General features: G+C 40.5%; 2 protein-coding genes across 6 annotated transcripts; one reads left to right on the top strand and one right to left on the bottom strand.

Moving 5' to 3' along the window:
* Positions 1 to 25,360: 25,360 nt before the first annotated feature.
* On the top strand, positions 25,361 to 34,845 carry rflna (refilin A). Its single transcript, XM_086174277.1, has 4 exons — positions 25,361 to 25,569; positions 25,655 to 26,031; positions 31,101 to 31,210; positions 31,692 to 34,845. The coding sequence occupies exons 2-4, from the start codon at positions 25,813 to 25,815 to the stop codon at positions 32,023 to 32,025; spliced, it is 663 nt and encodes a 220-aa protein (XP_086030403.1). The 5' UTR covers positions 25,361 to 25,569; positions 25,655 to 25,812; the 3' UTR covers positions 32,026 to 34,845.
* A 2,687-nt stretch (positions 34,846 to 37,532) lies between these two features.
* ncor2 (nuclear receptor corepressor 2) lies at positions 37,533 to 143,355 on the bottom strand. Of its 5 annotated transcripts, XM_086174404.1 has the most exons (47): positions 143,144 to 143,355; positions 118,990 to 119,075; positions 114,698 to 114,893; positions 113,834 to 113,949; positions 105,597 to 105,774; positions 99,957 to 100,139; positions 92,446 to 92,559; positions 86,186 to 86,242; positions 85,113 to 85,165; positions 79,450 to 79,516; positions 77,045 to 77,217; positions 76,762 to 76,855; positions 74,378 to 74,556; positions 73,640 to 73,694; positions 73,431 to 73,529; positions 71,452 to 71,579; positions 70,059 to 70,219; positions 68,587 to 68,649; positions 63,805 to 63,947; positions 63,193 to 63,331; positions 61,613 to 62,036; positions 60,874 to 60,994; positions 60,195 to 60,459; positions 58,094 to 58,258; positions 57,810 to 57,946; positions 57,549 to 57,648; positions 57,289 to 57,399; positions 56,744 to 56,832; positions 54,880 to 55,030; positions 54,536 to 54,685; positions 54,316 to 54,408; positions 53,786 to 54,003; positions 53,342 to 53,687; positions 52,855 to 53,091; positions 52,394 to 52,642; positions 48,077 to 48,229; positions 47,766 to 47,996; positions 47,501 to 47,681; positions 47,015 to 47,400; positions 44,779 to 44,909; positions 44,345 to 44,520; positions 43,980 to 44,114; positions 42,935 to 43,077; positions 42,764 to 42,817; positions 41,471 to 41,677; positions 40,895 to 41,074; positions 37,533 to 40,264 (listed from the first exon to the last, which is right to left on the bottom strand). In XM_086174404.1, the coding sequence occupies exons 3-47, from the start codon at positions 114,800 to 114,802 to the stop codon at positions 40,068 to 40,070; spliced, it is 7,137 nt and encodes a 2,378-aa protein (XP_086030530.1). In that variant the 5' UTR covers positions 114,803 to 114,893; positions 118,990 to 119,075; positions 143,144 to 143,355; the 3' UTR covers positions 37,533 to 40,067. The 5 variants fall into 5 exon arrangements, with proteins under 5 accessions (XP_086030530.1, XP_086030529.1, XP_086030532.1 ...); XM_086174403.1 differs by lacking the exon at positions 118,990 to 119,075 and having other exon boundaries at positions 143,144 to 143,277; XM_086174406.1 differs by lacking the exon at positions 118,990 to 119,075 and having other exon boundaries at positions 48,077 to 48,172; positions 143,144 to 143,277.
* Between the last annotated feature and the right edge of the window lie 824 nt (positions 143,356 to 144,179).

Raw genomic sequence — 144,179 nt, 5'->3', positions numbered from 1 at the left:
CGGATGATAATGGATACGGAGGCTTTAGATAACAGACATTTTTGTTACTCATGCTATTTGTGTCTCGTTGCTTTTCAAAAAAGCAAACACACTTTTAGAAAAAGAAACACACAATTTGGAGCAGTTAAAGACAGATGAGAGAGAGAGAGAGAGAGAGAGAGAGAGAGAGAGAGAGAGAGAGAGAGAGAGAGAGAGAGAGAGAGAGAGAGAGAGAGAGAGAGAGAGAGAGAGAGAGAGTCCCTTGTGTACTGAGTGTTGAGGTGTTGAAACAATCCAGTGAGTCACAATGTCAGTCCGTCCTTCCACCTCCCTAACGGCGGAAACCTCCTGCTCACACAATACTTCTAAACACTTCTGGGGGGAAGGAGGCAGCTGAATACATACAGTACAGTCTATTGTAAACATTATCGGTATAAAAGTATATTTTAATAATTTTGCTTTCTCACAACATGAAGTCAAGTGCACCGTTCAATAATTTGACACAGAGTATCATCTGTCACTGTTATGCACTGGAAGAAATTTGTTTCTGTTAAATGCCACATTCTTAACTGAAAACGAATGGAGAGCTTTCACAAGGCCAACTTTGTTCTCTAAGACTTAAAAGTCCAAGACCCACTGGACAACAGAGGGTCTGGGGGTATACTGCCGGAAAATACCATGTTTCCAAAATCCAAATCCATGCATAGTTATCAAGAGGGATGATAGTAAAGTGAAATATATACAATTTGGCTTCCCTTTTCAACAAGTGAAGAGTTATTGTAGGAAATCAATTAAATATTGAGGTTTTGTTAAGTTCCCGAGTAAATTCTTGAAACAGAACAAACCTCAAGCATGAAGAGGAAATTCAGAAGTTTATCTCAATCCAAGCAGCCTGATTTTATGTTCCCGCATTCATCTGCGAATCGAGGGTTTAAGTAGCACATTTCTAGCCAAGTGAACAATAAAGAGCTCATATAAGGTGCATGCGTTGACTGTCTCAGTCTGCTGTACGGAAAGATGCACTTGCAAGCCTAATGAATGGAGAAACAGAGCTGAGTTTGCCACTGTCTGTTGATGATGGCACTTCCATAAACCCAACTAATTAAAAGCCACCACTGTGTTGCAGCGGGGGGCCAAAAGAATCTCCTGCTGAAATTGCTTGACTGAGGCAAACATGGCTTCCTTTTTCAGCTCTCAGTGAAGTAGGAGATGCTGCATGGTAAATGTGTTAAGTAGTCCCACCAAAAAGAGACATATACGGTTTGGTGTTCTGGCTATTATTTTCACTGTTGTTGTTTTCATCTGTTGCTGTGAGTCTAACATGCACAGGGTATGCATGGAGCAGCTTATGTGGGTGAGTCGCTGAAGTGTGCCTTGAGAGTTAGGAGATGTTTGTATGTGTTGGTGTTGGTTATAGTCACAACAGTAGTTATATATCAGCCTGTTATTGTTTGTCATGAAAAAAGCTGCCCTGTTCATACACCAATATTAAGACACATTGTTCAAAAATGTTTGACTTTGTCCTACATCGCTGATCCTTGCTTACTTACTTCTAAAATGTATGTATTGATTTCCATTGTAGGGCTAAAAGGATCTTTGCATGTAAACTTTACTTGCGGTAAGTTATACATGCACAGTTCAGTTCACGTTCCTCATTACAGGAGCTAAGCAATTCAAGCTGACTGGAACCTTGCAGCTTTGTGCTGGAGTATAGAAAGACAAAACAGTCAGAGATCAAGCAGTCAATCAATCAATCAATCAATCAATCAATCAATCAATCAATCAACTTTATTTGTGAAGTGCTTGCTTTAAAAAGCAACAGGTGGGACAAAGGACTCTACACCAGGGCTGGTAAAAACAGAGGGCATTAGACGAAGAACAACTAAATAAAAACAAGAACTCTAAAATATGACTGAACATGCAGGAAGGCATAAAGAGCAGCAAAAATCTGCAAAAAAAGTTAAAGTTAGTCTCATTCATTGAAATCAATATATCACACTAGGCTTAGGCCAGAGAGTAAAGGTATGTTTCTAGGCAGGTCTTCCAATTTCCACATTGATCTGGGTACCTTAAAGAGCAACTGGTCAGCTGACCTGAGGGACCTAGCAGGAATATGGGGGAGGGACAGCACATCAAGGTAAGGCAAGACCATTTCAACATTTAAGAACAAAAAATAAATTTTAATGTTTAATGTTCATGTATTTGGCAACGAGTAGGAGTACAAAACGCTGTTACAAATTACATGGAAAAGAACCACACATTTTACACACTGGCCTCATTAACTATTTATTGTTGACAATACTACAACCAATTACCATATGTCATTCTAATTGTCCCAAATAACAGTTTTTTTTAATCTATTTGTTTACCAATTGAATAACACATGTACCGTACCAGGAGATCTCTACCAATTTTCATCACTGTTCCATGATTTGTATGTTGCACTAAAGTATATCTGCATTTATTAATAGCAGGTATCATAGCAGGTTTGAGAGAATAGTGAAAACATTCATTCAAGATCTAGTGTCTATCTTTGATTTAATTATTTTATTAATCTAATTACCTCATCTTTGTACTACCTCACATTTAATCGCCTTGTTCCCGAGACAGACATTGTACTCTGCACTTTGTCATTTGTATTACTTATAATGTTCTTGTCCTGTCATTGTTTACCTCCACATCAGTATAATCGGAGCCAAATTCCTTGTATGTGTGAACAAACTTTGTCAATAAACCTGATTCTGATTGTGATCTATACCGTTTATCCTGCAGTCATGGTCATGGTGGGGATCAGACCTATCCCCGCCATCACTGAGTGAGTAGCTGGTTTCACCCTGGACCGTTTACCAGTCAATCACAGGGCCACATACAGAGACATATAACCAACTCTCTCGTTGACACATTGGGGCAATTTTTCCCATTTTTCTCCTATTAACCCCCTGCATGTTTTTTGACTGAGGGCGGAAGCCTAAGACTGCAGAGGGAAATGAGAACGTACAAACTCTACACAGAAAGGTCACCTGTCGGAATCAAAACAAGCACCCCCTTGCTGTGTGACAGATGCACTAACCACTGCCTTATTGTCACCCAATAGTTGACACCTATTTTTTTGTCAAAAACAAATGCTGGCACGATGTTCAGCATGAGGAATATCAATACAAACAGAATGTAATCGCAAGTGCTACGTCTGAATTTATTTTCATCTTAGAAAACATGAGAAAACATTTTTGATCTCCTAACACTTTGTTTCTGTTTCTGTGTCTTTGCACAGTTGGACAGGAACCTTTCATGTCTTCAATACCTGGCTTTTATTTAACCAGGATTTTTTTTTAAGAGAAATGCTTGAGCAACCAGAAATAAGTCCACAGTTAATACAAGAAAAGCTAATCAAAAACATTGCTGTTTCTCCTTTGGCTTGCGTTTTACACGTTGTAACTTCACTGAGTTGGTTCAGCATCATATACAGGTGAACAAACAGCTTTCATTCAACTTGATAATTCAACCACTATCTTTCCAGCACCAAACTGCATACAGAGAGAATTCAGGGTCACCAAAAGTATTTATCTGATTAAGGAGCCAATTTTTTTTGGCTAAGGCCACAGACAGCAGGTTATCTTAAAGAGAATAGCAACTTGTTGCAGACTTTTAGCAGGTCCATAAGTCATACTGCAGACCAGCCATAACATCAATAGAACTCTTATGTTCACTGGCAACATAGAGAATCAGGGTCTGATATGTGCTCTGAAAGTCATGGCTGATGGCCAGGCTCCTGTCTGTTACTAAATGAAGTGATTCAGAACAGCGATTAACAGTTCTCTCTGTGGCGATGGTTCTGCAGATAGACACATACCCCTGGGGTGTGACGTACCCCTTGGCAGTCATGGACATGTCAGCAGAGTTCACCTCCCATCCAGTTCGTGGCAGAGCAAACACAGGGACCACATGAAAGCTGCTGTGCCGGGCTGCAGTGCCCCATGTACTGGTTTGTTAGTCTCCTCCAAAGGTTAATTACAGTGGGACTTCAAAGGGCTGGCTGGCCATCTGCAAGGAATTTAGAAGTAGAGTCGAAAATCCCTGTCAGGCCTTGGGGAAAAAATAAACCTACCAATTGATGAGTACACTGCTCATTTACACACTTGCAGGTTTGTTAGTGGCAAGTTAATGTCTCGCTCAAAAAATCATCTCTGACCAAGAAGCAGAGCCCTGACACCTTGATAATTCAATCTGCAGCATGGGTCCTGTGACGATTACTGTATTACGACAGGCCCAATTACGAACGAAAATATTTTCTATGGCCAGAGTCTATTGAATGGTTTGCTCAAGGAAGATCCAAAGAGGTGATGAAGGAGTTAATACAAGGAAACAGGAAGTTATATCAAAGTACAATCACACTGGGAGCCCTCTGGCCAAGTGTGATTTCCACTCCTACCTGTGCCATAACTGTGAGTGGCGACAGAGCATTTCAAGCCTGCTGGTGTCCCTGGCAGCTCTTGTTAGTGCTATGAATAGTCGGCTATTTATGTCTGTGCAACTGACTCCTGTGCTTTTTATGACTGTTTACCATGGAGGGAGTAATGTTAAAGCCCCCCTCTGCTATTAAGTGTCACAAATAAAGAATATCCACAGCTAGAGGTGGGTCAAACAGGGGTTTTGTACAGTACATACCACTACTCTTCTCTGAGCACAAGAACATTAGATACAGCATCTGGTTGATCATAGCTAACTACAATTTGCAATTCCTTTAGCATATGTTTATGTCTTTTTCACACTTTCACACACATCTTGCTCACCATGGTGAACCCGCCTAAACTGACACAGTGGTAATCTTAAATAACTCAACCTCATAGGTTCTGTTTGCCACTTGTCAACTTTCCCAAACCTGCAAACCACCTCCATTTATTCTAACAAAGCACAGAGGGCTGAAAGAGAAGCATTAAATGGGTGCAGTCCCACAGTACCCCTCATTCTGTATTTATTATTCCAGTGCGAAGAATGTGTGTGTGTGTGTGTGTGTGTGTGTGTGTGTGTGTGTGTGTGTGTGTGTGTGTGTGTGTGTGTGTGTGTGTGTGTGTGTGTCTGTCTGTGTGTGTGTGTGTGTGTGTGTGTGTGTGTGTGTGTCCTGTTTCCTTGGGTCTTGAGTACACAGGCTGAATTCAGAGCCTGGTCCCTTGCAGAGCAGCAAAGGCAGTCTCACATGGTTTAATACTTCCTGCTGTTTCCTGTTGTTTTATGCGTCGACATTAAATGGAGTCATATGCTATCAATAGACTTCTACAGATGGAGGGAATACTTGGGCTTGTGCCTTTTCGGTTTTGCACACGGTTGAAGAAATCGATAAATTAATCAATGGAAATGTAGACATCACTGCTGCAGCCATGTAATTCCTTTAAAAAATACATCAGTCTTAATGCTGTCTCTGTGCCCCCATTCATTTGGTGTGTTTACATCAGAAGAAAGGTCTTCTGCGCATGCTGGGTGTGCCTTGGTGGCAAGTGACGGCTTGGACGTCGCAGGTGTCACGTTTGCTGAATGAGTCACAGTCTGAGTCCACCCAGTTCTCTAAACCCGGCAACTCAGAGGTGTGTGTGTGTGCCAAGTCTCCACCCCAAACGCACCAAAAACTATTAGGTTTGCTGACATACACCTTTTCATGCCTGTTCAAACATGTTTGTGCTGAGAAGATAGTAAGAAAGTAATTACTTAAGATATGATACAAAACTGTAGCTGTAGTAAGTTGCCACAGACTGGTAAGTTCCCCTTTCCAAAGGAAAATTGCTATGTTTTATACAGCAATTGGACAAAATGCTCAGATGCTTTTGATTATGTGAAATCTGAAATCCTGGACCATGAAGATAGACCCCTGGCATTTGGAATAAATGTGCAATCAATCAACCCTAATACCACAAACATTCCTGTAGGTATAAAACAAAAATTGAAACAGGGAAAGAACTGATCCAGATCTGAAAACATTCAACCAGAGTGATAACCAGACCGCTTCTTTGTGTTGCATAAAAATCTGCAGAGCTGACAGCTGATGGGTAACACAGTTCTAATTTTTGTGAAGACGGCTCAAATCTATAAGACTAAACTGAGTCACATCATCTCAGCACACTGCTTTTGAGTGAAGGGTTTTTACTAATGCTTTCAGTAGTCTACGATTTCGACAAGAAAACACTGTTTATATACATATGACCAGTGTTTCCTTGTCAAAATCTTGGCAACAGGACTTGAATTTCTTCACTTGAAGACGTTTCACCCCTCATCTGAGAGGCTTCTTCAGTTCTAATGACCAATGGGGAGTTTCCGAACATAACTGCCAGGGTTTTGGGCGGGTCTATGTTATGGTGGCTTGTCGTGTAAATGGAAGAGTTGATCATCAGAAACTAGGTCTAAGGGGGTTGTTATGCCAATGGGTTTGTTGTTTGTTGGAACAAAAGAGCAACTTAATGGGATTACCTTGATTGGAATGTGAAAAGATAAAGCGAAACAAAGGAATTAAACCTTTTGGACTACATGACCTCATGTGGAAGTTACCAGTGGCTGGTTCTGGTGCTGAATCTTTCCTGGTTGTTGGGAGCGTGCAGATGGGACTGGTCTGTTCGTGCAATCTGTCTTGGTATTGATTCCAGAACGGCGTTATACGTTTGTGACAGGCTGTGTCTGAGGCCCCCTCCTCTGTTCAGAGAAGTTTTTTCTGTTTTGACATAGATGGCTTCTTTGACATCTCTCTCTGACCATCTTTCTTCTCTGTACAGACATTGCTGTCTTCAAAAGAATGGCTCTTGTCCTTCAGGTGAACATGGATCGGGAGTCCTGTCTTGAAGTGTTGTCTCCCCTGTGTTGGGCCATCCGTTTGTGCAGAGGTAGTTTGGTCTCTCCAATGTAGACGTCATCACAATCAGCAAGTGACAGCACACACCACTTTCTCTATCTTATGCCTGGGTGTTTTGTCCTTGGGGTGCATCAGTTTTTGTCTCAGGGTGTTGTGGGGTTTGAAATGTATCGGTATATGGTGGTTGTTCAACACACTTCAGAGTTTCTCCAAAGCACCAGCAAACTACAATAGAACGATGTTCTTTCATTTGTTGTTGTCTTCCTCCTGTTCTACGTTCCTGTATTTGGTGGTTTCTGATTTGACAAAGGCTCAATTATTATAGCCACAGAACCTCAAGGCTTTCCAATGTGTTGTGCTGTACCTTGGTCTTGCTTCCTTCGGCAGTCGATGGGATGTTCTTATCCCCTGTTTGTGCTCAAGGGGATGGTGTGAGGCGAAAAGTAAATATGAGATGAGTTGAGAACAACTTTATTTATCCCGAAGGAATTGTTGTGCCAGAGTTTCAAGCAAAAACATAACAATAATAGATAATGGTAGGAAGGAGGGAGAATAAGGAATACAATAAAATACAAATTGTCAAGGTTAAGGCTATCAAGTGTTTTAAGGTCTTAAGTACAAAGATTTGAAGATTCCCTGCGGCTGAGGGAAGAGGAATTAAAAAGTCTGATAGCCTCAGGTAGGAAAGACCTTCTGTGGCGTTCAGTGGCGCTCCTTGGTGGTATCAGTCTACGACTGCAATACTTCATGCTGGTTTCTTGTAATATGATGTGATATCCAGGCCATGCCCTGATGGATGTGAACGCAACAGTCTATGAAGTGGAGTTGGTCAGCAGTGACGTCCTCCCTTGTGAATCTGATGTGGGCGTCGATTGTGTTGAGCTGAGTAGTCCAAAACTTGGATGACTGAGAACTTCCAAAGACATTCACAGTGCTTATGTAACAGGATCAAACCAAATGTTAAGGGTTGTGCCTTTAGACAATTTGCATCCTGGGTTTTAGTTTTGCAAAAATCAGTCCACAACTTTTCACATATTTTCTTTAGTAAAAAAATGAAAAGTGAAGTCTGAATATATAATATAATATAATATAATATAATATAATATAATATATCCTCTATCGCAACAGCACTTGTTTTTTTTCTATATTATATTTTCCACAACACGCGCATCTAATATCTTACTTCTTCTCTTTTCAGCTTTTCCAAAAGAGGGTTCAGGGGTTGCCACAGTGAATCAACTTTCTCAATCTAACCCTATTCTCTGTATCCTTTTCTCTCACTCCAACAACCTTCATATTCTCTCTCACTACATCCATAAATCTTCTCTTTGGTCTTCCTCTAGACCTCCTGTCTGGTAGCTCCAATTCCAGTATACATCTACCAATATATTCACTATTCCTCCTCTGTACATGACCGAACCATCTAAGTCTGGCTTCTCTGACCTTCTCTACAAAACATCTAACATGTGCTGTTCCTCTGATGGACTCATTCATGATCCCATCCATCCTGGTCACTCCCAAAGAGAACCTTGGCATCTTCATCTCTGCAACCTCGAGCTCTGCCTTTTCCTGTATTTTCCTCATTGTAACTGTTTCTAAGCCATACAGCATCGCTGGTCTCACCACTGTCTTGTTCACCTTTCCTGTCATTCTGACTGATAGTCCTCTATCATATAGTACCACTGACACTTTTCTCCACCCATTCCAACCTGCTTGAACCTGTCTCTTCACCTCTTTTGCACATTCTCTGTTGCTCTGGACTGTTGACCCCAAGTACCTGAAATCTTCCAACTTCTTGATCTCCACTCGCTATAACCTCACCATTCCACCCAGGATCTTCTCATTCACACACATATACTCTGTCTTGCTGCGACTAACCTTCATTCCTCTCCTTTCAAGTGCATACCTCCACCTCTCTAGATTTTCTTCAACCTCTTACCTGCTCTCACTACAGATCACAATATTATCATGGATCATGGAGATTCCTGTCTAACCGCATTGGTCAGCCTGTCCATCGCCACTGCTAACAAGAATGGGCTCACAGCTGATCCCTGATGGGGTACCACCCACCTCCACCTTGAACTTCCCTGTTACCCCTACAGCACACCACACTACTGTCTCACAGCTGGCATACATGTCCTGCACCAGTCTAACATACTTCTCTGCCACTCCGGACTTCCTCATACAATACCAAAGATCCATCCTTGGCACCCTGTCATATGCTTTTTCTAGGTCTACAAAATTACAATGCTGCTTCCTCTGGCCTTCTCTGTACTTCTCTATTAGCATTCTCAAAGCAAATACTGCATCTGTTGCACTCTTTCTCGGTATGAGGCCATACTGCTGTTCACAAATGCTGACTTCTGCTCTCAGTCTGGTTTCCATCACTCTTTCCAATAACTTCATTGTATGGCTCATCAAATTTATCCCTCTATAGTTGCTGCAATTCTGCACTTCCCCCTTATTCTTAAAAATGGACACCATCACACTTCGTCTCCATTCTTCAGCTATCTTCTGACTCTAAGATCTGTTAAATAATCTAGACAGAAATTCCACCGCTGCCTCTCCTAGACATTTCTACGCCTCCACAGGTATATCATCAGGACCCACTGCCTTTCCACTCTTCATCCTCTTCAGTGCCTTACTTACTTCACTTTCACTAATCTCTGCTACTTTGTGGTCTAAAATGATCATCTCTTCTACTCTTGCCTCTCTTTCATTTTCCACATTCATCAGCTCTTCAAAGTACTGTTTCCATCTTCCCATTACTCTTCTAGCATATGTCAATACATTTCTCTCTCTATCCCTAAACACCTGCTGTACATCCTCTCCATCGTTATTTCTTTCTCTCCCACCTCACTGTCCAACCGAGCATACAGTTCATCGCACACCCTTTGTTTTGCCTTGACGACCTCTATCTTTACCTTACGTTGTATCTCCCTGTACTCCTGTCTGTTCTCTTCAGTCCTCTCAGTGTCCCACTTCTTCTTTGCTAAACGCTTTCTTTGTATATACCCCTGCACTTCCTCCTTCCACCACCAAGTACCCTTATCTACTTTCCCTCCAGGTGACACACCAAGTACTCTTCTACTTGTCTCCCTGATAACACTAGCTGTAGTTGTCCAATCACCTGGAAGCTCTTCCTGACCACCCAGAGCCTTTCTCAACTCCTCCCTGAAAACTCCCTGAAAACACCCCTCCCTTTTCAAGGGAGTGTCTATACAAGATGTAGTTTACCTGGTTGCTCCTACCTAGGCGCTCCTAAGTTACCCTATGTTCCTGTCTTTCCTGGAAAAAACTGTTCACTATAGCCATTTCCATCCTTTTTTCAAAATCTACCACCATCTGTCCTGCTGCGTTCCTAACCTGTATAGAAAAAATCTGCCCATCACTTCTTCATCCCCTCGATTCCCTTCACCAACATGTCCATTGAACTCTGCAACAATTACTACTCTCTCATCTCTGGGGTTATTCTGCATCACCTCATCTAACTTATTCGAGAACATCTCTCTCTATTCAAACTCACATTCAACCTGCAGGGCAAAGCCAATTACAACATAGAGCATCACACTTTTAATTTCCAGTTTCAGACTCATTAGTCCATTTGACATTCTTTTCACCTCCGGAACATTCCTAACAAACTCCTTTTTCAAGATAACTCCTACTCAATTTCTCTTCCTGTCAGTACAACTTATAGCCTGCTCCCAAGCTTCTAGCCTTACTACCTTTCCACCTGGTGTCCTGGACACACAGTATATTACTTTCCTTCTCTGCATCATGTTGAACAACTCTCAACCTTTTCCTGTCATAGTCCCAATATCCAAAGTCCCTACACGCTGTCCCAGGCTATTGCCTTTCCTCTTTTCTCTTTCCTTCCAAACGCGCCTTCCTCCTCTCCTTCTTTGACCTGCAGTAGCCCAGTTTCCATTGGTTCCCTGTAGGTCATCTGTACCAATGGCGGTCGTTATTAACCCGGGCCTCGAGCGATCTGGTTTGATCCGGATATTATGACTTCTTCATGTGTTTGGTTTTGGCAAAAGTTTTACGCTGGATGCCCCTCCTGACGCAACCCTCTGCATTTATCTGGGCTTGGGACCGCGCCTGTGCCCCTGCCGAGCCTGGCTCGGGGAGACACCGGCCAGGGCTGCCCTGAGGCTGCAATAACACGCACAGATAATATGTTGCACAGTATTTTCTCTCCATATGAACTAACTACCGATAATATGTTGTATGGAACACACCTACGGCCCCCTAAAAATACAATTAACATAAGTTTTGAATAATTCTGCAAAAATCTTGATCAAGCACAATAATGCAGAGCTTTGTGCATCGATGCCAATTTGCCAATTTGACAGAGGGAGACTCTTTCTCGTCTTTGTTCTGTAGTTAATTAGTTTTCCTGGACTTTAACATGAAGAGAAAGAAAGAGGGGAGAGTAAATGCAGAATTATGCTGAAAAGCAGCTGGAGTCATTTTAGCCACTGCTGGGTAGAGACCCCGTGTGACCCTGGCCTTCTACTGATTTTCATCTCTTTCAGAAAGAGACGTGCAAGAACCCGGCATATGGTACATATTCTGCTTCCCATCAAATGATAATTACAGTTGTACATTTGGCTTTAATAAATACATCATCTCTTTTATTTAGTCTCCATGGATGATTTATGATTTGATGTGTAAATGTGAAGAAGATTGATTCACTATCTGTACAAAACAAATAATAAACATACAAGAATGATTTGAACAAAATAAGACAATAAAGATGATAAAACAAAATACAGCAGGGAGTTAAAACAAGGATCTGTGCATGTGCCACGCAAATCTTTCTTCAAGCTCATTTTCAATAGTCACCCTGTCAACTCTGTTTGAATATATCATAACAAAATACTCCCATCACTACATTCAAATCAAGGTAACCTATATCATTCTTTTCAGGAGGGGAGTGATGGCTTTTACAGTATATGGCGTTCCCATTAGCTACACCAATAGAAAACACTCATCATGTTTATGATTATCTTTTATGGTTTGAGCAACCTGAACATCTCTCACCGAACAGATTATTCTATGATATATGTTGATCCATACTGTGAAGAAATTTTATTTTCAAGTTAACTTTGTGTCAGTAGTGTGCTCAAACATTCCAGTGTGGGGTCAGAGCTTGTTATTGGTCTATTATTGTTATATTCATTATTAGAGCAATTTTAAAGGCTATAAAATTGAACAGTACAAAAAAAAACAATTCACCAAAGTTATTTAACAGTTTCCAAAAAAAAAGCCTAACAAAGCTACAGGAACCACTTTACTGTTTGTTTGTGAACAAGCCAAACAAGCCCTCCTCCCTCACAATTAGGCACAATACCATTTCAATAGAGAAGTAATCAGTATTTTTAGGATAGTGGTGTATACTTTAAAATAGAAGCAGTTTGCAGTATTTAGTTTTCTTCTTTCTGCTTTAAAGAACAAGTGCTGATTCATGACAATAAAACACTTCAGTACATTCCAAAAATATTCTATCCAATACTTTATTTTTCTGCTGTTTGTAAAAACTTTGCGAGGCAAGAAGTTTTTGGAGTCTAGGCAGGACCACCATTGGAGATAAGTGCCGCCACTTCCCTTACTGCTCTCCATAAAAATGTTCTGAAGGACTTCAAATTACAAAGAGGGTGCAAATGAAGTGCTTGAAAACTTCAGTGTACAAACACATGATAGTCCCGAGCTTGTAGTACTAACCCCAATGTAGGTGTTACGGAAAATGGCAGTGTTTTCTTTGTTTGGCTGCAGTAGGACGGCCAAGAACTGAAATTCTATAAAGTGTAAAATGTCCCTGTTTTATGTTACTCCCCAGTCAGCGAGATCTAGATTTGAAATAAAAGATAAATAAGTTAGGTAATGATTCTAAAAAGCAAATCTGCTGAGTTGCCGCAACATAAGCTGCCGACAGCATAAACCTCTCACCTCGAGCTTCAAGAGATAATTCTGTCACTGAGCCGCCTGCAGTGGGAGAGGTCTGACAACTTCAAGTTACAACCAAAGTGTAATATTTTACCAGCAAACGAATATAGTTTGATACAATGATGAAGCAGATGAGACACCCACATGACAAAACAACCCAAACTCCCACAACAGCCATTAATCTCGAACTTCTCAATGAGTCAAAAAAGAAAAATGAACCTCCCATGTCACAAACCGCAAATTAAATACATGAGCTCCTGGAGATGGGCATCACATAGACCATGGCATTTATAGTCATTTTTAATTCCATTGAACATAAAACTTGAGTTGTCGTTGACGTTGACCACATCTGTTCCATTTTCACTGCAGTGGGATAAATGTGGCCAGTGAAAATGAATCAGGGGAAATGGACCGACTGGCTCACAGCAGCACAGCGAATAGAAACACATTATTCCAAATCCCTCCTCTCCAAATTAAACAGAGGCCCTGGCTTAACAGCGGAGTTGCACTTGCCACAACATTCGAGACTCTTTATAGTTTGCATGGACCCAGATACGGCTTTTCTCTTTAAGATGCTCAGGGGCTGACGGACAGTGTTCGTATGGAAATATTATTGTGGTGGGAAATTACCTGTGAAGCAGCAAGGAGCAAAAAGCTTTCAAACTGAGCTCCAGTGCTTGCCTGCTGCTCTCACTAACTCTGGACAGCTGTGTGTCCTGCTGCCGGCTGCCTGTTCCAGCCACCCACGGGTCAGGCTGGGTCAGCGTGGACCGGTGGCACAGCGGTTTAGACATGACTTCAGTCCAGCACCACACAGCTGAGGAGAATTGCTGCCAAAACCAGAGTCAAACTCAAGTTTGTACTATCCTGTTTAAAAATGGGCCACAAAACGCATCTTCCTTAATCACAGGAGGACAAATTCTAGGAAACCAAATTACAGTGGTTTGTCTAGACAGGGGGATCATGTTGCAACCTTATTATTTTCAGAATATGCTGGTACCAGATGGTTTGCTGCTGTGCGTATACTGCGCTAAAATCCAGAAAGGAGAGCCAGTCACATGAAAAGATTTTGCATATCAATTAATTTAGCATATTTTTCTTTTTTCTATACGTAGAGCTGCATGATATAACTCCAATCAACAAATAAATAGCAAAACTCACAAATGTAGTTTTACTTTGAGTCGGACCGGCAGCACAGGCTGACCACCATTGAGTAAATCCTCTCTCGTAAGTCTACAACCAAAGCTTTGGTAGATAATTTTTTCTTGCTATTTAATTTTATGTACTTAATTCATGCTGATGGCCAAAATTTTCACTTTCGCAGTAATTCCTTTGCCAGAAATACTAAAAATTTTCAGCGTTGATTAAGAGGTCAAGGTTTTCAGAGGGGAACTTTTAAGGATCCATTTTTAAAATTCTATTTGTTGGGAGGCGACTAAGTCAGTAGAAACTAAGCAGTGTGAATCACCGTGGCAACCTACAACAGCAGCTGAGCCGCGCTGCTGGTTTTGATCGGGCGATTTGATGCACCTTGTGAACTTTATATCGAGCGATGAGTTTACTCTCATGTTAATATCAATGATGGGAGTTTCTTTGATGTTTGAAGACATCATTGTGAGTCATTCATAATATAACCCACCAAAACATAAATGGGATGGTTGAGTCTTGTCTTTAGACAAATTTCTTCAAAAACTGTACATGGCAGAGATGTTTCATTTCTATTTTAAATTTTAACTCGTGTGTGTGTTTACATGTACACACTAAGTGTTACATTAGTTCATTCGTCATCTGGAGAAAGAATGTAGCTGTTTCTTATATATTTGAAAGCATTTCTGTTCTGTTTCAAACTTGCCTCAGCAATTCTACTGGGGCCAAACAGTCACCACCACAATGTGTTGTTGAGATTTAAGAGGTGTGTCAACATAAGCTATAAAACCCCTCTCTGCTCTGTGTACAACTGCAGTGATGTTATTCCAGCCCAAGCCTGAATTTGCATTTCCAGTATTTTATTACTGAAGATTTTTTCAGTAGAGTCAACTTGACACCAAAATATAAATAATGAGAGTTTACGTTCATTTTTTAAAACACGTGCAGTACTCAAACTGAAGAAGCTGCAAATATTCCCAGAACAGCAGCCCAAAGTTAAATGCTCTCTTTCTTTACCTTCCATGGTTACAAAACACTTTATAACTCTGAGCTCCTTGCTGAAGAAGGGCATGTGTTGATACTTTTTAAATGTCAGTGAGTGCAAATTTATTCAGTCTAACAAGTTGTGGCAGGCTTTTTTGGTGTGGTGCTTGAGACGCAACCACTCCGTGTGTCTTGGTTTGTTGTCTTTCCATGTACATGTTTATGTGTGTGTACGGGTTGAGACACGGGCATCTAAACCAAGTGTGTTTACCCACAGCTGTGTTGAGCAACTATGTGTGTGCATGAATGAGTCTGTGGGGGTGAATATCCTGGGGCCAGACAGCGGATGCGGGAAAAAATGAGCCCCTGTCAGCATGTGTCACTGCAGATGAGCCAGATTCATCAAGTCATCAACATTTAAATACCTACAGCTTCCATAAACAATGAAGAGTTTTACACAACTTCACTTTGCCAAAGCTTTCAAAAAATCTGTTTCATACAATAAATAATTCTTGTTGCAAATGCCATTGGGCTTGCATGCAAGTTGGAGTTGAGCCCATTTGGGAACCTGAAAATATAATCTCGGGAATTTCTTTCTATTCAAGTTGTCACATTTTCTTCAAAATTTGACATGCAATTTTGAAGCGGCACTCAAAACTGTCAGTCAAAAAACAACAGATTGCAAACAAGAGGTACCAAGTAGGATGTGTGGTGGAAACAGCGGGCGGCCATACTGAGGTCAACTGACGACCCTAATAAGGTTTCCCACTTGACTTGACAGAGCCAGAAAGGAGAAAAGCGGAAAGGAAATGTCAGTCCATCGAAGAGAGGTCGGAGGTCAACATTCAGCTGAAGAGCTGGGGTCAGGCTGAAGATGGAAAATAAAGATATGTAAGTCTAGAGAGAAACTGTGATGAACAGGGGAGCCACTCAGGGACCCGGAGAAAGAAGGGGGTAATAACAAAAGCATGGGAGACACTACCAAAACATGACCTAGAATTTTTCTGCTCGTGTATGAAAATACATAACTCATATTTTGAATCATTCATCAGAAGAGATCGTTTATTCCCCAAACACATCGAACAGGAAAAAAATAAAATCAACACTCACTGACCATCAGAGGGTATATTGTCTCTCATCACACATTGCTTCTGACTGAAAAAAATGGAAAGTATGTAAAAGCTGCTGTGTGTCGGGATGAGGTTTCATCCCGGATCAAGAGCCAAGAACTTGTGTTTTCCAACTTGCCTGGCCAAAAATCCAAGTATTTACTGAGAGAAAAGTGGCACTGAGTGCGAAAACTGAGGGGGTTGCTCAAATAAAGAATTTGCATTAAGTGCAAAATTTTGTCACTAATAATACAAGTAACGTTGCCCAATATTTCAGTTTTAATTGACAATGTTTTAGATTTTGCCCACAAAATATATAGTTGTAAACTCGTCTGTCATGAAATGCCATTGGATATTTATGCACCGCCTGCAATTTACTGTTTACCCTTTCTAATTGGATACTGTCTATTCGCACTATTAATAAGCACATGTTTAATTTTTGCACAGCAATTACTAACCTTTACCACTGTAGTCAGGAAAATGGTCCTATCTACATTTTTTAATTCCTGCAGTGCTTATATTTCTACTGCATCTTACCCTGGCTGAATGAAATTGCTGCAGTTGCTCCATTTATCATCAACATCCACCTGAGTGAAGGTGACAAAAAAAACAATATGAACCAATGTCCTTCATTAAAAACTGGAGTAAAGTTACTGTTTACTGGGAGTAAATATTGGTGAGCTAAAAACCTGTTAATTTGTTGACCCTGCAGAAAGAATCACTTTAGTCCCACAAAGAGACTGCAGCCGAGCAGACAGGAAGTGGTATGTCGCCAGGGTGCGGCAAACTATCCCCAACAGCAAATCCCTTGACCTCTGAGGAAAAAAAACAGACCGTCTTCTGAAACATTTATCAAAAGCTTCCATACCCACAGCCTTCAGTGTCAACCTGTTTTTAATAAGAGAAATAAGGCGACTAGTGGCGACACTTGATCTAAGTTTATCAAATCAAAAGTTAGACATTGATTCTTTGTTAATAAAATTTACTAAATAAGTGGCCATAATTGAACCTGACTATCGCACTGTGTGGTTGAGGATCTTATACTTGATCGAACTCTGTAAATTGTAATTGTTTGTACTGGTTAATGACTAATCATCTAGTTTCTAACAGGTGGTTGGTCTAAGTATTTTTGTCAACTTTTTGAAGTTAGGACTCATCAACATTGCTTCAGCACCAAAAGCAAACATAAACTTGAGCTTATGGTTTTACAGACACACACACACACACACACACACACACACACACACACACACACACACAAACACACTCGCACTCAAGCAGGGGGAATTCCTTCAACAATATGGAGACCACAGCAGACATGGGTGGTCCGCACTTACACTTACATCCCTGCAGGCAAGAAGGCAAACACAATGTACCATTGGAAACACCTCTTTTCCCAATGGCAGAGCAACAGAGGCACTGTCAATCTGGCACGAGACAAGTCATGAACTCTCAGTGACTTGGAGATGAAGGTTTTGATGTATCCTGAGATGAAATTCCTCTCTGGGGAGAATCAACTCTCCGAAAAGAGGAAACAGAGTATAAATCCCTCTGTCGCTATGAAGGATATCACGACTTGCTTGTTTTTCCTGTATGGTGGACTGAATCTTTTTGGTTTGATCCCACATTGATAAATATAAAGTTTATTGGGTTTACTGCCATAAAACTGACAATTCCAAATTGTTGCTGTTAATTTCATGCTCCCCATCAACACTCATCCTAACCACAGGCCTGAGCAAACACCCTGAGCACACAAGCAGAGGTGTTGTCATGCCCCAAGATTGGGGCTCGTTTAAAAAGCCTTGAGAAAGGGTAGAGGGGGTCAAAGGGCAGAGGGTTGTGTCAAGATGAATGTCCAAATGGAGATGAATGGCATAAAAAAACATAAGCACCTTTCCCTCAGCAGCGACCTGTTCTACTCGTCACCCTCCTTCAGGCAATCGCAATGCCCGAGTGCTCCCACGCCAGCTCTCCCTTGGACAACCGCACACCTATCCAGTCATTTAACAACACAATGACAAAGCACAGATAGTATCTGTCCACAGGGTGGACAGTCCCGGTAGCTGTCTGACAGATATGACTCATACACAGCAATGTACTGTTGACCAGCCACACTGGAACTCATTCAGTATTTACAGTTTTGGCAACCTGTACTTGCGCTGCCTCGGTGTTTCTGCCTGCCATAAAAGCAACATTTATAGATCAAGCAAAAACATTATCCTGATTATCCTGTGTTTGCACAAAACACAGGAAGTGCAGGTGAATCACTGGTTACAGTTGAGAGTGGACAAGCTGCTAACATGCGAGACCCCAGCTGTGGGGCCCCAGAGGTGGGGGATGGTGGGCTCTCCGGGAAGGAGGTCACAGAGTGTGCAGACATAGGGTAGGAGGAAAGTTTGGGGGTTAAGAAATGTCAAGTTTAAATTCTTTCAAGTTTTTTGTTTTTTTTTGGGGGGGGGGGTTCATTTAATTTTTACAAGTCAATGGAATTTCACAGCCAATGTTTACATTAATTGATCCAATCACATTTTAGTTGTATTCTAACACATTTCTAAATTGCCATATGTGTTAATTTTTTGCTGTTGTTTCTTTTAAGACAGCGTACCTGAGGAAAATGTCAGGTATTTTAAAAGAAAAAAACTTTTCTTTTTCATACTACACAAAACCAGTGTACAACACACTTCATTTCACTTCTGGCTTGAAATCTTTGCTGCATTTTTTCCTCTCCTTCTTTTCCGTCTGTCTGTCTATCCGTCTGAGTCTGCTGTCCGGTAAAGGCAGAATGCAAAGTATTGTTCCAATCTCTGAAGGCAGCAAACTGATGTCACGATAAACAAGAAATGTCAGATTTGTCTTGACCATACCATTCTTTCCATGATTCACATCGACTTCAACAGAAACACAAACAACTGTATCAGCATGATATTTTGAAACGAGTTAATTCACCAGATTTATACACAAATGTTGCAAGTTGGAAAACTTTCAGATGTCAATCTGGCCCTAAGTTAGGACGGAGAGTATTTTTAGCCCCTGGGTGTGCTACCACGTTGCAGGGAGTTGCATGGTGAGAACTGTCTTCCACTCATTAAAACCAGATGCAGTCTGGCTCCAGAGAAGTGAGGTGCATTATGGATGGATTGAAGTCTGAGGTTTGGTTGGCATATTTAGAAGCTGCTGCGCTCATCCATCAAGTTCTGTTCATCACTCCTTCTCAGAACACAGCAGAGCAGTGTGTGTGTGTGTCCGTGTGTATATATGTGTTTGTGTGTGTCAATGAAAAGAATGCCCAGTGTTTCTGTGTAAATTGTGTGAAAAGTAAAGTGGAGAATGGTCACCTATCTGTGAGATGGAGAAAATTCACGGCTGCGAGTCTGAAGAAGAGCGTTGTGTGTCGAAGCCACAGTGACGTACCCGCCAGCTCAAAACAACCTCCCTGCCAGGGCCAGCCTCTCTGTGGTTTGTTTACATTGAGAGCTATTCCAGACAGCACATGCACACCCTCTCATGCACGGCACAACTCAAACACTCTATACCCCCTCTCCCCGAAAAAATAAATAAATACATAAATAAATTAAAAATCAGTCACGTAGGGGTGAAATGACTGTACCTCTCCATTTGTCTGTTTTGCATGCCAACAAACACACACCTGTATCACAGGCTTGCTTTTCCAGACCTGCTGAACACAGCTGGCTTGGCAGTGTCATGTGAATACTGTGTAACAAGCCAGAGACATTTGCACGTCAGGAATGTGTGTGTATCTGCCCATCCCCTGTCTGTGTCTACGCAGGGTTACCTTGCTTTCTATATCCTGTGTGTGAGTGAGATTTTACTTGTGGACAACTTGTTTTTCTCAGAAGGTATGTTTGTGTATGTGTGTGTGTGTGTGTGTGTGTGTACATGCATGTATGTGTGTACATGCATGTATGTGTGTACATGCATGTATGTGTGTCAGGATGTGAGTGATTGGGCTACGAAGGGGAAGGATGATGGAGCACAAAAAAATGAATCATCTGCAGACAGTTTGGCCATTCCCCCCTCCATGTCTGTCTCAAAGTCTCCTGGGATCTCCGAGCGCTCAGCAACTGAATCCTGATTGCAGAAGTCTTCAATCACACATAACGCAGCGGCTGCTTGTCCAAATAGCAAAGGTGTCTGTTCTATGATGTCTTGCATCTACTTTCATTCATGAGAAAGGTTAAAGGTCTGAAATGCATTGTCAGAATAAGATAAAGCAGGTATACTATGTAGCCAAAATAATTTTTCAAAGGACTAATATTTCTCTTCTGATGAGGAATGAAAAGGCATGGGAAAAACACTGAGTAGAAAAGAAAGTTCCCTCTGTGTTGTGAAACGCTGGGACCAGCTTAGTGTTAAATGACTCAACTCAGATTAAGAAACTGGCATTTCTCACTGAGCAAAACCCCAGGGAATGTATGCAGACTCACATTTTGTAAAAGCAAAAATGCATATAGTTATAATTTCCTGCAATTAAATTTGAAGAGCTATGTCCCTGCATGTCAATAAACTTGTCATATGTTGGCATAATAATGGTAAAAAAACGCAGCAGCGGATATGTGAACATGGAAAGAAAAAGAAAATCCAACATGGATTCAACTTGTAATTGAGGTAAATATGGAAATGATATTGTACTTTGTGATAAAAGGTTTTCCATTTGCCTCAATTAAGAAATGATGATAGCGCTGCTATATTTGCAAGAAACAGGCAGTCTATACCAGACATAGTTTATAAAAAAAAGCTCAGTTAAAGGGTCCATTCAAGCAAATAACACTGTCTGTGAGACTGTTTGCTTTAGAAAAATATATCACAAATGTAAAACAAAAATATAATCATATAAAAACTATTCCCTGAACCTGTTAGTTTGGAAAGTTTATAGAAAATCTATTTGTTTCAATTTCTGTGAAAAGCATTTGGAAATCAATTAAGAAGAAACCTCCAACCAGACACTAAGAAATATTGACTCACTATCAACATGGAGGATCCATATGCAGCACTAACAATAAGCATATGACAATTCATGACTGAGTACATTCATAACAAAAAACAAATCTAAAAAATAAAAGGAAAAATGGTAGACAGATTCAAAGAAATGCAGAAAAACCAAATGAAAAAAGAAGCATGCTCGAAATGAATAGATACACATTGGATTAAGGGTTTGACAAAGACTCATGGCAAAGATGAAGACAATCCCAAACAAGATGAAGGATTTTAGCACATTTATTACATGGGAGTGCCAGGCATGTGGTCCACTCAGCAGCCCCCAGTCTGATGTTTATAACAACTGAAGATGTAAAAAGAAATGATACAACTCTAGTGTTAACATATACATTTGTCTTCTATTGTCCTTATATAACATGTTACTTTTGCATTTTTCTCTGAAGAGCTTCAGATGCTTCAATAGGTACTTCGAAATGTCTTGCATGAATGTATAGCATATGTAATCCATGTCAGTAGAGAGGACTATTCTTGCCTTTCCTTTAAAGCTGTTGTGCATACAAGGCTTCACATGTTGCTGCTGGCAAGTTAATATCTGACGTCAAAATAAACACTTGAAAATAACTGCATTGCTTGCATATGTTTACGTTCAAGCAAAAGGCAGAACGTCTCCAATACGAAAGTGCAAGGCGCGGGTCTGGAGTGTATTAAAGTCTGTCTGAATATCATCTTACATTGTCTTCTGTTACATGTCCTGTCCTTTCAGAGGTTTGCAAGACTTTAAGATTAATGTGATACATTAACAGACTTAGCATTGCAATCACATCACAACAATCTTCCTACTATTCATGCAATTTGATCTGAAGCCACATTTGAGTCTTTTGCTATTGTTACCCTTACTGACTTTTACTGTCCTCTAAATATCTAATGTTGAAGATCCCAATATTAAGTATCACACACCTCTTCACAATACTAAAACAATTCATTCTTATAACACTATATAACACTATCTTATAACACTATTTTATGTAAGGTTTTTATTTTCTCTTAATCAATTGTTTGCCTTATCATAATGAAACATAGCACAGATGCTGGATCACTAGAATTAATAACCACACTTTCCTTTTTTCCAGTCTAGTTGGTTATCTGCTGCTCAGGATGAGAAGAGAACTGGCAGCAGCATCAAATGCAAGTCGTAGGATTAGTCACGCCACATGATCGGACTCCAATTATTTAACATAAACATCCTAGAAACAAACCTTCCCATACAACGGCTGCAGAAAACAACAGGGTGTTGAGCGTACTTTAGTTTTGCTTGCCTGCTATCAGCTGTCTTCTCCCAGCCCAGGATCTACTCATCCATCGCCACCACTAGTTCTCGACTCCAGAGGGGGATTTGAACACAAATTGTTGGCGTTCAATCCAGAAAGACTTTCATCCCATACCTGAATAAATAAATATTCCAAAGTCAACTGGGCCTGTACCTAGTTTTTATCTTTATTCTGCGAAACCCGATCTGGTATTTACAGTCACAATTAAAAGTTCTGCAGCTGTCAATCAAATCATTTTCAGATGTCTCTGGATTCTGCAACTCAGCCACCCAGACACGCCTCCACCCACAAACATGCTCATCATCAGTGTCCTACAACTAATCTGTACCAGATCTTCACACTAATTTCTCAAATGCCTGAGGATCAGCATGATGGGCTCTTTAGAATGGGCACGATGACACAAAAACACACCTGACGTGGGGAAGACCATTAAAACTCCCAGTGCGGCTCCAGCACCTCTGGACGTGGCCTCCAAACAATAACACAGAGGAGGGGAAACACATCTCTGCAAACAAGATTACAGCTGCACATGCTTAACGGGGCCTGCCATTAAGTTTATCTCCAAAACAACAAAGGCTGAAACCGAGTCATTTAAGCTCTTGTGAGACTTGCAAACCAAAAACATCACATGTGATTTCCTGGCAATCTGTGCTAATCACCACAGAGAGCTGGTGGACCATCAAAGATATAATCAAACTCTGAAGACACACAGACGACTGAAACTGGCTCTTATTTATGCTGTGATTTTCCTTCTGGCCGACCTGCTGTCTGAAAGAGCACGTTTATAAGAGCGGATCGACGGTGTGATGGGAGGGAGCCATCAACAAGCACCACATTCTTTCTGCTCTCCTCGATCATGACCGTCTGCCGGTTCACGCTCCACTTTGTCTGCTCTATGTGTGTGTGTGTGTGTGTGTGTGTGTGTGTGTGTGACCATCCTGACTGGTCTATTTCAGGGTTGGGTGGAGGTGGGTGGGAACAATCTACATCCACCATTTACCAAAAGAGTAAATATTGTGAGCTGACACTCTGACACACACAAGCTTGGGAAGTGATTCCCTTGCGTTGACTCCACTCATTATGGACAAACTAACACTAACCAACCAACTCATGGTTAATCCACACCCTTAACTGGAAACTCAGGAACCACTTTTTGCCACAGAAAAAAAATCTTGATGGTGACTCAAAAATGGGCACTAAGAGGTAGCAGAAACCCCCCGACATCCCACAAACACACACAATACTTTGAGACAGAACTGTAGTAATCCTCTAATAATCCTTTCTAAACCAAAACAAACTGCTCAACAAAGGCAGCTGTTTCATTATTTCTCCCACAAGTGAAACAAAGTAGGGGTTTAAATCCAGGGTGTTTTCTCTCATAGAGCAGGATTACACAACGTTAGCTTTTTGAGTTCATTTCTACAGATCCATTTTTGTGTTACAATATTTATACTATCCAAGTTATTACCCTTAAGAAATCTTTGTTAAGAATTTGTTGTTGTATGAATTTCAATATGAATATTATATGTAATTGGATTCTCTCAGAGGTGTATAAACACAACCAGTAGTATCATAGTATTCTCTCCTGATGAAAGAAGAAAAAAACATTATGCAAGTGTTTGCATCTTTGGGGGGGAATAATGTTTTTATTTGATGACAAACTCTCTTAAGCTTTGTAGTGCATCGTTCACAAACTTAAGCTGCTGAGCAACTTATTCTGTGCAAGTTCCGACAAGACTGCTTCCTGTCAACTTTGTTGGTTTGTGATTACAGGGATTTGTTAAACATGAATGCATTATCACAGTGTGGGAACAACTCTCATGATCATTGCGGTCCTTTTCTGTAACCTTAAGGCTGAGGCCGCCAGTAAAAGGACTTTAAAGTGATTAAAATTATACTTTCAAGGGAACTTAATGACAAATTTGTTATTGTTATTTGTAATGAAGCCTTTATGCTTCAAATCCATTTTAATGCATCTGCGTGTGCCTTCATGTCTGTCAGAGATGCAACAGTTCAGGAATTTTAAGTTGAAATTGCATTAAAAACCTTTTGGAATCTGCAACATCTGAGTATTGATGTTCAGTTCCTGAAAATGAAAATGATTGATTTTTGCCAGAGAGCATAAAAAGTCAACAAATGTAACATAAATGGTGCTGTTAGTTATTCTACTGGTGCAACTGTGGCTCCTTGATGGTCTGGTTAGCGCCTTATATGGCAGCTCTGCTCTTAAGAACGTTTGTCTTGGGTATGCTGTCGTAAATGTGATCAGTTTAAATTGCTATAAAGCCCTATAGAAGTCGAGAGATAGACTATAAATTCTGCAATGTTCTTACATAAAAGATATAATTTTTAAGGTTAACACTTTAAAACATTTTATCTTATTTATGTCTAAAAAAATAAAATACATTTCTGACTAATTATAAATGCATTGTTAAGATTTAAGGCTACTTCTTGCTGTTTCCTGAAAACTATCTTAATGATTTTCGGTAGGCTCTACTTTGTTGCAATTTCAAGCTAGACTCCTTTTATTTTGGAGAAATTTTTGATTCTTTAAAGTTCGTTTTTGACAAATTCCAACAGCTCGGGTTGATTGGACACATTTATTTTCGGATACAGTTATTTCCAGATATTTTAGAGAAAAAAAAGTTTTGCTATACTCCACTATAATCCAAAAGTCAGGTGATTTCCCCAAGTAATGGGATTTTTTGGTGGTGGACGGCAGCCTACTGCTCATGGTTCATCCATGATGGCTTCATTGCAGAGAACTATTATTATTATTATTATTATTACTACTACTACTACTACTACTACTACTACTACTAATAATAATAATAATAATAATAATAATAATGTTATTATTATTAGTAGTAGTAGTATTATCATTATTATTGTTATCATTATTATTATTATTATTATTATTATTATTATTATTATTATTATGGGCACGTCGGCTGGAGGACATGCGCGCCCCCTGTGGTTCAACAGGAGAGTGCTGGTGAGAGCTGGCCAACGTCCGGGAGGAACACACACACACACACACACACACACACATACACACGCATTCAGTGTGAGGCGGAGTGGCGGAGAGGAGCGCTCATCCAGCTCTGCGCCAGACCCACGTCGAAGTTTGTTTGTTGTTGTTTTTTTTCTCTCTGCGCTTTTGTGGTTTTATTTAGTTCTCCGTCCGTGATTCGACTTCGGTTTTTAGAAAGTTTTGATTTTTCATCTTTTAATCGTGTTTTCACGCCAGCGCGAATGATCTTCTGCGGACCGAGGGTGGATACAGGTAAAGAGTAAACTTTTGGTGTCATCAGTATTATTTCCCGTGGGAACCGACTGGCTCACACGTTTTGCTCCGATCTGTTTTCCAGGATCATCTTTGCCCAAACAAATAAATCCATCATAAATTAAAGAAAGGTCCGGATCGCTTGTCCTCCTCGCCGGGGCGCAGCGGCTGCGGAGCGCAAACCAAACGGTTTGACATCGCCGGCGGTGTTTTTTTTTCCTCCTTACCACAGCCGTCCCAGAAATGGTGGGGCATTTACATCTACAGGCGATGGATGAAAGTCTAAAAGGCAAGAACCGGGAGGGGCTGCTCGACAGTCCGGATTCGGGGTTGCCCCCCAGCCCCAGTCCGCCCTTCTGCTCGCTCTCGCCGGGTCTGATCGAGCCGCGGGCGGGAAGCTGCACGACGCCCGTCGAAAGCCATCAGGGCTTTTACAGAAAGGAAAGCAGGGAAGGGAAACTGGTAAGACTGCTTTTCTTAACCTTCTGATGTGAAACAACTATATCATCCGCTGAGTCTGTTTAACGTCCCGCTCACTGAGAAACGGCACAAATAACGATGAAGCTGCGAAAGAAAGTGACTGGCGGTGTTTTATTGTTTGGCCAGAGAGAAAGATAGCCCCTCTCTCTCTCTCTCTCCCTCTGTGTGTGTGCGTGTGTGTGTGTGTGTGCGTGCTGAAGATGCCGCAGGCGCCCAACAATCCAGAGAGAGAAGTCAAACGCCCTATTTTTTTTCTTTTTGTTCTTGGGTGCATCATTTGGACTTAAATGCCATCAACAGTGCCAGTGGGTTGATTGAAACCAACAGTCTCAAATATTCGGATCCGTTGACCCCCAGGGGTCCTCACCAGAGTCCCGGGGGTCCCAACAAGACTTGCAGCTCAAATGTTCGATCTCAGTCAAAGTGTGGACTCCCGAGGACGGGTTATCGAATCCACCAACTGGAATGTTATTAAAAGTGTAACAACAGCTTGTTAGGGAGAGTATTTACGTTGGGTTCTTCTTCCACGTTTGGTTTCACGTCTGGCCTGTGCAATAAAAGGCTGGAAAGCAAAGTTGGAGTAAGAATTAGGACACATCATATGCAGGATGTTTATTTTGATACAGTTTGTTGATTCGCTTATCAGTGCATTGAGGTCAATCCTAAACAAGATGAACTTATTTATTGAAGTATAAATTCTGTTTGCGTTGAAGTTAAAGAAGGAAACACAATCTCTTGTTTTGGCCATTGAGTCTGAAGAAAAAGAAAAAGCACTACTGGCTCTGAGAAGCTCTGAGAAAATTATGAGAAGAAATTGCTTGTTAGACCATGAATGAGCATTTTAAAATCCAAACTAATCTCGAAAAGTTATGGCTAAAAATGTTTTGGAAGCAGAATTAAAACAGATCCTGATGAGACCACTTTAAATGGGTCAAAAGAGAGTTTGGTCCACATCTTTCTTGCAGAGATGACACTGTCAGGATCTGCATGTCATGTGACTTTGCGTGGTTAACCTCCAGCGTCCTGCTCAGGCTGTGAACTTCAACCAATTTAGATATTTGTTGCGAGAACATAAGTAAACATAGTAGAGGTGGTTAATCTCATTGTCTCATTGAAATTGTCATTGCCTACTGCTCATGGTTCATCCATGGTGGGTTCATTGCAGAGGATGAAATTTGCCCACAGGGATTAATAAATGATAATTATAATTACTTCCTCAAATTGTTTTGGGTTTATTTCATGAAAATATTGGCTAAAATGTGTATAATTGTTATAAGCAAGACTCTTCTTCCCGTCATATTTCAATCTGTGACAGTTAACATGAAGTGAACTCCAATTATGAACAGACCCTGAGGCGGTGTTGCCCCTCACCGAGCAGAGGACAGCCCTGCAGAGTTGGCATCATTTGCGACGAGAGGGACATTTGTCAAAAAGCCATCTCGCCGCCACTCTCAAAATCTCATTGACGACAACAACTCGTTTTCATTTTATGTGTCGCGGTTGATTTGATAGCAAATAATTTCCAGGTCACTCCCAGAACAAGAAGTCTTGAGAACATGCCCATGCAGGTGGAGGTGGCTTTTAAAGTGGCTGATTGAGGCCTCAGAAATGCAGCGCTGCAACTTGGGAGCTGCGTGACATCGGTTTACCGAAGCCTGCAACAGAAACAGAGGGATCCTCTAATCTCTCAGCGGCTCAGATTAGTAGGACTCCTTTGCTTTGTGGTTTCCCTTTTTTAAGATCGTTCCTGATAGGGGCTGCTCCTGCTTTTCTTTCTAATCCCCCTCACGGGCTCATGTGCATGGAAAGAATCAGACCTTTTCCATCACAGCCTTTCAAGTGAAACGTCTGCCTGCGCCATCCAGTAGCGGGGATTTGTCCTCGTGTTTTTTTTTTTCCGAATCTAATTCCGTGTTGTTTTTATATGGCACCCAAGAACAATCCTGACTCTATTTCGAGGCGCAGGGGCTTGTTAGAGTGGCTGCAGGGGGTTGCATAAGTGTTTGATGACCCCCCCCCCCACGCTTCTGAATTAAACGCACTCTGACTGCTGGTCTATTTTCAAACTGGATTTATGAGGATGCAAGATGTGTTAATCTTATAGCTGCACCTCCCAACACATGAACAGCTCTTACAAGAGATGCACAAATATCAGACTAGAAATTTGGGGTCCGACTTCAATGTCGGATGCCGATGTTCGCAATAATGTCCGACAAGTCAAAGGCTTCAGCGAAGCGAAGCGGCAATTGGATTTGTTTGCTGTATTTGAGTTGGCGTTTGTCTCAGCGGCTCTGCATTGTGCTTTGTACATTGTGTGGGTTTCTCAGCTGCAGACTATTTTTCCTGGGCAGAAATCCGCTTCCAAGGGGGTTTATTCTTTGTGTACTTACTGGGTGATCGACTGCCTGGACGTGACCTCCTTCCCTATTCATATGTGTTTGCTTTGCTGAAGTTGCCAGAGCACACCACAGAGAAATACTTTGGATGCTCGCTGTGTCAGAGCTGCGGAGAAAAGACAGTCACTTACCGGCACAGTGAAAATCGCAACAACAGAGACGGCCTGCAGACAAGCTGCCTTTTAGTCCCGCATGGCAAATCTAACAGGTGTAAAAGTAACGCAGATTTCAATAGTATTGCTGTGATGGTAGACCGGCGGTAAGATGAGCTTCACACAGTGCTGTGCCCTTGGCCTGTTCTTGCCCATTCCCTGTGATGGCATGTTCGCTTAGCTCCGTCCAAACCACAGCATGTGACAGCCTCCCTGTGTAATGTGAGAGGGTCCAGCGCTGGAGTCGGGGTGCCATTTGAGTCAGATTGGTCAACGTAGCTCACATGCAAAGACAACCATCAATCACAGTCTGACTTGTCAGTGTCAAAGCAGCTTTCCTTGTCCCCTTATGGCTCCAGATAGCATCTAGGAGAGGGGAAGGGTCAGCTTTCAGGGCTGATTTCATACGTTGTCTCATCAGCAGCCCGACTCAAGCCCTAGTTAAACTTCACTTCTATGGAAAGTGTGTCAGTCCTTCATTGGACACTTTTCCGATGAGGATCTTTGAAAGCTTGATTAACCTCAGCCGGGGCTCATTCATTCTTCTTTCAGGAAATATGAGCCAACTTAGTCACAACTGAAATCACATATCAGCTTGTTTCTGTTCCAAATAAGGCAGGTTTTATGCATGAAATACTTTATGAAGGTAGTTGGTGTGAGAGAGGAAGATACAGAGAATAGGGTTAGATGGAGAAAGATGACTCGCTGTGGCGAGTTTCCCCTGACGGGAAAAGCCGAAAACGATTAAGAAGAAGAAGAAGATATGCATGAAATACTTAAATTACACTTTCGCTAAGAATACGGAAAATTGTAAACGGTGTCTGTTTCAAGACCTGGTTGTGGTTTTGACAAAACAAATTTAAAGTTGCTTTTTTTAACATTTATTTTGATAACCTTTTTTCATTGAGTAAATGCACTCCATCATCTCTTTTGAAAAATTGAATCAATTCCAGCAGTAAATTCAATTATTAATTGATTTCCACTAAATATAACAGCCAACCTTTACCAAAAAATGAAAAATGATATATACATAAATTGAGGAAAATTCAGAAAAGATATTGCGATATATATGTGGCTTTATAAAAACAATTTTGAGTGAGTTTTGTTGTGATGTCAATAATTATAATTGTCTTTAGTTGTAAAGCACTTTAAAAAGCAAGAGCTTGACCAAAGTGCGGTACACCTGAGCAAGAGCGAATAACGGACAATAAACAAGCAACAATACAAAAAAACAAGAAAATGAAAGTGCAGGAAGACATAACAGTACAATTAAAATAAGAAATCGAAAATATCCGTAAAAGTGGAGGAGGGCAACGACAACAACAACATGTATCAGTAAAATAAGAAGGTGTAAAACAGATTTATTCAGTTAAATCACGCTGGGTCAAAGGCCAAGGAATAAAATAACATTTTAAGACTGGTTTTAAAAGTGGACAGACAAGAAGTGAGGTTTTTCAATACGATTTCGATATTATTTCGATAAGCCACCCACATTTGATGCAATATTCAATGTAGGTGTATCAGACATACATTCTGACATCCATTTTCTTCAAGATGAAACCCTCACAACTTCCCATTTAAATATGTATCATGATCTGTCATGGTTATTTTGATTGAAACAATACCAAATAGAGATGTAAAATTAGCATCATAAAATGCTTAATTTTTGGCCATAGATCTTCTTCATGAAGTCGTTTTAGGGATCTGAACAAACGAAAAGATTGATCCAAAAATATATATTTCATAGTACTCGGATTTAGATTAGCAGTTAAAAAAAACTTGTGTTAAATAGATATAATATGGACTGATTTTGTTTTGTATGATTGCATGTGATATTCAAATACTTTGTCTCTACCTTTGGTGTCAGTTATTAACAACATCATGGGAGTATCAGATATAAGAACGATGATACGCGTTTTTGTGTATGTGTGTTCATTTGCGTGTGTCTTTGTTATTTGAAATTATCATTCAGAAGTCAAATAAAAATCTATACAGGAGCTACTGACCATGTGACCAATTTCCCTCCTTTGGTTTCAACTCCTGATGAGCAGCTGCTTTGAATGTTTCATTAACTTCTGTAAGGCCCGACATCTGTAAGCCTCCAACCACACTTTCACACTCAGGCTGCGTCTGCGTCACAGGTCTCCCCAGCGAGAAAGACACAACATTGCATTTGGCTGGACTTCCTGAGCGTAAATATCTGAATTCAAATAAAAGTACTGCCCTGTTTTTCATCCAGTTGTTGTTTCAGTAAGAGCTGAACCATCAACATCCAAAGCCTCACGAGGGAGGATCAGAAAATACGTTTTCCTTGAGAATGTGAAAGCAGTGTTTTTAATTTGGGTTTCAGGCTTTGCTGAAACCCCCAGCTGTGCAGAGATTTTTTTTTTTTTTTTTACTATTGCTCTTTGGATGGACATGTTGGCAGATGCATATAAACAGTTGAGCAATTCGTGGATGTTTTTGGAGCCTGTTGGTGATTCTTAGTATTTCCACTCTGCAGCTGCCCTACCTGCTGCTGAATGCCACGGGATCAGACCCCAGGACCCGCATGTACCCAGTGTTTTTTGGAGAGAGCATCGAAGTCAAGCCCAAACCAGAGCAAGACATAAAGTGAGTGGCACTCATTGTTCTCTTTTTAATAGAAGTCTTTAACCGTTATCAGCCAGAATGTTGACTGATCTTGATGCTTTGGAGGTCAATGACACAATGTCAGTGTCAGGAAGTCAATGCCAATTAGCTGATTTTTAGAAATGGTTGTAGCCATAATCTATAATGGAGTTTTTTGCCCATATTACTTACTAAGCTTCTTCTTTTTCCCTCCATAGTTCCAAATGTTAGTGTTAAACGTCCCAACACTTTAACGTTGATGATATGTTGTCTCTAGGACCAAAGTCTCGTGATTTTCATCCCTTAGTGTGACAGCGGAGTCTTCCTGATGTCTCTGTTCAGCAGTATTGTGTGATTAAGCTGTGTTTTATTGGCCTCAGAGCCTCTCATTTCAGACTTTTTTTGTGTCAATTCCGAAAAACTGAAAGTCAGACTCGTGATCTCGTGCTCAGCGTATCTCTAAATCCATCATCTCTCCGAACAGGTGCAACTCTGCCATCAAATATGACTCCGACAAGCATTACCAGGACCGGGTGTACTGCGCCTCCATTCCCACGGCCACCTCCTACAGCGAGACGGTGGTGGCGGTGCGGGACTGCACTTGGAAAAGCTTCAAATCCCAGGTGTACCTGGAGCCAAGACAGAGACCCATCAGATACCAGAGCACCACCATCATCTACCCGAAACACGCGAAGAACACATACCGCACCACACTCAACTACAACCCCGCCGGATCCCGTCGCTGGTTCGTCTCCACGGTCCAGCTCGAGTCGAGTGAGGATACCAGTCCCTGTATTATCTACACGGAGGACCTGTAAGACTCAGGATCGAAGCGGTCTGTTTTTTTCGTTTTTTTTCTTTTCTGGAGAAAGACCCAAAGAAAGGGAAATACTTGGAGTGATAACTAAAGTCCCCACCCGATGTGTTCCTCCCTACTTGCCACAGAGGAAACTGGGAAGCTCGCAGGCATTTTGACGTTCTACAGCTGCAGTCTTTATTAGGAGAATCGCTCCCGTTGCAGTCAAAAGCTGCACTTCAGTCAATGTCTTACTTAAAACAAGAGCTGACAAATTGGTGGCTTTTCCTTACGTTTGGACAAAGTGAAGGTAATAATCAGGTTTTCTGTTGGGCCTTTGTGAAATCCCCTTCCACCCACCAATGCAAAGCTTTCTAGTACAGCTTTATTGCACTTGTTGCCCAGAAATCCCAGGCCTCACAGCAGGGTGGGGGGTGGGGGTCTCCGAACTGCATATGAAAAATTGGACCAAAGATAGTTTGAGCAAGGCTGGGTATGTGGGGGATTTGTTTTTCTTGAACACATGCACACATTGAGGCAGAGAAATTTTCATCACACTGACTTTTAGGGCTGGGCAAAAAATATAAAGAGATATATTGAATATGGTGTAATACCCAAATAGCCTTTTTTAGTATCAGAAATTGTGAAACACTGAGTTTTTTTCCATATATTGTTAATAAGAAGGTGGATTCTTTATATGTGACTTTTTTCCCACACAGTCCAGCCCTGTGATATAATGAGTAGGTCATCTTTTCTCATTTCATGACAGAACCCATGTGGAATTGAAGTTTAATCAAAAACAGCATCATAACATCATTTTATATGTATGTACATTGCTTTGAAGGAAAAATTTGAATCTCTTGCGCAAAAGTATTGCAGTATGTCGTATATTGCTTTAGTTCTGTAAGATTTCAGCCTCTTTTTTTATCAATTTAAATACTCATGCGTTTTGAGGGGTCAAGGTGAAAGTGAACGTTAGCAGTAGTGTTAGAAAGCAGCGTCAATAAAAATGTTCAGTTTTGAAAGTTTCTAATCAAGATCTGCACACAACAGTATAGATATTTTACTGACCGTGTTTTTAGTGAAGAGCACATAAAACCAAGTCGCAATCTTTCAAAAGAACTTGTTTGAAATTCCCAAATATATCAATATGGAAGTATTTTTTTGTTTGACTGGCAGAACTTTCAGTAAAGATAATCTTAGTAATAATGACATGGCAACTTGAGTAAACAACCAACCGCGCATTATTATAGTTCTAATCTCAAATTGTGATATTTTTAGTATTACCACACCCTGATTGGTGCAAGGACAAATGAGAGCCTGCCTTTTTGCGTCAGAATACTGCCCACATTTAAATCATGAAATGAGGTCTGAGAGAGAAAGAGACAGAGAGTATCACATGAAATATTGATTGAGACTTTTGATTTCATTTTTGAAGTTATGACTCATAGAAACTGAAAAAGGTTTTCTGTGCCTTTATGAAAATATAACTTTGTTTATTAGTTTTACCTTTTGCCAATAGACACCAAAGTGTCTCAAGACAGTTTTTCAATAATCAATAGAACTTCCATTTTGAGTAGGGCTGGACAATACAGTATATATTGAATAGCATCTATGAAACTATATCATTAATTTAAAAAAAAAAAAAATCTTCATTGTAGTCTCTACAGAAAAATCACATTCTCAAATGAAATATTGGTTTTGTCATTGATTGTTCATTACTAAATGACTAATTTTTGTTGTATTTTCATGGAAAAAACATTGTTGGTCCGAATCCTTTGGAATCTTAAAATGAATCAGTGAGACGATCCCCGCAAAAGCTGTAAAAATCACCGCAGAGAATTAGACATAAAAGTCATTGCGTATTTTTTTTTCTGTTGAATTATATAATTGAGATTTCTCATATTTAAATGCAAAAATGATTCTAGGAACAGTGTTCTATTTATTTTTGCTATCAATGTGATTTTTTTCCTTCAAAGTCAGCCTTAATCTTGTAATTATAACGTTATATGACTTCTAAATATCTGGATGTTCGTTTTTACATCCACAAGCCCTGGTCACGTGCCTTTGTGCTGCACAGTCTGCAACGGTGCAGTGTTACGAGTCACAAAAGACGTTTAATTGATATTTGACTCGTTGGTTTGCCTCCTGAGTGCCATTAACATTAACCCTTCCTACTGCCTCTCAAATACAGAGTTCACATTCTTTCGTTCTGTGCTCTTACAGCCAACAAAAAAATAGTTGGCAGTACTACATTGACACGGCAGAGTAATTTTACATCTTACATTTGATGTAAAAGTGTGTTATTGAAGCGTAGCCTTATTCTTCTTTAAAGGATGCTTTTATTTCATTACACGTGTATTTTCCTAATGAGTTCTTGATTTTGTGATTACATTTTTCAAAGACCCTTCCATGATAATGTAGATAGAGAGGAGGTCTATTGAGGACACCAAGCTGAATGGATGAGTTTCATTGAGGGAACAGTAAGTTTGATTTAAAAAAGAAGATAGGAGGGGAAAAGTGTTGGGCAGGTGAAATGTCTCTGGAGAGGATTTGAAGTTTTTAGCAGGCTGGTGAAAATACTAGTTACAAGCTGATGGTCTGTGAAATGAAAAAGAAAATTGTCAGACAATATGTTGATGGGTTCAAGTGAGAAATGGTTCAGTTTTCTTCCCACTTGATTTTGTTACTGTAAAAATTTCCTGTTGTATATGTGGCATTGAGGCTCTTCTCTTTATATTTTTGTACATCAATCATTGTTCCTGTTCCGATTGCAGAAAATAAATTAAAAAGATGTCTATAATACTAATTGAATAAAAAAGGTCTTTCCCAAACAAAAAAATATCTGCTGATGTGAATCTTCTGTGAAGGCTTGGAAGGCAACAGAGATAATTTTTTTTTCCTTGATTTGTTCACTTTTCAAGATTTGTTGTTGTCATAGTAATACTTATTTCGGCCACAGCATGGCAGTTTGGGAGGTGTACCTATGCATGACTTCAGGTATCCTGGATTTGATTCTGTTTATATGAAAAAATGAAGGACCATGAAGGACAGCAGACTCACGAGGGACAATAGCAGGATGGTTTGATGGAGTATGGAGAAGTTTTAACTTATGGGCAAGAACGAATGCTTTCAAACATGAGCAGTTAATGCCCTCTTGTGGCTGAGACAAGTCTTTCAACAGCAAAGGGACTTACTTGTCAGACATTTTCTACAGATGGGCAAAATGATATACTTCAGTTGTTTAGATATTTTCCCAGATAAGATATTTTTTTCCCAATAAATTGTCCAACAGGTGGCACAGTTGGGCAGCTGTTTTAGATTCTGGGGCCTTTCTGTGTCGACTTTGCATTTCCCCCGTTCCCCCAGGTTATCCGGTTTTCTCCCATGGCCATAAATCATGCAATAGGTCAGTTGAAGAAAATTGCCCCCAGTGTGAATGAGCGTGTGAATGTATGTATTTCTGTCTATGTGGCCCTGTGATTAACAGGCGACCGGTCTACGGTGAATCCTATCACCAAATGACAGCTGGGAAAGGCTCCAGCCCTTCTGCTACCCTGAGTGCAAGATAAGCGGTATAGATAATGAATTTGTCTGATAAAAAAACCTTTCCCATTACGAAAAGAACTTCTGCGCTTGAAATCAATATTCAAAAACAGCAAACAAACACACCCCAGCGTTTTCACTTGAGGTCTCTCTCCTAAGATTTCGACAGAACTGCCTGTAACTCATTTAATGTATACATTTTAGAGGCAGTAACAGGTCACTTTATGAATAGGGAGTAAGGAAAGTCTTCACATCTAAATTCCCTACATTCAGCTGTCCTTACATTTGGGGTTGGTGAAACTTTGAAATCCTGAACAAAGCTGAAATAAGCAACTGGTGTCACAATGAGGAAAACCCCAGGGAGTTCAGTATAGAATTTAGTCAGTAATATTTCAGGGAAAAAAAGGAGCTTTTTGCTCAGCTGAAATCCAGAGCTAGGAGGAAACTGTGATATTTAAGCCATAGCTGTGTAGCTTCTGGTGTGTCATGTTCAGGTCGGAGTACCAAGCAGGCCTTCCTGGTCAGTAAGATTCTGTACTTTGAATTCAATACATTAAGTAGCGCCCTCTTCTATGTTAAGGCATACAGGCTTTAAATATTAGTTAAAATAAGAGCTCCCTTTGTGGGCTGAGGTTTTGTTGCGCTTTCCCTCTCAGCAATGGGAGGCTCCCAGCATCAGCAAACAGGCTTGACTGCAGGTCTACAACACCTCATTTGTCAGAGCTAGTTTGATTCATGCAAGAAATCCAAGCAGTTTAAAAATGACAAAACAGCATGCATAGGGAATCTAGAAGCATTGAATAACTTTTGGACTGTATTATATTTTAAATTTCCAGGTGAGAATTTTTTTTTAAACTGCTAAGTACACAGAGAATGAGGTGAAGATTAAATAAAGAGAAGTATTTGGTTTAAATACTTAAACATGAGAAATATGGATGATGACAAACACTCATTTACAAGTTTGCCATTAAGAAAATCAAAAATAGATATATATAATTCTCAATCTGGAAGAGAATTTAAGAGCTCAAAAATTAAAATGCAAGATTTGTTGTTAATTAGGGACTTGTAGACCATAGTATAAAACTTCAGTTGTTCTCTTCGAAACTATCAGAATGAACAAGATAATCAATATCAAATCAGCTTGATATAATCAATATCAAATCAACAAGATAATCAATATAAAATCAGCTTGAGGTGAAATGGACAGATTTGATGGTGATCATTCTTTTCTGAAGCATGAAACTGTATAATATGACACATTTCCATAGTGACAATTACACTTAATTTCGAAACCAATTAAAAACAATCATTAAAAAGAACTGATCAGCAAGTTTTACTTTCATGAACATCAGAGAGCCAGTCCTCATTAGGAGTTACTGCTCCACCAGTATTTACGGTAACCCTTATAGACCCACAGCAGGAAATACCAATCTCATGAGACTGAACCAGTCTAAATGAGAATTACAAAGGTCTTGTGGCTTTGTGACAAGAAGGACTGATGACAGAGGAGCCCATACTGAGGGATACACTGCAACTCGTAAGTCACGATTGATGTGCAATGTGACCTTCACTATAGCGCAGCAAATCATGACCTACTCAAGAGACAGCTGAGGACGTTTGTCTTCATCCAGGGAATTACGTACCTGCAGAAAATTGTTTGGAGACCCTGCCTCAATCCCATTCGTTGGCACACACCTGTCAGACACTGGATCGATAGAGGCTTTCCTATTTGTAATACTTCTTTTTATATTTTCGCAGTACATATTTAATTTTTTTATATTAAAATTTTCAGTTATTTTCACACAGTCCATTTGGACAGTTGGTTGTATGTTGACTTACTTTGTGTTCAGGGGAGAAGGGAAGCTAAGTTGCTGCCCAGATGTGGGCAGCATCATACAACACTGAGGTAGATGGAGCTTCATTCAACAACAAGCGCCAATGGTCTACAACACACCTTACATACATAACAGCTGACTCAGATCATGAATGGCAATAAGCTTTTTATTTAAACATTAAGGCAGTGTTTTATTTGTTTTCATTTTTACACTGCTATCCACAAAGCTTGCTGGTGGGCATGTAGAATTTAATCGTGTGAATATCTTTTTGTAATACCAACCTTTAAGCAAGCCACATAAATATTTACATCTATTCAGTTTTATATACAATCCTTGCTATTATACAGTGGGTTATAATAAAAAAAAGAAAACAGAAAACAAAAAATATTATGAACAATGTACTGTTTGTCAATCCCCCATCCCCACCCAGCCCACTTTCCAGGGAACACATCGGCAATCGACCGCGAATAGTTTGCAATGAAATGTTTGCGGATTGAACATATACAAACTGCAAAAACAAAAACACCATGAATGTTAAAACTTTCTGTAAATCTTTAAAAACAATGTATTAGTCCATCATCTGTTTTAGGGTACAGCAAGATATGGCTTTGTCTGTCACATTCTTCAAATTCATTAGAGGAAAAATGAGTGGAGGGACTGTTGTGATTTTGTTTTTGTTTGTTTTTTTTTTGCTCTCACACTCCACCAGTCTTCTCTTTGATAGAAAAATCAGACCTAAAACATGGCAGAGCATTCTGAGCAGGTGTGGCATGACAGTTCAACGTCAACAGGTAAGGTGAAGGCGGGAGAGGAGGTAGTCCTATAACAGTCATGTGTTAAGTCTCCACTGTGACAGTGTCAGACTGAACTGGATCAATCTCCAATAATTAGTTAACGGACTGAATCACCACAACATCATTACAGAGAGGGGTTTAAATACTGCAAAAAAAAATGTTTACTGACATTTCATTAAATAACCAGAGTGCTTATGAATGCCTTCCCCTCAAACTCTTCCAAACATCTAAAGTTTGTCCTGTGATGGAGCTGTCCTGCATTGCAGCACTGGATCATTGCAGAGTTATGTCTAATAAGTGAACAAGTTAAAAACTAAGGCTGTGGAGGACCTGGAAAGAAAAAAATGCACACAAAAAAGTAAAAAAGATGTTTCAGTTGCTTTGTTTTCAGACTTCCCGGTGGACATGATTAACCCTGGCATGGTGGGGGGGTCAAAAAAAAAAATTGTGCGTCACTTGGTAACTTCAGTACTGTGTGTGTAAAATAAATGGCACTTAACACTAAGGTTATAACTGTACAAAAACTGCATAGAGGAGGAGCTGACACGCTCCTAATCTAAGCAGTTAAAGATCAAAGGTCAGACTGTCACAACAGCTCGCAGACAGGATTCTGGCAGGTCAGCTGAGGCCACTTCTGCCGTGGACTGAATGTCAGGTGTTTAATGCGGGCAACTCCTATGTGTTGGCGTGGAGTTTGCTATTAAGCAGCTTTAGAGCTAGTCGGTACCTGCTCAAAGCGATACAGTCGCCATTCACAAAGATCTGATTGTGGCTTTGAGTGTGGGAGCTTTTAAAATATCAGTGCCGAGACCAAACAACTATTAAAGGATTCCACCTCAGTAGGACGTCTATGCTGTTGAGTCCATTTCTCACCTGCTCAAGGAAACACAGATTCTTAAAATGCCATTGTGAACAGACAAGACAACTAAGTGCTTAATATCCAAAACTGTTTTAGCAAACACAGACATGGTTAATATAAAAACAGTGAGAAAGTGTCACTTGTCTCAGTGCCATCATTTGGCAAAGCATCTCTCCCCACATGGGCAACCTGATGTCAATAGGCCTTCGCTATTTCTCAGGATCTTCCCTATTATAAGATGACATCAGCAATGAACAACATGTTTACCCTGTAAACCAATGATATGACCCTCCTGCATAACAATCTCTTGTCCCACCCCACACCCAAAGATACATCATTGCAGATTAGAGACGACGAATATAACTATCAAATGTTCATCATGAAAATGTACTAAAGGTCTCAGCTCACTTTCCAAACACCAGACTGGACTGACTGAATTTAAAGGAGAAAAAGAACCAAAACAACGGAAAAGAAAATGTTGATTCTCCTTCCATCCCTCGTACATACTCTTGTAGTGGCAGAAGTGCAGAGGCCCACTGCAATCTGGAGGCTACAGCAAAAACGTAGGAGGGTCCTTGCTGTGTGCTGGTGCTCTCAGCAGATTGGCAGTCAAAATCTGTAACTGAAGCAGTTGCCATCAGACTCCGAAGTGGACTTGACAACACAACTGCAAGAACTCCGTTCACACAAGTGTGAGCACATTAGAGCAGTGCAACCAGAAGGTGCAGATCAATGTGCCTTCATCGATAAGGCTAGTGAGGAAAGGTTTAAAAAAGTGATTTGTCCTGTAGAGCTGTTCAGGAGTGAATGTAATTATATGAGAGCACAAACACACATGCTCGCTCAGAGCAGGGGTGTTCCAGCTTGCCCATGCTGTATGCAGGAAGGGATATGATCCTAATTTGATGACTGACCAGGATATGCAGATATGGAATGGTGCAGGCAGGGTTGCAGATGTTTCAGCCTGTGTATCTGCATATGGCTGCTGCGGCACAGAGAGGGCTGACCGCTGTATAAAAGCATCAGAGGATCACTCGCAGTCAGACAGCGTCTCATACTGAGACATGAGCAGGGGCTTGGGCTCCTCTTCCCAGCTGCGACCCTGTCCAGGTCCTGAACCTGGGCCCTGGCCTACTGGCTGGCCGGTTGAGGAGGGGGGTGCAGAGCCTGTCCCGCCAGGGAAGCGCATCATAAGCGGGTTACATGGGAAGGGAGTCGGAGTTGAACCTGCAAGCAAAGAAAACCATTATATCATGACCATGAGCTGCATCCTGTGGAAAAGTTACAGACCCAATGCCCGATAGAAAAAAACTCCAGCTAAAAATGTATACGTTAATTCACCCTTGGCAAATCAAGTGAGACTTGAGCTTTTTGATTAGCAAACAAACAAACTTCACTCTAGGTTCTAACCAAAAGGACGCATATTACTCACTTGTTTAACCAACATCTGTATTCGATGATTAGATGGGAGGGTTCTGCACCCCTTTCCCTATCTCATTATGTCCAGTGTCTCAGGATAGAAATGTGATCTTAAAGGATATGTTGATAGAGTTGTAGGGTGCTTGAGCGCAAATCTCTCAACACCTTTTGCGGCGGTAAGAGTTACAAATGACATTACAGTCATGGTGACAAACAGTGACAAACTGTTGGGTCACATTACCGTTACATCGAGGATAAATGCAAATATTTAAATGGTCCATGTGTACTGAATTAGTTTGCACCTGATCTTATGGAGAGTGGTGAAGTCACACTCTGTGTTAACATGGACAAAGTTTTTTTTTTTTTTTTTTAAAGGGGAAAAAAATAAATAAATAAATAAAACAACCAAACAAACAAAAAAAAAAAAAGGCTTTATACCCGTAGATGATGGACGGTCCTCCCAGACCCGATTGGTGAGAGGGGTTCTTCTGTTGCAGTCTCCCTCCGAGTGGACTGAAGACACAGAGGAAGGCCTCTCCCCCCCTGAAAGGCCAGGTCCAGGAGACTTAGCTTTGCGACCATTGGAGCGCCCGCTGCCCTTTGAGGACTTACCTCCACCTTAAAAGAGAGTAAGGAATGAGTTTAAATGTATGGCGCATAATGTTTCCAGCTATCTAATACTCTCCAAATTGAACCAAGTGTATAGAATATGTTTTTGGACTAGTGAAAGGATCATGCTATTTGTTTGCGAAAAGCTACCAAATTTGTACTTTTCCATTTTTGTCACTGTAGGATGAAAGCTGAGGACTTAACTGTAACTGTATACCATTCATGCAAGCACTGATTTTAGATTTCTAGGTTTAAAAAAATCTGATGGCATTTTATGTAAGATGGAAGCCTTCAAGTCCTACAAATGATTTGATCTTCAAACCGCATTTCAAAGATCCTTTGAGTAATTTCTAATTTCAAAAGCTGAAGTAGAAGACATTTGATTTACTGATAAGGATATTGTACCTTGCAAGAAACAGTCCTCAGCACGTCCATCAGCTACAGCCATAGCAGCAGGCACACTGGTACCGATTGGGTTAGCAGCATTGGCTGGGGAACGTTCCTCTGACTGATCATCGTATTTTCCCATTAAGGCTTTTCTTATAATGGCCTCCAGACCTATCGAATTACTTGGTGCCTCTGGAGGTGGGTGGGTACGAACACTCACTGGCCCTATGAGGGGAAGAGAGGCATTTAGTAAATTAGAGGTAAAGAAACATGAGGTAGAAGAAAAAGATATAGTAGAATGAGAAATAGAGGATAGTGACTTTTTAAGAGCATAAAAACACACAAGCTACAACAGTAAAAAAGGTGATATGTTTTGATGGAAAAAAAAACAACACATGATTCATATGTGTTACGAGACAAATGCAAAATCCCAGACTGACATGGAGACCTTGGCGATGTAAGCTGAGAGATCAGAGTAAAAACACCTTCAGTAAGGGAGCTTCTGAAGATCTGCATTTAAAATTTAGTGAATCGGGCCATGGCATGTGTCCTATAGGGATTAAATCTTTTTCTCTTCAGGTGTCAGTCAAAGACCTGCATGCAACCGAGTCATTTTTTTTAGACAGTCATAATGTGGAAACTGACACCATTTATTTCCTATCAAGAGCACCTGCCATGCCTTTTTAGGACCTTGCAGCGCCAGGGTACACATAAAGCAAAAGGGTTACAATGTGTGCCATGGTGGCTAATGTGTAATCCATTTATCTAGAACTAAACACCAGGAAGAGGTAGCTTTGCTGAAACAAAAGTCTATCTGCTTGTTCCCTCCCCTGACAGATACATACTCTAATCAGGTACCAAAGTCTGCTTAGCAATGTCTTTGAATATGAACCAAATTTCAGTCTTGGTTTAAGGTTATGCTGGCCACTATAACCTAACAGATTATTTTGTTATTTCTTTGTCCTGAGTTGATTTTTGGCTTGCAGGTAATGACCATTAAATTGATGCAATGTGACATACCAGATCTATTTTCAATTTTTTTGAATTTCCAAATAAGTGTGCGAAGTCCCTTCTACTTTCATAAATGGAGCAATAAAAGAAATTCTAAAATGAAAATTTTGTTTCTAGCATTACAAATTCAGAAAAAATTGTCAGGAAGCAGGCAGAGTCCTTTTCATAAAAAATGTGATGAGTCTAAAACATTCTTCTATCACAGTCATGTACAAAAGCGGAGATATATTTGCAAGTCCCGGTAACTTCAAGACAGGTTTTCAAAAAGATTAAAATATTGACAAAGTTGAAGCATAGTACCTGCAGTTGTTGATGCTGGCATATTGAAAATCTCTGTTCCAGGTTGACCTGCATCTGAAAGTTTGAAAAGTTTCATACATTTTAGGAGGAAAGATGGGTATTCTTTAAAAAAAAAATAATTTCTCAATTGTGAGAGAGAACTTATGCTTAGTAAAAACAAGTAAGACTTACTGAAATCACTGTCATTTCCCACCACGGTCATTTTCTTGATCATCTCCTGTTTTTTTGACTTCACAATTGCTGAGGTGTTCTCTGTCAACTTGCTGAAGAAAGCTGGAGGCTGAGAGGCATTTGGAGGGGAGCGGGAGCCCATTCTGGAAAAGAAAACACCATGATCACGCTACTGTGATACTCTTGATAGACTTAAAAAAAAAAAAAAAAAACAATTGTTCAAAGATAAGAGGTTTCATCATAGAACTTTAATGAAACTATTCAAGAAAGATCCAAGGCAAGATCTCACTCTCACATGAGAAAAAGATCAAATATAAGTATAGTGACAAATAACCTCATTCATACCAAGAGGAGCATCTTGAGAAGCGATTGCCATCAATGGGACTATTAGAAAAAAGTGTGTTGGAGATTTGTATGTAATAATCAAATAAATAAAACAAATAGCTATCAGATACCTGCAAAGAAGCATCGAGGTTCAAGTTGATATATTTTGATCAGCCTCACAAATTGTGAGTATACCGTGGATTACCTAATGAGCATATGCTCATTAGCATGATGGCTAGTATGATGTCTTGGGAAAACTGGAGGAACTGACTGTAAGAGCTGATATTATGGAGTTCAAATATGGAACATACATGCAGTAATGATTATACTGATTACATGTGCCATACCCTACTGCTGCAGTCTAGAAAAGAATGGCTTGTGGCATACTGGAGATTGAAGTGCAGGATTCAATGAACACTATACACTGGACAATAATTATAAAACCTGAGGGCCTCCAGTTTGATAACACTAACACTGAGATATGATTTCAGATGTGATACAACAAATAATGTTTAGAAACAACAGTAGTCACATAAGATTTATTTATTGCTGCAGTTCTGCTAATCTAAATATGGGATCAGCTGCAGTAATTTTTTCCTATTTATGAGATATTGTAGTTATATGTGTCAGGGATTGCATTTGTGTGGTATGTACTTACACAATAAAAAAAGCTAACACGTTTATATTTTTCACAGAATTACATGGCATTTTTAGGTCTTACCCTTGCTCTCCCTGCTCATTAGGGTAGGAGGACCCACCCTGGCCTTCAGGTTCAGAATTGGCTCCAGCAGGAGACACTGGTTCAATACCATCATTTGATATGCTGATAGGGGATGCCTTCGGCTGAGGAGGAGACCTGCAGAGGACACAAAGAATGATGCTGCTTGTATGCCTCATCATATTAATAAGATAGTAAGTGTTTTGGGGGGACGTAGATTCTGTCCTTCTATTACATTTCCTTGTATTTATTATAAGAGACTTATTTTTTTAAACCTTTTTCTACTTACTTTGATGTGCAACGGGGATCTATCCATTAGATATTATTATGCAATGTTTCTTTTAACCATGCCTATTGAGAACACTTACCGGTCTCTGTTGCGTTCCCCAGCAACCTCTGTATAGCGGATACCCTGGCCAGACTCCTGGGAGGAGAGAGTGGGCTGGGAGGCACTGGGTGGACGGGTCAAGTCCAGGACCGGAGAGCCAAGGTAACCTTGTTGCTGCTGCTGACTCTGCCTGGTGTAATCTTTAGTGATCACCTCCTGTAGGAAGGGAGGAGGAGGGGGGGTTGTTTCAGGAAAGCATCATTCATTAAATTCATAATTACTGATTATCAGTCTAAAAGACAAACTAAAAATTTATTTTGGCATAGTAACAAAGAGACTACATTCCATTACATGTAATTTGTTTTGACCTGTGCACCCTTTTTCTTTAATTGCTTTGTAAAGAACTGTGAAAGTAATATGATTTGGTCAGTTATGACCATTCTTTTTTGTGATGCAAAAATTAATTACACTTACACTGATGTGCTGAGCCAGAGTGACCACCCTTTGGCTACCTTTAACACATGGCGACTGAGGCTGTTGACCAGGGGATAGCCTTTCCTCAGATGGAGGGCGGTACAGACCATGTGACTCAATCTTCTGTTGAGCTGAGTTAAATACACACACGCAGGCATAGAAGAATGAAAAGACAGAAAAAAATCTAATACACAACAGTGAAAATAAGTGTTCAATCGGATACAAAATGGGACAATGAAGTCATGCATAAATCTGAGAGATCTGTCAGCCCATCACAACTTAGCTGCGCAGTTACAAAAGATTGGTACTGTAACATCTGTTAGAAAGCTCAAAGGCAAGTATTTTCTGTTTTACTTTCTGTGAAAATAAAGGCTTTGTGTATTTACTTGAGCATTACAAGCTACCTCTGATATTAAAATGATTTATAGTTTCCAGACGGACTTGACTAATACATTGAAATGGTGATGTAATTGTGTTAAGTCACCAACTGCTCATTAAGAGAAAGTCTTAAAAAAACACCCAGCCAACATGGAGGAAACCATATTTGTACTGACAAATTGCCTTGTAGGTTATAATGTATTATCTATAAACTGTGAATTTAATGGTCTGATAGATAGAAAAACCCTAAGAGCTGTAGGATCCAAACTAGACCTGGCCATGGCAAATAAATGTTTTGAATTCTTATGTTTAAATAATTGTCAGAATAAAACATTCTACCTGTAGGCTCTCAGGAAGCTATATTTTGTGTTATATATTCAGGTTTTTTTTTTTGCCCCACACCTCTTTCACTGCAATATTCATCTCAGGTGAAAATAGTTTGAGCTGATCATTGGGGGACTGCTCTGATTGCAAAGCGAGAAAAAGTCTCCAAAGAGACAGGATGTTGTGTTTACTACTATGAGTTGTTTATGACAGAGGGGACTGCAGGCTCATTCAAACAAAATTTTGTAACCGTCTGAATCTCACTCTATTTGATCTTGCCTACTTGTTACTGAATGCATGCCAGCATCAAGGTGATGATATCAAAACATCTGTCTGATTAGGGAGGCCACCTTTCTCTTGACTTGAGCACGTAGCAGAGAGGAGAGATCAAAAGTACGCATTTGAAACTAGTATGAAGTATTCACTTGCCCTACAGGCTTGTAAAAAAAATACAGATGTGACATATAGCAGACAACAAAACATTACATCTACATTCCAAATGATAGACAAATTCCCAGATGTGTGATTGAGAAAAATGTGTTGAGCATTTGGCACATGTGAATAAAAAACAAAGGATCAGCTTAGTTTACCGTGAGGTTGAAAAGGCGCATGCAAAGTTTTGCGGTGCAAGAAGCTATTGTAGCCCTCTCCCTTCCCCACTCTTCTTTCTACTGCAGCATTGCTGTCTGGGACCAGAGGCAGTTTGGTCGTACATTACATTTTCAGCAGAGTGCTATTTTAGTGTAACTATCTAACTGGCTTACAGTGACGGTTCATAAATGGAGTATAGTACTATTCTCCTTTACTTATCTAAGTTAGATGGTGTCAAATATGTTTAAAGGTATTGATAAGAAACACCAAGGCAATAAAATGCCACTCATTTATCTAAATACTCTTGTCATGATTAAATGTGGCAAAAATTTGGTTCGGAGGATGCAGGTGAATAGAAGGGGGGATGCCACATGGCCACATGTTAAATTCAAGTCACAGTCTCTATGAAAAAAAGAGCAAAGAGAAAATAAGCAGAAAAAATGTTCTGCCTTATTGGATATCCAGCTTTCATTACCTTGAAATAACACCTTAAAGGACACTGTGGATATTGCTCTTCAACAAACTGTTTTTTGCAATTTATTTCTTATTCATCCTGTATCCAGCATGTCAACTGCCTCCGCTCATTAATCACAGCCAGCCTGGACCAATATGGACAGACCAAAGGCTTGTTTTTACAAAAGGCACCCTTGGTGGTTCTAAGTCGGCAAAGAAAACGCAAATAATTTTAAAAGTGTAATACTGAAAGACAAAATAAATGCAAATGCAAACGTAAATTGAGCTAATTTAATAGTGCCAACCACTATAGCGTGCAAAAGGGCACAGACTAATAGGGGAGGCTGATGAGGGGGACCCTGGAATCCAAAGCATCTTATCATCAAGTGGGGCTGTTGGCAACAAGCATGCTTGTCTATGGCATCCCTGATTTACATGAAATTTGACACATACGCATTTAGGAAGTTGGCCGCAGTCATGGTGGTCTTACCAAGTGCTCGGAGCTCTTGTTCCTGAATGGACATCGGTTTGTTTTGAATCTTTTCCCTACCAGGTGTGCTGCTTTCTCCGCGGCCAGAAGGGTTATCTGACTGGGGAGGCAGCAGATGTTGTGGTCGGCCTGAAGCCGAGGCATAGGAACCTGGATACATTCCTCCTTGACTAGGACTGGACAGCTTGGGGTCAGATTTACTAGAAGGCCCGTGCTGGTCCTGTACATGCTTGGGTAGACTGCTCCTGTTTTTGTTTCCATCACGACTCTGCTCTTTGGCTGTGCTTGAGTCCATGACAGATGGGTAGGCCTCGGGAGGTATGCCTGTCCTGACCTGTAGGTGGCCAGGGTAGCCTTGATAGCGGGATGACCCAGAGGGTATGGACCTGGCAAGTTATATAAAATAAATAAATAAATAAATAATACATATGTAGAGGGAGGGGGAAAAAAACTGATTAAACTTAATAATAATATAAAATAATTTACCGTAACACAGAGGAATTTGAGTGTTCGACAGAAAGAGTCTTGCCCCCAGTATTGTGCAAGACACTTGGTCTTTGCTGTACATTCTCCTGAGTACGAGGAGACACTGGGGAATGCTGGTGGGTATATGGTTGGGAAGAAGGTCTCACACTACTGCTGCTACTCGACAAGCTATGCTCTGTACCTTAAGCATAGAAACAGGTATTAATGCATATGACAACACTTTGAACTTGCTGAAAGACATAAAAAGAACCCATCTGCTTCATACCTGGGCGCCATATAGGGGCATGTTCTACATTTCCTAGTGAGCCACCCTTTTCTCTGTCACGGTCTCTGTCTCGGTCCCTTTCTCGCTCACGGTCTCTTTCTCGGTCCCGTTCACGCTCTCTCTCTCGCTCTCTGTCCCTCTCCCGCTCTCTGTCACGTTCACGGTCTCTTTCACGATCCCGCTCTGAGGAGGAGGATGTGCCTTGCATCTTGTTCATGTGTGAAGAGCCAACTATTCACAAGACATATGAAAATGATTAAAAGATTCATTTCTTTGTATTGTTAATTTTACTTCTGTGTATTTCATCATACCAGGTGAGATGGGGGAGGTGGTATATGGCCTGCCAGGGAAGGTGGCGCTCCCCCCTGGGATGTATGTTATGCGATCCATTGGGGAACTGCCAGTCCCTGCAGAGGGAGGGACCAGGACAGGTAAGTGTGGCACCTGAGAAAGATCGATGATGCCTGGAGGACAGAAAGAAGGATGAAGAGAAAATGAATAGTAACTTGATATGTATTGGTATAGTGGAAATAACTTGAGGGAAACAAGTACATTCTTATCAGCCTTCAACAGATATCATTCAACTCAGAAAATATCTTTTTAGTTGTTGATTTTCCGTTATTTTTAAATAACAATGTGAGGATAATAAATGGTTGTTGCTTGAGATAAAAGTAAAACTAACTTTTTAAAAAAAATAAAAATGAAGAAACCGTTTGAGCCCTTTTCATTAAATATGGAAAAATGACATATTGCAGTAAAATGGCAAATAAGGGGAAAACGGAGTGGTTGGCCGGCAGGGCTTGCAAGGCCTTCTCTATTAGACAAAAAATATCTGTTTCAATTAAGTATATTTTGTCCATGAACACCAATTAAATAATTCCAAATGGTCTGTCCACATCCTTTCATAGCTTTTCCTCTGGCTGTGCTGCTTCCAGACATGTATTTTCATATGAAAGCATTTAACCAATCACATTTCATCCATTATTTGTTGCCAGGCAGGGTCAAAGTCAAAGAAATCTTTCTGGAGGCCTGCGGAATCAGACTCACAGGTGCTCAAGCAAAAATGAGTGTTGATGAAACCAATGTGTTGATCAAATCTTCAACCAGTCAGATTTTGAGTTGCGACACCAAGGCCTTCTAGAAGGATACAGTAACGTCAGCGTGTCACACGCCCTTTGAGTAGATAGTCAAAGAGTGTACTTGCCAGAGCTAGCAGGCTGCATCTATAGAGTGGCATGGACACAAATATAGTTGTGTTGATATAATACCAAATTTGTCAGCAATGATGGCGGAAGGAAGAGAATAAATTGATGTGATTGCAGATTTATTGTCAAAGCCATTTTCAAGGTGGACTTTTCAAGAAAAGCTGGACATTGTTAAGAAAGGTTGGGCAATTCCAAAGCTAGCAGGCCTGTTACAGCGAGGAAAATGATTTGTCTGTCGCTTTTTGCTAACTAAGACTGAGCCATTTTTTTGGGCAAGCAGGACCTTTCATTTCAAGGGCACATTGAAAGGGTTGAATGATGATGCATAGCCTAACTTTGGCAGCAAGTTAGGCTATGCAGTGCGTGTGTGTGTACACGTGTGTGTGTCTCTGTCCATTAAAAAAAAAAAAAACCCTCACTAACCCAAGCTTACTGTTCTGTATATTTCCTGTGCATCGTGTATTTGCAAGTGTATTTGCAGTCCCTATGTCCTGTATTGTAAGTCGCTTTGGATAAAAGCGTCTGCCAAATGCAGTGTAATGTAATGTAATGTAATGATGAGTTATCTCTGCAATGTAACAATTCTTTATACTGCATTTCTGTATAATTAGATGGTTTTTGTCGCCAGAAAACAGTTTTTGAGGTGTGGATTGATAAATGGAGCACTACTGAAGGCCTGTGTAAAATGTAATGGGGTACCTAAAGGGGCTGCTAGAGAGAGCTACAACTGGGGACTCCCTCGTTCTACTGAGAGACTTGAACGCTCACATGGGCAACAACAGTGCGACTTGGAAGGCCATGATAGGGAGGAATGGCCCTCTAGATCAGAGCCCGAGCAGTGTTTTTTTATTGGACTTCAGTGCTTGTTACAGATTGTCCGCAAAAAAAAAAAAATGTTCAGGTATAGAAGTTCTTTGATTGACCTTGTGGTCATGTTGTCGGACTTGCAGCCACATGGGTAATACTTGGGTGAAGAGAGGGGCGGAGCTGTCAACTGATCACCTCCTGGCGGTGAGCTGACTCCTATGGTGGGGGAGGATGCCGGTCAGACCCAGCAGAAACGTAATGTGAGGGTCTGTTGGGAATGTCTGGCAGAATCCCCTGTCAGAAGAAGTTTCAACTCCCACCTCTAGCAGAACTAAAACAATGTCCAGAGGGAGGCAGGGGACATTGAGTCTAAATGGGCCATGTTCCATGCTTCTATTGTCGAGGCGGTAGATTACGACTGTGGCCGTAAGGCGGTCGGTCCGTATCGGGCTGGCAACCGTCGAACCCACTAGTGGACCCCAGCAGTGAGGGATGCTGTCAAACCGAGACCTATCCGGCCTTGCTGGCCTTTGGGGCTTCGGAGGCTGCTAACCAGTAACGGCAGGCAAAGTGACATTCGGTTTTGGTGGTCACTGAGGCAAAAACTCGGGTGTGGGAGGAGTTTGGAGAGAATGACTTCCGGGGGGTTCAAGGAGATTCTGGTTCATTCACCATCCAGCAGCTCAGGAGAAGGAAGCAGTGATCATTCAACACTGTGTACAGTGAGATTACAGCGCTGCTGACCTCAACTCAAGACATTATAGATCGGTGGAAGGAATACTTCTGAGACCCTCTCAATCCTGTCAAAACACCTTTCAATAAGGAAGCTGGCACACCTATTTCCGGGGCTGAAGTTGCTAAAGTACTCAAAAAGCTCTTCAGTAGCGGTGGATGAGGCCCCAGGGATGGATGAGGTCCGCCAGGTTCTTTGCTATTTCATTACCAAAAGGGGACACAAGCTACTGTGCTGTTTAGAGGAACCATAGCCGGTTTGATTACAGAAGACAGTGCAAGCCGAGCTGAGAGAGAGGGCGAGATGAGGCACTGTCTTAAGGTCATGTGGTCTATGAGGGAATAAGTGGACACATTCTGACTTATGAGCGTGAGTATTCCATACAGACTGATGATACTTCTGGCTCAGATCAATCACCTGAGCTCTTCTTTTTGAGTTGTAGGCATAAGTCCAACATTTGTGAAGTGCCGCTGGATTGGCTGATTGGGATGGTGATCACCCTTTTTTAAAAGGGGGATTGGAGGGTGTGCTCCAGCTACACACTCAGCCTCCCTGGAAAGGTCTATATTCAGCGGTGCTGGAGAGGAGGGTCAGCTGGGTTGATGAACTTCGGACCCAGAGGGAGCAGTGTGGTTTTCGTCCTGGTCGTGGAACAGTGGACCAGCTCTATACCCCCAGCAGGGTGTTCAAGGGGGCATGGGAGTTTGCCCAACCAGTCTTCATGTGTTTTATGGATCTGGAGAAGGCATTCGACTGTATACTGTGGGCAATCCTGTAGGGGATTCTCCAGGAATATGGGGCCCCCGTTATAGCCCCCGTTATAGGGGCTGTCCAGTCCCTTTATGACCGGTGTCATACAGGGACCTTGGTCCGCATGGCCAGTAGCAAGTTGGACTTGTTTCCGGTGAGAGTTGGACTCCACCATGGCTGCCTTTTGTCATCAATTCTGTTCTTACTTTTATAGACAGGATTTCTAGCCGCAGCCAGCTGTCACTGGAGCAGTTTGCAGCTGAATGCATAGTGACCGGGATGAGGATCAGCACCTCCAAATCCAAATCTGTACCAGTCTGTCGTGGTGAAGAAGGAGCTGAGCCAGAAGGCAAAGCTCTCAATTTACCGATCAATCTACATTCATACCCCTCACCTGTGGTCACGAGCTGTGGGTAGTGACAGAAAGAACGAGATTCACGGTTACAAGAGGCCAAAATGAGTTTTCTCCACAGAGTGGCCAGACTCTCCCTTAGAGATTGGGTGAGAAGTTCAGCCATCTGGGAGGATGTTAGAGTAGGATAGCTGCCCCTCTGCATAGAAGAGTCAGATGAATTGGCTCGGGTATCTGGTCAGGATGCCTCCTTGAGGTGGTATTCCAGGCATTTTCATCTAGGAGGAGGCCACAGGAAGACCGAGGACATGCTGGAGACACTATGTCTCCAGGCTGGCCTGGGAACGCCTTGGGATCCCCCAGAACGGCTGGACTATGTGGCTAGGAAGAGGGAAGTCTGGGCCTCTCTGGTCAAGTTGCAGCCCCTGCGACCCGACTTCAGCTAAGCGGAAGAAGATGGATGAATGGATTTTGAGGTACAAAATTACCCATTTGACTAACCTTGTGTGATGCTGGGTTCAATCCTAAGAATAGACATTTATTTAAAGGGTGGAGGACATAAAAAGATGTGTTCATGATATATTCAAGGGTAACAAAGTTAAAGATTTTTTTTTTTAAATAACGGATTCACTGTTAGGTGGAATTTAACATTTTGATCAGGCTTTTTTCTGTTTTGGTTTTGTATCTAGAAAAAAAAACAAAAACAAATAAAGACACAAACAAAACATGTAAACCAAAACGAAGTCACGTATAAAAACATGCATTGTTGTATTAGTCTTACCGCGGGGGGCTGCAGAGTAGGGCAGAGGAAGTGCCTGTTCCCTTGATGTAAGGCCCCGTAACATGTCAGAACGCTGGGCAGCCATTGCAGGTGCTGCAGGCCACTGGTGCATTTGCTGGGAGGTTATGTAGTCATTCAGCAGCGTCTGCCGGTTTTCAAGGGCCGCAGTGTCCGGAAAGCCACGAATGAGGTAGGGATAGGGATGAGGGTACGCTGGGTTGGGGGCAAGATGGCGAGGCAAATAATAGGCTGGGGATAGAGAGGGGTATGTATGTTATTTCATAGACAACTAAACAAATTACATATCAATTACTAAAGTTGAGTTTTTTCATATTGTATCTTTTATCTTTTTTTTTTTAACCCTGATACACAGCCTCTTTCAGGTCATAATACAGCTAAACAGCAGAGTTTTAGACATCACAAACACGTTTCGTCAATTCTTATTTATTTGATAACTGTACCCGGGTCAATGTGGATGCCACGTGGCAGTGCTGCAGGATCAAAAGCTAGAGGGATTTGGCGGTAAACATCTGCTCCAATACCCTGCAGCAGACGCTCATAGGTCTGCTGATCAGCAACCCCTGAGAGCGGAGATTTGGTAGCACTCATCTCCCTGGGAGTTGGTGTGGCTTTGCGCTCCTGAGGTTCTTTCTTACTGGATCCTGAAGGGGGAAAAAGGAAAATTTCATGGATGCCCACTGTGAAGTTAAGAGAGAAATACCTTAAATTGGAGCAGCTTTAGAAAGACAGAAAACTGATCACATAGCCCTATCAAAACCTATCCCACTTACATGTGATACCTGTCATCAAACACAACATACAGAAAATGAAGAGTCACAATAAAAGGGAACTCCACACTGATTCATGTATTTAATATTATTATGGGCTTGTAAACACATTCATGTTTGTTTTGAATTTGATAAAAGTAGCGATTTGTGATACACTCACCATCATGCTGCCTTTGGCTTGCCTCTCTAGACAAAGGGGAGCCACGATGTGATGGCCCTGGGTAAGTGGCCCTTAAGGCACCTTTGTCCTCATAGCTCACTGGGCTATGATGGGCCTTGCCTCCCTGCTCTGAACCCAGAGTAAGAGGAGAAGAGCGGGCTATAGGACTAGCTGTGCTAACTACAGCACTGGGGCGCCCTTTAGGTGGTTCTTCGTAGCGGCCCCTCTCAGCACGCATCTCCAGGTGAGAGGGTGCATTGTGATAAGAGCGTGGCGAGCTGGCAATGATGGAACGGACATCATGGCGTTTCCCAGAACTCCCTGCATCCTGCTTTATTGGTGTTCCCTGAAAAAGAGAAAGGCATCAGTGGAAATGGTTTAAAGACAGATATTTAAATAAAGGAAGAGTTACGTTATTGTCTTATGCATTGTTAGCTTGTGTACCGAAGTGATAATGCCCTCCTTAGCAGGTTGTCTGAGCTCCTCCCTGGGAATAAGGTGAATGGAGCGCCCAGCCTCTTTCACAGTGGGCACCATGGCCTCTCTGCCCTTCATTGGGTCTGACAGTGAGCTAGGGCCACGAGGCGGTGAGCTTTCTCTCTTCATCTGTTTAGGCTCCCTCCTCAAATAACCATCCTGAGGGTCAAGATGGCGAGGTATACCTGAAATGAAAACATAAAAATTGGAATGCATATTCCTTTTTTTGTGGGGGTGGAGAGGAGAAGAAGGGTTTAGATGTATCATATTGTTGATTCATTTTTTTATATCTGCACCTGCTGCTTTTTTGCAGTTGTGGTTAGATGCTAAACAGCATGTTGTTGTCCTTAACTGGTGAATGTGTAATAACAGTAGCGACAATAAAGATGTGTGACAACAATAAAGTTGACTCATCTATTTTCTAGACTCCTAAGAAAACATGAAATTTTGTTATTGGACATTACTACTACGAGAGTTGCATTTAGGAAATAGTTTACCTTGTGAAATGGAGCCACGTATGTGATGAGCTTCTTTGTAAGATGTGTGGTGTGGACTGTCCCTATCATGAGGCATGGCTCGACCAATGAGACCTGAGGTAAAGATAGGGTTGGTGTGGGAGATACCGGACTAAAGTAAAAAAATTGTCACCCTTCATAGGATGAGGCTCACAAATGATTAGATCCAAAACCATTTAGTGAAAATTCAGCTGCCATTTACCTTCACAGTTTGCAGCAGAGAGCGATTCCCTCATGGGAAGCCCTCTGGATATGCCCCCCTCCATGACATCATAAGGACGCTTCAGGCCAAGAATTTCACCAGGCTGCCCAGAGCCCCGGCCTTCTTCTTTAGATGACTGAGAAACTGAGCCTGCAGAGCAGGCAGTGTATGAAGAGGCCAAGAAGAGATAGGTTGAGATGTTATGTTATGGGTGTATTTTAATTCTTGAATGAATTATGTCAGGTGCACTTCACAAATGTTGGACTTATGCCTACAACTCAAAAAGAAGAGCCCAGGTGATTGATCTGAGCCAGAAGTATCATCAGTCCGTATGGAATACTCACGGTCATAAGTCAGAATGTGTCCGCTTATTCCCTCATAGACCACATGACCTTTAGACAGTGCCTCATCTCGCTCTCTCTCAGCTCGGCTTGCACTGTCTTCTGTAATCAAACGGGCTATGGTTCCTTTATACAGCACATCAGCCGGTGTCCCCTTTTGGTAATGAAAAAGCAAAGACCACACTTTGTCAACTCATTGTGAAACTGTAGGTTGAGCTTCATAAATGTGATATTGACTTCTACAGCACTGAAACAATTTGTTCTCTCTTCCAGCAATTACAATAACAGCCCTGTTTGTAACTTTAACATTTTGAAATACTAAAAATAGTAGTAAAAAGCCCTAAAATATTTAAACAAAGAGTGTTTTGAAATGTGGGTACATTTCCAGAAGTAGTAATACAATCAATAAGCTACAGTCAATATGCTGCGCTCTTTAAACCTTGCATCACAGTACTTATTCTTTGTTTGAGACAAATATTGATATTACTTAGATAGATATGAGCGTGAATGGGCAGACTGTTAAGGAAAAGCCACAGAGGAAGCAAGCGGTAAGCTGAGAGTTCAGATTTTCACAAGTAGTGGGGAATTTGGATCTTGAATAAGAGAAATTCTACATTAACATCTGGATGAGTAGAAATGTTTCTTTCTTTAGTTCAATCATCAAATGTGGTGAGTCTCTACAGCTGAGATGATTTTCTATTATGGGTTTTGCTCTCCCTTGTACACCCATCACTATGGGTAGCAGCTCCATAAGAATAAGAATAACTTTATTTATCCTGATGGATGTGATATAACAGAGGGCATGTATATATATATATATATATATATATATATATACACATACATACATACATACATATATATATGTGTGTGTGTGTGTGTGTGTGTGTGTGTGTGTGTGTGTGTGCGCGCGTGTTATGAAGGTAGTTGGTGTGAGAGAGGAAGATGTAGTGTGCGTGTGTGTGTATATATATATATAAATATATGTATACATACATGTGTATATATATATATATATACGTATATATATACACACACACACACACACACATATGTGTGTGTGTGTGTGTGTGTGTGTGTGTGTGTGTGAGACTAGCTAAAACCGGCATCTAGAACAAACAGATCAAAAAAAAAAAAAAAAAAAAAAAAGGACAGCTGCAGTACAGTGTGTACCTGTTGCTAGGCTGACTAGGGCTGCTCCAAGCTATGGTTATGTCACAGCAATGGGGAAATCCTGCGACTACAGGACTTGTTCTGCCTCATGACCGCTTGACAAGTTTGCTTCTCTTACTTTCATTACAGCGAAATGAATGATGGTAGAGTAATAAACATTTGCCACTTTGGTCATTATGGCTTCAAATGGAGGGATGGTGTGCTAAAGTACTGTTAGCCAGCAAAAAAATGTCAAACTATACCCATCCATTCTTAATTGCAATCCTAGGGGAAATATTGATCTGTCTTTTTCAATGAATTTTTGAGAACACTCAGATGTTATTTAAATAAAAAGGAGAACATAGATGATCAGTTGCTTGCTGTAACACACCATTCAACATTGGTCAGCAGAGTAATCAGTGTACTGTCCCAACAGGACTGCGATATCATACTCAGCCTTTTCAAATGATTATCAATTTTCCATCATCAAAGATATATCACCCATTACAGAGAAGGGGCATGTCCACCATTAAACAAAAGAGTTATTTGTACACAACATCTATTAAGCATTATTAAACGCATGAACAAAGAAACATTAAACAACCTAAAAATACACATTACTTCTATTTAGATATTAATTGAACATAACTGGTTGATATGCTGCAATTTTGAAGGATGAAGGACTTCAAATGGTGGGTTATTGATACAAACTAACCTGAGTAATGGAGCCTCCTCGGTAAGACAAAGAATCAGGATGCATTCTGGTCCCTGGTATGCCTTTTGTGATACTACCCCCCTGAACAGCTGGAAAAGGAGCCGCAAAGACAGACGAGTCATTTTTATGATAACTCTTACACAATACTTTAACCTCTGGGGTGACACGATGAGTGTTGATCTTTTTACTCTTGTCATATTTATAGTAAAGAATAGAATTTACAATATTTGAAAGACATCTTAGGGAAAGTTTAAGCTGTACAATTAAGGTGTTATTTCTTGATTTGTTTCAGTTGTTTTCCCACAAACAAATTACTGTCTCTCTTGTTCAGTTCTAATTTAGCTGACACAGAAAAGTACTTTCAGCTTGTCATTCTTAGGAATAACATATTGGTTTTTCATCAAAATTCTGTTTGAATTTTAGCTGTAGTCAAATATGAACATTTATTTTCAGCATATTCTTGAAGCCTGTGCAATTCATTTGGAAAAGGCAGTTTATAGGATCAAAAAATTCAGACATGGCAACAAGTCCAACCCCTCTCACACCTCGTCCTGTAGCATTGTCATGAGGTGCTCCCTGGGTTGATGGATTGTCAGCCTGAGAAGATGAGCTGCGAGGGGATAACTGTTCCTGTTTCACAACAGGAAACGGGCCTCCTGGAATAACGGAAAAATAAAGAATGAAGAGGGAATGACATGTCATTGCAGACTAAAAGACGATCAGACTGTATTAATGGCTGTGGTGGTAGTAGGTAGTAGAAAGAAAAATGGGATTTATTTATTTTTCTGGGGTACAATTTACTCACCAATTTTCCGTTGATCCATCCATGGCAAGCTCATCTGTGCCGAAGGCAGCTTCCCGTGGTCCAATACATGAGCAGGACTGTGCAACTGCACTGGAGTACCCTGAATGAAATTCAGTGATAATTGTCACCACTGACTATATTTCTATAATGAACTCATCAATGCCCTAGTTACATTCTGTCTGACAGAATATTTAGGTACTGCATCATTTGTGTGCTGAATAACAGCACACAGCTCTGGTCTTCATGTGTGAGATACAAGACCTGTGTGATAGAGCCTCCAGGTTTGGTTGAGGAAATAAGAGGGGGTGGCTCAGGCATAATAAGGGGTCTCACTGCTGCCTGCCTCCCACTGTCCAGTGAAAGTCCAGAGAGTGCAGGATGGCCAGCTTGCTGGAAGGCTGGCAGTCAGAGAAGAAAATGAAGAGTATTTTTTTTTTATTGTCATAGAACACCAATGGTAAAATATAGGTTTTGATCAAATGATGACAAAACATGATTTTGGGCCTGTCAATGATTTAAAAAGAACAAGAAAGACAGTAACTTACAGTTGAACTGGAGAAGATGCTGGTCATGACTGATTTTGGCCATGTCTCTTGGGGACATGGGGTATGGTGATAGAACTGGCCGACCCAAGTTAGAGGACCTCATGTCATCAGGGCACAGTGCCTGCTTCTTAACTTCACCGTGTGGAGAAAAAGCCATTGGCTTTTCTGCAACACAAATACACATCTAATTTAGCACAAAACCAGAGAATTCAAATTGAATCGACATATTTTCCAGGTGCTACCATGACCATGATGACGATTTTGTAACCAGTGAGCTTGCACTGGGACACATCACTACAAGTTCCCTTTTGACAAAATCATCATCAGCATTGAAACACAGGATAAATGTGCCACTCCTCAGTCATAATAATATATGTCCTAAAGTGCATAGTTAAAAAACCCTTCTAGTTATGATCACCAGCAGTTTGGGGAAGACATAATTACAAAGGGTATTAATCAAGTTAATGCTCACAGGAGGAAAACTGATATTCTCTTGTTCCCTGATACCAATAAAGGGGCACCAATACGCCAAGGATCATGGCATCCATTTTGCATTGGTAACATTAATGATATAAAAGTGACTCCTATCATGTTTTCCCAGAATCAGTTTTTTTTTCCCCATAGAAATCATGCAGCACCCATGATTTATACAGAGTAAAAGCAAGTTTATGAATTTAATTTATCTAAAAATATATACAAGGGAGACAATGTTATTGTTGCACACTAAAAAGTTTGCAGAGAATCTGATCTTAAATCTGTAAAGTCACAAAATATCTTGTACCATGTTGTCTGACATTTAGTTTTTCCATGCTAACAGTAATTCCAGTGAATCTAAATTCTCTTCTGGGTCAATAACACTACCAAATCATTTATCAGTTCCCTCTTCACCAGTGTCCCAGAAACACTTTAATACCCTAGACACTAGAGAACACAGACTCAAGGTTAGAGCATGAAGCAAAGAACAACTAAGTAAAACTAGATCAATGCTCCTGAATCTGCCTAGTAGGCAGCATTTACTCTGCCGTTATGTGAATTACTTTTCATTAATGAAGGCCTTTTCTTTTTTCAATGATTGTGGAAAATTTTGCTGTAATATTGTGGGTTTGAAAAGTTCTTATTTTATGTATAAATATCCCCCCCCCAATTTTTAAGCAATTTTAAATGTCTTAATGCTTTAACATGTATTAAGCATATTGTAGTAAATGAATAAATAATATTCATTATTTATATAAAGTATACTCACCGTACCTTGCACATTTTAATAAAAACATGAATATACAAAACTGTGTATTATTTGAATAGCTTAGTAGTAAATGTGATGCAAATTGTCACAAATTACTTTTGTGCATGGCACTAAGCCTAGTTGAATAGAATAGAATAGAATAGAATAGAATAGAATAGAATATTCCTTTAATCATAAACTGTGGGGAAATTTCAATAATACAAATTTTATAGACTATATACAGTAGGGGTCCCTGCTCCAAGATCCATCTTTCTATGATTACGGGATCTTTCGTTTGAAAAATGTTGATTCAAATATTGGTTCAGATATTGGTTCAAATATTTATGTGCTGAATCTTGAACACATTTCGCAGGCTGCACTGCTAAAAATTAAAAAAATAAATACATTTTAAAAATCAGCCAAGGTACTTGTAGTAATGAACAAACAATTGCAGATCAGCCATGTTCTATTTTACCAGCATTTTAAATTTAGGCTGTATTGCTCCACCTCGGTCTGACACCTCACAGATTTATGTAAAGCACAAATACTGACTGCTCTTTGATATGCTTAACTAAATTTTTTCTTTGCTGTTTATAATTCTTTTTTTCAACTGCCAATGCATTCTATACGTGCGTGCTTTCCTGTGAATCAGATACTGTTTTAAGTTCCACCTCCTACAACAGAAAATGTAGTCCTGAACCAAAGAGACAAAAACAAAACAGTTGAGACTGTTAGCGCAGTCAGCATTTTCAATGCTATGAAATGATGCTTCTCAAGATAAAAGTTGATAGACCATCAATAGGAGATGTAACTTTATTAGAATTGACCAGCCAGTCAAGTGGATAGGTAATAAAGTGGTTTTGATAAAGGTCGGCCTACCATCTTTGTCACTGGTGGAGGGGCTATGAGGGCGGATGCGAGGGCTGCTGCTATGAAGTGCCTCCCTTTCTCTTTCTATCTGCGTGGCATAAGGCTGCTGTTTGCCAGGCTGGCCTGAAAGCTGTTGCTGCTGCTGTTTGACTTCTTGTGAGGACTCCCCATGAGCCATGGTGATCTGTTGCTGGTACAGTGCCAGTGCATGAGGGGGCAGTGCTGCCTTGACACCCCCACTTCGCTGACTGCCCTGTACAGAAGCTTCTGATACCTTCATAGAATGAGATGGAAACATACAAGTTATGTGCCATGCGCTCACCACACACATGCCCAACAAAAAGCACATATCCAAGCACCATTTGAGATAATGACAAGTTCTTGTTTCTTGGCAAGTTCATGCAATCTCCCCTTTCTAATACTTTTTATCTTATTTAAATATAAATCAACAATTTCACCTTCTGTGCTCTTATCTAGGTAAACAGAAAAAACAGATTATTATTGAAACTATCAAATAGGGGAAAGAGCAGCATGAGTTTTTTTCAGTTGTCAAGCTCAAACCTTAGAGACAGCTTCAAGGTGAAAAGGCTGTGATGTGCTTTATACATCAGTTTTAAGACATGTGAGACAACGGATAAAGGAAAAGCAACCTCAAAATCTTCTAGGAAATATGACGTTTAAGACTCACAATAGGTGGAATGGCAGCAGCACGTTGTTTGAGCTGTTTAAGGTCCATGGGCTTCTGCAGTGGAGAGGATATGACTCCATCATGAGTGTAATTCAACAGGCTTGGCCTTGGAGAAGTAATCCTACACAATGAAAACAGATGTTAGTGGCTATGTATGTGGAATGCCCACTTCAATCTTAAAACACTGGACTTATAAATATGAATTATCAACATCCAAGACAAAAGACCATAAAAAAGCAGCTTCAAAACAACTGAAAATCCATTACCCCATCACAACCATCTGTCAAAAGTACACAATATATACTTTACAACAGCCAGGCATAGAGTCTGAGCCCCAACAACCCAGACGTGCGCACACACAAACACTAATTCTCTTTGTTTGCTTTGGCAGTGAGGGCAGCATTTCCCTGGCTCTGCCAGTACATTCAGTCTGCTGTCATAGGAAAAAAAAATGAACAAATACCATGCAAACAAGACCAATTGCTCCTCCCACAAGCTTTGACACCCATTTCTTGTGGCCCGACTCCCTCACTTAATGACATGCACACACACAATTAATCAAAAGTGCAAATTAAAGTCTCTGGATGATTTTTTTAAAGCAACCTAGACTACATTTAACTTAAAAAAATGAAGTGTAACCAGGCAACTGATGACACTTTAAAGCCCTTTACGCCAAATGTTATGAGGTTTGCTATGGTAAGAGGAGACAGCAAGTACAGCACATGGTCAATAAAAATACCTGTTTTTATCTGTGTTTTCTGGTTCTTCCACTTCATCAGCACTGCAAGTGGCACTGGAGTCACTGTCCCCTTGGGAGCCAGTTTTGGCAGCATGGTCCTTCTTGGAACCCTTGGGGCAAGTCTTGACTTCTTCATTGTCTGTTGTAGGAAGGTTTTTGTCTGTAGCATCACTGGATGGTGGTGGCTGCTCCTTGTTGGGCTCCCCTGCCTCAGTTTTTATCTCCTGCTTGACAGACATGTCAGCCTCCTCCTTGACTGGGGGTTTCTCCTCTCCTGTCTGGCCTATAGCTGACCCAGCTACTTCCTTGTCCCCAGTGTGTGAGTTGGTCTTTGACCTAAGTGAGGTATCCTCCTTAGCCTTGTTATCTTCACCTGAATGTGGTGATGGCAAGCTCTCGGTGTCAGAGCTGTTGTTGGTTCCACCTGGTGGGAACAAAGGATAAAGGGAAAGCTGATCAAAAGACAATGCTGGGAATTAAATTCTTATTTTGTTTATGTTGCTTTTTCCAACTCTGCCCCATCTTTTCCCTGCAACGACCAATTGTTTGAAGTACTACTCTTCTGTTTTAAAGTACTTTCACAGTACTTTAATGAAAATATTTTCAAAAATTGAGATGATGGACAAAGGCCCTCAGGCCTGGGTGTTCTGTTGTTGAGAAGAGGCTATAATAACTACAAAAATACAAGTTAGGATATTCAGGACTACAATGCTTGTCAGTATGGGACACAATTCTTAAAATGTATTTAGCCATGTTGTTCATTTACATACTAATATTGAATGAGGATCCACTAAAGCATTTACATCCTTACTTCCAAAACATTTACCCAGATAGTTAAAACACATCATAACCAGTCTATATTTTTAGTTGAGGCTTTTCAGAACATTTCCTGTCATATTTCAAATAAAATGTTGATAACTGAGAATGTTAAAAATCATGAGGTTAGTGTTGGATAGTGATGAGCAAGAAGAATGTGCTACAGACTTTTCTGAACACGGTATTACTATTACATTATACAATATAACATTTAAATTACAGTCATTTGGTAGACGCTTTTATCCAAAGCGACTTACAAAAAGTGCAATTCAGTCAACGCAGATTCAAAGTACCAGTAGTCTTAAGTCAGAAGTGACCGCTCTACCAAATAGCCATCTTAAAACCATGTACATACATACTTTGATGTTTTTTGTTTTGTTTTTTGTTTTGGTTTGTTTTTTTTTGTTTTTTTTTTGGGGGGGGGGGGGGGCTAAGTGCGATTAGTGAGGTAGTGCTTGATGAAGTGGTATGTTTTCAGGTCATGGCGGAGCTCACTATAAACAGATTGACTTTAAACATCTACAAGTTTTAATACAACTCATGTCATGGTCTCTACAAGTCTTTTAGGTTTTACTGTAGGATCAAGCAGGACAAAAAAATATTCCTCTGTATAGGTATAAAACTCAAATAAGATCTGGTAAAGATTCTCCTCAATTATTAAACAAATGCTGTACTTAAGTGGTAGCAACTCTGTATCAACTGTACTTTTAATCTTTATTCTTTAAGACTTTTCCAACATAATCTTCTGGAGGCTGCTGATATACCTTCTCCATCTTCAGGGGCTTCTTCTTCATTGCCACTGGCCCCTGAACCCTCCATCTCTTCTTCTTCTGCTGCATATGGGGCAGTGGCCTCCTCATTCTGTGGAGCTTTTCCTCGGCGACGAGCTTTTCTCTCCTTCTCCTGAGACAAATGTATGACATCAAAATCCACCGTCACAAACAGATCCACAAAAAACACACTTAAGTCCATTTGACTTAGAGACCTTTTACGCAGAAAAATTAGGCTGTCAAATTGCACAAATTGCACATGGGAAAAAAATACTGATACAGGGGAGTAAATGAACAAACCGCCTTTAACCTAGCAGAACAGGTAGCCATTGCAATAGTGTGGCAGTCCATTCAAAAGACCAACCATGGCAGAATTGTATAAATTCAAATGCTAGAGAAGCAATATGTTAGCCTTGGTTGCATGTAAAAGAAGATAAGCATCAAGAACACTAGGTGGTTGATGGTGAGCACTGTATAATCTCTATAAAAGGAGATTTAGTGGCAGAGACAAAGCTTTTACTACTGAGATTTTAACTTGTTCAGGTTTTTTTTTCCTTTCTTCTAAATTAGAGACTGATCACACCTCTGAATATACAATTTCCTTACCGATTTCATTTTATGCTGCTGCAAAATTTCATCCAGTTTTTGCCTCTTCTTGTAGTTGAAGTAGAAATTCTTGCACTGTGAAACAGTTTTTGATCCAACCATCTTGGCAATGGCTGACCAATTCCTACCATACTGTAGAAGACCTGGAATTAACAGATATACAGACAGAAAGGTTAAGATGCCAGACAGCACCTTTCACAAAATATGGCAAGAGACGTTATCTTGCTTTGTTTAACAGGTCTTTCATACCACTTTGAAACAGTTGTAAGAACTTAGTCAAACTGAGGAAAGGAATATCTTTTTGGCAATTTTGATCAAGCACTAAAAAAAATCAAATATGAGTATCTCTGCGAGTTGCTGTTTCAATAAAATACTCTCACTTAGGATAGCAAGTAAGGAATCCTAAAGAGATTTATTATGTGGCTGCTGGGCAGTCCATCATCCTGATGACATCAATAACTTTCACCATTAGGGTCATGCTGTGTTATATACTGAATGACTATGATGTGACCCAATTACAAGAAATCCTGGCCTATGAACCAGTCAACCACATGACTGTGCCTTACACAAGAGTACAGGGACCTGCTTGGCCAGGGCTGTGATACATCAGCCTGTCATGATGCAAACTCCGAATGCCTTCTAAAACAAAAATAAAGACAGAGGGAGAGCAAGACAGAGAGACCAAGAGATGGAGAGCAGTATATGTGTATGTGCAAGCGAGTGCCAGAGACAGATAACATGGAATTTACTCTGGTGTTTCCCCTGCAAGACTCTGTTGTGAGCTAAAAGCAGCTCATTAACAGTGTGTTCTGTAAGAGGCTTAACCTACACCACCCACTTGTTTCCTGTGCCAGTCTAAGAGGTCAAAGCAGCAGGGTAGCCTTGCAAGTTATTGAAGGGGGATGTTTTTAACAGGCAAAGAGCTAAATAGACAAGGGAACAGAAGACTTTGTATCTCATCATTTGACAGAGGCTGTACAGTTCAGCTTTGTCATTTCAAGATTATCATTTTGACTAACATTTTTTTTTCTTCAAATTGTAATAATTAAAGTTAACAGTATCATTAAAACTGGCTCAGTTCATTATTGTATAGGATAAAATTCAGAAAAGTATAAATGGATGTAGGTGTTTTCATGATCAAGATATAAGTTGAATGACAATATGTCATCAAAAAGTGGATTTTTAACTGATATTGTCAGTTAATGCCAACATAAATGTACAAGAAAGCCACTGATAAAACACTTGCAAAATGATGCTAAAAAATTATGCATCACCCAGTGAAAGTGAGAATTTATTAATGCATCCATTCAAAAATGGCAACGACAAGTCTAAGTTGTCTTCAAGTCTGAGCCAGTGGAGTCTAAATGCTACTGTGCAGCTATTACACATCAAGTGTTAAAGTGGAGTTATTACAGCTGAAATATTAATTGCTACTATCAAACGCACTGTGAATAAAATCTCTAAGGAAAAAAGATAACTATCAGCCTGACCTGTTCCAAGTGGACAGGGGAAACATGAGCAGTGCCTATTAACCTTTTACAGACATCTCACATGAGAAGAGGAAAAGACTGACTGTAAGGCACTCTCCAACCTGCCAGAGTGAACACAGTTCCAACTGCAACAGTAGCTTAGTATCAAATAGGACAACCGCTTCAATCTAAATCCAATAAACCTGTAGCAATTTAATAAGCATAAAAGGTCAATTTATTTTGATCCTTTCTAATGTCAAATTTATTCCACTGTATGCATGATCACACAGCACATTCCAAAATCGTTCTGGATGACTCAGGACCTTAGTTCCTGGGGAAAAACACATGGAACAAACTCCCAATAAGCAGCAGTAATACTGAAGAACGATGGTGAAGTCACACCCAACCAAGACACTGTATTCCATAAGCTCCTCCCAGAGAAACTCCAACACCTGGTGTAGCTAGAAATTGTTTGTTACTGTGTGTCACATGCCTTTCACTCCAGCCGTCGTCTTGTGGCTTTAGTCTGGATAACACTATCAGACCGTCTGATCTCTGGGGGGATAGTCGGGAAGCTCCTCAGGTCAGGCCTTCCGATCCAGAGTAGAGATGAAAACAGCTCAGACTCTGCGCTGTTGCTGCCAGCTGGCTTGATACTTGAGCCGGTGTGAGGTTGACATACTCCAAAACAGCACATGCTCCTAGTCTCTCCCTTTCGTTCCTCTTCCCTGTGCTTCAATAAATACAGGTCTGGTCTTCTATGCCGAGTCTCTCCCCAATGGCGGTCGTCTGGGAAGACTTCCACAGGAAAGTGGGACTGTGGGGCGGTGCTATGTGCTCGGAATCGCTCTCTCCTCATCTGATCTTCTCTATCTCTCTTTTCCTCCTCCCTCTCTCTGTCAGTCTGTCCCTCCCCCTAGCTCACTCTGCCAGCAGCCTCAGTGGCAAACACTAACCAATACACTTACAAACACGAGTACTCTCTCCCTCCCTCCCCCTCTCTTGCTCTCCCTCCCTCCCCCTCTCGCCCCCCCTCCCTCTCTCTCTCCCTCCTGTTAATACTTTAGCACGCAAAATACAAACGTAGGCAGCCCAAGTGTAAACACAGAGCTAAAGAGAGAAGACAGCTAGAAGGAGCAGAGCTACTGAGCCAGAGACAATGGAGAAAGGGAAGGATACGGAAGTGGGGAGTAAGCAAAGAGAGAGGAGATGAAAACAGCTGGGGGGGGATACCATGAGAAAGCATAAAGGCTTTCACATTTTTCCTAACTGACCTGATTTTCATCTTGAATGCAACATTTTTTTATCTATAACAACACAGAATGAAGGAGGAAAAAGTGAGTCGGGAAACACGCTTGCCAAATCTTCCTCAGCTCTTGCCAAATGGGACCAGTGCCATCTACCAACCAAGAGATGGACAGAATGAAGAGCACACAGAGCAGCAGCAGATGATAAAGATGATATATCATTCTCAACCTGCAGCTCCTTGAAACAGTTTCTTCCAGCAACCAAAGCAGGGGCCTTTATCCCGCTGCTTGCCTTTACCGGAGCAGCCTGCCAGATTAGTGTGCTTACATGAACTCCAGCCAGGAACGATACACATGTAAGCACATATCTTGGACCAAGTAGCCACAAACACAACCTCTGTAAAGTCGATCACGCACGCACGCGCGCACGCACGCACGCACACGCGAGAAGTGGTACTTCAGAGAATGACTTTTTAGACTGTGGTTGCCCCTTGTTCAGAGAAACAGTTTTCATGAGCACAGAAGAGAGATAAGAGTGTGGCAATAGCATCCTCGAAAGCAATGTTAGTTGGCACTACCATGCTGGTATGCAAATGTCCTGCCAGGCTCTATATATGCCATTATTTAGATCCCCTTAGCTGAAGGGGATCGACACATTAGCATCAGGACACCTAAGCCTCTTAAATATATACACATGTGAAGCACTTTGGAGTGGAGAGTAGCACCTGTCAAGCCTGTCCAAAACTAGAAAAAAAATGTATAGGTGGGAATATTGAGATGTTTGAGACAGGAGGAGGAATCCCTCTAGACAGGTGTGGGGGTGGCTGAAATGATGAACAAAGGCAGGAGCAACTCTCCTTTAGCCCTCAGTGTTGCCACTGGAGGTCTGTGGTTGCAGTTACATAAGTGCTTCATAGAGGCCCTGCTCCCACTGAGCTGCCAGGCTAATCCTCTGGGATAGAGCGCCCCACTAATCCCACAGCAGGAGAATGGAACTGAAGACATTAACCGGGATTACTACACAGAACCGTGTTCGAGCCAGTCCAGCAGCAGTTATAGTAAAATAACTCCGTCACCCAAACCCACACACACATGCAAACTTCAATGACACACAGACATACAGCATTAGATGAATATGATACCTGTTTTAGACCATTGTGGTTTCAATATAATTCTGAAGATGCCGATTGCTACCTGATAGAGACACTTCATCCATTAGCGATTACTAGGAGTGATGGATTAAATTATTTGAAAGGAGACTCACACAAATAGAGATGACACATAGTCATGAAAAGAGCATAAAAACAACTTTTAGTAAAATTACATTAGCTTAAAAACAGAGAGCCAGATTTGAACTAAAAAATGAACAAATGAACAAAAAAAAATAAAGTTAAAAACATTGTTACAGTTTGGATTGACTTTGGTAATATAAAAGGGATTGGCATTTTGGTTAAGCTAAAGGTACTGTTTTTAATTTGATAGTTTCAGGCAACACCCATACCCTTTAGGAGTCCAAATTCCGAGCTATACAGAAAAGTGGGTACTCATATATATAAAATGTAAATATCAGACACCTTGATAATGAATACCTCATACAAGACTCACCCACTGAGTTGAACATTCATATGCTGCTTGCAATAAATATTGTCTCAAACAGCACTCTTGTAAGGACACTGAGCCACATATCAGCAGCCTCTGTGAATGAGCCACAGGCTACTTGATAAGCTTCAGTCAGAGACAATAAACAGTTAAGTTAATGACTGCTGCATATTCAGAGTGATAAGAGACAGACTTTACTGCAGTCTTGATAAAAAGGCAGGCTGCCTTGACCCAGAGAGAAGTGTGGGGAAGTGGTTTCAAAGAGCAAGAGACTCAGGCAAGACTACCACATATGTGTATAGACACAGCCTCTTAGCATGAGGTGGCTGCTGCCAAATCAACAGGAAGTCACACCTACATTACAGGTCTTTGCTTTTGACAAAGTGGTGTCACTGCTGTTGGAATGTAGTCCATATCATCATGATCCACACAAAAAAGAATGGTTGTGTATGACATTGTGTATGTACCTTTTTTGGCAGTTTCCATCTCTTCCTCAGTCCAGCGAGAGCTCTCATTCATCTCAAGATTGGCTGCCAAAATGAAAATAACCACCAAGTTAAAAAGGGAAGGCAGTTGTCAGCTGAGAGACTGACAGACATGTAGAATGGAAAGACAAATTGGAGAAAAAACAATAGGGGGGGGTCAGGGTTGGAGCTGCTTGGCAGTGAGGCACTGCTGCATAGGTCACTGGGGACTGTTTGTTTTAGATGGAGGAAACAGGAAATCCAAGGAGAAAAGTCAGTTAATGATTATAGACAACAACTGGCTTCTTTCCCTACACAGCCACACGCCCGAGCGACCCTGATCCTGCCCTGCATGCAGTGGAAATTAAACCTGCACAAACGTACCTCTATATGGACCTATGAAAGGCAGTAAGCAGGTGGCGATGCTCCTGGTAGAAGAACAACAACCAGTAGTGGGAGGCTGCTGATGAACCAACCAGCAGCTCTAGCCACCTGTTGATCCCTATGACTAATGCTGGGCTCGTACCTTAAGACTTTGAAAAGACTTGCAAAACTATCCTCTCACAACAGCTCATATCTAAAGACTAGTTTTTAGAGTTTTAAATCTCAGCCTAATCTGAGACTTAAGACTGCAGACTTTGCATCTAAGGACTTTGCAAAGATTTTGAAAAGACTCAAGGAAAACTACAGATTTCTTTTCCCATCATGCAATGTTTTCCCAGCATGCTGGTGGCCGTTTTCTTTTTTTTTATGGCTTTGTTGGAGCTCATCTATTGGTTGTTGATTCAGTCTTTAGAGTGACATAACAAAAAGACTTGCAATAATATCAAACATGTTTAATACTGTGGAAAGCCCCAAGACTAGGCAAAGACTGACCACAACTGTACTAAGACTGTGAAACTACCGGCTAACACTCAAGGATGGGGCCATGCTTAAGAAGTCTACAACCCAAAAGATTTCTGACTTCCAGTTTAAAGTCTGTGACTCGAAAATCGTAAGGTGTAAGGCCGGCATAAAACTGTGCAGGCGGAGATAAGGGGCAGTGTGGTGCAGGGGGATAGTGGCCATTTTCACAGTTGGCCATTTTTAACTGAACAACAGTTACTAGGGGGAGGGTGTAGTCAGAAAAAGTATTCAACCCCTAAATAATCTGACTATTGCGAGCACACTGAAATTGAACTAGATAAAGTAATCATGTTTCACTGTGCGTTGAGTCTTTTCAGCAGCAAGTGGTGATTGCAAGTTGAGATAATGAACAACTTAAAGCCAGGTGCAACAGTGCACTCTTGTGGTTTTGAGGAGGAGGAGGAGGAGGAAAGTAATTGTGTTGCCCTACACCTACACTGTTGACTAACCAAAATTTTACCAAATAAATACTTGTTAAATAATCAACTTGTATAACTGTAACCAGCAGACCTCCAAATTACTCTGTTAGTAAATAACGCTGAAATTGATGAAATGCAACAGAAACTGACCAAGTTCATTGGTGAGAGGTGGTGTGGTCGTTTCCTCCACTTCACTAGTCATAGAGCGGGTGATGCGGCCTTTGCGACGCCCTTGACTATTGGCTGTGCGTCGTCCTTTGGATGCCACAGTGGGTTCTTTATCTTCGGCATCTTCTCCAGAAGTGTCATCTCTATGTTTAAAAAATGTGTACAAGGCCACCCAGAGAATGGCATGAATACAAGGGTGTACACAACAGCCCCACAAATGACTAGCAGCTACATCCAAACAGTGCGAAAACTGAATAAAATAGAAATGAGCAACAAGATCAAAGCTTAGTTTTCAAAATGCATCCAAATCAAAACCAAGTGCTCCATGTAATGCTGAAAATTGTAATAAGATACACCTTTGTGTGTGGTAAAAATGTTACTAGAAAGCAATAAACCAGCTGAAACAGAAAAAGTGGCAATATATTTCAAATGATTCCAATGGTTTTGTTGCAACAATTAGTCTATTCAAATCAATTTAGAATGTCCTTGTTTAGCCCCTGTTCTTGACTGCAATTTGAGAGTGTTTTGAAGACAGAGGTTTGTCCGTGGATCTAAAAACTGAACCCAGCAAAAGCACAAGCTTACAAGACTAATTGTGAGCCTATGCACAGAGACTTCCTTTTCTTTACAAGATAATTTCTCAAATGTCAGCACAATCGCAAGCCAGGAGAGTGTCGCAGAGTTTGCACCCACTTTTCCTCCATTCATCTTCTGTGAGGACCATTAATCTTGCTGAGGGGTGCTAGTTTCTTTCTAAATATAGTCAAGCCAAATGTGACACAGAGGCAGGAAGATGTGCTGGGAATCATGGTGTTCCTTGGCCTTGCTTTGGAAAAGGAAACCAGTACCAGAGCTATTAAAATATAACTGGCCATTACTTGAAATTCCTGCACAATTAATATACTTGTTGTTTTTCCATTAATTGGCATTGATTCTGAAAATGTTTACTTTTACCACTGCAAACCAGGTCCATCGACAACAATATACCCATTTTTAATTGATGTATTTATTTTTTAACTAGCAGGTAGATTAATATGCCCTACTAAATATCTCCCAAAACAAAAAGTATAAAGACATTTGAAATGGGGTGCAGAGTAGACACTTGGATTTGCTGTGGTTGGAAAGTGTTGTTGGGGGTGAAAAAGGAAGTAGGTAAAGGTTAATAAATTACTGAATTTCCGGATCCAGTCCCTTCAACCACAACCTACTCCTTTTTCAGTTTCTGCAGTTTAGACTCTAGCAAGTTTAAAATTGTGTGTTTACGAAAGTGGGAGCCCAACAATTTCAGATTTTCAGATTTGGTCAAGAACAAAAATAACTATTACATAGTGATATTTGAGTTTTGAATTTTAAATATACAGAAAATATGACTAACTTCATTCCATCCTCTTTGTCTTCAGCCTCATTTTTATCTTCATCCCTCTCTCCTTCCTTTTCTTTCTCCTCTTTGTCTTCCTGACTACTTCGGTTCACTTGTTGCTGCTGTTGCTGCTGTTGGCCGTGCTACAATGAAGAAGACAGAAACAAGACTTTACATTACAGATGAAGACGTTGTACGTCAATGCTGACCCACTATGCTATGGTTGATGATTGGAATCTTTGGAGCCGAGAAACAACAGGGGTTTTTAATGTTCATGCTAACATTTGCAAATCTATAAGTCTACGATGAAACTTGTGTGTTAAAAATCTAATTGAGCTAAATGTACCTTGGACCTATGTACAACATGTATGATAAAATGTTTCTATTATTAAAAAAAAGACATCAGCTGTCAATATTTCCCAACACTCAAATGGAGTTACTCTTTTTAAGGTGGAGTGAATACTTGAGAAAAAAATTCAATTGAGGTTATATAAACCTTGCTTACACCAGCAGTACAAAGTTTCTAAAGAAAAGTGTTCACTTATTAAAAAAGGAACAATGTGTGCCAAAATAAAACAAGTATTTTTTTTGTACAAAGTAGAAAAAAAAACAGGATGCGAAAGTTCCCAACACCAGAGCAGTACTGTTCTCCTTTACAACATTTGGTCTTTGTGCAAACAGTAACACTTCCTTTCCAATTTCCTGCATGTCTGGGTTATCAGGGTTAGGGTTCAGATCATTACATACATGCAGTCTGACCATTCTGCCCTGTTTAATTTTTTTGAAGTTGCAGGGGCAGGCAAGTGCGCACCTTATACTTCAGTTTAATGTTCATCTCTTTACTAAATACACAATCAAGGAAGGGGAAATAATCTAACTGTTGGCAGAGAGCATACAAAGATTTAAACAAAGGGGAGATATTTGAACATTTAAGCAAAAAAAAAAAAACAAAAAAAAACAATAAAGGCTCCCCAATTGTTCATAAAAGACTGCTTTCTCTAAACACTTAATCTCAGATCATTAAAAACAGGCTGATGCAAAATAAATATCAAACACCTGTTGTCTATGAGGAGTGTAAGTCATCATGATCATGGCACTCACTGCTAAATGTTATCATAGCACCTGGGCTTCAATTTCTTTAGAATGTTTCACCATCAAACAAACCTCATAGATACTCCCTACAGTTAAAACAGATGAAGCTTCTTGACAAAGAGGCAATGCATCCTCAAGAGACTGAGTAAATCCAGGTGCCATCATAAGATTAGTTTATGAACTGCTGATGAAAATCATTTTCTTGACTTTACATGATTTAGGGTCAAGTTAAAATTTGAAAAAAAATTGGAAGAAAAAGTCTTTCCACTACTATTATTTTTCCTCAACAACCCCTATTGATATTTACAGTCAGTGTGACAAAAGAGACACTATTGTAAAAATGACAGACAACACTTATGTCTTGTGTCACAACATGGTAGGTATGAAGTTTAACATTTAGAGCTTAACCAGACTAAGAATATACGCACATACGCAGCACCATTAAAAAAGTAGTTTGTATGTAAACACTAATGACCAGACAGTTTAGAAAACATTGTGTTATTTAATGAGCACTGTAAAAATAACATTATATCCAGTGATGGCTGCATAAAAAAAGCAGTCATTTTAGAATTGGATTTTACTGATTTAAATGTTACATGCTGCTATTCCTCTCATTATGGTTTGAATAGAAGTAGTAGGGGAAAGGTCAGCCTAGGAAGCTCCTGCTATACTTCCTTGACCAAGAATGAGGCCTGCAACCTCATAGAACTGCAACCAAATAACACTTTTTTTTTAAACTACAAAATCATATTAGATACTGTCGTTCAATAAGTTAGTTAAATAATTACCTGTAATTAGCTGTAAATCAGTGATAGTTTTGTCTCCGGCCCCACAGAGATTTTTTGTGATACAGACAAGATGTTTCAAAGAAAATCTATTGCAAACTTGAAAAGCAAGAATACCTGGCTTCTTCCCCGTCTTCTGTAGTTCCGTCGAACAATATTCTTGTAGTTTTCATTTTTCTTGGTCAAATAGTAAAAGAGCACACATTCTGCCACTGTCTGAAACATAAAATAAGCTGATTTACTTTTGGATGTTTTTCTTGAAAAGACTGACAATATACTGGAAAATAAACACGGAAGGACAAAAAAATAAAAAAAAAAATACCTACCTTTCTCTCCAGAAAAGATGCAATAAGACCAAAGTTTTTGGGGTGTTGAATGAACCTGTGGAAGTTAAAAAAATATCTGCTAGAATGATTTAAATACAACTGGCATCCACCAAAGCACTACCAAGTAAACAATAACATTGTTGAAAGCAATGAAAGAGGAACTGATATGTTTTTCCAGCAGAAACATTATCTGAAATCATTTTTAAAAATTAATTTATAAAATATGTGACAATCAAAATAGTATTCAAAACTTAAGTATCTAACTGAAGGCTTCAACACAAACTTTCTTGGATAAGAAACCAAAGCAGCATGTGAGAAGACTTTAAAGTCACTGATTTCACAGTGTGGGTGTGATTTGATTTGGCAACTTCAAATGCCTCCACTTTTTTCTCACGAAAGAGTAAGATTCACTTCCTCACAGCCTCCTGAGCATTTATCTCGACATTTACTTCAGAAGGGGGAATAATTATCTTATTTCTGCTTGAAGCACACCAGGGAGAGGAGAGTGGCAATTCAAAGTGACTTTTTCAGATATTTTGTTGTATTTTTATTTAAAACAGGCATAAATGTCTGTGTGGCATCTGCAGTCTATTTAAATAACTAATTGTCCAATCGACAAAATCTTTGTCAAAATGTCTTCTACATCCATTTCTTTCATCCAAAAAAGCTGTTGAGGAAATAATTACATAGGATATTAATCAAAGGAGCGCAGCATTTCAATTTGAGTGTGGACCTTACTTCTCTCTAAAAGTGTCCTTCTCCTGCTCACTCCACATGTTCATGACCTGCCGGTCCTTGTACACTTTCATGGGGTCATCCATCAATCCGTTCATGTTAATGAACTTGATGCGTTGCTGCTCAGCGTCGAAGAGCATTGGAGGGATGACTGCCAACTGTCGCATTTGCTTCTCTGTGTTCTGATGTACACACATGCCACATACAAGAATACAATTAATAAAAAGATTCAGGAGTGAGAGGGATAGCCTAAAAAAATATGCATTCTAATAAGCCCATTTAAAAGTATGGTATATATGTTATGGTATTAAAAAAAAAAAAGAATTACAGAAAGAAGCAGAGGTTTACAGAAGTATCTTCTCTTGAATTCTCTTGAACTCCTTATTTTACACTCAAGAATAGCAATCTCACAAGCCATCTAAATAAATGCAAATTCAAAGAAGTCATGGATGAGTCTCTTTGACCTTGAATCTCGTAGAGCATAGCAGAGTGGAAAAAGAAACGCAGCTATACAAAAAAAATCCAGTATATGTTGATGTATAAGGCCACAGTAGGTGCGATATTTGTTTAGTTAGCGGAGTATCACTACTTATAAAACCATGTTTTTCACAGAGATATACAAATAATTGGATGGGTTTAGATTAATTTAGAAACTACAGGTTGTCAAAGAACCTTTGATGTATTTTAGACAATGTTTGGAAAACAGAAAAAAATATTTCTTTATAGGTTTCTGAATAAGAGGTGCAGGTCTGAGCCATCAGCATCCTTTACATTAGAACATTTTTTTTGGTTCTGCTGCACTTCCCGTTACTGAAGGACACTTATGGAAATGGATCTCCTACCAAAAAGTGTTTGTGTGTGTGTGTGTGTGTGTGTGTGTGTGTGTGTGTGTGTGTGTGTGTAGATGTGAGAGACCATCAGGGCACTAACAAAAGTAACAGTTAAATGGGCGCCCCCAGTCTTTTATTGGAGACATGGAAATTACAGGAGTTTTACTTACTTTAGTGTTGCTGATTGATTTGACTTAGAGCTTACAGCTTGTGATAATGGTAGTAAATGAGCTGATTAAATTGACCAATGTTATTCCTTTGACATATTATCATAGTATTGTAAAATGAAGCACTTTACGGATTTTAATTGCATTATCAAGCTACCGAGGTGTTTATCTTTCAGCCAATGTTAATTTACACTCTGGATTCATAACTTCCCTACTTGCAAAATACAGAAAGCAGTTTAATTTCTGTCTTTCAGCATGGTATATGAAAAACATTATATTTCATCCCAGTGTCAACACATTATAGCAAACAACCTCTTCATGCTTTTGGAAAAACTTACATTCAATATCAATAGTATCAATAGTGTTCTTAAATTGCCATTACCTAAGCTCCCTTAACACAGCAATTTCAAGATAGAAACATTGTCATCAACATAATGTCAACTGTCAGACACAGTTGGTGTCGGTGTAAATAGAGACAGAAGTTCAGGGCAGATCAATCCACCTCAAAGGCAGTAGTTGAGGTACCTGCAGCACTTTATCAATATGGATTAAAAGCCATGGCTTGAACAGTAACTTTTCTAAAAGACTAGTACTACTATGTTGACTTATCACACATCATCACTGATGATCATTTGTTGGACTGGTTTTACAGAACGACAGTATAAAAGAGCTTTGACCTTTGGTTTTTACTCTCCATGGGTCGCCGGAAAACCATAAACACTGCCTTAGCATAGATAATACATGTATAACCACTACTAGTGATGATTGCCTTTTTTCCAAATATATTTCCCCCTATTTTGTGCCCAGGCAGAGAGTGCTGTAAATAAGAGTTGACCCCGAAGATTGACACAGAACGGTGAAAATGGCACTTGAACCCATTAACACATGGTGAGCATTTGAATTCAAAACAGCTGTGATTGTTCTTAGGTTAGGGTAGCCTTAAAGTGCTATTGTTTAGCTTTGGCTAGCCTTTACAGTAATATTCTAGGGGCAAACTCTAGGTGTAAAATAGTATTTGCAGGTGGAATGTAATGTCATTTACAAGAGGCAAAAGGTTATATAAATAGGGTGGTGCCAGTATTGAATGGCATATGCCTACGGAAAGATTTAGCCATGATTAAAACACCGTTATGATGAATACATATTAACATGATGTCAAATGTGTGATTGTATGTATACATAAAGAGATGGTCCATATATTTACATACAGAGTAAGTAAAGCAAGGACAATGCCACTGAATTTTCATTCAACAACCTGCATGTGTTTCGCACAACAAATGAAGCCATACAGATTTTATCTTGGAGTATCTGGAGTATTAACATTGGGAATACCCTCGGAATAAAACCAATTAAAGTTAACTGACATACCATCTTTAATCATCAAGCTTACCTCATGCTCTGAAATTCCATCAATGATTTCTGAGACTTCGTGTTCACTCCGAGCAGCCGCTGAGGTCAGCCCACCTCCTCGCTGCCCAACACGGCTACAAAAAAAGGGGTAACACAAAAAACCTGTCACTGAAAAACAACCAGAATTACCTTAACAGAGCAACCTACACCACAAATGTCCTGATTTATTAGTTATGGACATAGTAGGAACTAGAAACAATTGAGTTCCTTATTTCACTGTCTCTTTTGCTCTGCTATTTTAGTCGTAAAAGCTATAAGCTCACCTCTGCATTCGCTCCTGCAGCTCTCTTTGTTTGCGGATCTCTGGGAACTGTTTCTCATAGTACTCCCGCACCTTACTCTCCTTGGCTCTGCGTCGGGGGTTGTTTTCGATGCGCTCCACCTTCTTCTCCCAGGCTTCCATCAACTGATCGTAGCGCTGGCAGAATTTTTGTTCCTATGATGCCAAAAAGAAAAGTGAATATGTAATTTTTGTAACGTTAAACCAAAATCTCTACAGCCTTTTCAAAGTAAAATTTAAGCTATTTACAGGGTTATAAATGTGGCTTAAGAAAAAAAAAGGGGGGGGGGAATCAAAATTCTGAAAGGTTTAAGATTCAATCCAATTTGTTTATATAAATGAAATTATCTTAAGTTTAGAGATATTGTTTCTCAATATCTAGATGAATCAATGCAACGTTTATCACAGCAGCAGATTTTAAATTGTGTTTTAATAATGATGAATATGATGATGGGGTGGTTTCACAAAATCACTGGCTTAGAGGGTTAGGGTTGGACATTGTATTTTATATATGTGGAAGCAGATGATGTTGCAAATGAAGCGTTTTAAGGTATGCAATAAAATATCAAATAGTTGTAAATAATCTAATTCAGATATAATGCAAATATTCGAAGATTAATTAAACCTGATTAATTTTCAAAACTGCACACCCGCAGTGAATGAAACGTAATTATATTTGTGGATATAATGAATAACTGAATAACTGAATGAGTACATTCAGTAGATTCAATATCTCTGCTGAGCAGTGGTTATTCCTCTGCTGGATTAAACAATTCTAATAAATTTCTGGACATCGACGCAATCTATACTGAGTCACTGAGGGTCAAGAAAGGCGCCTTCAAATAAAATGCATATTATGATTGTTGTTATTACATGTGCTCTTTGTACTTATTGCACTTTATAGGGGCATTCTGTCAGTGTTGGAATGATAACTCATTCACAAATAAGGAATCATTAGCACTTAATTTCTGTGTTGTCTCATACACCAAACCCTAAATATACTTAGAGGGACAAAAATTACATGCCAGAAGTTGCCGAGAGGGAATCTAGCCTTAGGCCATGACTTTACAGATGATAGTCCACTATTTTCAGCTAATAACCCAAGTGGAGTCATAGCCCTCAGCAGGCTCATAACCCACAGGGTGATGTCCCTTGTGGGCTACTGCCCACAAGAATACTTCTCTTCCACTGAGAAGACCAGGCCAGAGGAAATTGTACAGCAGCTCACAATGCACAGGGTTTATACAGGTGCTATGCTTAAAAAGGGTTATTTATGGCATTGGATTAGCCTATAACAGAGCACAGCCTGAAATTCATGAAAATACCCTCAAAGGCTCCTCAAAGCAGAGATTAATACAATTAATTAATACAAGGAGTTAGCATTTGAACATATTTCTACAACAAAAATTGCCTATAGTTTATGTAAAACACTCTCCCCTAACTTAGAGGACTTCTTAATTTGATTTCTTGAATTCAAAATGTATAAAACCACTTGAAAACATGCAGCACCTTCATATTATAATTATTACTCAGTTCATTGCTGTTACCTGCCGAGTCATCTTAGAAAAGGCATGACTTTTACATCCTGCGTCAATTCAATGTGAACCCTACATTATAGCTAGATGCATATTATCTGACTATATGTCAATATAAATGGGTAGCTCATCAGTTGTTTAGCATTAACATCACGCTGCTGGCACATTTAACGCTGGGGGGAGTTTCATGCCTCTAGGTTAAAGCTCTTTGTGTAACTTAAACAATAAGAGACAAGGTGGAGCGTAAGCCATGGATATACAGTGGGGCAAAAAAGTATTTGGGGGTAATAAAGAAAGCTGGATACAGATATAATGCCAAGGAGATATTTTTGTAGAAAACAATAATTTGTCACGTGATACACATAATCAAAAGGAGACTGTTGCCAATAGACTTCAACTGAAAAAGAATTGGGTGGCTATTTTGTTTCAGTTGATGTGATTTTAGGATTTTCAAGTATCTGATATTCTAGTGCCCTCAAGTTTCTATCGTGTTACTTTTTAAAGAGGAAGAGAGAAACTGAAAACACTTATGTGTAGAAAGTACATGTCTGTCCCTCAAAAATTGTACTGATTGACCATCATCTATACGGGTGCAAACATTGACTGAAGGGGTGATTCAATTAATTGAGGCAGATGTAGGCCTTACAGTATGAGGCAATAAATTAAACCTTTGTTTTTCAAAAGCAACCTGATCCCCTTGCCATGACTAAATTAAAACAGATAATCACCTGAACTTTAATCTGCATATAATGGCCACTCCCTTCAAGTAGCAGCTGGCCCAGTTTCACACTTGCAATCTGTCAACATCTGACTGAACATCAACTGAGTCAAAATTTTAGAGGTCTCTACTTACCCACTGTTTACGAGCATGATTTCTCCTCTTGAAGTATAAGATCAGCTTCTTCCTCATTGCCTGGTTTCTGGCGGGGGGGCACAAAATGTTGAAAACATTGGAGCAGGAAGATGGCAACAAATGATGCAGTGATAACACAGAGGACACATTCAGGCAATGCTTGGCCTCAATCGCATTCGTTATCTCGCAATACATATCTGTTTATGGACTATTCAGGAAAAACTCTTCAGACCCTGATACTTTCTCTGCCTGATTATTTACCAAATCCATCCATCTTCTGCTGCTTAGCCTGTACTCAGGGTCATTGGGGATGCTGGGGCCTATCCCAGCTGTCATGGAGCAAGAGGCGGGGTACACGACGGCTGGCAGTCAATCGTAGGGCCAGACAACCATTCACTCACTCATTCGGGACAATTTTTCCCAATTAACCCGCTGCATGTTTTTGGATTGCGGGAGGAAACCCACACAGACATGGGGAGAACATGAAAACTCTACACAGAAAGGTTCCCTTGTAGGAAGGAAACAGGGTCCTTCGTGCTGTGAGGCTGAAGCGCTAACCACTGCGCAACTGTGCCACTGTGCTGCCCTATTTATCAAATAAACAAACTCACAAATAATGCCTGCCCTTGTATGCTACTGTTTGATTATCATAAGTCTGCTTTTGGGTGGAAAGGACAATGAGGGGAGCCAAACTTATAAAACTTGTCGAGGCTGGGAACAGCCAGCTATAGTACTTCAGATGAAGGTCAGGTCCAGTAATCTCCTTAGGCAGCCACTTGGTTTGTCTCTTTCTTTGCTGCAAGACAGAGTTTTATTCCTGACACTTAATCTGTCAGTTGTAAGGTCACATTCCCCACTGATTAATGTAATCTTATTCTACATTAGTCACTTTAGCTGAGCTGCAGGGTCTTTCAGGTCACAGGCAAGTAAAGAACAAAACAATGTAGAAAACTGGTGGTGTATGAGTTTTGTTAAAAACAGATAATAGAATGATCACACTTGGGAGCTTTTAAGAGGTAACAGTGATATTTGCAAAATTGAGAATAGGCTATCTACTATGCAGAACCCAAGATAAAATTAGAGAGCTATAATGGACAACCTACATGCAGGTTGGCAAAGATTATCAGAAAATCACATTTACAAACATATCCATTGAGCCATGATGAAGGCTGCAAAAAAAATAAAATAATCAAATGATATAGATAGAAATCCAAGCACAGTGGGGCAGGAAATTGGTGGTAGTATCTGTTGTGGCAAATTTAGACTATTAAACTCTTTAAAGGTACAGCAATTTAACTGTTTTTGGAACAGCAGATTCCAAAGGCAAAGGTAAGTAACCCAGAAAATCCATGAAAAGTTGTTTGATTTGTTTTTGGTGCCTTCATTCTGCTCTAGGCCAGAACTAATTCTATTACCATTGTGTTAGACAATTACTTGTGGTACATCCGCGCTGCAGAATTCAGAGTTTCACTATATTCCATGAATATTCCATCTATTTGACACTCTGTGAATTACAAATTGGGATCAGGTTATCTATCCTGGCAGCCAAGGTGACCGAAGTTATGTAATGGTTTACTAAAAAGTAAATTATTCTTCGCTCAAGATGGTATATTGTAGAGACCAGGATTTTCTGTTAATTGTCTTGAGGTAATACTATTGATCAAAGAATCAAAAGAGGTGGAAACAGAGCAGCCCATCTATACGGTATCCAAAGCACAGTTCAAATGGTCGTATAACCCGACTGAAATCATTTTGTCGATCTAAAAAAAATTAAAAAAATAAAAAACACTCAAGCCTTGCTGATGGCTTGGAGAAGGTCACATGAAACGCTTTGTCACATGAAACGCTTTGATCTACTGCCATGTAATACGATCAAAAATATAAAAGCTAAAAGAACCGAAAGAAATATAAAAGCAACAGTGCATTAAGTCTTTCATGAAGTGAAAATGTTCTCAACATGTTTTACATGTTTTGTCTTTTGCAACTTGGAAGATTCAGGCTTTGAGTGACATGGAGCTTGATTAATTCAACTATTTCTACTGTCTTTTTTTAATCTGTAAATCTCGCTAATTTACAGATATACTAAGGATTCAGGAACCTGCATAGTTTTTCAATCAATGCATTTTTCCCTGAGACATCAGTTTCAAAACAGATCATAAAATCACAATCAAAATGTACCACAGTATATTCAACCAAAGTCAAAGTAATGAGCTTGTGGTTCAATAGAAAAATAAAAAGTACCTATTTAAGTGAATTAGGATTGACCAAAATTGATGTCCTTGGTCTTGAGTGACCTTCACACCTTAATAGAAGCAAATTTTTATGTGATCCTCTTTTTCTCCTACCTCTAAAAACCTAGATACTCCTATTTTCTAATGAACAACAGATTTCCATGACTCACAGGTATCTTTTGAATCTTCTTTTTAGCTCTAATGATATAACAGAAAATATACCACCTAGTAGTGAAGAAAATATGATGGAAAATGCATATGGCATGCAAACGTTATTGTCGCAGTTCTCATGAACATAGACTGTAGTTTTAATCTAAACAATGTTATTGACAAATACATACATTTTGACTAATCTGCCTAAGCATTTGGGTAGTGCGATAAATTAATGATAATGAAAATTTGAGTGATACTGACACTTTAAATAATTTTCCACTGCCTCATTTACTCTCTGAATTAGCCATTTTTGTTATTTCTACAAATTAAGACCCAAATTGGAAGTACCATTTTTGTTCTATGCACACAGTAGGAAACAAAAACCCATCGGTAATGTTAAAATTGTTGTTGTTATTATTCCTTTTTTTTAGATCATAACTTTTTCAAATTTCCTATTTGTATTTTGTCTGTAAGAATAAAATGTATTCAGTAAATGAAAATATACCTCTTATGTTGAGTGTTATTGTAATTCCAGCTTTCTGTCCTATTTGAATTCTACAGTTTGTTCAAGCTGCATATTTGTCACTTCAACTAGATCTTAAAATTTGTTATGAAGATAAAAACTGAATTTATTTTATACCTGAGGAAGGAGTTATATGTGTAGTCTACCCTATTTAATGGGGGCAGTGTATGGATATATGCATTGTGAATGTCACACAGCTAGAGGAAACCCACGCACCACTGTGCTGCCCTGTAACAATGTTTGTTACTTAAAAATAAATAAATAAATAAATAAACAATTAAAAATAAGTAAGATCTGGACTTATTGATTTCAAATTAATATGAAATTCCATAACAAATTTCAATTATTGTAGACATGCACAGACATGCACAAAATAGTTACTGCTATTTGGCCAAAATTCTCTTGTCATTATACTACTATACTATTCTGAGTTTTTCAGCTCATTCATTTTCAGCTGCAAAATTGATGAAGAAAGCTATTTTTTTATATTAACACCAACCTACATTAGGAGGGATAGAACATTTTGCTCTTCGGCAAGTTGGTTTAGAGACTGATTGATCATTTTAAAAATATGACTTTTCATATTAAGTATTGATAGACTTTAAAAGCAAACGAACCAGGAAGTCTGTATGAATGTTTTTTGTCTCAACAATAGTCTGTAGTACATCTTCCTTTTCTTATGTACAACCCTACATCTTTCCATAATTTTTCCCTTGTCTTGGTAATTGGTAACTTGTCCAATAGTCAATAATACTCACATTTATTTGTAGCAGATGTCTATTTCAATGAATGAGATGGGTGAGACATCCATTGAAATGTCATTTGCACCATGTGATATTTAAGCTCCACACACACAATGGTACCGTAATTTCCAGACTATTTAGTGCACCTGAATATAAGCCGCAGCAGCTAAAAATAAATTAGATTAAAATAGATTCATTCATTCAGTCGACAGTTTGTTTGACATCATGTAATCTGTGATGCCCCTTCAGAGGCAATCTTCAAATGTGTTAACCCCATTCTTTCGGCCGTCAAAATATACTCTGAAGCTGGTTGTGAGTGAGTACTCCTAGCCTATCCAAAATCAGCCATCACAGTGAAAGTTGTATAGCTGAGTTACCAGCTACAGTGAGGGAAAAAAGTATTTACTCAGCCACCAATTGTGCAGGTTCTCCCAGTTAAAAGGTAAGAGGCCAGGATTTTTCACCATAGGTACACTTAAACTAAGAGAGGCAGAATGAGAAGAAAAAATTGTCTGATTTCATAATGATTTATTTGTGAATTATGGTGGAAAATAAGTATCTGGTCAATAACACAGGTTCTTCACAATACTTTTACCCTTTGTTGGCAATGACAAAGGTCAATCGTTTTCTGTAAGTCTTCACAGGTTTTCACACACTGTTGCTGGTATTTTGCCCCATTCCTACTTGCAGATCTCCTCTAGAATAGTGATGTTTTGGGGCTGTTGCGGGGCAACACAGACTTTCAACTCCCTCCAAAGATTTTCTATGGGGTTGAGATCTGGAGACTGGCTAGGCCACTCCAGGACCTTGAAACACTTCTTACAAAGCCACTCCTTGGTTGCCCGGGCGGTGGGTTTGACAGTAGCTACGTTTTTATTTGGATGCAACTCAGCATTCTCTCTCCTCCAAAAAACAAGTTGACAAGTTGAGTTCTATTTTGGTTTTATCTGACCATAAGACATTCTCTCAATCCTCTTCTGGATCATCCAAATGCTTTATAGCAAACTTCAGATTGGCTTGGACATGTACTGGCTTAAGCAGGGGGACACGTCTAGCATTGCAGGATTTGAGTTCCTGGCGGCGTAGTGTGTTACTGATGGTAGCCTATGTTACTTTGGTCCCAGCTCTCTGCAAGTCATTCACTTGGTCCCCCATTAGCTTCTGGAATTTTTGCTCACTCTTCTCGTGATCGTTTTGACCCCATGGGGTGAGATCTTGCGTGGAGCCCCAGATCGGGGGAGAATATCAGTGGTCTGGTATGTCTTCCATTTTCTAATAATTGCTCCCACAGGTGATTTCTTCACACCAAACTGCTTATCTATAGCATATTCAGTCTTCCCAGCCTGGTGGAAGTCTACAACTTTGTTTCTGGTGTCCTTTGACAGCTCTTTGGTCTTGGCCACAGTGGAGTTTGGAGTGTGACTGCTTGAGGTTGTGGACAGGTGTCTCTTATACTGATAACCTGTTCAAACAGGTGCCAATAATGCCGGTATTGTGGATGACTAAGGAGCCTCTCAAGGTTAACTTAAGTTACCAGTCTCTCAGAGACAGAAAATCTAGCGTGTTTATAGGTGACCAAATACTTATTTTCCACCATAATTTGCAAATAAATTCATGTTTTGGATTTTTTGTCGCATTCTGTCTCTTATAGTTGAAGTGTATCTATGATGAAAATTACAGGCCTCTCTCATCTTTTGAAGTGGGAGAACTTGCACAATTGGTGGCTGAATAATTACTTTTTTGCACCACTATATGAGTCGTTTTACTGTTTCACCTCATAATAGCAATTAGGGGAAAATGTCAGAGCTCATACTTTGACGGGGATTCGCAATTCACCCTATTACCTTTAATGTTCAATAATCACATGACATTAATTCAAGTTTGAATAAGCTTGGTTACATACCATATATTTCAATATCAACGCTACAAAAGGCAAGCAATTCTGTGAGACCATTTAATGAAAGTTTTCAAACAAACTTTGTTTAAAATATGCTTTATATGTAACAGACTTACATTTTGATGTTCTCGTGGTACTGCTTGGTATCAGATGGCTGGTTGTACAGTGGCTGAAATTGTGGAAAAAACAATAAGAATACATATTGGAAGTATGTAATGTAAACAGTATAAACAGGAATAAGTAACAGTAATAAGGTAAACAGTAACAGTAATATGGTCCCTGGAAAATTAACTACAATCCTTGCATTGCTGCAAATATATTTTGGTAGCATAAGAATCAGGAGATGATGAAAATTAACATGAAATATCCAAAAAGAAATCAATATCATGCAGAAGGGGGATATAGGGGAGAGCGAAACCACCCAATAGTTCATTTACCAGTCAATTGTTGAAATTCAATTACATATCCAAGGTTTCTGCAGGTATGAGCTAATCTGATTTAAGGCTTTTTAATGCTTTTTTATGCCTCTTTGAACAAAATTAATCCCCATCTCCAGCTGAAGATACATTTATTTACAATTATCAATCATTTATCTAGAATAGATTTTGCACAGTAGCAGATATGTACATAAGACCTTCTGAGTGACAATGAATCTGAAGAGTTACATGGATTTTAATTTGGGTGTTTTAAATACAGATTTAACTTTATCTTTTATATTATTCCTCAATTGTATTGTTTATTCTCTATTTTTTTGTTAATTTTTATTTATTTGTTTCCTTTTTGGTCCAACTCTAGCATGTAACTTCATGCACCATCAGAAACACCAGCCAATCAAAATGTTCCTCTTGTGAATAATCACCAATCATCACAATAGTCCAATCAAAATTATTAGTTTTATATTGTCTAATCAAAACAAATTGAAAGTATTTGCAAAATGTTCCCCATCAACTGTATTTGAATTTTTAGTACCTCTTAAACATTTAATTTAATGCTTTTTAAATGCTATTTAAGGCCTTCATTTTTGCTATAACTATTTAGACTTTTAAAGCTGTTTAATGACTGCAGAACTCTGATATCAGACATTGGGGCATGCTGACATTATGGTGAAATTAAAATCAAATTCCGCAGCCACTTTATTACAAAAAAAAGGAAATTATCCTATGGAAACAGAACTTGGAAATCAACTTACCAATTCTACCCTGGGTCCCAGGCCCTCCAATATCCTATGAGCCTCTTCTGCCTTTTTCTAGAAGGAGAACAAAAACAGAGAATGCACATTAGCTGCCTGTCCGCATCTCTGTCATCACCATGACAATGTAGTGAGCACTCACTTGAAGGCTGAGGCTAAACTATTGCTTACTGAATGGCTGAATGCCTGGAAGTAAAGATGGAAAGATGGATGCACTGGTTATTATTAGAGCTTTTAGTTGGGCCATAGCACCTTACCTCAGTCCCTAACTCCTCTGCAGAAAAAATGACATCCTATAAGCGAAGAGGTAGAGATAGGGAGCAGGCAGGCAGAAAAGCAATGTGGAGTGAAAGAGAAAGTGAGTGGGAGAGCAAGAAAAAAACAAAAAGAGGGGATGCTAAAGGGCTTTGCTGTTTATCTCAAAAGAGACATCTGATGAAAGACTGATAAATCTCACCTCCAGCTGACTATTGACAATAAACAACCTCTTAAAACAAAGATTCCTGGCAAGAATCACAGAGCAAGAATGGAGAAGTGTCGAGGGAAGTAAGATGAGCGGCAAAAAACCTTGTATCGCTGACCAACCTTTGCAGCTCTGCTTCTCCATACATTTATATTTAGCTCAACAGACAAATGTGAGAGCAGAATCTCAAACTATCCAACTGTATACCTGCTCCACTCTTCTCTCTCTACTCTATATATGCTCTTTGCTTCTTCGATCAAATATTCCGTCCTTGGTGATACACCACATACCCATCTGCCATCTCACTTCATTCCCCCCAGAGTCCATGCAGTTAGATTGATAAGACAGAATCACTAAAAAACAAGATGGAGCTTTAGCATTACAAGTATGTGGACAAGGAGGAGGCTTAAGATGAGTGACAAAAATTTGGCAGTGATAACAAAGACTTGCCAGTGTACGTGTAAGTCAACCCTTGCTCTTCTTACTTTAACATGACACGTTGCTTCCTATAATGCCATCTTAACTGTGGAGGCGCACAGGAGGTGTTTGGGATCTTTACAATACACACTTGAATGTAAGACCTCGGAGATGCTCACATACTCAGCTTAACTTGCCTCACTGCTGGCTTCCCAACTAGGCCACTAATAAGTATGAGCAAGATAGATAGCTCCAGTGATATACTACCTTTCATTAGCATCTATCAATTTGAGGAAGTACTAATATGTTGTGCTTTTGCAAATGCAGCACTAAATTTACAGCCATTTTCCGGTCTCAGTCATTCTGCAAACTTCTGGCTGACTCCTATTGCGAGTTGTGTAGCAAGCTGCAGAGCATTACCTCAGGGATCTTACAATCTCTAGGAGTTAATAATGAAGAATTGTTTTAAAAAAACAAAAGTACCGCATTTTTTACGGATTATAAGTTGCAGGTTTTTTTCATAGTTTGGCCAGGGGTGCGACTTGTACTCTGAGCGACTTATGTGCGAAATTATTGAGCTCTCTTGCTCTGATGTGTGTCTGGCTGTGTCTGCGTGTGTGTCATTAATATATCAGCGATCGTCACACACACACACACACACACGCGCCAACCAATCAAACTTTAGCGGGGGCGGGTCATGGCAGAAGTGCGTTGTGAAAAAAAGACGCTACCTGCTACTTCTGTACCTATGAGAATTGATCATTTCAACATTGGCGATAACTTATAAAAACAACTGAGAAGGGCTGAACAAGAATGGCACCGAAAAGAAATTCATATTTTGCAGATAACAAGCTGGAAGTAGTGAAGTATGCAGCAGAAAATGGCAATCGAACAGCAGAGAGAAAGTTTGAAGATAGTGAGAAACTTGTATAGGACTGGCGAAAAATGAAGAAAACTAAAAAAGCTAATCGCAGGCTAAAAGCTAGGTGGACACAGCTAGAGGAACGAGTTCACAAATGGGTGCTTGAACAACTTTCTGCCTGGAGAGGCTTGTCAACAGTACAGTTGCATCTTCACTCCAGGGTAGTTGCCAAGGAGATGAATATAAATGACTTTTCGGGGGGACCTTCTTGGTGTTACCCCTTCATACAACACAGTAGCATCTCTATCAGAGCAAGGACAACATCCTGACGGGATGCAGAAAGGCTGTAATAATTGTAACTGCAACTGACGATGTCTCTGATGTAAGCGACGTACCGGTAAAAGAGGAAGCGGCGCAATGTCTACCTTCGGAGTTGTTCAGAAGTGACACCGAAGAAGATTTCGTTGGATTTAGTGATTAAGAGTGACACTGATTTTTTTATTGTGGTATGTTCTATATGCTAGTTATTTGAATGGCTCTTACCTAATATGTTACCTAATATGTCTAATATGTTTGGTTAACATAGCCTACCAGGCACGTTCTCAGTTTGTTGTTTATGCGTCATATAACGTAGGCTATACTTATTCAGCCTGTTGTTCTCTAATCTATTTTTATTTTAGACATTTCAAGATGAAATGTCTATTCTTGGCTAAGGATTTTATCAAATAAATTTCCCCAAAAAATGCAACTTATATACCAGTGCGACTTATATATGTTTTTTTTTTTCGTTCTTTATCATGCATTTTTGGATGTTGAGACTTATACTCCGGAGTGATGTATAATCCGAAAAATACAGTATCTTAATTTTGAGGAAAGTTTGAAATTTGTATATTTTACAGAAATTATTCTTTTAGCAAAGAAGATCATGCTACAGTGGCCTCAAATTTCTAAGACATAGGCTTCACCAGAATTATAACAATTAAAAGTATGGTATAGGAAAATCAGAACATGCACATCATAACCTTCTCACTAATAGTGAAACTAATAGCCTTGAGTCTACAATCTCAGTCCTTAGCACACAAGCATGCACGTACATACATACGCACGCACACAGCTTCTCGAGTACAGTGTATAAAGACAAATAAAACAAGGAAAACTGATATTTGATAACTGGTCATCATGACAATCTCATGGTAGATCTGCTAGAAAACACGATCTGGGAAAGCTTGAAAGCATGCAGTGGTAATATTTGACACATGTGGCCTCCACATAACAGGATGGGTATATGCACTTAATTACAAAGTGTGAATGTAATCAAAATGGTTTGAAACTGACTTGAATCTTGATTCAGCCTAAAAATAAACTCACCCTCTGTGAGCTGCCACTTTACCGTGGTGCAGGGGTTTATGGGTCCCAGTTATCCAGGGAGCTATGTTGTCAGGGGCTTTATGCCCCTGGAAGGGTCACCTAAGGCAAACAAGTCCCAGGTGAGGGACCAGACAAAGTGTGGTTCAGAAGACCCTTGTGAAGAAGACAAACATTGGACCTAGTTTTCCCAGGTCTGGACACAGCCAGACCCAGGGGTGGGGCTCAATGACCAGCGCCTGGTGGCCAGGCCTTCACCCATGGGGCTCCATCGGGCACAGCCCAAAGGAATGGCATGGGTCCCTCTTCCCCTGGGCTCACCACCCACAGGAAGGGTCAAGGGGGTCAGGGGCAGTGTGAGCCGAGCGGTTGGCACAGTGGGGGACCTTGGCGGTCGAATCCTTGGGTGCAGAAGCTGGGTCCTGGAACATGGACTGTCACCTCTCTTACAGGGAGGAGCCCGAGCTGGTGTGTGAGGCTGAGAGCTTCCGACTGGATATTGTCGGACTTACCTCAACACACAGTATGGGGTCTGGATCCAGGCCTCTCAAAAGGGGCTGGACTCTATTTCATTCTGGAGTTGCCCCCCGTCTCGGTGTCTACATGTTGGGGTTCAACCCATTGGACGAGAAAGTAGCCCCCCTCTGCCTTCAGGTGGGGGGACAGGTTCTGACTGTTGTTTGTGGTTATGTACCCAACAACAGTTCAGTTCACCCATCCTTTTTGGGGTCCCAAGAGGGGCTGCTAGACAGTGCTCCTACCAGGGACTCCCTCAGTCTACTGAAAGACTTCAACACTCACATGGGCAACAACAGTGTGACTTGGAAGGGCATGTTTGGGAGGAACGTGCCCCCCCTCCTCCCCCAACATGTTCAGGCATAAAAGTGTCAATATGTGCACTTGGTATCAACACATCTTAGGTCACAGTTCTTTTATGAGACTTGTGGTTGCATGTCCCGGACACTCAGGTGAAGAAAGGGGTGGAGCCATCAACTGATCACCACCTGGTGGGGAGCTGGCTCTGGGGGGGGGTTCGGGTCAGACCTGGCAGACCCAAACATAACGTGAGACGTTGTAGATTGGTGGCAGGAATACCTCCAAGACCTCCTCAACCGCATTGAAACCACTTCCAATGAGGAACCAGAGCTGGGGGACTCTGGAGTGGACACACCAATTTCTGGGGATGAAGTTGCTGATGCAGTCAAAAAGCTCTTCAGTAGCGGGACCCCGGGGACGGATGAGGTCCACCCTGGGTTCCTCCAGGCTCTGGATGCTGTAGTGCTGTCCTAGCTGACACCCCTCTGCCAAATTGCATGGATGTCGGGGACAGTGCTGTTGGACTAGCAGACAAGAATGGCGATCCCCCCTTTTAAAAAGGGGGAATGGAGGGTGTGTTCCAACTACAGGGGATCACACTCCTCAGCCTCCTGGTAAAGTCTATTCAGCGGATCCAGGAGGAGCAGTGTGGTTTTCATCCTGGTCGTGGAACAGTGAACCAGTTCTATACCCTCAGCAGGGTCCTCGAGGGGGCATGGAAGTTTGTCCAACCAGTCTCCATGTATTTTGAGGATCTGGAGAAGCATCCCACAGGCAATCCTGTGGGCAGTACTCCGGGAGTATGGGGTACTGAACAGCAATACATTGCTTCCTTCCATGCCATAAATGTTTGCGGCTTCTGGGCACTTGCTGGCTCAATGTCTGAGATGAGCTATTAAAACTGTTGAAACACTGAACAACTTGTCATTCATATTAGGGCATGCCATTTTATGAGCTAAACAGGATGGACTATAGTTGGCTTTTTTGATCTAACGAGCCAAAACAGTCCTGTGTCTCAATGGAATACAAAGTTAGAGAAACTTTATGTAAATGAGGCTAAGATTCTGTGTGAGAAATAGCTACAAAAGTTTACCACCCTTGCAGCTTATTGGTCAGTCAATGATACTAGAAAATAGCCAGGACAGGAGAAATAGATTATGGGGGAGAGATGGGGAGGTTGGGAGCATGCAGTAGGGCAGAGTACATCCTGGCAGTAGGAGGGAAGTGGAATGTGTTACAAAGGTCAGACTTCATTGTGCAGTAAGCAATGAGTCACTCTTACACTTCCAGCTGTTCTGATGATTCTTGAGTAATCTGGAATCTCCTCTTGCTTACTATAAGTATTTGTGTTGACTGACAGAGAAAGTCAGTGAGGACACTCTGTAGTGTGGTGTAGCCTAGTGTTATAGGATCTGAAGGCTGTGTGTTTGTAAACAAGGGATATCTTTGTAGGTATACAGCAATGTGTCACCAAGATTAACATTTAGTATCTGGTTTAATTGGAACAAATATGTTTGAAAAAGGCTTTAAACTTGTTTGTATCATTAGCTCTATACACTGCTTTGCATTCAAAATCAATGAATAAAATGTAAGTGGCGCTCTTCTAAAACAAGCGGCTTAACTGTGATCAAATTTGTCCAGATTTAAGATCAACCATAGATTCCCCAAAATTGTTAGTGCAAATACAGACATGGTTCAAATACATGGAATTGCCTAGCTTTTAATTTCTAATCAATAAAAAAAGGGAATGGAATATTTCACCACTAGATGGACTGAGTGTACTGAGAATCACTCAATTTTAAAGACAATGTTCTTCACCTGAAACTGTTGTACTTTTGTCATTCAATTTATTAAAAATACTATAATAATGGGTACTGTTACATCTAGTACCAGCATGGGGTATTTTTGATTTGCTTCATTGCGTAGTTTCTTCAGCAATCATCTTACATGATCTTTATTTCATTATTCCAAGAGGCAGGTATATGCTGATTGCAGACATTCGCTGTTTTTCTTTTTTTTTTTTTAACTAGACAATCTTTGGGAAAAAAAAACACCATTATGTTGTTAGATAAACACACACACATCAATCTGGTTTCCCTTACAGGCATTAACTTTGAATACTTTGAATACTTGCCCTATCCTTGACATCAGACAACTAGATAACCACGGTAGGCAACGCAGAATACACAAAGGAATACACAATCCAAATACAGATTATGCTAGATGTCCCTAGTTAAAATACTGGACCATGAGGGAGACAGCAGTACAGCTTATAACTATTGGTATAATAAGCAGTGGTAATATTTTTTTGATTGGGTATACATGCATTCTACTCACCCTGTTTTCATCATAGATGATCTGTACCAGGCTGCGGTGTTTGGCCTCACTGGGTGGTGGTGAAATGGGCCGCTCTGGCTCATGAGGCTTTGCAGCCTCCTCCTCCAGCTGTTGCTGTTAGAAACACAAACAATAGTTAGACAATAGTTAACACTAAAAACCAAAGAGGTGCCCTGATCTTTATAGAAAATTCATCTGTTCTGAGGTTAGTAAGTGTTTGTTTGATTCATTTTTTGCTAACTCAGGACTCAAACAAGAATGACACCAAAGGTACTTCTAGCTGAAATGGCTATTAACTTCCTGTGACCTTGCAAATCACAAGGTCAACAAACAACCTGCAAACAAAGCAAATGCCTGCTGAGAGGCTAGATCAAGTGAGAGAAAGACAAAAGAAAATACAAAACTGCGAAAGAAACAAAACAGATGTAAAATAAAAAAAACATTCCAAGACAGTTGTCATTTGGGCATTAAAGATAAAAAAACTGATCTGCACTCTACTTTCTATCAAGCTACAACTCGAACAGTCAATGAAGGTCTGAAGTATCAGGTTACGATTACATTACATTCAGATTTAGACATGTCTCAACACTGTCAACTGTCTGATTTTCAGATTACAGGGTTTATATATATATATATATATATATATATATATATATGTGTGTGTGTGTGTGTGTGTGTGTGTGTGTGTCGGTGGAATTAATTATAATGAACAATTATCCTATTAACCAGCATTTTTCGAAGGTAAAATGAGGAAATTACTGTATAAAGTAATGCTGTTGCTTTCAGCTGTTTTCCTCTAAAGACAGTGGATACTAAGAATGGAATTCTAATTGTATTTTAACAACTAAGACACTGAAAATCCAAGTGCAACACAGAGCAGAGTTGTTTTTTTTTTAATCACATTTTCAAGCATTTCTTGCATTCCTATATTCTTTAACTTGCCTTTCAGAAGCATAAAAAAGTTATTAAAGGTATTTAGTACACTTAAACAACTCTTCTGTGTAAAGGAGATACCTGATCATTTTTAATGGCTTAGAGAAGAATAACAGCTTTTCTTATAATTTAGTGTTGTAATGTTTCCTTGTTGATTGTTACATGTTCTCTATTTTTGACTATATTTCACTTCTAGATTCAAGTTGAAATGTTTTCTTGACCATTGTTACATGTTCTCTATTTTTGGCTCTATTTCGCTTCTAGATTAAAGTTGAAATGTTTTCTTGACCGTTGTTATGTGCTCTCTATTTTTGGCTCTTATGGTTTGTAAAGGATTTCTTTTTGTGCAACATAAACAGACTGGCAAACAGGCAAGAGTTACAACTGTAACTGAATGTATTGGTGATGTAAATAAATATGCCAGAATATTCTGATCACACTTCTCCAGTACAGAGTAATACATTTGCATCAAGCTTTTCAGCCTGAATACCATAATAAACTTGAACCTGACCTGACCAATGCATGCTTTCCTGGCACATTCAATTACGCAGAGCTGATTTTCAAACCAGATGGACAATTGAATTGGCATTACACCTATCCCAAATCCTAGTGCCAGTCTGCGTTTTCATTCTTCTTTATCATGTATATCAGTAACCTTTTTGTGAGTCAGTGTTTACAGCTCTTCACATGCACAACAGAAGATACCACAAGGATAACTGACAGCTGACTAAACGCATCACAGGAATATCAGTAACCTGTCAGCGTTCTCTCTTTGTCAAGTTTATAGTATTTGTTGCCTCCTTCATTTAAGCTTTACGATGACTGTTTCTGTGCGTGTGTGCGCGCAAACATTAATGAAATTGGATTATTCGATTTTTTTTTCCCCTCACACACAGATTCCCAACATTTTGTGTAAATGCGTTATATGAGCCTTTGCCCAGTTTGCCTACTATCAAAAACATCAGTGCTTTAAATCGCATGTTGATGGAAAACAGTGACTCCACTTAAATCAGTAAAGCTAAAGGACAATTGAACTTACCTTCAACATTGTTTTCTGTCTTTGTACAATGACACATCTTACGACATAGCACTACTGAAAACAATACCATGGGCTACTAAGTAGTGACTGGAGAGCAATAGTAACAAAATTAAAATTCTGGCTTGCAGGCTTTTTTTTCCCAAGAATTATCCTTGTTAGGCAAGCCAGTCAATAAAAGAAGAAATACAGTTGCACCTCATCCAATGAATTTAATTTGTGCTTTGACTCCATTTGCGAACCAAAATGTTCACAAACCAATTTCATTATTTCCCATTGAAATCAATGCAAATCCCATTGATCTGTTCTCCATTCTCAAAACATACTTTTCTAAAAGCTTTTTTAATACAGTCACTCCTTTAGCCACATCAGCCACCTTCAGCGCATCTTTATCCTTTAGGACATTACAGATGTTGACTTAGCAATGTCAGTGTCTAGGAGAGGCAGCATTAGAGTTTCTGACTCAATTATTCAACAGGATCTCAGAGAGTGAGAAGATGCCAGAAGAGTGGAGACGAAGTGCGATGGTGTCCATTTTTAAGAATAAGGGTGATGTGCAGAATTGTGGCAACTATAGAGGGGTCCATTTGATGAGCCATACAACAAAGTTATTGGAAAGAGTAGTGGAGACTAGACGGAGAGCCGAAGTCAGCATTTGTGAACAGCAGTATGGCTTCATGCGAGTACTACAGATGTAGTATTTGCATTGAGAATACTAATAGAGAAGTAAAAAGAAGGCCAGAGGGAGCTGCATTTTGTTTTTGTAGACCAAGTAAAAGCATAGGGCAGGATACCGAGAAAGAAACTCTGGTATTGTCCTGTTCTTGGCTAATGTAACATAGGCTGCTAGTACTGTTAGTCCCAAACCTTTTCTTCCACTAATTCTGCCAGAACTCTTTAAATAAAATTTTACTGTACCACTAAATTTGTTGAGGTATTCTAATGTTTGGAGAGGGTTGTATTCTAATAATATCTAAGAAAAAATGATTTGATAACTGTTTTGCATAATACAGAGTAATTCATTAATCATTCAGGTGGTGGCAACAATGGATTTCAAAATATATCCATCAGTTCATGGAAAATTGAACAGTAAACACCTGTCATTTGATTGGGTAGTTCAATGCAGCCTCGGGGCGGCACTGGCCCGTGCCTCTCCAAGCCTGCCTTGGGGGGACACAGAGCAGTGTCTCCCTGTGCCGGTCCCAAGCCCGGATAAATGCAGAGGGTTGCGTCAGGAAGGGCATCCGGCGTAAAACTTTTGCCAAAACCAAATATGCGAGACAACCAAAACTATACCATACCGGATCGGTCGCGGACCGGGTTAACAACGACCGCCATTGGTACGGACGACCTACAGGGTACTAATGGAAATTGGGCTACTGTGGGTCTAAGAACAAGAACAAGAAGAAGAGGAGTGCATGTTCGGAAGCAGAGAGAGAGGAGGAAAGGAAAGAGCCTGGGACTGAGAGTAGGGACTTTGAATATTGGGATTATGACAGGAAAAGGTAGAGAGTTGGTCGACATGATGCAGAGAAGGAAGGTGGATATACTGTGTGTCCAGGAAACCAGGTGGAAAGGTAGTAAGGCTAGAAGCTTAGGAGCAGGCTTTAAGTTGTACTATTATGGTACTGACAAGAAGAGAAATGGAGTAGGAGTTATCTTGAAGGAGGAGTTTGTTAGGAACGTCCTAGAGGTGAAAAGAATGTCAGATAGACTTATGAGTCTGAAACTGGAAATTGAAGGTGTGATGCTCAATGTTGTTAGCGGCTATGCCCCACAGGTGGGATGTGAATCTGAGGAGAAGGAGAAGTTCTGGAATGAGTTAGATGAAGTGATGCAGAATATTCCCAGAAATGAGAGAGTGGTCATTGGTGCAGACTTCAATGGACATGTTGGTGAAGGCAATAGAGGGGATGAAGAAGTGATGGGCAGATTTGGTATCCAGGATAGGAATGCAGAGGGACAGATGGTGGTAGATTTTGCAAAAAGGATGGAAATGGCTGTAGTGAACACCTTTTTCCAGAAAAAACAGGAACATAGGGTAACTTATAAGAGCGGAGGTAGGAGCACGCAGGTAGACTACATCTTGTATAGACGGGGTAACCTGAAAGAGATCAGTGACTGCAAAGTAGTTGTAGGTGAGAGTGTAGCCAGACAGCATAGGATGGTGGTCTGTAGGATGACTCTGGTGACAAGGAAGATGAAGAGGACAAAGGCAGAGCAGAGGACGAAATGGTGGAAGCTGAAAAGGGAGGAGTGTTGCATGGTTTTCAGGGAGGAGTTGAGAAAGGCTCTGGGTGGTCAGGGAGAGCTTCCAGATGATTGGACAACAACAGCTAGTGTTATCAGGGAGACAGGTAGAGGAGTACTTGGTGTGTCATCTGGAAGGAAAGTAGATAAGGAGACTTGGTGGTGGAATGAGGAAGTGCAGGAGTGTATACAGAGAAAGCGGTTAGCGAAGAAGAAGTGGGATACTGAGAGGACTGAAGAGAACAGACATGAGTTCAGGGAGATGCGGCGAAAGGTAAAGATAGAGGTAGCAAAGGCAAAACAAAGGGCTTATGATGACTTGTATGCTCGGTTGGATAGTAAGGAGGGTGAGAATGATCTATACAGGTTGGCGAAACAGAGAGATAAAGATGGAAAGGATGTACAACAGGTCCGGGTGATAAAGGACAGAGAGGGAAATGTATTGACAGATGCTAGAAGAGTGATGGGAAGATGGAAAGAGTACTTTGAAGAGCTGATGAATGTGGAAAATGAAAGAGAGGCAAGGGTAGAAGAGGTGATTATTGTAGACCACAAAGTAGCAAAAATTAGTAAAAGTGAAGTGAGGAAGGCATTGAAGAGGATGAAGAGTGGAAAAGCAGTTGGTCCTGATGATATACCTGTGGAGGTGTGGAAGTGTCTAGGAGAGGCAGCGGTAGATTTTCTGACTAGATTATTCAACAGGATCTTAGAGAGTGAGAAGATGCCTGAAGAATGGAGACAAAGTGCGATGGTGCCTATTTTTAAGAATAAAGGGGATGTGCAGAATTGTGGCAACTACAGAGGGATAAAGTTGATGAGCCATACAATGAAGTTATGGGAAAGAGTAGTGGAAACTAGACTGAGAGCAGAAGTCAGCATTTGTGAACAGCAGTATGGCTTCATGCCTAGAAAGAGTACTACAGATGCAGTATTTGCGTTGAGAATGCTAATAGAAAAGTACAGAGAAGGCCAGAGGGACCTGCATTGCGTTTTTGTAGACCTAGAAAAAGCATATGACAGGGTGCCAAGAGAGGAGCTCTGGTATTGTATGAGGAAGTCTGGAGTGGCAGAGAAGTATGTTAGACTGGTGCAGGACATGTATGCTAGCTGTGAGACACTGGTACGGTGTGCTGTAGGGGTAACAGAGAAGTTCAAGGTGGAGGTGGGACTCCATCAGGGATCAGCTCTGAGCCCCTTCTTGTTCGCAATGGTGATGGATAGGCTGACAGATGAGATTAGACAGGAATCCCCATGGTCCATGATGTTTGCGGATGACATTGTGATCTGTAGTGAGAGCAGACAACAGGTAGAGGAAAATCTAGAGAGGTGGAGGTATGCTCTGGAAAGGAGAGGAATGAAAGTTAGTCGCAGCAAGACAGAATATATGTGTGTAAACGAGAGGAACTCGGGTGGAGCGGTGAGGCTACAGGGAGTGGAGATCAAGAAGTTGGAGGACTTCAGGTACTTAGGGTCAACAGTCCAGAGCAACGGAGAGTGTGGAAAAGAGGTGAAGAGACGGATCCAAGCAGGTTGGAATGGGTGGAGAAAAGTGTCAGGGGTACTATGTGATAGAAGACTATCGGCCAGAATAAAAGGAAAGGTGTACAAGACAGTGGTGAGACCAGCGATGATGTATGGACTAGAAACAGTTACAATGACTAAAAGACAGCAGACAGAACTAGAGGTTGCAGGGATGAAGATGTTGAGGTTCTCTTTGGGAGTGACCAGGATGGATAGGATCAGGAATGAGTCTATCAGAGGGACGGCACATGTTCGATGTTTTGGAGAGAAGGTCAGAGAAGCCAGACTGAGATGGTTCGGTCATGTACAGAGAAGAGATAGTGAATATATTGGGAGACGGATGCTGGAAATGGAGCTGCCAGGCAAGAGGTCTCGAGGAAGACCAAAGAGAAGATTTATGGACGTAGTGAGAGAGGATATGAAGGTAGCTGGTGTGAGAGAGGAAGATACAGAGAATAGGGTTAGATGGAGAAAGTTGACTCGCTGTGGCGACCCCTGACGGGAAAAGCCGAAAGAAGAAGAAGAAGATTTGATTGGGTAGTTCAATGAAATTCATTCTTCAATTCATGAAGAATGTGAAACTGCCAATTCAAACAAACAAAAAGAAAAAAAAAGTGTACTTTTGTAATTTATATGCACCTCACAGAGCAGTGTACAATCTACTCTGAACCCCATTTTTCCTAGAATTGAGTTAATGTTAAATGTATGATATTTTCACGATTACATTTCCAGTAGTAGTGCAGGGGCCCAGGGGATGCATGTTCAGAATGTTGCCCTGTTCTGACACACCTGATTCAAATTACTTGTTAGCAACCAAGCTCCAGATTGCAAAACTATCATTTGACAGCACCTTCTATATGAAGTTGAATTGCTGATAATATTACAAGAACATAAACAGAAAATCAACCCAGTGCTACTTTGGAATATTTTCCTCTAAGTGCACATAATGTTTGATATAATAGCATGTCAAAGCTGACAATACTGTTTCTCTCCTTAACATGGTAAGCTGCCAACAAGGAGATAATGTGGTAGGGATCTGAGTGGTTTAACAGTCACAAAACCTCCACTGTAATCCTCCCTCTTCCCTCGGGAAAGTGTTATTTATAGCTGTATGCATTTTTAACCTACTTTTCTCCTAAATAAAAAGACAAGAAGAGGGAATGCAACTGCCTGAGGAGTATACAGTCAGAATCATGGCATACTGGTTAAGAGCCAGCAATCAATAATAAGTGAAGTGGTTCAACAGAAACATCTAGTTAGGAGTTTATTGCTGTGACGCCAACAGTCGGTTGATAGTCAAAATCCTGTTGCAAAACTACACCCGAATGTTTTACACAAGCCAAAAAAAAAGGCAAAATCAACAACCCGTCAAGGATGAATTGTAAGTTAAGACTATGAAATCAAGTTATTGTAAATGTGTGTGGAGAGGAGATGAGATATCAGAAATAAAACTTTAAACAGTGCAATAACTTGTATGGTAAACAAGGAATTATTTCAAACTGTAATTGATGCTTAAATTGACTTCCTTTATTTATGTGCATGACCTAGGATGAGGGCGACTCTCCCACCATTTATGATGTTCATTAAGTGCTGTCATAAAACATGGAAAATGTATGCTTGTAAAAAATAAATAAACACATAAAAACACTCCCTTGCCATTTTCCGATCTTTAATCGAAAAGGAAATGGTTGAGTTAGTCAGTTAGTCAGAAGGACGAGTGACTATTCCAAGTAATCTGCAAAGTTACAGCCCTGTCCATCAGCATACAAACCTGTTTCTTCCGAAGCTTGCAGATCTGCTGTTCCACCATTGTGATCTCCCGGTCCACTCGGTCCATGTTCTGGATTAGCTCCTCCTTCGAGAAGCGAGCCGGTACCAGATCCAGGTCAGGGTCCATATGAACTGGACTTACAGGTGAGATCGGCTCTAACTTTCCAATAGCAGCGCCACGCTCCTGCATTTGCAAAGACAAACATTTCATTGTAGCTATAACTCTTAACACCACCATTTAAGTAGTTATAAAATAAAGTATGGGAAGTCGATGATAGAATGGTAGGAATATTAAACACAAATTCAAAGTAATTCTGGAGTAAAAGGGTGGGTTGACAGGGTTTCAGTGTATCAAAGAGTTACTGTTGCAGTGTAAGTCATCCTGATACAAGTGTTTAGATAAACCAACCAAAATTTTCAGCGAATCAAGTGTCATCCTCAGATTGCTAGGCCTGTCTGTTTCCTCTGCAACAAATCGTTAAATACAGCATGTTTATCCTTTGGGATTGTAACAAAAGATAGTAATTAAGGCTTCTGGGTGATGAAAATCAGCATAGTGTCTCAATGTCACTCGACCACACTAATGAATGAGGTCATAGCCTCCTTTGCCAGGATTGGTAGAATCTTTCCAAAGTGAAATATTTTGCAAGGAAAAATTCCTCTTAAGGCCAGACTTCCCAATAACAAACCTATCAACAAGACCTTCAGAGCTTTCTACATGTTTCAGCGCTATTCTATCCTCTGTGTGTGTGTGTGTGTGTGTGTGTGTGTGTGTGTGTGTGGGGGGGGGGGGGGGGGGGGTCCTTAGTTAAGTTCACTCCAGTGCGTGAAATAACTTCTTTTTGACAGGTAGTTGGGCCATTAGTTATCTCCCACTGTGTTTGATGACATGTATTGTGACCTGGTTCTCCCATGCAATTGAGAGCTACCATTATGAGCCAAAAGAAATGACGCCTGTCTTAAAAGTTCTTCTCAACTCGCAACATGGAACAAATATGCAAATGAAAGTGTTGCCAAATGATCTTGTTTATGTAATAGCAACACATGTAAATGGAGGTTAAGGGCTTACTTGAGCAAGCAAGTCTGCAATATTCTGACCAGAGGAATTTTTATTTCTGAAAAACAATTGTATGTGTTCATTTTTTGACATACAGTTAAGCATTCAATTTCTGATCCAAAATTGTGTGTTTGATATATCCTGCTTGGTTTTTATGAAGTGTTATTTTTTTACATTTGAAATGAAGATTATATAAGGGGGCGAAATCTGAACAAGGCAGGAGGTCAGTGCAAGAGGTTAGGGGAATTGCTTCAATGAATGAAGCGGGAATTACCAAAGGAAGTTAGATTTTAAAAAAATCTGTATGCATAAAATAAAGGGAAGAATCTCAAGAAGGCTTTTTTCAAAAGAAAATACAATTTCAGATAGACTTTTGTGACACATTTTGTAGTTTGAGTCACGAAGAAAATACAATTCCACCACAATACTATATGTAGAACTGTTATACATATAAACTAAAGATCTACCTAATTTCAATACATAATCCCTCAATCAATAATCTTCAACAGCTCCATAGCTTCCTCGGTGCAGAATAACCATGTTCCCAGCACACCAGGCTCTTTGAACACCCCAGTATAGAACCCAACCCATCCGAGAGGCTTGAGAGGCTTGAGAGTGAGTGAGAGTGAGAGTGAGAGTGAGAGTGAGAGAGAGAGAGAGAGAGAGAGAGAGAGAGAGAGAGAGAGAGAGAGAGAGAGAGAGAGAGAGAGAGCAAGGGTGACCTGGCAATGCTTTGGCTAGACCTGGCTGATGCATATCATTCAATCCCACAAACACTGGTGCGAATGACCCTGACAAAGTACTGTGTCCCGGAGAAGATCCGAAACCTCATCCTCGACTATTACAACAACTTAAGTCTGAGGGTGTCCTCCAGCTTATCAACATCAGCATGGCACTGTCTGGAGATGGGAATCATTACTGGTTGTACGATCTCAGTATCCCTGTTTGCATTAGCCAAGATAATGCTTGTGAAATCAGCCAGGGTAGAGTGCAGAGGCCCCTTGTTCAGATCTGGCACAGGCCAGCCTCAAATCAGGACTTACATGGACGGCCTAATGGTTACCACACATCAGTGCCCTGGTGTAGGTGAGTTCTTTGAAGTCTTGAAAGGCTCATGGCATGATCAAGAATGAGTTTCAAGTCCGCAAAATCCAGGTCTATGGTCATTAGAAAGGGTAAGGTGGCAAACCAGTTCCGCTTTTCTCTGGGGGATGCAAAAATTCCAACAGCGTATGAGAAGCCAATTAAGTGCTTGAGAAAGCTCTTCCCTGGCGACCTGGGGGACACTGCATCTCGCCAGTCAACCACTCATGACCTCAGCACTTGGCATCACCCTTTATGGGTAGAACACCAAGCTGCAGCTCCCATTGAGCAGTCTAGTGGAGGAGCTTAAGGTGACTAAAGCCATTGAAGTTCTGGTCTACAGAGACTCATCAGACACCAAGGTCTCTTCAGCGGAGGTAGACATCAGAATGGGCAGGACATCATGTGCCCAGCAGGTGGTCAACCAAGCTGAGGCAAGGCTGCGACACAACATCCCACAGGTACGGGCGGAAGAGGAGGAAACTTGCCTCTGCAGGATGGTGGGCATGAGCAAGAAGGGGGCCAGGACCCCTGGGACAGTCACATGACAGGATGGAAGAGACGTAAGAGAGAAAGAGGGCCAAATACGTGCCTCTGGTAGCAGAGTATCAGAGGCATGGGTGGAAGGCCTACTGTAAGTCTGTTGAGGTAGGCTGCAGGGGCTTCACACGGCATTCATTACACCGGGTCCTGGGACTCTTGGGAATCCTTGGGCATCAGAGAAAATAAGCCATCAAGAACATCTTGGAAGCTGCTGAAAAAGCTTCACGATGGCTCTGGATTAAGAGGGGTTGACAAGTGGCACAGTTAGCTCCCTGGACACAGGTTGGGGCCTGATCATCCCCAGGCGGGTTGTCTGGAAGAAGATGTCTGAAGATACAACCCAAAACACCAAATGATGCCAGGACCTTCACTGACAACAAGAACAGGTTGCACCGTGAGGTGTACAATACAAATTTTAACAAATTCTATGATATTGAGATTAAGTTCTACCACTAACTTACTGACTGTTCCACCTCTACATGAAGAAATCATGAGCTTTTCAGATCATCAGCATGAATCATTCATAAATAGTCATCAGACTTAAAGAAATATATGAAATGTACTGTAAAAGGGGCTGTGTCACATGTACTGGAGAAGTGAGCTTTTATGTGAAACTTGAACCCTTCTTATTCTTGTACTTTATAGTTGTGAACTCTTTTCTCAAAGGGGTAACTGTCTGTTACTCCTTTTTTCTGCAACAACCCAAAGGCACTATGTGGTGGGGGGATGTCCACCGCATGTTAACAAAAAAGGATTTAATAAAAAATAAAAAATTGTCCACCAGTCAGTATCTTAGCATGTTCACTGTGTTGTTGTAAACAGTTACAGCAGCATATCAACTACTGATACACCTGTGAAATAGTATGACAAGGTCAAAGTCCAATAACTAAACATGTTGCCCGGGGCAGATTATGGTTTATGTACCCTTGATGACCCCTGGCCTATTCCATACAGTTCACAACATGGAAATTTCCACTCCACATGAAGCAAGTCTTCTTTTAATTTTCGGGTGTTGTAGCTGGTAAAGAAATTCATTTTGTTTTTTAAGCACCAGCCTGAGGTAAATAGACATAGTGACACATAGTCATGTGTGGTTATGTAATGAAGACACTGGTTAAACAAAGCAAAGACACCCTTTTTCCTAGCAAGAAAGTGAATAAATGTTTTTGGGTCGCACTGACTTTAATTCCTCATCCACTCCTTAGCGGAATACAAAAATCCAAGAGCACAGAGCTATAGAGAGAATGGGATTAAAGCAATCTTCGTCTTTTCCTTTCGGCTTTTCCCTTTGGGGGTCATCACAGGAAATTAACCTTCTCCATCTAACCCTATTCTCTGTATCCTCCTCTCTCACACCAACTACCTTCATATCTTCTCTCACTACATCCATAAATCTCCTCTTTGGTCTTCCTCGAGACCTTCTGCCTGACAGCATAAATTCCAGCATCTGTCCCCTAATATATTCACTATCCCTTCTCTGTATATGACCGAACCATCTCAGTCTGGCTTCTCTGACCTTCTCTCCAAAACATCTAACATGTGCTATTCCTCTGATACTCATTCCTGATCCTATCCATCCTGGTCACTCCCAAGGAGAACCTTAGCATCTTCATGTCTGCAACCTCCAGCTCTGCCCCCTGTCTTTTTGTCATTGTAACTGTTTCTAGGTCATACAGCATTGCTGGTCTCACCACTGTCTAGTACCCCTTTCCTTTCATTCTGGCAGATAGTCTTCTATCGCATAGTACCCCTGACACATTTCTCCACCCATTCCAACCTGCTTGAACCCTTTCTTCACCTCTTTCCACACCCTCCTTTGCTATTGACTGTAGAGAGGCTTCTACTTGCTGCTCTCTGTTCAACAACAGACTGATCGAGTTTGTCTTCAACTGTGGCCGTCTCGCTTTGTTCCCTCGGAAACTCTGTTTGGTGTTCTTTACTTGGTGTAGGTCATCTTGTTGCTTCCTCCACTTCGCCACCATTGATATATTAATGTTGAATTGTCTTGCGGCTGCTTGCCTAGAGTTTGACCTCTGCGTCGTAAGCATGTCTCTTGAAAGGCGTGTTGTGTGTGTGTTAACGTAAATTATACAATAAAAGAGGCATTATATGTAGTGATTAAATAGTAATTGTCAGTTATCTCTGCTGGACACAGTACACAAAATGTTGTAAGGTTTTCCTCCTGCTGGATCACTCCACCTTTTCCTGCTGGCAGACTTTGGCTGTTAGTCCCTCTCAACACTTGCGCTTTGTCGCATACCACCCTTTAGCCTACTATCATTTTTTGCACACTTCTCCCCGACAGTGATTGCATCTGACATGACTTACGTAATGCATTTAGAGCATATCTGCTCTGAGGGAAATTGTAGACATTCCTGAATATTTCCTTACAAGCTCAAGAGCTGGTGTTTTCTGCCTGTCCCTCCCTTACCCATCTATTACAGGGATATTCATTTGCCGTTCACTGGCTGTCTGGGTTCTTGGCAGTTCACTAGGTAGCACTATGTAATGTTAGGAAGACCCCCCCATCAGAAGTTCAACACTGAAAGCAAGTCCTTTTGATCTGCAGTTCATACAGTTTCATCCTTCTTTTCAAATCTAGGTCAGTTCTTTAATTTATTAATTACTTTCAATACACCCTTAGTCTTCTCATTGCAGCTTAAAGATGCCCTGCAGAGCTGTAATGTAGGCTCCTTTTTCTATGACATCCGCTGTGTTATGTCTAATAATAACAATAAATGGTCTGGAAGGAGATGTTTGTGTACCAAAATATTATTAACATGTGCAGTTAATTTATTCTTCCCTGGTCTTATGCATTTGAAATTCAGACACACACAAGTGATTCCCTTTTGAGGAATAACAAATCAAAAAATATTGAAAACTGCCCTCCCTTACAGGTGTAAAATCACACTTTTCCTTGGCTGAGCTTGCAAACTGCCAAAACCAAGGACAACTGACCTTTGACATATCCTCAGCCACCCCCAGAGGCAATTGCGGCCGGTGGGCTGCATGTCTCATCAGAGACTCTGGTCCCATCTCTAAACGAGGCCGTTTGATCTCAGCAAACTCCACCTCTGATTGGCTGCTAGGCTCCGGTAGATAGATGTGCTCATAGCGGATGTGCTGCTCTTGGCCTCTGTGAAGGAAAAAAAGCAATCAAAAAACATTAGAGTGGAAAGCTTCTCATGTTTGGATACATCACATACAAGAGACAAGTAAGAAAGCTGTTTCGTACATTTCTAGTGTATACAACTTTTTGTACACTTTAACAATGCAGCCAAAAATAAAGCCTTGAATTTGTTTAATCTTACAGACAACTATAAAGAAATCTTTACCCTTTCCTTTTCATATACATTTGGAGTCACAATATATGTCTAGGATCTATTTGAAACCCTCAGTTAGTGCTAGTCGTTTTCCTGGGTGAGTAAAATTATTAACTCTGGGCAAATTAAATGATGATTAGTGAAATATGGACTAAAATAGCAGAAAAAAAATCTTACAAGTCAAAGTAAAATATATGTTGAAAATGAAGATTAATGGACTTTATATCAATTCAACAAGTATATCAGTTTTATGTCCTTGTTAATGATGATGTTATCTTCCAGTATACCGGTACATGAGAGGATTTGCTAATATGCTTTATGCTAATTCCCAAATCTATCTATGCCACTCAAAGGACACCCTGGTAGATTATGGCATACCAAAACTATTTTTGAGAGTAACCATTCACAAAAAACTGAGATATTATAAAGTAAAAAATAAAAAAACCTTAGTCTCAGTGCAAGCTGAAACTGTCCAAAAGGTTGTTTATGCTCATGAGGTGCTATGAGCAAACCATCTGCGGGTAGAATGCAATCTTTATGGAGGTTAAAGGGTTGAAGTAAGGTGAGAAAGACATTTTAATCTGTGTATTTTCTTTCACAAGTTTGTCAATTCCTCTTAATGTTTTGCTTGTGACTGAACTAATGTTACATATGATTAAGCAGCAGTCCGTTGTATTCATGATGGATTTCTGGTATACTATTATAAATGTACATGCGATGGAATTTAAATTTTAGGCCCAAGATTTTATATATATTATGAAAAAGAACTCTTTTCAGGAGAAGGGGTTTTTAGAAGCATTTAATCACAAAACAAATGAAAAAAAAAACAAGAATCTAAATATGTACAGTAAGTATGTAATGGTACAACTCAAAATGGTTAGGAATACAAAGTTACAGAGGAGTAGGTCATGGATAGCTACCTGGGAATTACTGCAATAATGTTTATGAGTGTTTGCAATAGAAGCTGTAGCACTCTTCAGTTACTCCCCCGATACTATGCTGTATCTTATGACTGATCCGAATGGCCTGGAATGGGAACAATTACACTGCAGAGGCGGAGGGAGCACAAGTCTGTTACATGATCTTGTTTGAATATTTTTTGTGGGTGGAGCTGTACAAACCAGTAAATGTCTTCATCACATTCACTAAACACTTTGATACATACAAGATAAAAATAGCCAGAGAAAAGCAAAAGCACCAGTTAGAGATTCTTAGTGTTTCAAATACTGAATGGTCCCACTTCTGGTCTGGGATTTTTTTATTAATCCACTTGTAAATTCTCTTTTCTTTCTCTGAGAATGGTTTTCTCAAGGCTACCCTGGAGGCTGCTTCCACAATGTTAGTATCTTTGCTGCCAGTGTCAAAATGGAAGTGGCTTCTTCAGAGAAGAGAGAAAACACAACCATAATTGCTAGTCCAGGCCCACAATGGCCTTCTGTGTGGTTTGTCTAAGTACCAAAGAGCATGGATCCTCCTTATGCCAAGTAGGGTTATGGGTAGGGTTGTGTAATCAAGACCATCCTCGAACTAGAGATTCATTTATGAGGTTTGTGCTATATCAATGTTGGGATCTTTAAAACTAAACCAACCAATTTATAGAGGGCCTTTGAGTGTTAAGAGAAGACAATTAACAATAAGATCGAAAATAAAATGATTCTGCAAACAGAAAAGTAACTGAACTTTGTTTTATGGACATTTGCTTATCCATTGAGGCAATATTCATCAGAAAAGCTGCTCACTGTTGCAACAAGAAGGAGTGATAACAGTTTTAAGTTAGCACCTGTATTGACCAGTTTCCTGGTTAATACCCTTTGCATACAAAATTATGATGTCCCTTTGCATACAAAGTTATGATGTCACTCATGTTAATTATTTTGGCCAAGTTAAATGCTTGTTTGTGAAAATTACAAGTACTTTCAAAATACATGTTTTTCATATAAATAAAAAGGTAAGACAAGCAAATGGGCAAATGGGCAAATCTCACAAATCGTATTACTCCATAGAAATGATCTGCAATATTATAGTAGGAGGTTCTACAATTATTTTTAAGCCAAGAATCCCAAAAACTGATTGAGAGTTGGCACAGGGACCCTTACTATTTCATTGTGTTTTAAATTAACTGGGCCTAGTGCCGTGTATAAAGCATTCAATAATAAAGGTTCATACATTAATGTTTTTATTTTAAATTTATGCAAAGTACAGTGAGTAGGGTTGCTGTGTCACTGCCATTTATAAACATAACTTGTCAACTGACATGCATGCAAACATCAGCATGTCTGTCAATTACATGATAATAGAGAACAATTTCTGCCTCCATTTATCCAGTAGCTAGAAGGTGTTGGATTCATGTTAATTTGTATTTGAATGTATTAAAAAAGGGGAGTTGTTCCGCACTATAAGGCGCACCTTCAATGAATGGCCTATTTAAAAAAAAAAATCATATATAAGAAAATGGAGTCGGTGGCTGCTTCCCGTTGTTGCAAGACCTCATGTAGCTTAATATTGATCCATATATAAGGTGCACCGGATTATAAGGTGCACAGTCGGTTTTTGAGAAAATTAAAGGCGTTTAGGTGTGCCTTATAGTGCCGAATATACGGTATTTAAAAAATTGTCAAATCAACAAAAACTACACAACCTCCCACCCGCAGTACCCCTGTGGACACTATTGAAGACTTTTGAGATAACGGAATTCACTGCTCTGTGTTTAGCTGCTGTTTACATCCTGCTGCAGACTAAAACCATGCCAGCACTGATGTCGAGGTCAGTTTGTTCCGGATGGCGCATCCTGATGCCATTCTGATCACTGCTGGCGATTACAACCAGTGCAACTGACTACCTTCCCTACATAGCAGCAACACATGGACATTCCCACCTGTGTGAAAAGCACTCTGGAGGAGTAACATTCACGGTGCATACCAACTCAACTTTGGAAATTTGAACCACATCTCTATTTCTGTGTCCCACACAAAAGACATGGAATTACACAAACCAAAATTGTCACAGAAATTGACCTATGGACCCCTCTAAGAATCGAAGAGTATCACGCAGGACTGTACTGCTCTCACCAACTGAGACGTGTTCAAGACTGCAACCACAGAAGACTCTTGTGTCAGCATACAGAAGTACACTGTGAATTTGACAGGATACATTAGCACTTGTTTTCAAAACACCGTGCCCTCCATATTGGTCTGAGATGAGATCAACTTTATTTATCCCGAAGGAAATTGTTGTGCCAGAGTTTCAAGCAAAAACATAACAACAATAGATAATAGTATGAAGGAGGGAGAATAAGAAATACAATAAAATATAAATGGTCGAGGTTCAGGCTATCAAGTGTTCTAAGGTCTTAAAAACAAAGATTTGAAGGTTTGGAGGTTCCACCAACAGAAGCCAGGGCTGAACAGTCATGCACACCACATCCTGCGTGCCCACTCTCTTGTATTTAGGTCAGGCAATGAGACAGAGTACAAAATTGCGAAATACGAACCGATGAAAGCCATCAGAACAGTCAACAGGCAGTAAAGAGAGAAGCTTCTACTCCACTGCTGACCTTAGGTAGAAGTGGCAAAGCCTGCAGCACATCACAGACAACAAGTCCCCCACCAGCATCAGCAGCTCAGCGAAGACACACACATTGGGACCACTGTCCCCACCTCTCGTTCCCTCTATTCTTCGAGCAGTATCATCAGACAGGTACACAGAGCCCTCCAAAGGATCAACCCCCAACAAGGCAGTAGGACTGACAAGATTCCTGGACTGGCCCTAGGAGTTAAGCCAAAGAGCTGGCTGATGTTCCTCCATCGTCAACCTCTTCCTCAGCCAGAGCACAGTCACCCCCAGCTTTAAGAACACAACCATTGTTTGCCTTCCAAGATTAGCCCACTCCGCCTAAATGATTACAGGCCAGAAGCATTTACTCCAATCAAAGAGTTTTGAGAGAGTGGTGCTGGCCTACATTCAGAGCAACATACCATACCCCCTGGACCTCCTGCAGTTTGCACACCAGCCCAGCAGGTCCACCTCAGATGCCAAAGCTGCCACCCTCCATTACTCCCTCTCCAACCTTGAAAACAAAGACTGCTACATCAGGATGCTCTTTGTGGGCTACAGTTCTACCTTTACCACCGTCTTACCCCACCGACTCTCCACTCTTAGCCCACGTCAGTTAGGACCTCACCTTGTCACTCAACAACAACGCACAGTTAAAAAGGCTCAAATGCTGCAGTTTCACTTTCTGAGGATGCTGAATATGTTTGGCATGTCACCAAAGATGCTCAGCAACTTCTACAGCTGCATTGTTCAAAGCATCTTAATCAGTTGCATCACCGTATGCTACAGCCGCACCACAGATTTGGACATCAAATGCCTGCAGCGAGTGGTGGAGGTTGCAGAGCAGATCACCAGAACCCCACTGCCTTCTCTGCAGGACATCTATCCCTACGGAGTCCACAGGAGAGCTGCTTCCATCAGCAAGCACCCCAGCCAGGGGTACAGGAGTGTAAAATATAGGTCATCTCGACTGAATAACTTGTTCTACCCAACAGCCATTAGACTCCTGAACAACTGACAGGAGTCAATAACCATGTTCTATCTCAGGACCATCACATGCACCTGATTGTTCACTTATCTGCACTTTACATTCAGCACAGTCAGTGCTGTTCTTAACTATTTATTTGATTGTCTGCAACCTGCACTTTGTGAGTTTGCATACTCAAGCTGGACTCAAATTTTAAGTCAGTCTGCACTTTTTCAACATGCTTATCCTACGAACAAAACTGTTTACATTTCAATTTGTACTTTTTCTTTCAACTTGCACATCCGATTAATAATGGTTCCCATTTCTCTGCACCGTTTCCATTTCTTTGCACTGTTCACATCTTATTGCAACAATGCTTATCATTAATTGTTTTCCTGTTTTGTTTTTTTTTTCCAACCTATTTGGCTTCACTGTGGACAAGAAAATGATAATCTCATTGTACAGTGAAATTCATTTCCAGACTGTTCATGTGACAATAAACACTTTAAATCGTGGAGGAGATATGGTATCCTGGGATGCTAAGAAAGAGCAACGATGCCTGGCTCTTTACCAGCAAAAAATATTTTTGCTGCAAGACAGTAGAGCTTTATAAAGCCATTTATCAGTCATCTGTGGCGATCAGTTGGGCCATCTCATAATCTAGCATGTAAGCTTTGGCATCGATGAGTGCATGCATCCAACACTGTAGCTTAACATAGGAATGCTGTTTATCAAGAGAATCTGTCAACCATCATAGACACTACAGTTTTGAAAGTATTTGTTTTATTATCTGGAAAGGGAAGCAGTTGTACCTGCTCTTTGTGTCCCAACTTCCTTACTTCAGTCATATCACGGGAATCACAGCTTTTCAAATATATTTCCCAATAGAAAATGAGCCAATGCAACATGAGTACCTAACATTCAACTCTCTGTAGGAGTCAATTTGTCAAGGGGTTAATCAACAAGTAAGAGGATATACTGCAGTAGAATCTATTTGAAGTTAAAAATAATAAGAACAAGATCAGTTTGAATTAAAAACAGTATTAGAAAGACTTTGGAACTTCTGTCTGTATGATTGCCTCTGTCATATCAGGAAAAACAAAGTGGCACAATTAATAGCCAGATGGTGTGTGATAACTCCCCCAAAATACTCACACTTCCTCATCTCCATAGATAGGTGGCACTTACATAATAACATCATCAAGCACTAGCCCACCCCTTCTCCCTTCCCTCTCTGTCCCCTTTTCTTCCTCCCTCATCCTCTCGTGAGCGTGCAGAATAATCTGATCCCAGGGGAGGATTTGTCTGGAGGATGAGAGAAAGAGATGTCTATAGAGGTGGGGGAGGAGAGAGAGGAAGAATGAGATGGAGGGGGGCAACAAAACACAAACACCAACACCCCACAACAGCTCCATTAGTTTCTCACTGGCTTGGGTCCCATTACGACAAGAACAGAGATTGTGTGTGTTGATAGCAGCCTGTTATTGTGAAAGCTCAATGGTGTTTGTGTGACTGCCAGTCTCTTTTTGCTCCCCAGAGTAACAACTGCAGCTGTACATGGCACAGGGAAAGCTTACAGAGAGCCAGACTAACTGCACCACAGCTGTGATGAATGAAAGTCAGTAAGTGCAGGGTGGATGCAGGACAACTGATGTCTGCCAAATAGAATGCAAAATTCCTTTCAATGCTCAAACTTTCTGTTCATTGCAAGTATAAATTAACTGACAGCAAAAACAGAAAATTACATCTGCAACAGCTGTATGTTATATACTGGGATAATTAAGAGCCCTGTTAAAAATGTACCAATCTCTCACACTGTGTTGTAAGTCCTTGTCACAACAAACCACAAAATTAGGAGGTATTTAAAATGTTTAGGGGGGTAAAAAGGTAATGAATTAAAGTCTCATTTTAAATAATGTATCCAACTAAAAACCACTGATAGCACTTCAAGTAAATTATTCACTCCCATGACACGAATACTGACTTTGAGCACCAGTAAAGAGTCAAACAGGGGTCTTTCAGTACAGATAAATAAAAAAAATAATGAAGTGAAATTAATATCGCTGCATGATATCAAATTCCTGCCCCAAATTTGTTCACACTGTTCTGGAAAGCAAAAAAACTGTGATATGTTGTTATGTTTCACTTGCTTTTCTGTCAGCTTTCTCAAGTAGCCTGACTGATCTCAGACAGATGGGAAGAGGAGTGAGATACCACCTGGAGTAAAGACAATCATGAAAGAAACAACAAGCACAGTGGCAAACCAGTGATTACAATGTTGTCTTGTGACCGGAATTGGGGTAAATTTAGAGCACTGACTAAATAGCAACATATAACCTTGCATGCAGTCTAAGTTAATTACCGTTGTTAAGAGGTAAACAAGGTTAAGGTTACATTTTAGCTTACATTTTCACTTCAAATGTAAACAACCTCAATAATACTGAAAATGGAGACATGGTGCACAGAATTACTAAGACTTATGAAAGGACAGGAACACATCTGAGAGGACTGTAGACTGAGACACTGACAAGGTCAGAATTACCTACTCAGCCTAGGAATGAGAATAAAGAATGAGGGCCTCAGATTAATTTCTAAGCCCTCTAAAGAAATATTGAAGGCCAGGTTTATTCGATGGGGTACAGATATTTTCCCATTCAAGATAATGTTTTTTCATATGTGCCTCAAAAACATTGTATACACACACACACAAACACACACATGTAAATTATGATTTAAAATAAGACTTTTTTTTAAAGAACAGGCTAACAGAAAAATAAAATTCATTGTACATACATTGAGCATTCAAGTGCTTTAAGGATCAATTAAGGCACTGAAATGCCAGTAATTATTCAGTTTTCTGAGGTACATACAGTAACCCATCTTACTCGATATGCTTGTTCATCAATATGGCAAAACTGAAAAGGCAAAAAACCAAAAACAAAAAGGAGAGAACTGGCTTCAAATTCTAAATACATATGTATATACTGGGAGATGGTTAATATGGTTGGATTTAGTTGAATAACACTGGATAATAAATGTAGCTTGGATAAGTCACTAAGATTGGTTTATCTCAGCTGTCAAGATTCAGCAAGATCCTTAATCTAAAATCAGGGAAATTCCATTAATTCAATGTTATGATAAATTATTGCATAGTCAGCTAGAAAAAGCAATGCATCTGAACAGAATCAATGCCACTTTTATTGTCTTCATTCTTACTTTGATTAAACATACCCTGAGTACACTGAAATATGAGCCTTACATTGTCTATTGTTCTTAAAGGCAAGTTGACAGAACTGTTACACCCTTTTGGAAAAAGTGATGAATAATTTTAAAAATGAACATGAAGGGCTCACCTCTCGCTCCCAGGCTGGAATTCTGACAGTAAAGATGGCCGACGGCGATGAGGTTGAGCCAAGTGAGAACTGTAGTCCCTAGCATGATGAGAGTGGTAGTCAACCAGTCCCACTTCCTAGAAGATGAGGTAAAATAAATGATCAGTATATGAGCAGAATTCTTACATTAACACCTTTTTGCCCCCTATGCAAATGCTGAAAAAATACTTGATTTTTCTATAATCACCAGTTCATTTGTGATAATTTAATGGTACCTTTTTCACCACAAAAACCATGTAGCTCGAGTAAACATAAACCTCTGCAAAACCTCTGCCTGTCACCTATTATATGTTGTCATCTATGTGACAACAACATAAAGTTATAGAACTAGTTGGTTAGTTTCTCCCATGTTATAACACAAAGAGCCTTACAAACATTGGAAACCACTCAGTGAACCTAAACAACTGCTAAAGGTGTCTTTTCAAGTCTCTTATTTTATATGAAGTCGAAAACAGATTTGCCTCTGGTACAAAAAACTATGATCTTGATAATTACAAGATGAGAGGTCATAATCTGAAGACTGCAGTGACAACATGAACTTTAACCTCAAAAAACCTAGTTGAGAGAGTTTGTAAAAGTTTGAGGAAACCATCTTGTGTGCACAACATTGTAACATAAGAATGTTTCTTTTAGAAAAACATCAGTGGGGCTCTTGGGGTCAGGCCCTACCCAGCAGATCAAAGTAATGTCCCTGTTATTAAATATCCATCAAGCAAGGAGAGGTATAACTAAAGCTTGAGGGTATATAAAAATGTTTTTAAATATCACTCAGAGTTAAGAGTTGGAAAGTGGAATCACTAAAGACGCAGTCTGCTAATCTCTTACCGTATGTGCCCGCTGTAACTGTAGTGGTAAGGTTGCAGGGTTTGGCAGGTGCCGTGTGTCCACAGTCCTCCGGCCAGGTTGCAAAGACTGAGGGTGAGAGGACATTCTGGCACAGCCGCTTCCTCTACAGGCAGGAAGTAGGAGTTGCTGCAGAGCAGATGCCGCGCATTACTGGCAGATTTTTATAGCCAGCAAGCTGAGGAGAGACAAAATACATTGCTTAGAGCTCATCAACCTTTAAAAGGAAAATAAGTACATCATTGAAAGACACATTATGTAAAAATAAATATTTTTCTGAAGGTGGATAGTAAGAAGTGTTAATGTGATGTATATCTAGTGACAATGGGACACACACAGGCTTTTCATTGTACAGCAACATGCTAGGCAGCTTGCTTTGACTTATGGGACATTAAGTTAGTTTTGTCAGCTATCAGTGATCATTGTGCCATCTATGCAATCTAGTTCAGATACATTTATGATCAGATATGAACACAATGCACAAGCCTTCAAGCCTGTTCTTTGTTTCCTACCAGATACGTCCAGAATCTGCTGTTACAGTGGAATGCGTGTAAAGCAGGTCAAACTGTTTATACAGACGCGTGCACACGCGCACACGCACACGCACACGCACACGCACACGCACACAACTATTAACAGCTGTTCGCTGTAGATTGTTATCTGCTGCGCACATTTCTGTAGCAGAGACTCAAAGATAACATAGAATGTATAAAAAAGAATTAATTTGACACTGGCACTGACTATGCACATGCAAATTTGAAGAATAACACTTGCCTCATGAGGGCTCACTATGCTCTTGTTGAATTTTTTTTTTGTGCCAACTGGACTACAATTTCTTCAGATGAAGATCACCTCTCGTCTGAGAGGCTTCTTTAATTTGGAGTCAAAGGGTGGTTACCCCAAATTGTGCAGCAACATGTCTATGGATGTTCTCAGCCCAGTCCAAGTGGCCTCTTCCATTTGCCATAAAAAATTTTTGACAAGAAGAAACCATGAGCTGGATGACAGACAAACTCCATAGACAAGAGAGTGTCTATGATTGAATGGGGGATCAAAGTGAATAGGTAAGCATCAACCTTGCAATTCCAGTGGACACTGTGACCACCTCAGCTATGAGACTGTCATAACCTCCCTGCACCAGCTGCTCAAACCTGAATTGGCCCTAGTGAAGGAGAGAGCCTCTGCACCTGCTACAGGAAAGCCCTGCATCAATTCTCAATGAATGGTCCACTATACCCAAATTGAAAACTTAATGACAAATACCAACCACAATCAAAATTCCCTGGCTTTCACTGTGACAATGACATGAAGACATTGGGACAGAATAGCAATCAGCATCTTTAATCTTGAAATGTTCCTTTAATAAACAAAATTTTTAAAATTCAAAAGTATGGCTGGAGATGAGAAATTATTTAGTCCTTCCCATCTAGTTTTGTCCGATTTTGTGTGTTAAAAATATGAATCAGTACAACAAATGGGGGTCTTTGGTGTCACTTTTTGGGATCTCTGTGCCTTGGAGAATGCTGATGAAGAAATGTTATCTGTAAATGTAGTTCAACAATCTATCAGTGTCCAGCAGTCCAGTGTATTTTATCTTGAAAAAAATCTAATTGAATTAAATAACACGGACAGAGTTGTCTAACCCTAACCATAATTGGCATTATGGCATGTCAAACTTGTTTAGAATCACTGATATGTACACGACCCTGGTCTTTTCATCAGCAGGTAATTGTAACATTGATAGCAAAGACCAGGGGTCAGCACCATGATGCTTCTCCCTGTCACGTATGAAAATAATTAACAAGTATTTAATTAAAATGTATTTCATTTTAGTTGATTCATTTTTAAAATATTATTTTAAATTTGAAGATTATGGCATTCTTGTAACATTGAGATAAAAGGCTTTAAAATATTTTTGTCACTCTTAATAAGCGACAGCACGCACCAGTAAAAGGATGACAACACACACAGAGGACAGCATTTTTGGTTTGCTGCCAGTGGATAATTTAAGCTCTGCTTTTTTTTTCTTCCATAAATACAAGTAGGACTCATATAGACACCGCGTATTTTGCTTAAAAGTAACCTTTAACCAAACGTCTTTTTTCGGAGTTCAAAATGTTTTATTGCATGCAGAAATGTTAATTTCATTTTCTCTGGAGTTGTTCATTCATTGATTTAAAAAAATGTAACACATGACATAAAAATAAAATTATATGCCATGTTAATTTATTTTAAATTTCAAAAGGGTTGCGTGGCTCTCTGAGTTTTTTTTACTGTGGGGAAACGGGTCCAAATGGCTCTTTGAGTGGTAAAGGATGCCGACACCTGGCCAAGACTACACGGTTGTATTGTATTGATAACTGCTCACAAATATCGAAAATTAAAAAAACACTTAATTCTTTCAACATGCACGCACACACAGACACACACTATAAAACTGTTGTTTACTATGGTAACAATACAGCAGGACTATGTTTATTCAATATCAGTATTCACAACTGTATCTTCAAGACAGTACATTAAATATATCATTACACCTTTAAAACTAATATTTGTTTGGAAATCTCCTCTCTTAAGATAATATTAAATTCAAAGAAATTAACATTATTTCTAAACTGATTAACTATTACAATTTCAGAGGTATGATTAACTGTGTTTAGATTAGATTAGATCCAACTTTACTGTCATTACACATGTAAAGCAATTAAATGCAGTCTTGCGTCTAACCAGAAGCCCACAAAAGCAGCAAGTGCAGATATAATAAATACAATAAAAGTATGTACATGGTATATTGTGTCAAAAACTTACAAGTGATTTACAAATTTGATACTGTGAACGTGTAATACAGATGGATTTGTGCATTAAATGTAATAGCCATTGGTCAGGAACGACAAACATAATTTACAAGAGGTACTATGCAGATGATAAGTTATGCAGTTATGTTTTAGCTTCCCTCAATTGTCTTACAGCAACAGTTTCTGTGTTCAGGTATGTAGTGTACGTGAGTGAAATTTTCAATACTAGAAACCAGGCCCCTCACCCGCATCCCTTCCCCTTCAGCGCATTTTAGACAGAACAGACAGCAGCTCTCAGGGCTGGGTACTGTCCTCCATCACCAAATAATTTGGAGACAATGGTAACTAATGTTAACATTAGTAGCGAGCAGACAGATCATTTGGACATAAAGCAAATACATTTTGCAACTTATATACAAATTTACTGAAATGTATTTTCAATGCTGAAATTAACATTTGGAATTGTGTAAAAGGAAATTCAATCGTCCAATGTAGCTTGCTGCCGGCAAGTTGTTGTTCTGCTTGGTCATGGTATAGTAATATTTCTCGGAGGGTAAGTGTCAATGGTAGGTTATGACAAATGGTTTGGAGGTCAAATATTACCATTCTACCTTGATTTATGGTAATATCTGACTTTAAAAATCACTGGCACTACTAGTTGTAGTAACATTAACATATACTTGTCACTCTACAACAATATAAACCTAAGGGTAGAATTTGGTCCTGCTGATTACTAGAATGCATAATGGTGAAAAGGTGAGCTTGGCTATTAGCAAAATATGTTAATATGTTGACACTACTCAGTCTGAGTAGTGGTTTATTTAAACTATAGTAGTGGTCAGGTTAATTTAAACATGAAATGAAAACTAATGAAAGACATTTGGTCAACCCACAACCACAGAAAGTACAAATTTACACACACAGATCTGAGGTCAGTGACTCCAATTAGTAGCCAGACTCCCTGATAAGGTTTTGGAGTATTATCCGCCGCAACCAGATGGAAAAAAAAAACCTCTTTTTAACTCTATGAACCTAATATCAGGTAACCTTACACAATGTATTCATCACTGACAACACATAGAATCAATAAGTTAATATGTGTGAGTACACATATATACACACACACAAACACATATATGGCCATATCTATGATTTCTTCCTGTCGAACCTTCAACAGCGCAAGTTTCATGTAAGCAAAACGGTGTGTTACAAACGCAAAACCAAAGAAACTCTGACTTTAGAGATATCAAATGCAGACTTTCACTATACTGTGAACTGTATAGTAGTCTCAGAGTAAAGTGCCAATGTGTATTTAAGACAATCAAATGTTTTGGTCATTTCAGCATACCACGTAATAATAAGAAACCTGACTATTGATGAAAAACATTTATGTCAAGCCATGACATGGCATGCAAATATGTTTAACAAAAGGCAGAAAAATAGGCCAAGCAAGACAAAAAGGGGGTGAGATAAGCCGACCTCCTTGGAGCCCTGTCTTTGATGACTGCCCAGTCCACAGACATTCCCCAGAAGGATGAAAACAAGTCTGAAGGCAGTCACAAGATCTGCAGAGGACAAAAAACTTGAATCAAGACGAGAAGGCCAACACAATGAGAGAGCTTTGACATAAACTCTGAGGCAAATGGGTCCTTCTAGACAAGAGGCTAAACACATGCACTGGCACTGCTACAGACACCCACAGGCAAGTCCATGGCTCACTGCCAACCCTGTGGATGAACTCAATCACCTCGCTCTCTCACTCTAGCATGCTTTCCTTCTCCTCTCTGTATTGCTTTGGATGTCTCCACGGAGTTGTGGGCCTCTGCCTTCAGCAGTGTGAGCCAATATTTCATCCTGTTAGCCCCCTCCCTCCCACTCCATTTTAGGAATTGCAGTGGAAATACTAGTACAGAGACCGCTTCAAGCCAGCCAAGGAGAGCAGGACCCTGACTTCAAAAAACAATTTAATTCTATTGACATGAGCAGTTAATCAAATCTGTCTAGTCAGACTTTACAGTTTGACTGTGAAGGAAAAGATAGTACAAACATTTAATCCCCAGTATTTTTTGAATTCTCATAGCAATGTTTGAAACCTAATAGAGCAATTATTTTGACTGACCATTCACTGGAAAAGCTATGATTATAATTTAACAGAAAAAAGTGCAGCCCAAAAAACACTTTAAGCTAATGAAATATAATTTATTTTGTAATAATAAGTATAGCTGAAGAAGTTGCCCAAAAGTGTAATTGTTTCCTCTGCACAAGGAGAGTATAAGGGACCCTTTGTACCTCCAAGTGTGAGGCTGGGCCATAATGGCAGCAGTGGCTACTAGAAGTGGAAAAACAGCAGATGTTTACAATACAAAGTATGATGGCAATAACGATTGCCCCATCTTTGTTCAAATGTCATCACAACCATTATGCTACAGGATGTTACTAGATTGTATACCTTAAGAACATAATAGACACTTCCCAAAACTTTCTATTTATACATTTAAATAATTTTCTAGATCTACGGACAAGCTGTTTTTACAGACGTATGAGGGAATTAAACATTGTGTAGGGCCTCATATATGGATGGGCAGTAATGGGCAAAAGGATTGCTTTGGGAACATCAGAAGTTGATAAAGCTGTGCTATAAAGAGAGGAGCTCAAGGGACGGGGCTGCTAGGTCTCTCGACATAGGAATGTGGCACCCTGTCAGGTCTCATAAGGATTTATCTCCCTGGAGCCTCATTACCAAAGGGCCTTGGACAAGACCATTGCTTGCTTACCTCTTCACTCACCCTTAATACTTAGCTGCTTGAGAACACTGTACATGCATGCTAACACTTGCTTTTACTTGCACCATGGGTGGCCTAGTTGGGCTTTTTCTGAAGCATGCACAGGGTTATTTGGACACAGAGGTATTAGAGCCCTTGCATGTTCATGTCATCTATAGTTTCGAGTGGTCCTTGTGTGTGTCTGGGTGCTGGTTTTCGGGCCACCCACAGGTGGAGAAAGACCTAGCAGCCTTAGTGTAAAAACATCTTGAGAGTTCCATTTTAAAACATGGTCGGCCAAAGTGATCATTCATAAAGCAAAGATACACTTGTATAACACTGACAGTTTTGTTAATACAGATGAAATACAATGATAAAGATATTTAGTCATCTATTTTCCTAGCCAACTGCTGAAGAGAGAACTGTGTATCCACTGCTATGTCGCTGCAGTTACTGAATGAATGAATGAATGAATGAATGAATGAATGAATGAATGAATAAATAATGTTGGCCTTCATTTTTAAAGTGAAGAACAAAGAGTGGTATCCAAAGGAGAACATATAAAATGACTTGTTGCTGAAAAAACCTAATTTCCTTTTTGTGAAGGTGCATATCAATCCTGAGCAACAATGACAAACATTTTCAATTTGAAAGACTGTCCTGCAAAGTGTGTACATTAGATGACATTTTTATCTTCAATGTCAAAAGTCTCAACAGCAACCTTTTTCAACACCCCAGTAGCACAAACAGTCCTGCCAAGGACATTGAGCTTTAATACACCATTCTTGTTCAATTAGACAGGTATGATCAACTTTCATTTTTTCTGGAACATGACTTGTATGATGTTATTGAAACACTGACATTGACAAAAAGACGGGAGGCAGAGCTGGAGGTTGCAGACATGAAGATACTCAGGTTCTCTTTGGGAGAGACCAGGATGGATAGGCTCGGGAATGAGTCAGAGGGACAGCACATGTTAGTCCTGCTTCTCTGACCTTCTCTCCAACACATCTAAGATGGTTTGGTCATGTATAGAGGAGGAATAGTGAATATATTGGAAGATGGATGCTGGAATTGGAGGAGGACCAAAGAGAAGATTTATGGACATAGTAAGATAAGATATGAAGGCAGTTGGTGTGAGATAGGAGGATACAGAGAATAGGGTTAGATCAAGACGGTTGATTCGCTGTAGCAACCCCTGAAGGGAGAAGCCGAAAGGAGAAGAATTTGAGCTATCAAAGTTGTCAATTACTGGATGAACATCACTTGACAAAAGGGACAGTTGAAGTTTTCTTCTTCCCATGATCCACATAGTCAAATTGGTGTCATTTTGGTTTCAACTGGGCCTGGATCTCATGAAATTAAGACTGGAATCATGCCTGAAAACAGTTGAAGAGAATTTGTTTGGGCATACATTTGTAATCATTTTTGTCAGAGTGCGACTTTCAAACAAACTTACAACATGCTATTTTTCTGTAATTCTCAAAAAGCAAATACAGCTCCTTCTATGTTTTTGGAACCAAACAGGGAACTAAAAAGAACTAGAATCAAAAAGAAAACGAAAAACCAGAATCCACTGGAATCAAACAAAGCCCAATAGAGCTCACTTTGAGTTTGTAAAACGATGGGATTATAATATAGTATTGCTCCTCGGTCCTCCTATACGGATTGCGGAAAAAATCTCCTATAGGCTTTACTGTTCATCCATGTCTGCCACCACAATTAATTATAGCTCACTCTTCCCTGTCTAGTCACCCAACTATGACAGGGAAACTAACTATTCAGAATGGGCACCCTACAAGGTATTATTAAGGTTGTAGTGCAGACAAAGGGTCAAACTATATTCCCTCAACTGTGCACCTTTTTATGTTCATAATTTATGGTATTTTATGGTTTCATGGCTTACTAAGAAACGTTGATTGAATGCACAAATATGAATGGGATTCTTTTTATATCCCAAATACTTAATGGGCAAATATCTTTTAGTGGAAATTAATAAAGACAGTCAAAGCACATTTTACTCGACAAAGCTATGCAATCAGCTCCATACATTTACTAAGTAGAGACACTGGGCAATAAATGCATGGCTAAACTACAAGGAAGCCATGAAGATCGAATGCACCCTTGAAAGACCTTTTCATTTGCAAAGAATATTACACAAACTGAATGAAATGTTTGGAAACAAAGCAGACGCAAAGGCAGCAGATAGTATAAATATTGTCTATTAACCAAATTCACATATCATGCATCCCCATGGTGGCAGGTACACTACAAAGTGAAGTAACTATTATAAACTAAAATAAAAACCCCTCAAGCTTGTTGCTCAACTATCAGACAGGAGGTCTGTGGTCACAACACAAAGCCTGCAAATATGGTAAAAAGACTAATAACACCCTAATTTAGCATGACCATTGAAGTATTCTGCCGGGCATACAGGCTGTCAGCACCAATGTTGCATAATTGAGGACACTTGCTGTTTTTCTCCCAGTCTCAGGAGTAGCTTCTACTCAGTAAACTTGACAAACAGAACCACAGTGGAAATAAGAAGAGAAACATGGTCACTTAAAAGCATTAATAAAATTCACAACACATTACTCAACATAACTGGGTAGTTGTATTTGTCAAAACATTTATCACAGATGTAGTGTTTACACAATGAAACTTGATGTTTGTAACCACTATGTAACTAAAGTTTACGCTGTGGTGTGTAAAGGAAGGATTGCAGAGAGTGAACTTCCATGGACCATAATGCCCCCTACCTAAACCACACCACAGCCCCCAGCCCTATGGGGTGAGAGGCTACGTCCCTTGGTGTCCGCCACACAGCCCCCCCCAAACACTGAGAAGACTAGTCTCTCATGGGAGGCTTCAGCAGCCTGCCATAATGACTGCATCATTCCTTGGTCAAAGCAACAGGAGGCACCGGACGTTGGACCTGAGGAGGCACTGCTGGGGTTCAGGAAGGAGGGCGACCTTGACGGAGAATCTGGAAAGGAAACAACTTCCAAAGGCAGCCTGTGCGCTGGCTTCAGCAGATCCAGCGTGACCCGCTCCCTACACCCACCCATATCTAGCACAAAACTTTTAAAGGCTGTCTCAAGCACCCGCAACGGTCCATTGTATGGGGGTTGAAGAGGCGAGCGGTGGGCATCATGTCACAAAAACACAAACTGAGCTGGCATGAGCTCTGCAGGCACAAGGGACCATGGAAAACAGTGATGAATGGGGCCTGGAATCCGAGAGCTGCTGGGGAAGACAGGATCCGCAGCTGGACAGGGTGGAAGAACAGATCTCTCGGGCAAAAATTCCACTGGTCATCGTGGCGGCTGACCGAGAACCAGCTCAGTGGGCAATGCGTTGAGGTCGTCTTTAGGAGCTGAAAGCAGCCCCAGCATAACCCACGGTAAACGGTTCATCCAAGGACCAATGAAATTGTTTGCACAAGCCGTTAGCTTGAGGGTGGTATCCCATTGTACAGTGTAAAACACCCAACCAAGGGAGAAAGAAACCGCCATTAAACGTCCGAGAGCAACATGGAGGACAGAGGGACAGCCTCCAGCCACCCGGTGAACTTTGAATTCACCAACTTCACTGATGCCTGAGCTCCCCAAGTGTGAGAGCGAGTGAACCGAATCAAAAACCCACTGGAACCACGAGGTGGGGATGGCCGGTGGAGACGTCACCGAGCAGGGCAAGACCTTCCTCCGCAACAACATCCTCCAGTTTGACATTAGTGTGCATCGATTTCAGGGGAAAGACATCTGGATTGCCGGGCTGGTCAGCAGCCATGGTTGAGAAATCCAACCCAATGTGCACAGGGCACATAAGCACACGTGACAGGCAATCAGCTCCAGGGTTGGTAAGGCCAACAACTCCCGGTCAGAAACACTATACTTGCGCTTGCTATCCCGCAGTTTGCAGCTAAAGAACGCAAGAGGCTGTCATGTATTCTCGTCACACATTGTTCACCCACAGCCCCAGACGCGTTGTCAAATACATCAGTGGTAATGGATTAACGTTATGGATGCCGTGGGTGTAGGATGGGCGAGAAGGACCGAACCACACTAGCCGAGGCATGCGTAGCTCTGTCATAAGCCTGGACCCATTCAGAAGTCTGGCCGACTGTGTCGCTTGCCTTCTTGAGCTGCAAAGCCTCGTAAAGTGGCTGAAGGATGTGGGCAGCTAGAGGGAGGAAGCAGTTGTAGACGTTCACCATGCCCAAGAACTCCTGCAATGCCTTGACAGAGGCCTGGCGAGAATATTACGCTACTGCTTGCACTTTCAAAGGGAACTGAAGCGAAATGCTCATCAGCCAAAAGGCTGGCTACCAGTATGTCGTCAAGATAGACAAACACAAAAGCAAGATCATGCAGCACTGAGTTCATGAGGCTCTGAAAGATATGAATGTCTCCCTTCAAACCGACAGGCATGCGAGGAACTCGGAAATCCCAAATGGGGTGATCACCATGGTCTTGGGTACATCCTCCGCACACACGGGCACCTGATGAGAACCGTACAGCAGGTCCACCTTGGAGAAGATGGTGCAGCCCGACAGCCGTACGGAGAAGTCCGAACGTTGGAGGGGGTAGTGGTAGTTTGCAGTGGCATTGTACAAACGGCAAAAGTCGCCACAAGGACACCACAACACATCAGCCTTGGCCACCATATGGTGTGTGGAGGCCCATGGGCTGTTGTACCATCTCAGGATCCCCAGATGCTCCATGGTGGCAAACTCCTCCTTAGCCGTGGTCATCTTACCCACATCAAGGCGCTGCACGAGAACAGGCCATGGTTGATGAAGTGCTCTACAACGTGCCTAGTTGACGCAGTGGAAAATGTGGGAGTCGTTACCACCGGAAAATCCACCAGCAAACTTGTGTGCTACAATTGTGACGACAGTGATGGAGCCGATAACAAAATCCCACTCAAGATGGTGGCGTTGAAAAAAACAGGCACCAACCATGAGCCAAATGTCGCAATGGTTGAACCATTAGCCACACTCAGTAGCGGGCCACCGCCTCAGCCTGCATGTCCACTTGCATATGGGAGAGCAGGCTCTTCTGCAAGCCAGAGCTCACAAGAAAATGTCTTCCTGACCGCGAGTCTCTGGTGAACAGCAAATGGGTGTGTCCGCTGGCGTCCACAGCTGACACTAAAACGCCAGCCTTGGATCTCCTTGGCGCCTTCAAGGAGCACGACAGGACCAAGCGCCGCATCACTGAAGAAGCCCATTCCGAGTCACCTCGGAACAGTCACTCCGGCCACCATTGCTGGATCCACGTCAACTGGTAGATGGAAGGCCTCCTGCAACGGACCCTGGCAGTCACCAGCAGCCAGACACTGGGAGTTAGCAAAAGACACACGCACCAGAGGCGGGAGCTGGCAAAGGACACGTGCGGGAAAAGAAAAGCACCTTTGTCCAATCGGCGCAGCGACAGCATGTTTTCCATCAGGTCCACAGCTAACCTGTTGCCCAAACCTAACAGGAAAAGTGACCTCTCTGCCTGCTCCACAACAGACAGGCTGTACCTTCAGAGCAGAAGTCGTTTGAGGGCAGTGTATCTACCATGCTGCAGGGGGTCATGCAACAGCCCCATGGCTTGCGACAGCCAAGTGCCTAGTGTCGTCCAAAAAATTCCACCCAAGTGGAACAGTGCTTCAATATGTTATAACCAGGAGACTGGATCGCTCTGCCAGAACTCAGAGAGCACCAAGGACACAGCAAGAATGGCCGGCTGTGGGAGTTGGGGTGATGTGGCTGAAGTGTGGTTGCACATTCAGTCCGAGTCAGAGATACCTTGAAACAGGTCACTAATGTGGTGTGAAAAAGAAGTGTTGCGGAGACGAAGGAGAGTTCCAACTTTGGTCCTCTAAGACCAACACCAAACTGACAATGAACTTCCGTGGACCGTAATGCCCTGGACCTAAACCACGCCCCAGGCCCCAGTCCCATGGAGTGGGAGGCCACACCCCTTGGTGTCCACCACAACACATATATTATCAATTCAATTTCATAATTAACACAAAAATGTAAAGGAATTTGCAGAGCTCCGAAAAACGGTCCGGGGGAGATTAACCACCCATCAGTGTGCAGAGTGGCACAGAGAGAGTGGAAAAGAGAGGGCTCTGAAATGCAGTGCTTTCATTTCAAATCCATTTGGATTCACTAAGAAGCTGCCGGGGCAAAAGCGCAGTGGCCACTTCACATGTCCTGAAGACCAATTACTCACTTTATAAGCGACACCTATGGTGACAGCAGGACGGAGCAAGACCTCAGACACTGCGAAAACCCCTTTACCCAACTCCAACCCACCAAACAATCAACATCAAAGAACCCAAACTCAAAAAAGTGGAAGAGGTAATAGAGTTAGCCAGAGCATCTTTAGCCCCGGGAGTGGAGTACCTTACAAAGTGCCCAAAGCTACAAGAGCATCTTTGGAAGATTCTTAAGGTGATCTGGAGGAAGGAGAGAGTGCCTCAGCAGTGGCGGTTTGCAGACAATGCATGGATTCCTAAGGAGGAAAATGTAAGACCGAGCAACTGCATAAAATTTCCCTCTTTTGTGTAGAATGCAAGATCGTCTTCAAGACGGTCCCAACCGCCTCACAGAATACCTCCTGAGGTACAGCATCATAGATACCTTGGTGCAGAAGGGAGGTGTTTCCAGCATACCAGGTTGCTTTGAACACACTGTTGTAGTAAACCAGCTCAGAGAGGCTCGAGAGACCAAGGGTGACCTGGTAATGCTTTGGCGAGACCTGGCAAATGCATATGGTTCAATCCAACAAACACCAGTGGGACTGGCCCTGACAAAGTACTGTGTCCCGAAGAAGATCCGAAACCTCATCCTTGACTATTACAACAACTTCAGTTTCAGGGTGTCCTCAGGATTATCAACATTAGCATGGCACCTTCTAGAGAAAAGAATCATTACTGGTTGTACGATCCCAGTATCCCTGTTTGCATCAGCCAAGACAATGTGTTTGAAATCAACCAAGGTAGAGTCCAGAGGCCCCTTGTCCAGATCTGGCACACATCAGCCTCCAATCAGGGCTTATATGGACGACCTAATGGTTACCACAACATTTGTGCCCAAGTGTAGGTGGGTCTACACCTTCGAGATCTTGAAAGACTAATGGCATGAGCAAACATGAGTTTAAAGTCTGCCAAATTCAAGTCTCTGGTCATCAGAAAGGGTAAGGTGGCAAACCAGTTCTGCTTTTCTGTGGGGGATGCGAAAAATCGAATAGTGTCTGAGAAGCTAATTAAGAGCTTGGGAAAGCTCTTCATTGGCGACCTGAGGCGGAAAAGGAAGAAACTCACCTCAGCAGGATGATGGGCATGAGCAAGCAAGGGGCCTGGACCAGGTAGGAACATACAGTTGGCCACAAAATCACATGGGCAGAAATGTGGAAATTAGAGTTGCTCGCTTCAAGTTCCTGGTCCAGTCAGAGTATGACGTCCTCCCAAGCCTTTCCAACCTATTCACCTGGGGCTGGTGGATTCACCTGACTCTCAACTCTGCCTGAGAAAGGGATTTATGGAGCATATCTTGAGCTGCTGTTCTAAGGCCTTGGTAGAGGGGCAGCACTGGTGGTGTCATGACCAAGTCCTGCGAGCAGCAGCAGATACCATCTATACTGGCATCAGCTCCAGCAAGTCTCAATATCGTGCAAAGTGCTCCATCTCTTTTACTTGTGCTAGAGAAGCCTCAAACTCGTCCAAAGGCCCAGGGAGGACTCTAAACAGCAAAAGACTAGCAGTTCCTGGTCAACCATGCTCAAGCCTGACATGGTTCTGATGCCTGTTGCAACCCATCAAGTGGTGTTGCTGGAACTGACTGTTTCTTAGGAAGACAGGATGGAAGAGGCGCAAGAGAGAAAGAGAGCCAAATATGCTGCATCTGGTACCAGAGCATCAGAGGCATAGGTGGAAGGGCCACTGTGAACCTGTTGAAGGAGGCTGCAGGAGCTTCATGGGGCATTCATTACATCTGGTCCTGAGACTCTTAGAAATCCATGGGCAGCAGAGAAGAAGAGCCACCAAAAACATCTAGGAAGCTGCCGAAAAGCCTTCACAGTGGCTCTGGATCAAGAAGGGTGACGAATGGCACTGTTAGCTACCTGGACACAGTTTGGGGCCTGATCATCCCCAAGCAGGTCACCTGGAAGAGAGTGTCTGCAGATAAGACCCCGAAACACCCAATGACACTATGTCCTTCACTGACAATGTGTCCCAGTTGTGCCACGAGGTGAACAATACGATTGAATTAATATTACTGACTATGTTATTGAGTATTGTTTTAAACAAAAACAATTGTCACACTAGGCACCTGGTGATGCAGTGTTAATAATAAGGTTCTAGAATTACAACTTACAGCTGTCTCAAGCTTTTTGGAACAATTTTACAGCCTCATGCTTATTAGGTTGATTACAGACACCAAAGAGATGCTCTTTTACCCATGTCAACTGGGATTACCTTCAGCTCCCCATGCCCCTGTGTGCAGTATAACAGTAAAGATAATAAATGGATAAATGACTGAATTACATGTTTTATTGGAAAGAATTTGCAGTCACATCCTGTCCTTCTCCCACATGAACTGTCAATTCAAATCTCGAGTTTGCACTAAAAATTTCGTATCAGTCCAGACAAGATTGCACTGTTAAAATAAAGTTTACAGGAAACAGCATATCATAAATAGGTATAACTGGCTTATCTATGCAGTTTCAATTTGGGTTTGCCATATCTGGCACATAACAATAAATACTTAACAGGCAATAGATTGTCCTTTGTTTCAAATCCCTCTGCAAAGTTTCTCAACAATTTATTCTCTTGTATTATCATTTTGTTTCCTTGCACTTATGATACCAGATTATAGTTGACTCAGAAAATGATGGTTTCCAGTTGTAAAAACAAGAATAATGGGCAATGATCAACTGTATGTACAGATGGGTTTATACCAACAAGGTTACTACATTGAATGTCAACAGAAAAAACTAAACACTATTAAGAGCGCACAGGAAAGGGGGGGGGGTGACTGGCTGTCCCGTATCACCAGATGTTATTGTCCAGCTGTATCTATGTTGGACAGCAGAGCAGCTTTTGCGTTTCCTGTCTGTTCCCCTGATGCTGACTGTCTCAGAGATACTGTGAAATTACATAAGGATCTCCCCTCTCCCTACGCAAAGGCGTGCTTATAACTGCCACACACACACGCACGCAGGCACGCACACGATGGCTCACTGTAACCATGGGAGCACAGGCACTCAACCAAAACCCACTAGTAAGTCTGAAATTCACTCCCTATTCACAAACACAGAAACATTTTGAGTTATATACACGTTACACATTTTACAGAGAGATTTCATTTGATATACGGTAATTAAAAGACTTGTTTAGTAAAAATATTTTACTGTCCCCTGGTGGTATCTACAGTCGATTAAGTGCATTTTCAGAAGAGGATATTAGAATCAAAGGTGTTGTGCACCATAATAAAAATGTATGAACCATTATTTAAAGAAAAAACTAGCATCCTATGGAGAACATAAAATGTGTGGAATCCTATCACTTGTAGATCACAAACAAAATGCATGCAGTCACAGAGATTTGCTTCTGTTCTTCAATGTTGTTTCTGCCAGGAGCATAAACACAAATGTAAGGGTCTGGTTTGATCCCCCCCAACCCAAAAAAAGTTATGTTTTGAAACTGACAATGATTTAGGTGAGAAAAAACTACTTTCCACAAACACACGCACACACAACCACAGACAAAAGAACATGAGGTTGATTTTTTTTTGTTAATAAGCATTTTACACTTTATGCATGTATTAAGTGGTGGATAGTGGTGTTAAATTTAAAAGAATCTTGTAATTTACACAAACAATGTTAAGCAGTGAGGATCAAATAAATATAGTGAACAAGATAGAGTGGAAGACTATTTGGAAGCATTGGAAGCTACCAAAACCCAAAACATGAGTCCTTCAATGGAAAAAAAAAATAAATTGACATTCAAAACCAATTTGAACATGAACATCATCATCAATGGAGATCATTGAAGAATCTATTTAATAAGCTGTAAAGAGACTAGCTTTAGTTTACCCATTGTGTCTCCCAAGAGAGATCTTTGTGGCTAATGTGATTAGGTTTGAAATGTTACAAGACTTTTGACATGGTTACACACACACACACACACACACACACACACACACACACACACACACACACACACACACACACACACACACACACACACACACACACACAGTTAGCTGCTACCTTACCATGGTGGAGGGGACCTGTTTGCCTGGGACCAAGGCAAACAGGTCCCAGGTGAGGGACCAGACAAAGTGTGGCTCAGAAGATCTCCCATGAAGAAGATAATCATTGGACCCAGTTTTCCCTTGCCCGGACCTCTCAATTTACTAGTCGATCTACGTTCCCACCCTTACCTATGATCACAAACTGTGAGTAGTGACCGAAAGAACAAGATCGCGGATACAAGCGAACAAAATGAGTTTCCTCTGCAGGGTGGCCGCACTCTCCCTTAAGATAGGGTAACAAGTTCAGTCCTCCAGGAGGAGCTCGGAGTAGATCCGCTGCTCCTCCGGATAGTGAGGAGTCAGATGAGGTGGCTCGGCATCTGATGAGGATGCCTCCTGCACACCACCAAGGGGAGGTGTTCCGGGCATGTCCATCTGGGAGGAGACTGTGGGGAAGACCCAGGTGAAGCAGGAGAAGATGGATGGATGGATGGATGGATGGATGGATGGATGGATGGATGGATGGATGGATGGATGGATACATCTACACACACGTGTACATATATATATATATATATATATACATACACGTGTGTGTGTATGCATATCATGAATATATATGTGTATATGTGACAAATTCTGTTCCAAGTATCATTTTCAATTATGAAGGGGAGAGCAGCAGCTACATAGACAAGGATAACTACTCTTTTTTACATCCACACCAAAAAAGCACACTGCAAACTTTTTCAATACAAAAAAAACATTACTTTTAGAGCATTTACATTGCCTTCTTTAACATACTGTTCGGAATGACATTTCAACACAGCAACATTCAGTCGCATGCTGAAAGTTAAAATGGAACTTTGAAGGTTTATATTCTTCAATTCATTTATGAAATCTGATCTATCGATTGCAATAGATAAAACTAAAGGTCACATCGAGCATTTGATCGTGTCTAATAAACAAAGTGTTACCAAAAGCACCACTTAATCACATACAGACAGTCTGATTGTCCTCATATTAGTACTATTGGGGTACTTTTAGTTTTAGGGATGAATGGGAGAATACTGCAATTTCAAAGCATTTTTTTTAACACATAACCTGACCTTTGCCTAAGTCTATAGTAGCTTATTTTTCTTCCACATTTGAGATTTTGAAAGCAAAATCCAAGTAAGGTACAAAATGTAAAACAACTTTTAAGTCAACTGTAATGTAGAAAAACTTAATTTTTGAATAAAATTATTGAATAAAGTTAGCACAATAAATAATTATGCTTGAGAAAAACTAAAATCAGCACTGATTGTAAATCACTGTTTGCGCAAGAACCATACGTTATAGTTCATATAACTTTTTCTGCAATATACAGCTTCAGTGGTATCAATGCAGCCTCGGGGCGGCGTGGACTGGTGCCTCCCTGAGCCAGTATTAAGCCCGAATACAAGGATGCAAGGAGGGGAATCCGGCATAAAACTTTTGCCAAAACCAAACATGAAAATCAACCATGACAAGATCATACCGGATCGGTCAAGGCCGGGTAAACAACGACCGCCATCGGTACCGATGACCTACAGGGAACCAGTGGAAACTGGACTACTGTAGGTCAAAAAGGAGAGGAGGAGGGCATGTTCGGAAGTAGAGAGAAGAGAAGAGGAAAGGCAAGAGTCTGGGACTGAAAGTAGGGACTTTGAATATTAGGACTATGAAAGGAAAAAGTACAGAGTTGGTCGACATGATGCAAAGAAGCAAAGTGGATATACTGTGTGTCCAGGAGACCAGGTGGACAGGTAGTAAGGCTAGAATCTTGGACCAGGCTTTAAGTTGTACTATCATGATACAGACAGGTGGAGAAATGGAGAAGAAGTTATCTTGAAGGAGGAGTTTGTTAGGAAGGTTCTGGAGGTGAAAAGAATGTCAGATAGACCTTGGAGTCTGAAACTGGAAATTGAAGGTGTGATGCTCAATGTTGTTAGTGCCTATGCCCCACAGGTGGGAGGTGAGTTTGAGGAGGAGGAGACGTTCTGGGATAAGCTAGATGAGGCGTTACAGAATATCCCCTGAGATGAGAGTGGTAATTGGAGAAGACTTCAATGGGCATGTTGGTGAAGACAATGGGGGGATGAAGAAGTGATGGGCAGAATTCGTATACAGGATAGGAACGCAGAGGGAGACATGGTGGTAGATTTTGCAAAAACGATGGAAATGGCTGTAGTGAACACTTGTTTCCACAAAAGACAGGAACATAGAGTAACTTATAAAGGCGGAGGTAGGAGCACGTAGGTAGACTACATCTTGTATAGACCAAGTAACCTGAAAGAAATCAGTGACAGCAAAGTAGTTGTAGGTGAGAGTGTAGCCAGACAGCATATGATGCTGGTTTTTCGGATGACTGGTGACAAGGAAGATGAAGAGGACAAAGGCAGAGCAGAGGACAAAGTGGTGGAAGCTGAAAAGGGAGGAGTGTTGTATGGTTTTCAGGGAGGAGTTGAGAAATGCTCTGGTCATCCAGATGATTGGACAACAACAGCTACTGTTATCAGGGAGACAGGAAGGAGAGTACTTGGTGAATCACCTGGAAGGAAAGTAGATAAGGAGACTTGGTGGTCGAATGAAGAAGTACAGAGTTATAAACAGAGAAAGCCGATAGCAGAGAAGAAGTGGGACACTGAGAGGACTGAAGACAACAGACAGAAGTACAGGGAGATACAACGTAAGGTAAAGACAGAAATAGCAAAGGCAAAACAAAGGGCATACGATGACTTGTATGCTCGGTTGAATAACAAGGCGGGAGAGAATGATCTATACAGATTTGTGAAACGGAGATAATGATGGAAAGGATATACAACAGGTCCGGATGGCTAAGGATATAGAGGGAAATGTATTGACAGATGCTAGAAGAGTGATGGGATGATGGAAAGAGTACTTAGAAGAGCTGATGAATGTGTTCAATGAAAGAGAGGCAAGGGTAGAGGAGGTGACTATTGTAGACCACAAGGTAGTACAGATGAGTAAGATGAAGTGAGGAAGGCAATGAAGAGGATGAGGAGTGGAAAGGCAGTTGGTCCTAATGATATACCTGTGGAGGTGTGGCAGTGTCTGGGAGATGCAGCGGTGGAGTTTCTGACTATTATTCAACAGGATCTCAGAGAGAGAGAGAGAGAGAGAGAGAGAGCGAGAGCGAGAGAGAGCGAGAGCGAGAGAGAGAGAGAGAGAGAGAGAGAGCGAGCGAGAGAGAGAGCGAGAGAGAGAGAGAGACATTGCCTGAGAAATGGAGACGAAGTGTGATGGTGCCCATTTTTAAGAATAAAAGGGATGTGCAGAATTATGGCAACCATAGATGGATGAAGTTGATGAGCATACAAAGAAAGAAAGTAGTAGGAACTAGACTGAGAGCAGAAGTCAGCATTTGTGAACAGCAGTATAGCTTCATGCCTAGAAAGAGTACTACAGATGCAGTATTTGCTTTGACAATGCTAAGAGAAGTACATCGAAGGCCAGAGGGACCTGCATTGTGTTTTTGTAGACCTAGAAAAGCATACAACAGGGTGCCAAGAGAGGAGCTCTAGTGTTGCATGAGGAAGTCTGGAGTGGCAGAGAAGTATGTTAGACTGGTGCAGGACATGTATGCTAGCTGTGAGACAGTGGTGCGGTGTGCTGTCGGGGTAACAGAGAAGTTCAATGTGGAGGTGGGACTCCATCAGGGATCAGCTCTGAGACCCTTTTTGTTTGCAGGGGTGATGGATAGGCTGACAGATGAGGTTAGACAGGAATCTCAGGAATGGACCATGATGTTTGCCAATGACATTGTGATCTGTAGTGAGAGCAAAGAACAGGTTGAGGAAAATCTAGAGAGGTGGAGGTATGCGCCAGAAAGGAGAGGAATGAAAGTTAGTCGCAGCAAGACAGAGTATATGTGTGTGAATGAAAGGAACTCAGGTAGAACGGTGAGGCTATAGAGGGTGGAGATTAAGAAGATGGAGGATTTCAGGTACTGGGTGTCAACAGTCCAGAGCAACTGTGAGTGTGGAAAAGAGTTGAAGAGACGGATTCAAGCAGGTAGGAATGGGTGGAGAAAGGTGTCAGGGGTACTATGTGATATAAACTATCAGCCAGATTGAAAGGAAAGGTGTACAACACCGTGATGCAACCAGCAATGCTGTATGGCCTAGAAATAGTTACTATAACAGAAAGACAGGAGGCAGAGCTTGAGGTTGCAGGCATGAAGATGCTATGGTTCTCTTTGGGAATGACCAGGATGGATAGGATCAGGAATGAGTCTATCAGAGGAACACCACATATTAGATGTTTTGGAGAGAAGGTCAGAGAAGCCAGACTGAGATGGTTGGGTCATGTGCAGAGGAGGGATAGTGAATAAATTGGTAAACGCATGCTGCAATTGGAGCTGCCAGGCAGGAGGTCTCAAGAAAGACCAAAGAGAAGAGAGGACGCAGTGAGAGAGAGTATATGAAGGTAGTTAGTGTGAGAGAGAATACAGAGAATAGGGTTAGATGGAGAAATTTGATTCGCTGTGGCTACCCCTGAAGGGAAAAGCCAAAAGGAGAAGAAGACGACAACAATACAGCTTCAGTGTTATCACTTGCACTATTTTAAATGGCCTACTATTTGTTTTAATCCAAAACAAGTGTTTGGGTGAGGTAACATATTAAGGTGTTATAGTTTTCACCACTGCCACCTACAACAGGCTGGACAAACTTTTGTGGCATTTTAGATGTTTCACGATAAGACACAAAAACACTTCCATGCATGAGACACAGCTATTCTAATGGACACATTCTCAAGGTCCATCTCCAGCTTCCTCTGTTTCTTTCTCAACCTTTTTTCCTGTATTTCATATCCACTGCAATCTCTTTCCTAACCCCAAAACACTTACCTGGATGATACTGAGCTATGCCCAGCATGCAATTCAGCAGCGACTGATGATTCAAGTTATAGACTTTTTTTTTCTACAAATTGTGTTCAACACTGTTTTCTAGTTAGTCAGTTTTAGGTTGCATACTGTTGAGTAATAATGTCAGAAACATTTAGGAGATAGAGGAAGTTAAAACAGTTCACCATTGTATATGCTAACACATAGTTAAGACTACCGGAATCATATTTTAAAGGAGATAAAACCCAACAAATGCAAATCAATTATTTTAATATCGTTTGTTTTTCATAAATAAACTGGATAATTATGCAGTCCTGCATTGAACCCTGTAAGGTAATTTACTCAGAGCTAGATAGCACTGGAATGAGGGTATTTCATATTAAAATTCATAACTTATTAAACTCATCATTCTTAAATAAGAATGACATACCTCTCACAACTAATGTAGCTACAGTCACAGTTCAGCCTGTTGAGCCACCAAACTGTATAAATATTAGCCACACCACCACTTCATCACATTCAGCCACTCAATTAAAGGGCAATCATCTCACACAACTGCTACAAAAAATTCAGTAATTCAGTTAGTTATATAAAATAATATGGTTATGTCCACAGTTTGACTATCTCACAACTACTTGCTGTTTCAAATTACCGGCTATTAAAAACAACAATGTATCTCACTGCTTATGACTAGTTCCAGTTCCTGGAAATGATTTTTTTCCTATAATCAATTTGGACAGTTTACAGTTATCCAACAGCCATAAAGTAAAATGTGCTCAAGACACCAGAAATACTGACACATTCAAGGAAATAGATATTACTAAAAATAAATTCACTTGTGAGGAACTACTTTTCTTTGTCATTCAAGTTCTTTAATGTCTGATATAATTTTATCTTTTGCTATGCTGTGTTTTGTTCAATGCACATTAGTCTGAAGAATGTCGTGCCTCTTGACATAGCTTACTATCCTCCCATGTATAGACAAAAGCAAGAGCATGAATATGAAAGTGTGTACTGCTGAGGGTGCATTAATGTGGTAATTTCATTTTTTACACCTTTAATTATCCACTTATCAGAGTCAAACAATCCAGGTTATGAGACCTTGCTTTGTCTACAATATATCAACACAACAAAAGTTATACAAATTAAAACAAAGTTGTCAAATGCCTGTATAGTAAGCAGCATGTTGAGAAGAAGGAAACAGAACATTTCAACAGAAAAAATTTCAGGATGCAAGCATTGACATAATACAGGTGATCCATTTCAGGTGCAACCGAAAAGTGTGAGTTATTAGATTACAATCCTTGAAAAATATGCGTGTCGCACACTAAAACATTAGGGAATGCAAAAAGTTCAACCAAAAAGTTGCTTTTGTTTTTTAAAAAGGGGTTATTAATTTCCCATTTTCACCGGCCAATCATTTTGAAGCAGTCGATATGAATGGAACCCAAATTAAATATTTCACTGTAGGGTGTTTTTTTAGAAGATTTACAAAAATATCACAAAGCATAGCTTTATCTGATGTGATCACTTTCCTGGTTAAGCAATTTTTTTCAAGTACACTAATATCAATTTACCCTGAACAGACTTCATCCAAAACATACCACAACCCAACATTGGTGTATAAGATGTCACTTTATGAACCCCCCTTTAAAGTATGATGGCTCTATTGAAAGAGCCAACTTCACATTTAGCTCCTCAGCCTTCAGAGGAGGAAATAAAACTGGGGAGAGCACTTGTCTGCTGAGCTGACCTACTTCCGCCTAGTTGCTACTTAATTATTTAAGAGCTTTTGAAATGCTCTTCTGTTTGGCAACATGCAAGCCGGGTGCTTCTGTTTATCCCTCTAAACAGAAGCCAAAGAGTATCATGAAGCATTCATTTTCAAATGTGTGCTCAGATAGAGAACCTGAAGTACCATACACTTATACGTGTATGCCATACACGTAAATGCTGGAATTTGAATTACACACAGAACAACACTTAGAGAATAAAAACTGTAAAGCAACAGCCAAAATAAAATAGATATGCCACACTCGCAGCCTGCTGAGTGATTCATTCAGGGGCCCATAATATGGGCTTGGGATGACAATGCAAGGCGAAGATCTAAATTCATACAAATCTGCAGATACACTGTACTTAGGCAGTCATATCTTTCAGTTTCAATCACCTACAATTCCCTTGCAAGGTCACGACCGTCAGGTTTATGCCCTACACATCTTTCTCATCTCCTGCAAATAAATTGATAAATAAATAAAACAACAATATGATTTATCATAATTTCTGTTAAAATGTTTAGTTCTAATTGATTGTGAGATTTTTGCAAATGTGTATGTGCTTAATTTAAAAACAAGAGTAATGTCATTTAACATGCTGTCATGTATTGCACAACAAGTCAATTGAATCATTTACCAAACAGCCATTCTTAATCTCCCCTAATAATCCTAATCCCCGCCGTCTGTCTCTTTTTCAGTTTAAATGTGGGGGGTTGGTTTAAAAAGTTACAGTTAATATACAGCAACAAAATTAAAGGTAGTGTGAACACTGACTGACCTCATACAAAGGCAACTGTAAATATTTTCATTGAAATCAATATATAGTCATATTTTGCCATGGTTTTATCAAGAACCAAAAGTGACAAGACATATTTGACTAAAACCTTATTGTTTAAATGTCATGCATACATATGTGGAACATTTTGAAAAATATGGAATGTTTACACTTGATATATGAGGATTATTGAAATGATAAATAAATAACTAGTCACTAAAGTCATTAACAGGTGTTGAGTGTATCAAATTGTGACAGGAACAGACATCCATCCACCCATTATCTACCACTTACTCTGCATACAGGGTCATGAGGATGCTGGAGCTTAACCCTGCTGTCATTGGGGAAGAGGTGGGGTACACCATGGACCAATCACCAGTTGACCACAGAGCCATATAAAGGCAAACAACCACTAATTCTCTAATTCTAACTTCTGAGCAATTTTCAATTTCTTCTAAAGGGACCACAGCACCACGCACTGCCAAGTGCTGACGCCATGCTTCGCAAAAAATTCTTAAAAAACAATATTTCACACCTTCAATAAATAGGAACCTTCCTGAAACAACATATCTCTCTCAGGGCCTTCCTTTTTCCGTATACAATTACAAATGAATAATATATAAACTCAACACTATTTTGGCTGCTTGAAGAGAATTGGCATGTTGTTGAGATAAACTCAAGATTGTGAGTGACTCAAAGCACTGCAACAGATCACCTGTGCTTGATCACAATATTGTACCACAGAGTCAAGCCTAACATTCTCCACACACGAAATCTATCAGATGCAGTCCAACAGCAAGTTGAGGAAGAAATGTTTGACAGCTGCTGTTACTCATACAGTGAGAGGGAAGCTTGGTTGAGGGAGGGAATGCACATGGGAGATGCAGTGACTGCCTCATATTTCTGTCTTTGGTTTTTGAGTTTCCTGAAATGTACCACAACACACAACAGATGTGCCATCTTCCTGAAAAAAGTCTGTTTTATTTCAAGTATAAATTTCAGGTAGATAGGCAATCTGGAGACAGGGTCATGCTCATTATTCTGAGGTGCTAAGAATTAAGATGGATGCTGGTTCAACCTATCTGCTCCCTAGAAACCACATTCAAATGTCCTTGAAGAGAAAAGTGATACCAAATCACTCAATTAGTTGGTTTTCAGCTCCTGAGACAGCTACCACCATCTGAGTGTGAGTAGATGAGCATATACTGTAGTCTATTTACCATTTATCACCTACACTCTAAACGCGTTGCAGTGACAGCCAACTCCAGCAAAATAAACACAGCTTCACTCTGGACTTTGAAGATGGGTAACTGAACAGTGACATGTATACCACAAGAAATTTCAACTTCCCTCAGAAATCATATGGATGAGCCACCACAAAACCACTTTACTTAGAGGATCCTCACAGGATGCATTTGTCAAGATAGAGAAAACAGAAGCAAACCAGCAATTAAAAATTGTAGTGATTTTATTGCCAAAACAAGTTACAAAAATCAGCAAAAACAGATTTCTGATTGACTCATTGCTACTTCTAGAATATTACCATGCTGATAATTTTGGAGGTTACTTCATAGTTGAGATATGTGAAAGGTGGATAATGGCGCATTAAGAAGGGAAGAGGAACTGACAACGAATCATATATTTCATAAAAATAACACAACTTGCAACTTTTAAAAAAAGGTCACAGACATATTACAAGTTTGCACTTGTAGCCATGATCTTACTGAAATATAACAATAAGCATCAATATTAAATGTATAGTTTCATTTCATTTTTGTTTTTTAAAATGTTCTTGGCTCATACAGTGTATCCAAATTAAAAATGACAAAATCAAGCATTGAAATGACATCATCCAAACACTGATGGCAAAACTTTTCTGTTATCATGAAACAAACTTTCTTCACTATGAGGATTAATTCTAATGAGATGGAGAAAAACATGGATAAAAAAACTGTTTCATAACAGTTTTGTGTTTCATAATATGAGAAGAAATCGACACAGCCCTCCTGATATACCACAATGGGCAAGATTATCTTTACCCCATTACCCTTTTAGTTTCCTCCCTGCTTTTTTTAACTCTTCATAACCCAAACTGCCACCTATGTAGGTGCTAAAAACAAATTGAGAATATCCTCACATGTCTTTACGCGTTACTGTGCGTATAATTCCTTCACACACACACACACACACACACACACACACACACACACACACACACACACACACACACACACACACACACACACACACACACACACACACACACACACACAGCACTAGTGCATCTAGTGTAAATAATATTTGTCTCTTGTCAGAAATAAATTGTTTTATCCAACTGTAGAAAGACATGGTCTTGTTAAATTAAAGCCTTGAATCCTGAAATTGAACCTGAATTTGTAAAATCTCGATTTGCCTAACATGGGGACACAGCCAAAGATTTTCACAATTCTTCCTTGTTATTGTTATTCATAAAGCGTCAACACAAGTTCCGACATGGGACACAAAAAAATCTTGACAGCTAAGGATGGTGGTATGCCAACACTAACTGCCAGGAATAGAAGTTGCTGTGGTTTCATGGTATGTATCCAATGCTACTGAATCTGGGGGTTCATTAACCCCTACTGAGGAAGAAAAGTACCCAAATTTCCACATTAATTTGTTTCACATTGAGGCCTGAGAAATGTTTTTTTGCTGAGCTTATGTTATTGAGTGATGCTCTGAGAATGTGTAGGTGCAATTAACTGTGAGGTTAATTGTCAAGGAATACTGAAAGTTATGGCAACAGATTTCTTGGCCTTTTCTAAGCAGTGTTTCAATAAACTTCAATGGATACACTGCATAAAATGAGCTAATATACCATTTCAAATGGTAAATCCTAAATTTGAACAAATTAGACTATTGTTCTAAATAATAGAAGATTCATGAGCTGGGGGGTTACATAAACATCTGGGTGGTAGAACTCATGGGTTCATCTATTTCCTGGGTTATATAACCAATGGGGGACAGCTGTATGAAGCGCTAAACTGGGAGGCAAAGTTTTCGAAATATTGAAGGATGTTTCTGCCTAAAGCCCACTTAGCTTTCATGTTTGGGGTGGCAACAAAACTTGATGAGAAAGACCAGAGACAAATAAGGCATACCAGTAGGAATAGGCCAAAATATAACAGGTGATATTCTGATTCTTGTTTACAATCTACAATGAGTTATAACCAGCTGAATTCTTCTCCCTTACCACAGTTGCCCACAGGCAGTTTTCTGTTGCATAAGCAAGTCATATCAGTGTGCAAATGAGAAAAAAATGATTGGGCACACCAGTGTGTGGCACTGAGTTCAGACACTAATATTTGCAAAATGTTTTGGATTGTTAAACTCATGTCCTAATTATCATCAGCAGACAGCAGGGAAGAAAACATGAAGGTGGCAGAGTGTCAGTGAGCATTGGATGTTAAGTCAATTACAATGGCACAATGTCATTAATGACTCTGAATTCGATAAGTTGTTTGATAACGGGCTGTATTTAAATAGCATGATGTTGTGATTCAGTGTTTCTACCTGTATTCCCTTTAAAAAATACTCCAAACATTGTTCATGAGTAAGAAAGCTCCATTTGCTAACTTATTTCCAGGACAGTAACAAGCCTATGTCTGTTTTTGAAAGGATCGCATCGTATAATTGCAGTAATTGGTTCCTTAGTTATACGCTCACTTGTATATGCAACAAAATCATGGACAACATCATTGTATCGCTATCTCACATGAAGGATAGAACTGGTTTCCAAAGCAACACTAAAAGTTAAGTCAAAGGTCAATGACCAAACTGTGCTACAACATCCCATAAATAGTTGAATAAAAAATAGTGAATAAAAAAATATTGCATTTGACTAAACCAAAGTTTGGACAAAAAATGAGTCCCAAGTGCATGGAATTTCACTGAAAAACTAGCAACAAAAAACATCACTGGGGTAATAAAATAATAATAATAAGAAATACTATTACTCGCTCATTCCGTATCATATACATTATAGGCCAAAAAATTACCACTTCAGCCTTGTTAGCTGTGAGTTTCACGGCAAATCAAACTTCTTCCTTGTAGTACTCAGACTGTCATATTACAAATTACAGCATTTTCTCAAGATAACATTTAAGAACACATATCAACAATTAAGTAAATAATATGGTAGAGTCTTATAAACACGACTCAGATGTTTGAAGTTCTATTTAGCTGTAAAGAATATCAACATACATTTCTTAAAATGAACGTTTGTTAGGTGAACTATGTTTCCAATCATACCTGGGTTGGACAAGGTCAGGGTCAGCTGTTAAATAATAAGTCCACATCGGAAACCTTACCGTGTAATAATTATGACCAAATTACATTGCCCACGTCGAATTAAAATCCAGATGTTGGACATAATGTAAGAAAAAAAGAAAATCACGGCTTAAGTTAGAGGAATCCATACTACACACTAGTAACCAACCACAGACGTCAACACTTACCACAAGTTACTAGTAATATGTGTACGTTACCATGAGCCTAACCAGTCGTTGCATTACAACGACCTACTTTCAAAGTAAATGGCAGCGTTCTAATGCTAGATTGGCAGTTGACAGAGCACATAAACTTAATATAACCAATGTTTACAAACGCAAACCGGACGCTTTGTGCAACGTTGCTAGCAAGCTAGCAACTATGTCAGCCAAATTTCAAGAATCTGCTGAAACGTTTTGAGAAGCTGAAACAATTTACAAACAATACTTAATTGCACGTGTGAGGTTGTGTGTATCTACGTAACATCGAAATGTCGGCCAAAAAACCCGTTAAATTAAGCGAGTGATGGCCACTCTGCATTTTGACAGCTAGCTTGCTTCGCTAGCACCGTTAGCTATTGGCTAGCTTAGCCTAGCCATGTAGCACGTGTTCATGATTTGTAAAATAATTAACTTGAATTTAGAATAGCCAGCTTACTATATGCACTGTAGTGACATTACTGACCAATTAATCTCACCACTCACTAAAATATTTTTCAATAAACTGCGCGCCTTTATCGTCAACGTACTTCCTCGAAAAGGTCAATACTGAGCTGTGTGTTTCTCCTCCAAAGAATAGCCAGACCCCGTCGTCCAACAACGAACACAGACCCCCAAAGCAGTGGAAAGCCAGCAATGGAAGCTAACTAACCTTAGCGGCGGACTGAGACAGACCATCCACCGACGTTGTCGTGCTGTAAACTAAAGTCCAATCCTCGTCGGTCGGTCCAATTTCGCTTAAAATGATTCTCGCTTCGGTGGAAGGACTCGTCCCTTGATTAATCCACAAAATAGAGTAGTTTTCTTTTTCATTTGTTCCGCTGACGGTTCTGTTACGCCGTGCCTATTCCTGCACAATACACTGGTCTGGTGCTACTCCCTGCCTCTGAGACCATAGCGGGACTGAAACGCCTCTCTCAATCGCTCTCTCTCAATAGGTCCGAATGCTCTCTCGACCCTCCCTTTTGCTGAAAAGCTGCACACTTCCATTACCCGCAAAAAAATCGGTGATACAGCGATGTAGTATTAAAGTCATAGATCAACATAACGTAACAAGACCGGACGCACAAACCTCTTGCGATTTCTATGGTGGAGCCTGTCTAATCTGTATTTCCGCGCATATTTCTGTATCTCGTTGATCTGTTACTTCTGGGTCTAAAAATAGAATAATCTTCTTTCCCCACCGCATACAGCTCAGTCCAGTTTATGTTCATTATTGTCAGAATCAGAAGTTTACATGCAGGTTTTTTATTTTTCATTTTTTTGTTTCCGCGTACTGTTACACCATCAACATCTTGTATTTGGTCTCCCTTTCCCCCTTGCTGAACTGGGGTCCAACAAAAGGGGTCATGTCGAGCACCGACACCTTAGGAGTCTTCCATCTGTGCTTCTTCGTGTCCACGAAGAAATACAAGCTGTGTGACTCAACACTGAAGAGTCGTTTTGGGAAGATCACAACACCTCAGGCCGAGGACATGGATGATGCCTCTGCGGTGCCCTCTAAATGGTCTAAAAGCTATGTTTACTTCACACTGCTCAACCACCACCTCCACCGCAGCTATTTCGGTCACAGAAAGGATTTTGTTCAAAAGTATTTAAGAGTGTTCACGGGGCCAATTAAGAAATAAAACTGCAGCTACATAATTTTGGTTTTGACAGTCTCTGAGAATTTGTTCAGTTTATGACAT

This window comes from Fistularia commersonii, chromosome 26, assembly GCF_037954325.1.
Source record: "Fistularia commersonii isolate RoL2024-O1a breed Wild chromosome 26, RoL_Fcom_v1.0, whole genome shotgun sequence".
NCBI classification, from domain to species: Eukaryota; Metazoa; Chordata; class Actinopteri; order Syngnathiformes; family Fistulariidae; genus Fistularia; species Fistularia commersonii.
The sequence above is the reverse complement of the archived record's forward strand: the minus strand, read 5'-3'. Positions and strand labels throughout refer to the sequence as shown.

Coding starts and splice junctions, on each gene's coding strand:
- rflna (XM_086174277.1), top strand. CDS start 25,813: ATGGTGGGGCATTTACATCTACAGGCGATGGATGAAAGTCTAAAAGGC. Junction 26,032..31,100: donor AAAGCAGGGAAGGGAAACTG/GTAAGACTGCTT, acceptor TCCACTCTGCAG/CTGCCCTACCTGCTGCTGAA. Junction 31,211..31,691: donor AAACCAGAGCAAGACATAAA/GTGAGTGGCACT, acceptor CTCTCCGAACAG/GTGCAACTCTGCCATCAAAT.
- ncor2 (XM_086174404.1), bottom strand. CDS start 114,802: ATGTCCTCTCACCCTCAGTCTTTGCAACCTGGCCGGAGGACTGTGGAC. Junction 58,259..60,194: donor CTCCACCAGTGACAAAGATG/GTAGGCCGACCT, acceptor TTTGTGTTGCAG/AAAAGCCAATGGCTTTTTCT. Junction 57,400..57,548: donor GATGGATCAACGGAAAATTG/GTGAGTAAATTG, acceptor CCGTTATTCCAG/GAGGCCCGTTTCCTGTTGTG.